At 30.9% G+C, this 144,179-nt stretch overlaps 7 protein-coding genes across 15 annotated transcripts in view; 3 read left to right on the top strand and 4 right to left on the bottom strand.

Moving 5' to 3' along the window:
* The window catches only part of LOC123221454 (polygalacturonase-like), a 45,840-nt gene extending 2,275 nt beyond the window's left edge, over positions 1-43,565 (bottom strand). The window contains exon 1 of the mRNA XM_044644303.1: positions 43,501-43,565. Coding sequence (XP_044500238.1) covers positions 43,501-43,565 — 65 coding nt within the window. The remainder of the gene's footprint in view (positions 1-43,500) is intronic.
* On the top strand, positions 43,478-47,783 carry LOC123220935 (FACT complex subunit SPT16-like). 3 transcript variants are annotated; one of them, XM_044643554.1, is made up of 2 exons: positions 43,478-43,848; positions 44,437-47,783. In XM_044643554.1, exon 2 carries the CDS (start codon positions 44,490-44,492, stop codon positions 47,598-47,600), a length of 3,111 nt encoding a protein of 1,036 aa, XP_044499489.1. In that variant the 5' UTR covers positions 43,478-43,848; positions 44,437-44,489; the 3' UTR covers positions 47,601-47,783. The 3 variants fall into 3 exon arrangements, with proteins under 3 accessions (XP_044499489.1, XP_044499488.1, XP_044499487.1); XM_044643553.1 differs by having other exon boundaries at positions 44,430-47,783; XM_044643552.1 differs by having other exon boundaries at positions 44,351-47,783.
* Positions 47,784-63,449: 15,666 nt separating this feature from the next.
* On the top strand, positions 63,450-68,282 carry LOC123220055 (ATP-citrate synthase alpha chain protein 2-like). Its single transcript, XM_044642051.1, has 12 exons — positions 63,450-63,772; positions 65,276-65,452; positions 65,534-65,695; positions 65,820-65,900; positions 66,186-66,237; positions 66,787-66,901; positions 67,001-67,082; positions 67,175-67,270; positions 67,425-67,526; positions 67,628-67,744; positions 67,845-67,961; positions 68,048-68,282. The coding sequence occupies exons 1-12, from the start codon at positions 63,674-63,676 to the stop codon at positions 68,117-68,119; spliced, it is 1,272 nt and encodes a 423-aa protein (XP_044497986.1). The 5' UTR covers positions 63,450-63,673; the 3' UTR covers positions 68,120-68,282.
* A 17,194-nt stretch (positions 68,283-85,476) lies between these two features.
* On the top strand, positions 85,477-87,610 carry LOC123221239 (S-adenosylmethionine synthase). 2 transcript variants are annotated; one of them, XM_044644019.1, is made up of 2 exons: positions 85,477-85,618; positions 86,064-87,610. In XM_044644019.1, exon 2 carries the CDS (start codon positions 86,082-86,084, stop codon positions 87,261-87,263), a length of 1,182 nt encoding a protein of 393 aa, XP_044499954.1. In that variant the 5' UTR covers positions 85,477-85,618; positions 86,064-86,081; the 3' UTR covers positions 87,264-87,610. The 2 variants fall into 2 exon arrangements, with proteins under 2 accessions (XP_044499954.1, XP_044499955.1); XM_044644020.1 differs by lacking the exon at positions 85,477-85,618 and adding an exon at positions 85,736-85,843.
* Positions 87,611-90,564: 2,954 nt separating this feature from the next.
* Positions 90,565-97,813, bottom strand: LOC123221605 (pleiotropic drug resistance protein 3-like). Of its 4 annotated transcripts, none has more exons than XM_044644459.1 (24): positions 97,458-97,813; positions 96,602-96,725; positions 96,446-96,531; positions 96,198-96,282; positions 95,864-96,023; positions 95,682-95,758; positions 95,535-95,588; positions 95,374-95,464; positions 94,980-95,281; positions 94,615-94,896; positions 94,209-94,522; positions 93,956-94,116; positions 93,770-93,873; positions 93,489-93,642; positions 93,271-93,399; positions 93,115-93,188; positions 92,704-93,036; positions 92,330-92,617; positions 92,146-92,229; positions 91,914-92,047; positions 91,599-91,826; positions 91,345-91,516; positions 91,002-91,256; positions 90,565-90,914 (listed from the first exon to the last, which is right to left on the bottom strand). In XM_044644459.1, exons 1-24 carry the CDS (start codon positions 97,811-97,813, stop codon positions 90,648-90,650), a joined length of 4,314 nt encoding a protein of 1,437 aa, XP_044500394.1. In that variant the 3' UTR covers positions 90,565-90,647. The 4 variants fall into 4 exon arrangements, with proteins under 4 accessions (XP_044500394.1, XP_044500393.1, XP_044500395.1 ...); XM_044644458.1 differs by having other exon boundaries at positions 93,115-93,282; positions 93,326-93,399; XM_044644460.1 differs by lacking the exons at positions 96,602-96,725; positions 97,458-97,813 and adding an exon at positions 96,571-96,592 and having other exon boundaries at positions 96,446-96,512.
* An 11,173-nt stretch (positions 97,814-108,986) lies between these two features.
* Positions 108,987-116,253, bottom strand: LOC123221379 (pleiotropic drug resistance protein 3-like). 3 transcript variants are annotated; one of them, XM_044644232.1, is made up of 24 exons: positions 115,898-116,253; positions 115,049-115,172; positions 114,893-114,978; positions 114,645-114,729; positions 114,311-114,470; positions 114,129-114,205; positions 113,982-114,035; positions 113,821-113,911; positions 113,427-113,728; positions 113,062-113,343; positions 112,656-112,969; positions 112,403-112,563; positions 112,206-112,320; positions 111,936-112,078; positions 111,718-111,846; positions 111,562-111,635; positions 111,151-111,483; positions 110,777-111,064; positions 110,595-110,678; positions 110,364-110,497; positions 110,051-110,278; positions 109,797-109,968; positions 109,454-109,708; positions 108,987-109,366 (listed from the first exon to the last, which is right to left on the bottom strand). In XM_044644232.1, the coding sequence occupies exons 1-24, from the start codon at positions 116,251-116,253 to the stop codon at positions 109,100-109,102; spliced, it is 4,314 nt and encodes a 1,437-aa protein (XP_044500167.1). In that variant the 3' UTR covers positions 108,987-109,099. The 3 variants fall into 3 exon arrangements, with proteins under 3 accessions (XP_044500167.1, XP_044500166.1, XP_044500168.1); XM_044644231.1 differs by having other exon boundaries at positions 111,936-112,089; positions 112,217-112,320; XM_044644233.1 differs by lacking the exons at positions 111,562-111,635; positions 111,718-111,846; positions 113,982-114,035 and having other exon boundaries at positions 111,151-111,415; positions 111,911-112,089; positions 112,217-112,320; ... (1 more) ...; positions 115,045-115,172; positions 115,898-116,100.
* Positions 116,254-140,661: 24,408 nt separating this feature from the next.
* Positions 140,662-144,179, bottom strand: part of LOC123221380 (probable receptor-like protein kinase At5g18500) — a 5,386-nt gene continuing 1,868 nt past the window's right edge. The window contains exons 4-8 of the mRNA XM_044644234.1: positions 143,867-143,989; positions 143,628-143,798; positions 143,404-143,533; positions 141,442-141,654; positions 140,662-141,118 (exon numbers count right to left, since the gene is read on the bottom strand). Of these exons, the coding sequence (XP_044500169.1) occupies positions 141,002-141,118; positions 141,442-141,654; positions 143,404-143,533; positions 143,628-143,798; positions 143,867-143,989 (754 nt within the window). The 3' untranslated portion in view covers positions 140,662-141,001. The remainder of the gene's footprint in view (positions 141,119-141,441; positions 141,655-143,403; positions 143,534-143,627; positions 143,799-143,866; positions 143,990-144,179) is intronic.

Raw genomic sequence — 144,179 nt, 5'->3', positions numbered from 1 at the left:
TGTATACTTTTCAACCATCTGGATAGGCACGTGGACATGTTTTTTTTGCTTTAATTTATACTGTTTCATATTTTGTAACATGAAAATTAAGGAGTGAGATTACACTTTTTGAATAATCTTTAATTTTAACACGTATTGTTCTTAATTCTTACTAAACGTGGGATTTATTGAGTTGAAAAACACAATACCACAAAGAACGAGTACGCGTGCACGTTTGCTTGATATTAAAATATTTGTAATAAAATAACTTCAGAAAGCTGAAAAAATTGCTTGAACTTTATTGTTTTCCGGCTAAAGAATACATATCCATTTTATTTTGTAGCTACTAACCACAAAAGTGGTAGATTTGATTATACCTAAAAGTTATCTTCGCAAAGTTAATAGAGAGTCACTGTAGGGGAGTTAGTAATTTTTAGTATCTTCTTCCTTAATTCATTTGCTAACATATTGATTAATCATAATTACAATTCCTTCAATGGTTTTTTCAATAAATTGGAATGGAAGCTTGTGGTTATTTAATTTTTAAAAGGGTTATGGGTTGAGGATGACAAAACGAAAATTGTTGTCATGGAAGATGACAATTTAACACAAAAGGATGAGCATGATTTCAGTTGAATGGTTCAGTATTAGACAAAAAAAATAAAGTACAAAATAATACTCTTAGAAAGAGACACCACTCCCTTCCCTTGAAACTTATTCCAAATAGGCTTAAATAAAAACAAATATATGCTAGATATATAATATGTTAGCAAATCTATATGTGGAAAGCTTAAACGTGTACTACTATGGTTCTATCAAAAACTGCCTTTTTCTAAATATATGATTTTTTTTTTTAATTTGATTAAAATGCTAGTTGAATTTAAAGATAAACTTAAAAGTGCTATTTCCTCTATAGACTAAATTTTATTTTATCTTTTTTAATAATATTACAATGAAAAAGTTCCTTTTCTCTAAATATATGATTTTTTTTTAATTTGATAAAATTGCTAGTTGAACTTAGAGATACTTAAAAGTAGTACTTCCTCTACAGAATAAATTTTATATATATATATATACACACACATACATACATACATACATATATATATTAATGATATTACAATGCAAAAGTTTTTACATAAACGCCTGCTTCTAAAGATCCGTTTTGCTACCTGTTGAATTTAGATAGGCCGCACAATTGACGCCCTCAGACTTTTTACCCTTCACTAAAAGGTTTTGTTGGTCTTTTTCCTTTTCAATTTAACTTTTTTTTTAGCCAAATTGGTTAAACTTATAAAATTTTCTTATAGTAAAGATCAAAGTTTCAAAAACTTTTATTGAAAAAACCAATCTTTTTTATTTTTTATTAAAAATACCAAATAAATATAATTAAAATTATTGTTTTGTTTTGTTTTGAAAGTAAGATGAGTAGTACAGTATATTTAATAGAAAATAATAAAAGTTTGATCTTTTTAATAGAAAAATCTGAAAGTTTGATTTTTTCAATAAGAAAATTTGAAAGTTTGATTCTTCAATAGAAAAAAAGTTCAGTTTCTTCTATAGAATTAAAATGATATTTCAATACTTTCAAATATTATTATCCCATTCATGAAAAACAAAATTTTGTTTATATGTCATAATTTTAATTTATTATGATGAGAAGGTCCAAATTTTGATCACGAGCTTTAGGGTGCGATATTATCGAGCTCAAGCCTCTTATTTCTTGTAACGAGGAGGATTGAATTGGGTGTTGTTGTTCTATATATATAAAGCTTGAAAAAAATCAAAAGTGATATAGTTTTAACCTATGTGCACCAAAACGATATCGTTTTGACCTAAAGTTAATATCGCAAGCGAGCTTGAGTTTGATTCCCCTCAAGCCAAGCCAAACCAAACTTAAGCTTGATTTAAGGGAAGTTCATCGAACTCAAGCTAGACTTGAGTTTGACTCCTTCAAGCCAAACTGAACTTAAAGTGACTCAAACTCGAGCTCAATTTAGCTTAAATTGTTAGGTCTTCTTACAAAAATCCCTACCTTCATGTCTATTTGTATCTAACAATTCTAACATACACAAAGACACAAACATGGATAGAATTCGATTTAAGTCAAGCCTAGACTCAATTAGAGCTCGAATCAAAGCCATAATAGCCACTCAAGCTTGATTGTTATATAAGGATTATTGATGGGATGAATAATATTGTTAGAAATGTAACAGTGTCACCGAATAGATACATATATTAATCATGAATTGAATTATTGAATTAGAACTCTAACTGAAAATAGATTCATTCTAATTGAACTAGTTTGAACCGGATCCACCTCTACCCAAACAATTGTAACCACACAAAAATGTATGGATCAAACTAAAGAAAACAGTAAATGAAGGATGATATTGTACGCTGCCAACGAGAATTCATCTAAAGAGTAAGGTCTAAAAGGTGTGGAGTTTGGCAGGTTACATGGATTTTGTTTCGTCCATATTCATGAATCTTGATTAATTTCCATAAAAACAAACTGTAAATTTCTGTCTTGAACATGGCTTGATGGAGATAATTTTACAATTAAGGCAGGAATAAATATTGAAATTGGATTTGAAACTAAGAAGGAAGGGTGAATCTGGTTTGAGCTAGGTCGAGTTTGAAACAAACTCATGCTTAGATTGAATTTATAATATTCGATTCAAGTTAATGTACAATATCACTGGATCGTTATTAATAAATCAAACAATATCGTCAGGAGGGAATAACATTACTAACAAAATAAAGAATTTCATTGGATAAACAAATGAAATTGGAGTTTAATCTCAAATTCAATTTGTTCAAATCAAATTATAGATTTGAGTTAAATAAATTTGAATCCATCCCTACAACAAGCCTGCAACCTATAAAAAAATTTTGTTGATCAACTTTGTAAGTGAAGAATTACACATATTATTAAAATTTCAGAAATATTTTTTTGCTTAACTTCAGTTAAAAACTGTCATTATATATTTTCATAAATTAATATGATATATATTACACTGAAGTGCAGATTTCGTAATGGAAAACAGACATATACATTACATCAACCTAGTGTCATAATATATTTTTTTTTCCATCCAAAAATCTTCTCTGTCTGTGACATTTGTAGTTTTTTTTTTTTTTTAAATTTCACAGCAAACCACGTGAGCCTATAAGCACGAAATCCTGTGCCATTAACTAGATCTCTTTAGATATTGCAGTAATTTTGGTTTAGATTTTTAGAGGATAAAATTATTCCTCACCAATTGATATTATTATTTAGAGTTTTATGTAAAATAAATTACAATAACAACAATTAAAATATAAGAAAATTCAGATAAATGTACTATATGTATATGACAATACATGTGGAGATAAATGAAAATCAGTTACAGAAAAAATTAAGACATTTGAATTTTCACATGATTTAATTTGGTGATTAGAATGTTTATGTTAACAGTGCTTTTACTAATTTCTATGTATTACGAGAAAGATATAATAATCACTAATGTTTTGTTTACATTTTCAGCTCTATCACTCCTCTTTTTTTTTTTTTTTTTCTTTTATACAAATTTTACAGGGAATAAATAACTTTGAATCCCCTTTTTTTTTTTTTTTTGGGTCTTAGCCAATAATTTTGAATTTAAATAAATGAAGTGTATCTATATTGACGACCTTTCATTTATATAATTATTAACATTTTCACTAGGTAACCTTGAGATCTAATTTGAGACCTTCTTTGATAATTGCAAAAGAAAAATCTTTTACAAATTTAAAATAATTTTATCACTAATAGTAAGTCTTAGTATCCAAATCTTTGAATCTTCAAACTGAAAAGAATAGATTAGTAGTTATCCCTTGTTCAGTGTATTTTAACTCCATAACTCTGTTAGTGGTTATCCAAGATGATTTGATGAAATATTGCAGTTCCTGGAATGTTGCTAGGCTCACATGTTCAATACATAATATGTATTACTTCATGCTATCGTAGAAAAAACAAACCTAAAACATGCCTGTGTACAATAAATAATACATGTTTAGACAGTATAAATGTACGCATGGGTCTATGTCTTCATCGTGGTTCCATGTGTGAAATTATTGCTACGGTCGTAAATACAGGTTGCCTTGTTTTGGGGGTTCCATGTTTCAAGGCAATTGTTATTTTGGAAACTTTAGCGTCAGATTTTTGTAGAATTTTGACCATTCACTTTCAGTACTGAATATGTATAGAATTTGCTTCAACATTCCGGATTGAATAAATGCAGCTTGCCTAGTTTTCAGGCCTTCCTTGTTTCAGGCAATTTGAATAATTTATTGGCCTGTGATTTCTTTTGACCTTTCATTGCTTATTGGTCATAAGTTAGGCTCATTGCAGTACCGACTAAATTATATTCTAAGTTCAACCATCTAGGATAATACTTACAAAGTCATAAATCATGATTTTTTAATCTCTCTACAGGCTTTTTAAAATTAAAAAAAAAAAATTCCAAGAACCCTTTGATAACACAAAAATAATTAATCCATATTAAGTTAGACCTTTGCAGTATTTAGTGTATAAATATGCCAAATTTTGAATATATATATATATGTATTATTTATTTATATGAAGATAACTATATTCAACTGACTCTACTGTGAGAGCCACCTAAGATTTTGTTTTCATCAACTATCACATGTAAATATACAACAACATTAACTAACATAAGAGGTAGATTCAGTGTGAATTGAATTAAGCTTGGGTTCAATTCAAACTTAGAGTAAAGTCATAATATCCAGCTTGATATGATCTATAATGCTACTAATTGATATGATAAACAGTATTGTTGTCAGATAAGAAGTATCACTAGATAAATAATTAATAAGACCATCTTGAAATGATTCATCCTCAACCAAAAGTAGATTATATTGTGTCTATTTAAGTTATAATTATATAAATATACATTTACCAAAAAAAAATATTCTAAAGTTATCTTCATCGTTTAGTGGAAAAATCTCGCAGCAATTTAAGAATCTATATATGCCATTAACAGATGCATAAATAATTTAGATTAAATCCTACTTTGTCAAAGTGATAATTGTAAACATAATGCACACTCTGTTTAGAGATTAATGCATATATAAACATTGAACAGTACGAGGGAGTTAGATTTAAAATTTAAAAAGATCAAAGTTGAGTAAAAATAAATATTAAAAATTATATTAATATTATATATTAAACTAAAAAATTTTCAAAGCCCAACTGATTTTGGCCGGTTGCATAATAAAGAATGAACAGAGAACGAGCTTAAATTGTTTTGCTTCAGGATTGTGCGTTAATTACTTTGGTGGTCGGCCATTTGGATGCCCTATTTCTTACTCAACTCAGGTCTGTATCTAGTCCTATTTGTGACTGCTTTCTACATCTAGATTTCTGAATATATATACATGTATAGCTTGGGATTCAAGACTGAAACAGTATAATTAAAACATGATATATTTCTGTCAATTGCTTCTTCTGATCAACATAAATCGTCCTAACCTTAACTATATTCAACTAACTCTACTGTAAGAACCACACTTGGATTTTGTTGTCATCAACGGCCACATGTAAATGGACAACACCGTTGACTACCAGAAGGGGTGAATCCAATTCAATTTAGGGTTGGCTCAAGTTTAAATCAAAATCATATTATTTAATTTGAATTTAAGTTTGAGTTGATAGATAATATCATTAATTGATAGAATGAACAATATTATTAATAAATAACAATATCACTGAATATATAAACAAATTTTTAAAAACATTTCACTCTCAACTAAAAGAAGATTATATCACACATATTTATGTTATATTTATATAAGTATAATTTCGCCAAAATTTTCTAAAGTTATCTTCAATTTTTAGAAGAATAGTCTCGCAGCAATTTAAGCAACTATATATGCCATTAACAGATTCATAAATAATTTAATTTAGATCAAATCTTACTTTGTCAACTTGAAAATGGCAAAACCAAATGCACACTTGGTTTTGAGATTCTAGCTTGGTATATCATATAAATGTATATTAATATGATTTTCACTGAACTGACTTGTCAAATGATTCACATAAAAAAATAAAACAGCTGAAGCGTCGTGTTGCAGTGCCCATGGATCAGAATTTAGCTTTGCTCAGCCTAACAGTTACTCGCTTAAGAGAAAAAGAAAAAATCAAAAGCCTAAGGTCAAATTTAATCTGAGTTGAGTTAGGTCTTAAGTCAGCTTAAGTTTAAATTGAAGTCATATTGTTCAGTTCAAGCTAATATACAGTATCACTAGAAGATATTTAATAAAATAAATAATATTATTGAAAAAATGAATAATATAACCAGCATGATAAACAATATCATAAAAGAAAAAAATGAATCGAGCTATGGAGAGTTGGAGCTCCAAATCAAAAGCAACTCTTTCAAACCGAGCTATAAATTTAATCTAAACTAAGTCGAATAAGATCTACCTATCTTTGACTATAATATTATTGTTAAAGTTATAATTTTATCTACAAGTTGAAGCTTAATGACAAAGGTTAATGTTATATTCAGTTTTAACATGATTTCTCATTAAGAAAATTTCAAAAAAGTAATTATTATATTGAGACCATTTTTAGCTTGAAATTAGCTTTCCAACTCTATTTAGGTCATCAAAAGTAGTTAAAACTCTTAAATCTATAATAAAAATGTAAGAAACTTTTCTAAACGTGGGCAAACATTAATCTGATAACAATTTAATAAAATTAAGATAAATGTATAGTTTAGTGAGTTAATTTATATGGATATTCCTTAATAAATTTTGTTGAATGTCCAAGGTACTTTATAAATAAAATCTATGTTATAGCAATTTGACTGGAGGGTATTGAACTCATTAAGTTTTTAATAATAAGGCGGTCGAACAGCTATTAAAGAGACTAGGTCTCCTTTGCCAATGCAATCAATGATAAAGAAAATATCCCACTCTAAATATCTTTATTTTGGATTATTTATAAAAAGAAGACTAGTTTTATTTGATCAACAATCGATCAAATTTGTAATTAATTCTACACTAGCAATGGTGCATCAAGTTTGTTTGAATTCTTATAAATTTTAATTACAAGTATTCTATAACCTTTATGTATAGGATTTTGAGTTGTAAAGTTTAAATTTATTGAATGTATCAATATGTTGTCAGAATATATGTAATTTAATCCAACATAAAGTATCAAAACGAAACATATTGGGTTATGGATGTAAGTTTTTACAGGCTTCATGAGCAATGAAATAGCAATTTAAAAATTCATAAACATCAAACTAAACGGTAAACACTCCATAGGATCCATTCGTAAACAGTTATTTCACAAAAATGGCAAAACATCCAAAGGGTGATTTGAAGAATTTATAACTACATTTGGAAGCTCCTTTGTCTTTAATAGTGTAGAAAATGAAGACAACTGCTTTGAATCCCAGGTGTAAGGACATACCTTTCTGTATAGGATTCTTACTTATTGAGTTCAAACTGATTAAATGCATGGATATGTTTGTGAGAATATGTGTGATTTAATCCAACATGTGGTATCAAAGTGATACATATTAGGTTTATAGGTGCAAGTAGCCTTCATAAGCAATGAAATAGCAATTTAAAATGTTATAAACACTCCACAGGATCTCATTCGTAAACAATTATTTCACAAATATTGCGAAACATCCATAAGGTGATTTGGAGAATTTATACCTACATTTGAAGGCTCCTTTTGTCTTTAATAGTGTAGAAAATGAAGACGACCACTTTGAATCCAAAGTATAGGGACGCACCTTGGTACCCATAGAAAGCATGAATGAAAAGAGGTTGTTTCACACACTCATGATCTGTTGGAACGTGATACATGAGCAATGGTGTTTGGTGTATGAGCATATGTAATGTGTTTCAGGTGAAAAAGTATGAAATTATGAATTGTGTCTGTATATAAAATGTATTGTCATGCATGAAGATGTACAATTGTATTTTAGCCTTATACATATCGGGTACAATCCATGATATATCTAAATTTCAGGGTGGATATGGATTATGGATTAGCCTTATCCAGGGACCATAAACACTCATGCATGATCCTTGCACAATTGTGCATACACCAAAGTTATCCATCTAGGTTTATCCTCATCCAATTGAATAAACCCTAACTTTTACAATTTCTATCACATTCCAATACCTCAAAATTATTACACTTTAGCCCCTAAGTGCAATGAATTGCACCCCTAGCCCAAAAACCTTTTAAGACTTAAAATCATCTATCTCAATTCCAAACCAAATTCATCTCAAATAATTCAATGCCTTGAGAGTTTGACAAACTCTTATTGTATGTGACTCATAGACTCATTGTTAGGTCGATAATCAACAAATTCATATTAAGCTTTCGACCCAACAATCAAAAGATTGGCTTTTAACAAGACATCATAGCCACCCAACTAACAAAGTGTCAGCGATTGACTTATAAACTTTTTAATAATATAGTTACTCATACAATTCAGACCTTTCATTATATGATGATATTTTTTGAGACTAAATTATAGATTAAGTTTCTCTCTCAGGAAACCCTTGATACACTTGGACTTACTTCTTTCAACAACTAGATGATATCAAATTAAACATTAATTCAATCCCACTATGACCACAAATTTAGGTACTCATTATCATTCTTTAGTGGGCTTATTTGAGATATTGACTTTTGTGCTTAAGAATGATGAATCATTTGTTGATCCACTATAGTTTTTATACATATCTTAATATGATCAATCATTACCTTTCTAGTGACCTTCTACAAGGACTACGCTAAACTAGTGTTATATGTTGCACTAAAAATGTGCACTCACGTATAGTGTCTAAAGGCTAAAAAATTATGCATTTTAGTAATAAATTAGTTTAGGGTTTTAATTAAATAATAATAAATTTCCTAGATATTTTATTATTCTTTTTCTATTTGTAGGAAAAAAAAGTGTAAATTAGGAAGAATTGTGAAAAAAAAAAAGTGAAGAAAATGGAATAAGCTCAAAAAGTTTCCTAATCATATTAGGACTAAACAAGTGCGGAGGGAAGAATCAGGAAAGAATTTGGATTTGTCAACATCAACAAATCTAGAAAAAGCATATTCACCACTAAACAAAATTAGGAAAAGATCCACAACAGTCCTAAGCGCATAAGGAAAAAAGTGTATGTAAAGACACCTAATTTATCAGTGCAAGGGACTAATTCTATTAGAGCCCTTCAGTGATAACTTTGAGCAATTCATTGCCCACATTCCATAAGCCATCAGGAGTACTAGTAGTAATGCAAGATAGCAAGCAATAATGACAACCAACTATTTAGGGCATGTATACATATTCATATATGATCTTTCTCTAACTTTGCTTAGAGTACAACGATTTTTTTTTTTATATTTGTCATTGAATGCATGTTTTTAGTATGAGTGGTTAAATTTCTCTGTTCTAGGAACTAAAGGGAATTTAATAACCCCTATGAGTCTATAATACATTATTTTATAAATTTATAAACCATTATATTTTACTTTATTAAATAGCTATTTGTTGCTCATCCTAAAGATATAGGCCCATCTTTACGCATGTTAATAGACTCATGTAAACTATCAAAAAGTAAATGTTGGGTTAGTTCATATATTCATTGAACTTGGATGACTAATAGTAAAGATAAGTCAATTCCTTGTGAAGTTGTTGGGTTTTCAGGGAGTCGATAATTGGTAGCGTAATGAAATTTAAAATTTTTAAATTAAAACAATCTTGAAAACCCTAATCAGGATACTTATTTTATACATATAATTCATGAACATGCAAAACACACAAAGGGTGTTTTAGAGTTATAATTGTGTTGGTAGCTCATTCAAGACTTCATGTGGCTTGAGACAATACATTATCTAACCCTCCAGAGGTTGTTTCTTGGTATCCATGTGGAGCACGAATACAAAAGAGACAAAACCAGGTGAAAAGGCTACTAGGACTCTTTGGCTAAAAACTATAAAGAGAGAGGGGATAAAAACTTATGGTAATTAAAGCTTCAATGTTTTATGTGATGTACCTCTTTTTAAAATGAATGCATGCCTTTATATATATATATATATATATATATATATATATATATATATATATATATATACAAGTCAAGTCTTTATAAGGTTGGAAGTCCAACCATGTATGCCTCTCCTTTAAGACACATGTACAACTAGCACAATTTATGTGTGCCAACAAGCATATTCCTTTTCACATGGCACCAGTTAGTTTCATGCATGTGGAACAGTTGACATATGCATCACCAAGTTACATGGTTGGTTGGCATCTTATATGGCCATAAACTTAATCAAGGCATGATCAAACCGAGCACTTTTAACCCTATCGAGCAACCCCAGTCCATTCATAATCTCTCCCTTGTTGTTAAGCGCTAGGTTTTTTTACCAAATAATCCTTACCTTTAAGTTTGATTCAATTCCTTTGTGCGTGTGACTCATAAGCTCTTTATCAAGTTAACAGTGATTAGATTAGAGTTGAATCCAAACACAAACTAAGATTAGCCTTTAGTAAGGCATCATGGCCACCTAGACAACAGAGTGTCAGTGAACATTTCTTAAGCTTTTTCAACATCATAATTATATGCAATTTAATCCTTTAGTCAACTAATACCTCTCAAGATTGAGATATAGATGTGTATCTATCTCAATTGTTTCTCGGTATGAACTGATATGCATCAATGACCAATATGGATTAGGCTATAATCTATCCCACTATGGCAATTGATTCAAGCAGTCATAAATTTTTTTTAGTATTCTCATGTGAGATATCTTCTCATGTGCTTAAGAGTGACAAATCTTCTATTGATTAACCATAGTCTCCATGTATCTCATGATATGATCAATTGCTACCTTTATGGTTACCCTAATTACTACGACACATTGGATAACATCAAACCCTAAAGATCCTTACACAAGATGGTCCGACAATCTTCAGTCAAAGGATCACATGTATCTATGGTGCTCAAAAGATTTATTTCATAGAAACTGGAGCAACCATCCATATGGATATCCTCTAATTAGGTCAGTTTGGTGAACACATATATAATATACACCTATATGTTATAACAAGTTGTGTACAACAGTTTTGATACATGAGAACTATAGCCATCTTTAGTGGGGTCACCAACACTATGATAATCCTATCATCATTACATGTGTCTTTGTTCACTATAATGTCAGAATTGTGAATGTTTCTAAAATGGCCACTGAATATGCTTATAAGGTTTTCACGATCAATCGTCTGATCTCTTGTTATAGTACTACCATCCTAAGGACTTGTTATTCATACGATCATATAAATAATTGTCATATGAATTGAATAATAATAAATCATTTATTAATGATTAATATAAAATTACAACTACAAATGTCAAATACGATTGACTTTAAGACACCTACCCTAATAAGAGTAATTGATATCACAGAGCATAATAGATAGAGATTGTTTTAAGTTATCATGAAAGTAAAAACTTGCTCAATAGTTGCATGTTTAGTCAACCTTGCAAAGGGAACGAGGTTGACTTTGGATATCCAACTAGTAAAATACATTACAATTAATTTAATAGTTTTATTAAATTATAGATTTAGTAGAGGTTATTAATGAACTTATAGTCTTAGAAGCCTTTATTTATATGAGCATCAGTAACAGTGTTTGATATTATTTCACTATTTAGTTGCACATTAGTTTGATTTAATTTTCATGTTAGTAATAGTGGCATCCATAAATTTTACTATCTTTTATTACAATCTTCTTAGCTAATATAGAATTTGAAATAAATTAGTAGTTAGTTTTCTAATCCCTGTGGAATCGATATCTATTATATTACTTTATGACTTGGACACTTATGAATGGGACATAACATTAAACCATACTGATCTTTGTATAAGATAGTATGATGACCTTAAGTCTAAGAATCACATTTGTTGTCATTCAATTAAAGGATTTATTCTATAGACACTATAACAACCATCCATAGGAAATCCTTTTGATAGATCTGTTTGGTAGACATATCTACAACATGCACTCATATATTGCACCAAGCTATCAATAAATAACTTTGACACATAAGATCTATCAACACGTTTTGATAGGTTGTTCAACATCATTATAGTTCTAACTATATTATTTATGCTTTTAATCAATGTAATATCAGAATTATAAAAATTTTTAGGATAATCACCAAATGTAAACATAGCGTCCTTACAATTTGTTGACAAGCACTAAGTCCCTCATCACTAATATGTGTATGAAATACACACAAATAAGGTTTATAACAGTATGTCTGTAAGTGAATTTTGATTTAATTTGTTCAAATTCTTTAAGTTTTATTTCTTCTTAATGACTTGATATTATTGTTTAAAAATGAAAGCTTAAAGAAGAAAATAGGATAACTTTGTTAAAGAAGGTAGTGCTTATTTGTGGTCAATATTATGGTCATAATTATGCACATAATTATTAGACAAAAAAGAAAAAAAATAGAATTAAAAGACTAAGTCGCACACTATATAAAGAAAAATAAGGTTTTTCTAGCCACATATCATCAAAATACAACAACTAAAGGGTTTTTAGTGAGAGAAAAATTTAAGAAACAAGGAAAAGATTCAAGATTCAAGATCAAAGGAGGAAACCCCAAGAGAATCAAGATTTAAAGAATCTAGAGTTTTTATTCTCTCTCTATAAATCTTCTTTTGTTGATTAAAATGTCTCTTTCTTCAGTTATATCTTATTTGACATTATTGGTATAAGTAGCTATAACTCTTTTCTAGGGTTTATTATAGAATTACAAATTCTCAAATTTTATGTAATAGGTTTTGATTATTGATCAATAATAATGAATGTTTGATTTACCACTTTAAGTGCATCCACCAAAGTTCATACTTAGTTCTGGTATATGAAGTCTATCTAAAATTTCATGGCTTTAAGCCATTTCTTAGAGTCTAGACTCAAAATAACATTAGCTTAGGTTATAGGCTCATCATCATAGATGACCAATATGCCACCTACTTAGTCATAAGAAAACTAAATCTTTTTGGCTTATGGCATGCTCGGCTCGATCTATGTTGCTCTTATGTGCATTGAGTTGGTTCACTCAATTCTACTTAAGATAGAGTGACCTCCTCACTATAATCAACCATCGGTGATGGCACATTATCTTGTCCATCAACTATGGTATCTTATGACATTGGAATTTCACCAAGTTCTAGCTTCCTCCCATAAGTTACTTAAGAAAGAATTTTTTCTCAAGAAAAACACTAATTCAAGCAATAAATACTTTTCTCTCTTCCAGGTGGTAGAAGTATTATCCTTTAGTTTCCTTCATGTATCTTGCAAAGATAAACTTTTCAAATTTGGTGCTCAGCTTGTTCAGATTAACTGATTAAGTGAATATTCAAATCAATCACAAAAAACCCATGATCTCTAGTTATGTGTTACCCCAAACAATTATGCGACATCATTTGTGACGTTTGGTATTAGTAGGGTAGATATTACATATCTCCTTGCATAAAAAAAAATGCATTCCCTACTCTACCTCTAACATACTTTACCTTTGATTTGGGAAATAAACAAAGTATATTAGTTAAGTCAAACCCAATATGATTAACATCTGATTTTTCACTTGGTAGAAATTTACCTTTTGCTTTAGTGAATAAGAATCTAACAAATAGAGGCTTAATTGGGTTGTCATATTAGAAGATACTGATAATATCTTATACTTAATATTTTAATTGAGAGATTTATTTAAATACCTCACCAGTTTTAGTCCGCATGTGAAGTGTTATTGAAAAATAAAATCTAAGCAAGCATTCTAAAATGTACAATAAAATTGTGTCGGCATACAACTTTGTTCTAATGTCAAATCCCTTAAGCCACAAGTGGTTTGGCTGGTCAACCTAGGTCTTGCTCTCCGGGATCTTTAAGATACCTCTTTTATCTTTATCCTTCAAAAGTAGATGGTTTTGTTACCTAGTTACATATTTTCTAAGGAAAAAAAAAAATTAATTCTAAATTTACATTTAATAAAATCACAAAGTTCAAGTTACATTCGAGGGTAATTAGATAACAAGAAAAGTACATTGAGAGAATCTAGAGAAGATAGGATATGTAGAGCCTATTTTCTAAAATTAAATTCATAACCCCAAAAATAAATATGAAGCATTTATAGGTCTTTAAATTGTATATTGGGCATTATGCATATAATTAACATGCATACATGCATAACATAATCAAAATTAAGACTAATTCATTTTAATTATTTACCCAAGTGTCAAATTACATATTGATCCCTTAAGTTTTATAATATTGTAATTCAACCCTAAAGCATTAGAATATTATAAGTAGTTCCTATTCAACAAAACAAGGTTAAAGCTATAAATTCAACTATGAACAAACATGCATGGCTTATGCACATTCATTCATTGTCTTGCATTTTGAATTCATCAAAATTCCATAACCGTGAATAAAAGACAAATGAGTTGCAACAGTCAAACGAATAATTGAATTTTCAATAGGGAATGAATGTTCATCAAGGATGAACGATTGTCCTACTCATAAAAAACTTAGTGATGAGGAATATCCATACACATTTATATGGTGGAAAGCATCAACGAATGATCATGCACCATCATGTGCATACTCATTCATGACATGTTTCCAAGCTTTGTAGTGACACAATCATAATAAAACTTCCTTAAATTTGACTTCCCCATATTTGTTACACCTTCTTATAATGAGGTAATTTGTCATGAATGTCATCCTCATACCAATAGCAACCCTTAAGGCGCACAATAACGTGCATCAAAGGTGATTTCATTTAATAACATGAAACCTAAGTGGTAATCAATCGGATCTTTCAACCTACAAAAACACCTACAACCCTCAAGGAAAATCAAAAATCAAAACTCCATAAATTTAACACATCTTTACATTGTTTCATGAAACTGATTAATTGTATTAACAATTTTAACACAACCATAAATCGTATTAATAATTTTATAAAAACCTGATTAATTGGCAATATGCATTACCATACAATTAATCATGGCAAGTGTAAATTTCATGAAATTATTCCTAAAAAATGGCTTTGTTACCACCATTAGGTTTTTAGGTCATCAGATACCAACAGGGCAACAAAATATATAATAAAAAACCTTTAGAGAGAAACATGAAAACCCTAACTAGGATCACGTTTTAGAAAAAAATTTCATGAACATGTAATAAACATCCATAAGGTGTTTAGAAACCAATACTTGCACTGGATGGCTCCTCTAAATCTTTACGTGGCTATTAGATTATTATCCAACCCTCAACAAGGCAATACCTTGATATCTACACAAAGCAAAGACTTGGAGAGATTAAAACTATTCACTAGACGTTGTTTGGGCTTTGTGAATAAAGAATGTGTGAATTGGGAATCTTGCTTGATGACTAGGGCTTGTAAAGACACTTCTGATTTTTGAAATCATGTTCATATAAATAGGGAACATCATGAATGGTCATGCATAAATTGCATGAATGATTATTCCGTTTTACTTTTCATGAACAGTCTTTCATGTCACATAATTGGTCATTCATGGTTAAGTAAAATTCAAACTGAGCTAATTCATTTATATTGGAAAAGCCCAATTCGATCCAAAATTCATACCACCCACAAATAATCTTATGTCTTAGAGTCTAAATAAACTTTTATATGCATGCAACTCACAAGCTCCCTATCAAACCATTAATGTTCAAATTTAGATTAAATTCAAACACAAATCAAGATTGGCATTTAACAAGGCGTCATAGCTACTTGATTGATAGAGTATCATTAAACTACTCTCAGCTTTGTCAACTACACGATTGTGTATAATTTGATCCTTTCGTCAATTAATATATTTCAAGGCTAAGACATAAATATGTGTTTATTTCAGTGTCACCTCGATATGAATTGATACACTTCAATAATTGAATAACTTGGACTAGGCTACAACCCAATCCTATTGTGATAATAGATTTGAGTGGTTATAATGTCTTTCAATATTTTCATATGAGATATCAACTCTATGCTCAGTGAGTGACGAATCCTATATTGATCCATCATAGCTTTCATACAAATCTCGATATGATAGGTTACCAATTTTGTAGTTATCCTATTTATGGTAGTACTTTAGATAGTGTCGAACTATATAACCCTTGTATGAGATAGTTTGGTGAGTTCAAGTCTAAAGACCATATGTACCTATGTGTTTGAGGATTTATTCCCATAAACACAAGAGTAACTATCCATTTAGAAATCCTTTTGTCAAGTATGTCTAATGAACAAGTCTATAACGTGCATCCATGTGTATTACCAAGTTGTTAACTAATAGCTTTGACACTTGAGATTTATTGTCATCTTTCGATGGGGTTACTTAACACTATAATAATCTTATCATTACTATTTGTACCCTTGGTTATAGTACTATCGAGATTACAAATAATTTTAGAATGACTATGTAATGTGTCATAATCATTCATCTAATCCTCTTGTCATGATTCTAACATTCTAAAGATATATTATTCTTATAAATATATTGTGTGAAATAAGTAAATTACATAGTTACAAATGTACATATCGATTGACTCTAGGGCATTACCTCAAAAAACTCCCACTTACACTATAACTAATCTCTCATATGTTTTATGTCATCTACTGTTACATGTCTATCATACTTTTGTTGTGATATACGGTTGGTCAGTAAGTCTGTCAAATAGTCATCTATATCAACCCTTGTAACCTATATATCTGCACACTCAATGATTTTTCAAATAAGGTAATATCATATAAGTATATGTTTGGACCTCAAGTAAGACCTTAGTTTCTTTGTTTGGGCAATGGCTCTATTATTGTCACAATAGAGCTTAATCAACTCGAGTATGCTAGAACCTCTCCAAGTTTTATAATGAAGTTTTTGATCCAAGTAGCTTTCTTTACCGTTTTAGAGAAGACAATGTATTTAAAAACAAACTAACTACACCACTATTAAAAAAAGTACAAATCCATATTGGGATTTGAAACTATCTCGATTAGTTTAAAAACTAGCATTATTGTATCCTCATACAATAAACTCAAACTCTTCTTCATAAATCAAGTAAGTAGCGTTAATCCTTCTCAGGTACTTTAAGATATTCTTGACAGCTCTCTAATGTCTTTCACTTAGATCAGATTGATATCTACTATAAATGCTTAAGACTTATAAAACATCAGTACTTATACATATACATGATAGATCTTATAGTTGATTTATACGGAATCTAACTCATTATATCCCTCTTAGTTTATGTTTTAGGATACATCTCTTTCAAGAGATATATTTCATTGGTCATGGGGAGGAATCTTTTCTTAGACTCTTTCATGTTAAATTTAGTCAGCATTTTATCTATGTACATGTTTTGACTTAAACCAAACAGCCTATGAGATCTATCATGGTAGAATTTAATGTCAAGGATGTAAGTTGTTTATCCCAATTCTTTCATAAAGAAACACTTGGATAATGATTGTAAGTTTGATATATCATTTCCAATAATAAATATGTTATCGACATAAAATATCAAAAATGCTATAATACTCCCACTGACCTTTGTATACACACATGGTTTATCTTTATTCTTTTATAAGGTCGAACTCACATACATCTTGATCAAAACAAATGTTCCAGTTCATCAAAGCCTTTTTTCAATCCATAGATAGACTTTTGCATAGAAAAAAGCCATTAGGTTATGCCATATGCCCATCTTCTACAAGGTTACTATTTAGGAAAGTAGTTTTGACATCCATCAACTAGATTTCACAGTCGTCATATGTAACTATAGCAAGCATAATCCTAATAGACTTAAACACCACAACCGACAAAAAGGTTTCATTATAGTCAATGTCATGCTTCTAAGTGAAACTTTGGCAACTAGTTGTGCTTTATAAGTATGCCTGATACCTTTCATGTCAATCTTCTTTCTAAAAACCCATTTGCATCTTACAAGTTTTGTCCTTTTAGGTGTATCCACCAAACTTTATACTTGGTTCTAGTATGTAAAGTTTATCTTAGATTTTATGGCTTTAAGCCATTTAAAAAAATCTAAACTCGAAATAATATAAGTGTAGGTCATAAGCTTGTCGTTATAGATGACTAGTATGTCACCATGCTAAGTCATGAGAAAAATGAATCTTTTTAGCTCGTGGCATACTTGGATCAACTTAGTAACTCTTTTATATGTTAAGTTGGTTCACTCAATTCCACTTAAGGTGGAATGACCTACTCACTATGATCAACAATTAGTGATAGCATATTATCCTATCTGACATCTGTAGTTTCTTATAGCAATGGAACTTTATCAAGTTCCACCTTCTTCCTACTAGTTCATTTAAGAATGAATTTTATCTCATGAAAAACACTTGTTCAAGCAATGAATACTTTTTGCTCTTCCAAGTGGTAGAATTAATGTTCATTAGTTTTCTTCAGATACCCTACGAAGATACACTTTTTAGATTTGATGCTCAGCTTGTTCGAATTAACCAATTAGGTAAATATTCAAATAAATCATAAAAACTCATAATCTAGACTTATGTGTTATCTTAACTAATTATGCGACAGCAATAGTGACTCTTTGTATTAGTATGGTGGATATTATATATCTCCTTACATCAACAAATGCATTCTCTATTATGTCTATAACATATTTTACCTTCGTTTTGGCAATCAAATGAAATACATTAGTTAAATCAGACCTAATATGATTAACATCAAATTTTACACCTGGTAAAATTGTGTTTATAAGAGATTTGACTAATTAACCTAGGTCCTGCTTTTTTGGATCGTTCAAGATACCTTATTCATCTTCATTCTTCAAGAGTACTTTGTTTCACTTCTTAGTTACACATTTTCTAAGAAAAGAAAACAAAATAAACTAGTTCTAATTTTTACATTTAATAAAAGGCCAAAAGACTATTTCTCATTTAAATTATGCTGAATTCTCAAAGTTCTCCCTATTAACTATGGAAATATCGTTTACCCACCCATGGCCGGTTAAATTTAATGAAACCCTAACCTCTAAAAATTTAATCTCATTTCCCCTCCTAAAAGTTTAAAAACTAACATTTTTTTCTTAAGCTAAGTTTGAAAAGATCGTATTCCCCCCCCCCCAAAGGTTTAATTTCAAAACCGGTTCACTTTCACTGATGCCATCGTTAGCCGTCTCTCCCTCTTAACGGTTTCTCTTCCACTGACAGTCTACCTCAACTCTATCCTAACCCATCTGACATTGAAAGATGTCGTCTGGGAAGAGAAATCATCATTCTAGATGATGAATCGATCTAGGAAGACGATCATCTTCATCGTCTAGGAAGACGATCATCTTCCCAGATAAAAACGACCGGTGATAGCACCGGAGAAAGTAAAAGAGTTTGGAAATTAAACCTTAGGGGGGAAATGTGATCTTTTCAAACTTGGCTTAGGGGAGAAAAGTTAGTTTTTTTAAATTTAGCGGGGAAATAAAATCATATTTAAGTTTATTTTTAATATTAAATATAAAATAGTGATTTTACCTTTACGACCGTTAATTTTAACTGTTCATAGGTGGGTAAACAGTATTTTCATAGTTAATGGGGAGAACTTTGAGAATTTAGCCTAGTTTAGATGGGAAATAGTCATTTGGCCTTAATAAAATTAGAAACCTCGAGTTACATTCTAGGGGAACTAGATGAAAAGACAAGTATATTGAGAGAATTTAAAGAAGGTAAGACACACATGCCCTATTTTTCAAAGTTAAATTTACATCCGCAAAATTAAATATAAGGCATTCATAGGTCTTTAAGTTGTATACCAGGTACATGCATATACTTAACATACATACATACATACATACATAATTAAAATTAAAATTGATTAATTTTAATTATTTACCCAAGTGTCCAATTACATGTTGTTCCCTTAAATTTTATAAAATTACAATTTTAACAAAGGTTAAAGTCATAAATTCAACTATGAATAGGCATGCATGGCTTATGTACATTCGTTTATTGTCTTGCATCTAAAATTTGTCAAAATTCTAAAACCATGAATGAGGAGTGAATGATCAAGTGAATGGCTAAATTTTAACAAGGAATGAATGTTCATCAAGGATGAACGATCATCCCATTCACTGAAAAGTCATTGACAGGGAATATCCACACACATTCATAAGGTAGAAAATGTCAATGAATGATTTTGCATAGTCATGCGCATACAACAATGCAAAACCTAAGGGATAATCAACTGAATCTTTCAACCTACAAAAGCACCTACAATCCTTGAGCAAAAAAAAGAAATCAAAACTTATTAAATTTAACACACTTTCACACTATTTCACAAAACTTAATGATTTTACAACAACATAATCACAAATCATATTTACAGTTTTATAAAAACCCGATTGATTGGTAATATGCATCAACATACAATCAATAATGGCAGGTATAAAATTCATGAAATTATTCCTAAATAATAGGTTGATACCATTGTTAGGTTTTTGGGTCATTAGAGATTGGTAAGTTAGTAGAATATATAACAAAAAAACTTTGGAGAAAAACTTGAAAGCCCTACCAAGGATCACATTTTAGTAAATAATTTCATGAAAATATAATTAACATCCATAGGGCATTTAGAAACCAATACCTACGTTGGCCAGCTCCCTAAAATCTTTACGTGGCTATTAGACCGTTATACAACTCATAACAAGTCAACTTCTTGGTATTCATATGTAGCATAGACTTGGAAAGGCTGGAACTATTCAATAAAGGTTGCTAGGGTTTTATGAATAATGTATGTATGTATTGGGAGTCATGCATAATAGTTAAGGTTTATAAAAGACACTTCTAAATTTTGAAATTGTGTTCATATAAATAAAGAATATTGTAAATGATTGTCCATAAATCGCATGCATGATCATTCCTTTTTAGTTATCATGAACGGTTATTTATGTCACATGACTGGTCATTCATGCTTAAGTAAAAGTCAAATTTAGTTAATTCAATCTTATTAAACTAGCCTAGTTCAATTCAAAATTCATATCACCCCATATACACCAGGATTATCATCAAATAATCATAGCCACCATATTAAATAAGTGTCAATAAACTACTCTTGACTTGGTCAATTAAATAGTTATGAATAATTCTATCTTTTTGTCAATCGATATCTCTCGAGGTTAAGACACAGATGTGTACCTATCTTAATGACTCCTTGATATGAATTGATACACATCAATAACTAAATAACTTAGATTGGGCTATGACCCAATCTTAATGTAGCCATAGATATGACTGGTTTTAATGTCCTTCACTATTCTCACATGAGATATCACTTTCCATGTTTAGTGAGTAATGAATCCTCTATTGATCCATCATAGTTTTCATACAGATCTAGATATGATAGGTCATTACCTTTATGGTTACATTAGTTACGGTATCAAACCATATTAATCTTTGTATGAACCAGTATGGTGACCTCAGGTCTATATATATGTATTGCACCAATTTATGTAAAACATTTAGTTTCCTTTTTCATGTCTTCCCTAAAATTCGATTTGATTCTTCATCATTATTTCACTAAAATTCATAACTTGAATTGGTGATTTTGCCTATTATTTGAATAAAACAATGTCGTTTTATCAATAAGCCATAAACTCAAGTCATGAATTTAAACCATAAATTTAAACCATTGATTCAAACTATAAAGGGTTCATTTGTAGTTGGACTAGTAGTTTATTGCAAATTTATTGTTGAAAGCTATTTAAATCCTGTTTGGTTTAGTTTCAAAATATTGAAATGAAAAAAATAAAACATAAAATCATTTTATGTTTATAGTTTTTAACATTTTCCTGCCCTAAGAGTCATAACACCTAAACGAAAACGTGACTTCAACCCTTTCTTACACCATCAGACATGAACATGCCCCCGCCCCAGATCCCACCTTCAGGTTTAACTCTAATGAAGAAAACTTGTTCCGTTATTTGGCTCTTCCTGTTGATTTATTGACGATGAAATCGGTTGCAACAACGATAATAGCACTAATAAGTTCTAAAGACCTTTAATGAGTATCGATAATGTCGATTGATATGTCAAATTATTTCTATGAAAAAGGGCAATTATTTTGATAAATATTTCAACCTAAAATCTGTTCACATTGTTTTGCCTATACAATTGATTTTGCATTATTCATTGAATTATAATAAATATTGATTCTAAATTATTTTTAGTTAATGTTATGTTTTACTAGTGTTCAATGTAGTGTCTTTTGTTTGATGTTATGTTGAAATGTTGTGTTTTGATTTGTGTTGTTTAATGTAATAGTTATGTTACAAGGTTTCTTTTGTTTAATTATAAAGTGATGTAATTTACCTTTTTAGTACTAAACTGGAGAAACACATTTTTATGTGTCTTTCCTTTTAGTTGAATGAAATGACACAATGAGGTAGTGAACTTGCACAAAAGAAACCTATTTCCTTGTCTTTACCTTAGCTATAGCTATTGAACAAAGTAATACAAAGAACTAATAAACTACTAGATAGAGAAAACATCAAATTGTTAAACATTTCTACCACTGAACTAGATAATACAAGAAGTTAAAAAGAATCCTCAAAAGCTATTTATATTGGATTTTGTTAACTATAAATTATGAATCTAACAACTGTATGATGGATTTAAACTTTACGATAAATATTCATCTTTAGGTACATACAAATAGTTTAACATTGCATATATCGGTTGTCATCATATTACCATAAAAAGGCAAAACCTTGTGTTTTTTCTAAAACTAAAACACCATTTATTTTTTTCCCCTTCTTCAACAAACTACCATCCTATTCCCATACTGACTTTAAAACAAGACAAAATTGAATTGTTACTTATGTTTTTCTTAATTATTGGTTGATGTGTTTATCAAAATTTTTTTGATTTGAGCTAACATTAATTATAATTTTGGTTTAATAAAACCAAATAATTGAATAGTTTAATAACAATTTATAGATGGGCTTAAATAATCAATAAAAATAAGTCTAGTATACTTAAAGGTTATAATCTGAGTGAACAACATTAATGTGGGTTGTAAGCTTTATTGGACCTTTGATGGAAAGGTCAATTAATCTACTATATATTAGTTAGGTTCCTACTCTAAAACCAATACATTATAGCTTTTTCCATTGAAAGTTGTCATTACTTTGAATAAAAATACTATTCATTGCTTTAATAACTGCCATAAAACCCTTACACCATCAAAGGATGTCCATACATAAATGTAGATACAAACCAAACATAAATATAAAGTGTGGCCTTTACATCTCAAACTTAAATATGAACATAACATGAACATAAACAAGCTTAACAAAAATGCCTTTATATAGCCTCTATACTTGTTAGTTGCTCACCCCATAACTATGACAATCACCTGTATCTATAAACATGAAAATAAGGGAGTTAGTGATAAAATACTTTATAAGTAGGAGACTTTACTATTAGGTTATTCATAATTCCCAAAATTCCCTTGGCTTTACCCATCATAACTTTGTCCTTTGGAATCTATCCCTAACTCTTATAGTGAGGTTAATTGGGTCATGTTTCATATGACTGTACTTGGAAACCTCTAGGCTAAATATATCATAACCCTTGGGTCAACTTTGTCCCGCTAAGTCATTAAGGAATTACTTTCTAGATCCCAAACTAGTGAGACCATATAATTTCTTAATGAACGTACTATCATTTATAACCTATGTGCCATAGTTGTATACTAGGCTAATCAGACAAGATCAAATACAAGGATTTGACACTTTGACTATGTAAGCACTTATTATACAATCCATTCACCTATACAACTTTTGGATCGCTAAACTGTAACTATATTATGTTTTATTATGAGTTAGAACCTTATTGTAGGTTTGATGTTCTACTATAGACATGTTTTACGATGCCTACTTGTAATAACCCTATGAAGTCGAGCATGCATACATTTTGAGTGTTATATTTTCTCAGACTCACCTTAGCTTTCACTCTAAACATAATTTGTGCCCTAACATTATCTTATCTCTTAGGTATAAAAGGTACTACTTTTTAGGACGATTCTTAACTTCTAACCTAGTTCTTTTTTATGTTTCTTCACTTTGCCCTTATACATGAGCATATCTCATTAGGATACATAAGTGTTCATTTCTTTATGCATAAGACACGATTATCCCCTCAAGGGCATGTCACATGTGTTCTATAGAGACAAGCATGTTACCTTTAAAACACAATCGCCCTTCTTCTTCAACCCATGAATGAACCTTTATCACTATATACTTTCCTCGTGTTCTTTTACAAACACATATGGGTATATGAACCTTTAAAGAAGTGTATATGCCCTACTTTTTAGTTAAATTCAACCTACTTAGCTTTATCTCGACTTCATTACTTCTCATGGGTATTATTGTCATTTCACCTAATAAATGGTCATATTTAAAACATAGATGGGTGAACTTTGTGCCCTAGTTGATAAGTAATCAATCAATGGTGTCCAAAGTTATAGGATCAAAAAAAAAAACTTAAACTTAAAATTGGAATTCACACACACGGGTGTATGTCCCATGCCACATGGTCGTGTATGACCAAAAATAAAAACGCTTCTAGGAAATACACAATCATGTGTAATACAGGTTAGCATGCATTAACCTGTTTTCATACCTTAATTATCTTTACAAAATTCTCACCCCAACAAACTATACTTCTACATAATTTTATAAGTAAAAAACATGAGTTATAGCCTTAAAATGTTATCTCAAGTAATCACCCTAAAAAATCGAACTCTTGAATATAATACATCCATCATTCACACTATAATAATACCATTATCTTCAAACATCCATACTCTCACAATTACAGAAAATCTCATAAAATTTGACCATATAAACTTAGCAGTCTTAAACAAAGCATAAAATTATTATAACAACAATGCATCAACTTCAAACAATAAATTAGTAGCACCTTTAATCTCAAAAATCAATCCACAATTCCATCAAACCTAACAACTCATATGAAAATACTAGATGACATTCATTACTATTTGAATTTGTAATCATAGTAGAATGAGATTGTAACCTAATATGTTTTAATCATTAATGTGTGCTAGTTTAAATTGAGGAACCATTGAGATAGACACACGTCTATGTCTCAATCTCAAGAGATATTAGTTAACAAAAAAATTGAATTACATACAACTATGATGTTGTAAAAGCTTAAAAGATATCTATTAACACTTTGTGATTTGGGTGGCCATGATGTTTTACTAAAGGCTGTTCTTGGTTTGTATCTGGATTCACACTGAATTCAAACACTACCGATTCTAAAAGAGCTTATAGGTCTCACGCATAAAAAAAGTTGACCGAACAAAGAATCTTGCAATCATTTAACTTCCAATCATATGATGAATGCGAATTGTGCTTATTAGGTAAAATGGCCAAAACACCTTTCACTTGACATTGTGAAAAAGGCAACTGAACTATTAGGGATCATACACAGTGATATATGTGGGCCAATGATAGTGTATGATAGATATAGGGAAACTTACTTCATCACATTTACTGATGACTTCAATAGATATGGTTATGAGATTTTGATGAAACATAAGTTTGAATGTTTTGGTGAATTCAAAGAATTCGAAGAATGAAGTAAAAAAGCAACTTGCGAAATAAATTGAAGTCTTCCGAAGTGATTAAAGAGAAGAATACTTGAGTGTTGAATTTATAAAATACTTGAAGGAAAATGGGATAGTATCTCAACTCACTCTTCATGATACTCCATAACATAATGGTGTATCTAAACAAAAGAATAGAACCTTGATGGAAATAGTCAAATCCATGATGAGTTTTATCAATTTACCCATGTCTTTTTAGGGTTATGCCTTAGAAACTACTATCTGCACATTGAATCGTGTCTCATCTAAATATGTGGATAAAACTTCATACGAGTTATGGACTGGTAAAAACCTAATCTAGATTACTTGAGGATTTGGGGTTATAAATCTTATGTCAAGAAAGTGACTTTAAATAAGCTAAGCACTAAGTCTAAAAAGTGTATGTTTGTGAGGTACCTAAGGTTACCAAGGGATATTACTTTTATCATTTAAAGAAGCAAAAAATCTTTGTTGCACACATTGGTGTGTTTCTTAAGAATGAATTTATTCTTACTAGAACCAATGGGAGAAGGGTGGAATTTAATGAACTTTAGATGGAATAACGTCAATACACGCAAAAGCTATATTGGTCTATTTAAGTTCATCACGATCCAAAGAGTTTGATTTCTCTTCACTCAATACGATGATGTACTGGTCATTAATAATGACAAACCTAGACATACAATAAGGTTGTCTTAAGTCTAGACTTTGATAAGTGGTTAGATGTCATAAAATTTGAAATAAACTCCATGTACTAGAACCAAGTATGGACTCTAGTGGATAAACATAAAAGGGTAAAACTAGTAAGGTGTAAATGGGCTTTCAAAAAAAAAATTGATATGGAAGGTAACGTGCATACCTATAAAGCATGATTAATTGCTAAAATTTTTACTTAAAAGTATGCTATTAACAATGATGAAACCATTTTGCCATTCGTCATGCTTAAGTTTATTAGGATCATGTTTGTAATAGTTGTATATTATGGCTATAAAATCTTTCAAATGGATGTCAAAACTACCCTATTGAATGTTAACCTTGTAGAAGACATCTATATGGTGTAACCTAATGGTTTTGCTCTTGTTAGATAAACAGATACAGTATACAAGTTGGAAAAGTCCATTTATGAACTTAAATAGGCTTTGAGAAGCTAAAATATTCATTTTGATGAAGTTATTCGTGAATTCAGATTCATAAAAAATGAATATGAATCGTGTGTGTATAAAAGGTCAGTAATAGTGTGATTGTATTTCTAGTATTGTATGTTGATAATATCTTGATTATTAGGAATGACATACCAAACTTCTAATCAATAAAGGTTTGATTATCTAAGTATTTCTCCATAAAAGACTTAAGAGAAACAACATATATCTTGGGATTAAAATTTATTGAGATAAAAAATATAAACTGTTTGGTTTAATTTAAAGCATGTACATAAATAGGGTGTTGACCAGATTCTATATGGAAGAATCCTATAAAGGATTTCTACCCATATCTCATGGTGTATATCTTTCAAATGATATGTGTCCTAGTACATAATCTAATAAAGATAAAGATGAGTAGGATCTCATATGTCTCAGCTATAGGATCAATCATGTATATCATATTATTTACTAGGATTGATGTGTTATATGTCTTAAGCATTTATAGTACATATTAATCTGATCTAGGTGAAAAACACTAAATAGTTGTCAAGAGCATCTAAAATACTTGAGAAGAACTAAGGATACATTTTTGGTTTATAGAGGGGAATCTGAATTCACTGTTAAAGGTTATAGTAACATTTGTTTCCAAACTAATTAATATAATTACAAATTTTAATCAAGGTTTATGTTTTATTTAAATGGTGGTTCAATTAGCTGGAAAAGCTCTAAGCAAAGTGTAGTGGCTGATTCTATAGCAGAGTCCAAGTATATTGCTTCTTAAAAGTGATAAAAAAAGTTATATGGATCAAAACGTTTGTAACTGAACTTGGAATGGTTCTAAGTATCATTGAGCCGATTAAGCCTTATTATAACAATAATAAAGCAATTGCTCAGGTTAAAGAGTTATGATCTCATCAGAAATCCAGACATATGCTAAGACAATATTAATTTATCTAAGAGATCATTTAATGAGGTGACATACAGATAGCAAGGATTGATATATATGATAATTTGGTTGACTCATTAACAAAACCTTTATCACAATAGAAGCATGATAGACATGTAGCTGAGCTTAGTACTAGATATATGACCAATTAGCTATAGTACAAGTATGAGATTGATAGGATAGGTGCACTAGAGCTAATTGAATTTGGCATTTGTAGATGTAATTTTATATTAATAATTAATAAAATGATTTATTATTATTCAATTCATGTGTTGTTTATATGATTATACAAATAACATGCCCTTAAAATGGTAGAACAGTAACAAAGGGATCAGATGACCGATCATGAAAATCCTACGTACACAACAAGTGGCCATTCTATAAATGTCCAAAATCTTGACATTATAATGAGTAAAGACAAATGCAATGATAATATGATTATCATAATGTTGAACGACCTTACCAAAAGCGGTAACAATTCTCACATATGATTTTTTGACTTGAGGTTGTTAGACCATATTGTGTAAGGATCAATATGGTTTGATGTTATCCAACATACTATTATAATTAAGGTAACTATAAAGATAATAATCAACTATATCATGAGATACATGAAGACTATGGTTGATTGATAAATGATTCATTATTCTTGAGCATAAGAAAAGATAACTCACATGAGAATACTGAATGACATATAGATTGCTTGAATCTATAGCTATAATAGGATGAGGTTGTAGCCTAATCTATGTCAATCATTGATGTGTGTTAGTTTATATCAAGAAACCACTAAGATAGATACATTTCTATGTCTAAGCGTCGAGAGATATTAGTTTATGAAAGGATTGAATTACATGTAATTGTGATGTTGTAAAAGCTTAAAAAATATCCATTGACACTTTATCATCTGGTTGGCCACAATGTTTTGCTAGAGGCTAATATTGGTTTGTGCTTAGATTAGCCCCAAATATAATACTATCATCTCGATAGAGAACTTAAAGGTCATACACATAAAGCAATTGAATCGAGCTCAAATGAGTGGATTGTTTATTGACAATCCTTGTGTTCAGAGTCCAGAAAAAGATAGCGAATGGATCGAGTTTGCCCAAACGAGTTAAGAAGACCTCGTTTGACCATGTCTTGACCAAGTGCCAGTCATGCACTTGATGTGATGGTGTTGACCATGTAAATGCATGATGTTAGTGAACACCTTGTGACAAAACTTGTCAATCAACACATATTTGTGTGCTAGTCATCCAAGTTGTTAGCCATGCTAGTTAGCACAAATTTATGTGTCAGTCATGCAAATGGCCTTAGGATATGTCGGCTATGCATTTTACATACTAGTCATGTATGTATGTTAAAGGCATTGCATACACTTAGAATTCTAACTATGCTCAAATAACTACATATATAAATATAAGGCATGATTTATTCACAAAAAAAATAGAAAAAGTAAATAGAAAAGATAAACCTTCACCGTTGTTTTGCATCATCTCATTTTATCATATATAGCAATTCCAATCAAAAGCCTTAGTAACCTCTTCATATGGATTTCTTTTGTTTACATTTATACTCTAAATAGATACCAAGACACTACCTCATGAGGGTTGGATAATATACTTTCTTTAACCATATGAAGTTCTAAAAGAGCTATCAACGTAGTTACAAACCTAAAACACCTTATAAGTGTTTTACATATTCATAAATATATCTTTTTTAAAACAGATATCTTGGTTAGACTTATTTGATTTTTAAATTTTGAATTCTATTGTGTTGCTCATTATGGGTACCATAAAAACCTTACATTGGCAACATACTCACCTAAATCCTCTTTTATACTTGTTTATTAGAAACTACTATTCAAATCTTAATACATCTGTATGCCCCTAGGATGGATAGTGTACAGAGAATTATATAACTTTGAAAGAGTTTTTTGTTTTAACTCATTTACAAATGAAAAACATATCGTGCCCATGAACTTGAGAACACTATTATCAATATGAAAATTTGACTCAAAACTATCCTAAACTCTCTGAACGTTTTGCCTACACCAATCATTAACAACTTAAGTAGCTTTGATCTCCTCTACCAAAATGAACTTAATCTCTACTCTAGATAGAACCCTAGTAAACAACTTTATTTGTTCTTAACCTAGATCTATTTGAATCGCTCTCTAAACTATCAACTTTGATAAAAACATTTTCCTACTGAAGGCATCTATTATTATATTTGCCTTGTTAAGACATACTTAATATCATAATCATAATCCTTCCCTAACTCAAGCCATCTTCTTTGTCTTATCTTTGGCTCTTTTTAAATGAAAAAGTATTTGAGACTCTTATGATTAGTCTAGATATTACATTGCCCCATATAAGTAGTGCCTCAAAATATTGGGAGCAAAAATTACAACTACTAATTCTAAGTCATTTGTTAGGTATTTGATCTCAAAATCTTTCAACTATCTTGAGGTATATGTTATAACTTTCCCCCACTGTATTACATTTCTCTCAATCCATTATGAAAGGAATGAGTGTAAAATTATACTTAACCTTATCCTTCGATAAAACCAACACTAGAGAAGAAATCAATCTTTTCTTTAACTCTTGGTGACTTCCTCATATGCTAACACTAAATTTCCTTGTTTGTGAGAGCTGTGAAAGATTTTGCTAGCCTAGCAAACCCCTCCACGAACCTCTTATACTACCAAGCTAAATCTAGAAAACTTTGAACCTCTTTGATAATCTTTGGCCTCTGTTTATCTAATACTACATTTATCTTGTTTGGATCTAAGAATGCAACTCTGTTTAACCAGAACTAACATTTCAACAACTTTTCATACAATTGTTTCTCTTTTAATCTCTGCAAAATAAACCTTCTGTGCTCTTTATACTCTTCGTGACTTTTGGAATGTAATAAAATATAATCGATAAACACTATAATGAACTTATCTAGGTAGTTTTGGAAAAACCTGTTTGTTAAATCTATAAACACTTAAAGGGCATTCATTAGTTTGAATGGCATAATCATAAACTCAAAATGTTTATATCTCATTCAAAAGGTTATCTTAGGTATATCCTACTCAGCTACCCTTACTTAATAGTAGCTTGATCTTTTATCAATCTTTGAAAATACAATTACTCCTCCTAATTGATCAAATAGATGATTTATTCTTGTAGAGGGTGGTTATTCTTAACTGTCACCTTGTTTACCTCTTAATAGTAAATACACATTCTATTAAATTCGTTTTTCTTTTTGAAAAATAAGATAAGAGTTCCTTAAGAGACTGACTTGGCCTGATGAACCTATTATCAAGCAATTCTTAGAGTTGTTTATTTAATTCCTGTAATTTAGTTGGGACCATCCTATGGGGTACCTTTGACATAAGTGTTATAACCAATGTTAGTTTAATACTAGACTCAATCTCCCACTCAAGAGTTAATTCTGGTAACTCTTTTGGGAACACATTTAAAAACTTCCAAACTATTAGTGTCTTATCAATACTCGAGCCCAACTTTTTCTTACTCACCATATGAGCTAGAAAACTTGTGTACCCTTTATTTTGTATTTTTCTCACCTTCATTATACTGATCATCATACTTCTAATACACTACTCACCAAAATTAGATTCATCACCATCTTCCAAACTAAACCAAAACTTTTTATGTCAATAGTTTATTTCAGCTTTATACCTCCCTAAAAAATCTATCTATAGAATCATGTTAAAGTTTGCGCACTAGTATTGTCTGACTATGGCTTTAATACGGGTATAGGACTAGGTTTTTCACACATCCTTTTAACAAACACCTTTAAAGCAGTTGTATACCCATCATCACATCTTGGGCTCTAGTTAAATCAAGCCCATATACAAATTTCTCCATGTGCCTAATCTTTGCAATAACTATCTCAAGGGCATACCTTACTAAATTGTTGAACTTATTAGTGTTTTCCTTCACTGTGTCTAAACCCTAAGATAAGGCAATGAACTCCTAGGCCCTAACATAAGTCACATCTACACGTATATATTGTGCCTCAAACTATTCCTAAAGTCTAACCAAAATATCTCAAAAATCTTGGCTATCAATCTATTCAAGTTCCATCATACTCACATATCAGATTTAAAATAAATAGGTGGCATATATGATTCTTTCCTAGTACATCATGTCAAATAAAGCCATGGCACTCTTAATTGACTCTAGTCACTTCTCAACCACTATGAGATCCTTTGCACCTATAAATTTCTAGGGTTAGTACATGGCAAATTGTAAATAGGTTGCAACTAAGTTTTTGTCGCCACTAGGATCTACGTGGATGTCTCCTACATTGAGCCCTAGGTTAGTGGTGTTTGAACTGACTCATTTGCTTGTATTAAAGCACTTACATGTTCCTTCAGTACCTCTCTAATTAAACCTTTGATATCATTGGCATTCAAGATTGCCTAAAAAGTTAGGGGAATTACCCCTTTCACTATGTGTCCTTTGAGGGTTTCTTATCTGATCATTTCTAGTAGTATAAAGAGAATGTTCTCACGGTACCCCCTCGTAATGACCCTAGGATGTCTAGCATGCATGCATCTTGAGCCTAAGATCACTTTTAGCTTATCTTAGCTTTCACCTCAAACATAATTTGTGTCTTATTATTGTCTCACCTATTCGCCAAATAAGCTACTACTGCATACCTATAACCTTTATACGGTCTTTTGGATAACTCATATCTTATAGCCTAATTCCCTTTTATTTGTCTCTACTCTACATTTATACATGAGTGTCCCTCATTGGCATACACAAGTGTTCATTTTCATATGTATGAGACACGATTATCAAGGGCATGTTGCTTTTGTTCTACAAGGATGATAGTGTTACCTCTAAAACATAGGCAACCTTATTTTCATGGCATGAAAATCTTTTTTCACTATGTATTTTCCCTGTGTTCTCTCTTAAACACACACGAGTATATGTGCCTTTTGGGATAGGTGTTTACTATATTTTTTACTTAAACATGGCAAACTTAGCTTTATCTTGAATTGGTTACTTCTCAAGGGTATTCTTATCATTTCATCTCATACATGGTTGTACTTAAAACATGGACGAATGAACTTTATTCCCTAATTGGTCAGTAATTGATCAATAATGTCAAAAAATTATCAAATCACTAAAAAAAATTAAGCTCAAAATTTGAATTTGCTATATTTGAAAATGAATTTGGGTTAAATGTTGGATATCTCGACTTGTATCGATGTCTATGGATTGTTCTAGAAGAGAAGAAAATCTTGTATGTTGTAATACAAGACTTACCTATTATGCTCGAACATGGCATTGTAATGAGGGCATATGATGCTTTCAAAAAACATAAAATGGTGCAAGACTTGCATTAAACATCATATTATCTTTATTGACCCTCGATATGCAAACTAACAGTTTATCTGATAAAGATATAGTTGATCATTTATGTAAAATCTTAAAGGTCATGCTTGTTTAGAATGATATCAGGTAATTAAGCAAATGCTTAATCAGAAAATGGATAACAAAGTAGAGAATGAAACTCACGTGTTTAATATAATTAAATTAATTGAGAGAGCCAAAACTCTAGGCTTACATATGATGAATAACATGGCCTTTAACCTTGTTATCTCATCCCTACTAGAGTCTTACACTAAGTTTGTTATAGACTTTTTGAAGGATAACAAAATAGAATCCATTAAAAAACTGTTAAGGATGGTAGTGTATACTTACGTAAACATAAGAATGGCTAATAGGTTGAAACCAGTTTGAAAAAGAAGAAAGAAAGAAACAAGGCTAAGTCTAAGCTAGATTCAAAATCTCAACTAGTACACCAAGACACACTGAACCTGTATAATTGTGCAGTTGGCAAAAGTATGGTAATTTGCTTTTAATGTGGTAAACCTAACCACTAGAGCAAATGCTTAAAAACCTTATCGGCCAACAAAAAGAGGAAAATCAAGTCTTTCAACTTTAGGTATGATTGAGACTTGAACGTTTTCTCAAAATCCCACATTATTTAACTTAGGATTAAAATTATCACATTCTATTGATGTGTAGGAACCAAAGTATAGTGGTCACAAAAAACTAAATCATGACCAAAATTTTGATTCATTCAATTTTTCTTGAATCGAATAGCGGATACTAGTTATGTCTTTTAGACAAAGGTGACTACATCAACCTTTTATTATTTTTAGTTGGAGCATTATTCAACTATTGAATTTTGTCTAAACATCGAGAATTAATAGTTATTGTCAAGCACAACAAATTTTGAATTTCATTTGATTTGTTACAAATTCCCATGAATATGATTTGCAGATCTTTGGAAATACAAATTTGAATACCTTAAAGAAATTTAAGGAATTCAAAAATGAAATAAAAGAATTTGTTAATATGTGTATTCAATCATTTGGGTTAAACCAAGATGGTGAATACATAAAACAAATGGTCTAATTTACTACCTAAGGTGTAGTGGGGCTTTTAATACTTGTTCAATGTTCTAATGTAACACCTTAGAGATTGTAACCCACATTTATGCCTATGTGTATAACACATTTTATGTGTTGTATGCATTGGATTAAAGTCTAATGATTTATTTAAAAATGGTTGTAAAACTGATGTTAAGCAATTAATTTGAGTTAATTAAACCATACATGAAATAAATTATCTTATGTGATATTCTAAAGAAAACTTAAAAATATTACCTTTCTAGTACCTGATGAAGTTTAAAATTTGTTTTAGAAGATTCTTTTAGATGTCATTCTCTAAAAGATTTAATAGGTGGACAATAGAATTGAACTAAGTTTTAGCTCACAATAAAGATAGACATAAAATACAATATAGGAATGATGAAATTTGTTTTGAGTTTATAAGAATTAAAATTCTCATAAACTCTTGATAAGTGCACTGGTCATTTATGATATTAAAATATGAGACCTATAAGTGACACTAAAATCAAGATGTGCTCATAATTGCTGCAAACCATTAAGGGCAGTTCTAATGGATAAAACCTAGTTTTGTTCTAATTATATCACAAGTAATGGTATTAACCTTGAATAGGAGATAGTTGGGTATGCAAGTTGATAAGTTCTATTTAAGAACTCATGTGAATATCAAAATCTAAAAATATTCATACAAATGAAACCATATAATTTTTTTGTTTTTTAGATGTATATGATATTTGTATGGAAAAGCAAGTTGTAGTACAATGACAATTCTGACATTACATATCTATACAACGGTATATGTATCAGAATTAAATGTCATATTTGTAGTTGTCATAAGAACTTAGACTAATTAATCCATATCCTTACCTGATTTATTATTGTATATTGTATAGATTACTAAGTTTAAGTTTGAGTGTTTATAACATAATGAGGTTGAAAGGATTTAACAAATAAGAATCCAAAAAGATTCTCCTTCATTATGATGATACATGCCTCTTTTGGATTAAAAGTCAATGAACACATAAATTAAGAGACAAAGATGGTTAGATTTCTATTAGCGTCAACTACATCCAAATAAATGTCATTAGATGGCACAACAAAAAATATCCTTGAATTCCTTAAAAACAATATGGATAATTCTTAAGATTTTTGAAGGATAAAGTCATTGAGTGAGCAACAGTGATATAGGATAAATTAAATTGAAAATAATGAATATCAATTCAGAGGATAAGTCATATATATATATATATTGAATAAATTCTACGTTGAAAGGCAATTATGAGGCGTTTAAATAACAAGACCTTTAACGGTATATTGGATTATAAACCTTGACTTTTTGTATCATTAATTTGGTACTATTAATACTAAACAAATGTTTTATAAAAGTCATGGTCTCACTAATCGGTCTAATTGCATAGTCTAGCGATTTCACTTTGTCAATAATAATTAACAAGAAGAAAATTAGTTAACATTTGAAAAATTGAATGAACAAACTATATCAATGAATGTCTGTTGTAGAAAAAGTAATGATGGGCATGTACAGTCATCCACTATTATTAGGATAAATGATTAGCTATAGTATAAGTGGGAGATTTTTGAGGTTGGTGCCTAAAAGCCAATCCACATGGTGATACAAGTTATTGCATATTAAGATATGTTTAGACAAATCTCCTAAAAGTTGTCTATTTTTATTGTGGCAAGACAGGTCACTAGAGGAGACATTACAAGGCCATTCTAGAGAACAAGAAGATAAAGGTAGCTAAAGTCTTTACTTCAAGTATATTTGTCATTGAGATAAACTATTCTCCTCGTTCATCTTGGGTTATAGACATAAGATGTAGTTCTTATATTTGTTCTAATATACAGGGACTGTGGTAGAGTAAATTGCTCACCAAATGAGTGGTTGACCTAAATGTTAGAAATTGAGCACATATTGTTACATTAGCCATAGGTGTTTATTATCTTAGGTTGCCCACTGGGCTAATTTTAGAATTAAAACATTGTTACTATATTCCTTTTGTTTCTAGAAACTTAGTTTTTGTGTCTATTTTGGACAAAAGGTGATATTCATTTTTTATTATTGATGATATTATAACTATCAGTTTAAATAATATTCTCTACAGTTGAATTGCATAATGGTTTATATATTCTAAAATTGGATAATGAAATTCTCAATGTGCAAAATAATAAAAGATTGAGTGGTGTTGTAAGGTAGGCCACATAAGATTGAAACGTATATTAAGGCTTCTTAAATAAAGAGTCTTGTAATTATTTGATTTTCAATCATATGATGAATGTGAATCATGCCTATTGGGTAAGATGGTCATAGCACCCTTTATTAGACACAGTGAAAGAGTGACTAAACTGTTAGAAATCATTCACAGTGATATGTATGGGCCAATGACAATGTACAGTAGATATAGGGAAGCTTACTTTTGTCACATTAATTAATGATTTCAATAGATATGGTGATATGTTTTTGATGAAATACAAGTCTGGATGTTTTGATAAATTCAAGGAATTTAAGAACGAACTAGAAAAGCAACATGGGAAACTAATTAAAACCCTTCAAAGTGATCAAGGGGTGAATACCTAAGTATTGAATTTAAACAATTCTTAAATGAATATGGGATAGTATCTCAACTCACTCTTCCTAGTACTCCATACCATAATGGTGTATTTGAATAGAAGAATAGAACCTTGATAGAAATAGTTAGGTCTATGATAAGTTTTACCAATCTACTTATGTCTTTCTAAGGTCATGTCTTATAAACTATTACCTTTACACTGAACCATGTTCCATCTAAATCTATGGATAAAACTTCATACAAGTTATGGATTAGGCGAAAGCCTAATCTAGATTACTTAAGGATTTAAGGTTATCATGTTTATGTCAAGAAATTAACTTTAAACAAGCTAAATGCTAAGTCTAAAATATATGTTTTTGTGGGGTACCTAAAGATCACTAAAAGATACTACTTATACCATCTAAAGGAACAAGAGGTCTTTGTTGTTCATACTAGCGTGTTCCTTAAGAAAGAATTTATTCTTAAGAGCTCCATAGGGAATAAGGTAGAGCTCGATGAAGTTCTTATACCACAAGATATTATATATTTAAACAAGACAATGTGCTCTTACAGATGGTTAATTATAATAAGGAAGTTTCTTCACTTCTAGTGAAACAACCTCAATGCACATAAGAGTTATATAGGTTTACATGAGTACGTCACAAGCCAGAGAGATTTGTTTTTCTACTAACTCAACATAGGGATGCACTAATCATCAATGATGACAAGCCTAAAACATATAACGAGGTTGTTTCAAGCTCAGATTCTAATAAATGGTTAAATGTCATGAAATCCAAAGTAGACTTTATGAACTGGAACAAAGTATAAACTCTAGTGGACACACTTGAAGGGGTAAAACCCTTAGGGTATAAATGGGTTTTTAAAAGGAAAACTAACATGAAAGGTAACATGCATACTTATAAAACACGATTGGTTACCAAAGGTTTCACTCAGAAATATAACATTGATTATGATGAAATCTTTCCCTAGTCATTATGCTTAAGTCTATTAGGACTATGCTTGCTATAGCTATATACTACGACAGTGAAATTTTTCAAATAGATGTCAAGATTACTTTCTTAAACGGTAACCTTGTAAAGGATGTCTATATAATGCAACCTAATGGTTTTATTCTTGCTAAACAGACAGATAAAGTATGCAAGTTAGGAAGGTCCATTTATGGATTTAAGCAAGTTTTAAGAAACTATAATATTCATTTTGATGAAGCTGCTCGTGAGTTCAAATTCATAAAATATAAAGATGAACCATATGTATAGAAGAAGGTCAGTGAGAGTATGATTGCATTTCTAGTATTGTATGTCAGTGACATCTTGAATATTGGAAATGACTTACCAAACTTACAATCAGTAAAGATTTAGTTATCCAAGTGTTTCTCTATGAAAAACTTAGAAGAAGTAACTAGCATTCTTGAGATTTTACCAAGATAAAGAGTGTAGATTGTTAAGCCTAAGCCATAACACGTACATAGATAAGGTATTAATTAGATTTAATATGAAAGAATCCAAGAAATGATTAATGCCCATGTTCCATGGTGTATATCCTTCAAAGTATATGTGTCCATATACAATCTGAGAGAGATAAAATGAGTAAGATCCAATATGCTTCGATTATAGGATTTATCATGCATGTCATATTATGTACAAGGATTGATGTCTAATACATCTTAAGTATTTGTAATAGATATTAATCTAATCCAGGTGAAAAACATTAGATGGTTATCAAGAACATCTTGAAGTATGTGAGAAGGACTATAATTTGAACTCACCAAGATAATTACAAATCCTAATTAGGGTTTATGTTTTGTTTGAACGATTGTACAATTAGCTGAAAAAGCTCCAAGCAAAGTGTAGTGTCTAATTTTACAATAAAGTCTGAGTATATTGTATTCTAGAAGCAGCAAAAGAGGCTTTAAACAATGACCATGCATGCATATCATATTTAATTTATCTCACAAACATTTTAAATTCTTAAAATATTACTTTTACATTCATATAATACTTTATATGATGTTACCTTTATTACCTTTTGGAAATTTCTAGTCAATCTCAGATACTCAATTTTCACTCTCTGAAATGTTTAGTTCATTAGTATGACTCATAGGTTTACTATGTTGTAGTCGTGAGCCATTTTTTGGACAATCCAAAATATGTTTGGCAACTCAATGACTCTGATAAACATTTGGCAATGTTTCATAGCTCCTAAACCATGATGAAGTAACACTCCATCGAACCTAATTTTATAATCATACATTTTGTATAGGTAAGATTATTCCATTGTTAAATCTTGATTGAGTTCGAGCTTATGGTTTATCAAAGCTCTAATTTTGATAATCTATGAATTGTCAAATCGATATATTCAGAACATGCAATCACAAACATCATTTGTTTGACTCACATTATACTCTGGACATAAATTTTATTTTTCAGTATTTATTAACATTTGTGTATAAACTCAAAATTAGATAAAGTCAGTGGATACTTTGAATCCAATAACTCTGAGTCAATGGATCAACTCTTGATCATCATTCTTTTCCACATACAAACAATGCATAACCAACATGGTCTTTTCATATGGAATTTGCCTAATTTCGTATATATGCATCATATGAACCATACACATCGGTACCGAATCTAACCATTTTATCTCAAGTCAAAGGATTAATCTATTTACTAGTATAATCAATGATAAGTTATTGACTACATTGCAATGATGTGACTTGTCATAATTGGTCACATTTAAAAAACTGTTCACTAATTGTTAATCCATATTAATGTCCTATTGACATGATTATCATCATCACTTACACTAATATCATCTCATGATATTCAACAAAGACATTCAACATGCCTAATACATGATATTGTTGCCCAATTAATATTATGTCCCTAAGAAACAATTTGATCATTCAATTTTACTCTTAAAGTGAATTATTTAGACAATTCACATACATACTTTATATTTAAACAAATAAAGAAAGCAATTTACACACGTGAACAAAAGAACACTTTCTTTTATTAATAAATCATATTTGCATATATACAAGATTAAATGTCTTTGAAACTGACAACACGAATGGTTCCTAGAGCATACACTAACACTACACACATATTTTTCAGTAATTTACTTATAGATATCTTTTGACGTTTTCGCTGAATGAAAGATTTTATGGTAAATTTTTATGAAATGTTTTATTTTTGCATAAAGTAGCACTTCTCTTTGTAGAACAATACTTCTGGATAAGGGTATTAAATATTACATATAGAGTGAGTCACACTCAAATACCATGATTTTGAGCTCAGTTAACAACTGTCAAGAATCCAATCATATTATGATAGATGTCATGTTCAATCTTTGACCTAAGTGAAATAAATTAAAACAGTATGGGCCAACGGTGATAATCCACAGTTGAAAGGTTGAAATAACATATTGAGAATTTTACTTTGGGTTGACTTGGGTTAAGTGTTCAATATAAATTGAACACTTTTCCATCATTCAATAGAGCAGTTGTCCCACCCTAAAGACACAGAGATTTTTCTGTCAAATTCCAAAAGAAAGTTCTTTCACCCCAAAATCATTGTGATCTAACAATAGGAAGTGCTTCTCAACAACTTTGACAAGTTCTTGTGTTCATGGCAGCCTCTATATGGATGAGTAGAGGTCTTACTACGTTATATGGAATTGCGGAAGTACCAAAAACAAATTCAAGATGCAATTCTACAAGGTGTAACCTTCAAACATAAGTTTGATGCAAAAAAATGAATATATTGTATGTATAACAGCCTTAGATCAATGGAGATGCGCTTGTGATCTATATTTTATAGTTTTAATTATTAATTCCATTGTTTTTTATGTATATGGATCAAAAAACCCTTTCACAAACATTGTGGCTCTTACTTAACTTGTGTGAGTTTGGGTAGAAATGGACATCTTCATAGGCATGTCAACAAACATTGCAAAACATATCAGAACACATAAAAGAGTGAATAGGAAATTTTGTTCAAAAGATCAAGATGAGTATGTAAATCCTCTTCTGCTAATCCATTCAGCTCTATGATGGAAGAAATGTCTAACTTCACATATAGTAAATGAAACATGAAAAACTATATAGTCAAGTATGTTGTCACAGTGATGATAGTATCTTAAAATGGTTTATGCAAAATAATGTTCTAACCTACATTTAAAAGCGTTCCTAGAAGCACATTTAGAACTAATATAGTTAAAAATTATGCACTAATAAAAATAAAAATTATAAATGAACTTAGTCAGTTCAATAAAATTTTTTCAATTACTTCTTATTTATGAGTATTTAGCAAACAAGATTTAGGATATATTTATATAACGACTCATTATATTAATTATAAATAACAGTTAACTTTTTTTTGTATTTAGAGTTTTAAAATATCAACATACTAGCTTAACCATTTTTGGATAATTAGCTTATATTTTTAATAATATTTTTTTTTTTCCATCACATTTAATAATGCTAAATCAAATGATAAAGCTATTGAGTTAATGATGAACCATTTAAATTTACTTTTTAATGATATATAATAAATTTAATGCACAAGACGAAACAAGTTTAGCACAATAGAAATAGGAACACTTAGACATACCATTACTTATAGTTCATTGTCTCCTTCACATTTACAAGTAAATCATTTTATATGTAAACAAACTGGATTAAAAGGAAAATTTTGAATATGTTGGAACTTAACATATTTAATATTAAAATTTTATGAATGTTATGAAAATGTAATTGCTCAATATTTTAATAAGCAGTCAAATGATTTTAAAAATTATACGTCTTTTACTAAATGTAATTGAGAAATTCATTGTGTTTTAATAAACAATAAAACTATGTATACCTACTTTGAATACACAAATGTATACATATTTATATGTGTTATCATGTGATTAGATTAGGTTTATCTACAGGTAAGACATGTCTCTAGTCTGTCCTTACAAAATGCAAACAACCCATAGGTTCAATTTTTAATTTTGGTCCATTTATATATTATATTAATATTAATAATTTAAATGATATAATTAGTGAAAACGGTAATTTGATATTTTTGCACAGTAAAGAAGCAAATAAAAAACTTATTCTAGAGTTCGTCACGACACATGACTTAATAACTCTTCCAGTGTCTATCATAACATTAAAATCAGGTTTTAGTGTAAGTACATGTGTCTTCAATGATAAAAGATTAAGAATACACTCCAATATAATTAAAAGTATTATGCGTTTGAAAGACTGGATAATAACAAATTTGTCATTGAAGATATATTTAAAGATTTTAAGAATTTAAATATGAAAAAAAACTAGAAATGTTTGATACTTATATTGTAAATTGTAATAAATATGAGTTTATTTTTTTCATAATTAGGGCTTCTTAATAAAATTTTAAAGATATTTTCTTTGTTTATTTTAAAATAAAAAAATAATATTTGACAGGCGACTCAAAAAGCACACATGCTAGATTGCAAAAAAGTAAGAGGGGCATAACCCAAGGGACTATAATATAGGTCATGCCTTGGACCTTAGATATGTGGTAGACCTTGGCAAGTCATGGCTTGACACAACATATGGCACGACAGGCCACACTAAATAAGGCTTGACCTAGCTTGGCCAATAGACAAGTCTAATGATACTAGGGTTTTAAGGTATTCAATTATGTATTTACATACTTAACCCTTTCCCATTGTCCTATCAATTTCATACAAAAAAATATTAACAACATAATAATAAATTGTAAACTTCTAAACAACAGATCAAACCACTTTAAAAAACATTACAATTTCTATTATTCTTTGTATTGATTTGTACCTTAAATTTTTGTTTATTTATTGATGGTGTGATTTTTCACATCAATAAACAGGTATAAAGATTGCATATTCGAAAACCATTTTGCTACTATTTTTAATGAAATTTAATGCATATAAAACACATTATCGAAGTGTATTGTATAAAATAGTTACAATAATATAAGAGGATTATGCTAAAAGATATCAATGATAAGGTTTCAAACTTTGAAGGCTTGTTTGCAATGAAAAAGTTAACGTCTAATTTTAATTAGAGATGACAATGAGATCAGTATGGACTGAATACTTAAATTCCCTTCCAATTTCCATCTTCGTCTTTACAAGAGAAACATCTTTTTGTTTCTATCTTATCCTTGATAAAGGGATGATGAGAAATCTCTATTCTCTTTTGTTAAAAAATTTCTCTTAGTTTATCCTTTCTATCCTCATGGGTAAAATGTCTACGCTTTCTCTTCCCCAACCCTACTAAAAAAAAAATAAAGAAATGTTTATTATGTGTTAAGGTAGATTTGTGGGTTTAGGAAATAAATAGGGATAAACCAGAGAAAGAATAGATTAAAAATATATTTATCTTTATCTTTAATTACCAAGATTTTATTTATTTTCATCATTATTCATGTCTTTATTTTTATTAAAAAATTCTCTCTTCATTCAAAGAAGGGTGGACCAAAAACTCAGATTAACGACCAAATTGTCATGTTTAATTCTAATCTAATCCATGGTATACTACGAAATTCTCTTATTATTATTACAAGTGAAAACTATTGGGGCTAGGTTATTTTAGTCCTTAAACAGTTAAATTATAAAAAACTTAAATTAATATTTTCAACCCAGTTATCGTCTCCATGATGCTCTTCTTCTCTTCATCTTCATCCTCCTTCAAGCCCTGCCACATCTTTATCTTATTCGTCCTCAATTCTGCACTTACTTGCCTTGATCCTTTTTTCACGCTTTGAACTTTTTGACTTTCCACATTTTCCCCTGTTTAATTTTAACTTTTCGATCTTTTCTCTCGCAATTTTTCTTCCACATGGCGGCCCTTTATGTTCATCTTTGTGTTTGAATCGTTTCCTCATATGGGTTGTCTTCATTTTCTTGAAATCGGATGATTGTTGTCAAAGTTCTGATAATTTAAGCTCAGGATCACGATTTAGAGACGTTAATTTGAAAAGGCAGAGGTGATTATTTTTTTAAACCTTTTTCCTTCTTTTTATATTAAAATTTGGGTTGCATTGGATATTCTTTTTTTGCGATTGGTGGCTTTGTTTGATTATCTGGATTCAATCTGTGTAGTTATTATCAATTACTCTGTTTCTTTCCCCAGAGACTGAAGAAAAATTAAAAAAGAAAATAAATTCTATCAATCGAAGCTTATTTCAATACTAAACTTTGTTGAATCGGGTCAACTTATGTTTTTATGGTCAATTATAAGGTCAATAACATTTAAATCTTAATACATGTAACTGATGTAAGTAGAAAATGTAATATTGAAAAAATGATTTCTGGAAGAATTGATGACTGGATAAGTTTGAAGAAGTTTAAGATTAATTGCTAAGCTTGGAGTTTATATAATGTAACTCTTGACATGTTTTGTAAGCAATGATCAATGAATTGGTGCTAAATCAAACTTAATTTTGATTAAAGAAGTAAAGCAATCTTATTGCTTGTTAATTTTGGCAGGCTATGTTGAAATGTTGAGGATATAGTTGGTGTTTTTGAATTGTTTCCAATGGCTAACGTGAAACCTGCAACTACTAAGACTTCAGGAAATGCCAATCTGTATGCTATCAATTTGGACAACTTCAGTAAGCGGCTCAAGATGTTGTATTCACACTGGAATCAATATAACTCCGATGTGTGGGGTGATTGTAGTGCTATTGCTATAGCAACTCCTCCGGTTTCAGAGGATCTGCGGTATTTGAAATCCTCAGCATTGAATATTTGGCTGGTTGGTTATGAATTCCCGGAGACGATTATGGTTTTCCTGAAGAAGCAGATTCATCTCTTGTGTAGCCAGAAAAAGGCTTCTTTGCTTGACGTTGTTAAGAAGTCTGCTAAAGAGGCTGTGGGTGTTGAAGTAGTAATGCATGTGAAGGCAAAAAATGATGATGGAACTGGTTTGATGGACAAAATTGTTAGTGCTATTAATGATCATCCGAAATCTAGTGGTCGTGATGCTCCTGTTGTGGGACACATTTCAAGAGAGGCTCCTGAAGGGAAGCTTTTGGAGTCTTGGAATGAAAAATTGAAGAATGCGAATTTTGAATTTTTTGATGTAGCAAATGCATTTGCTGACATTTTTGCTGTAAAAGATGATACTGAGCTTACAAATATCAAGAAAGCTGCTTTTTTGAGTTCATCTGTGATGAAGCAATTTGTGGTCCCGAAGCTTGAAAAGGTCATTGATGAGGAGAAGAAAATATCCCATTCAACATTAATGGATGACACAGAGAAGGCCATTTTGGAACCTTCGAGAATTAAGGTCAAGTTGAAGGCCGAGAATGTTGATATTTGCTACCCTCCAATTTTTCAGAGCGGAGGAGAGTTTGACCTGAAACCAAGTGCATCGAGCAATGATGAGAACCTATACTATGACTCTACTAGTGTGATTATATGTGCAATTGGATCACGATACAACAGCTACTGCTCTAATGTTGCTCGAACTTTTCTGATTGATGCCAATGCCATGCAGATCAAGGCTTATGAGGTCCTCCTTAAGGCCCATGAAGCAGCAATTGGTGCTTTAAAATCTGGGAACAAGGTCAGTGCTGTATATTCGGCAGCAGTTTCAGTAGTTGAGAAGGATGCTCCTGAATTGGCTGCAAACTTGACAAGAACTGCAGGAACTGGAATTGGACTTGAGTTTCGTGAATCGGGGCTTAGCCTTAATGCCAGGAATGACAGGGTTTTGAAACAGGGAATGGTTTTCAATGTTTTACTAGGTTTTCAAAACTTGCAGACAGAGACCAAGAACCCAAAGACACGGAAATTTTCAGTTTTGCTTGCAGATACTGTTATCATTGGTGAAAAGGCACCAGATGTTATCACTTCTAAAAGTTCAAAAGCTGTGAAGGACGTCGCATACTCATTCAATGAGGATGATGAAGAAGAAGAACGACCAAAAGTCAAAACTGAGGATAAAGGTGGTGAGCCCATTTTGTCTAAGGCAACTCTTAGGTCAGACAATCAGGAAATGTCAAAGGAAGAGCTTCGAAGGCAGCACCAGGCTGAACTTGCCCGACAGAAAAATGAAGAAACTGCTAGGAGGCTTGCTGGTGGTGGTTCTGGGGCATCAGATAATCGCGGTGCTGTGAAAACTATTGGTGATTTGGTTGCATATAAGAATGTAACTGATCTGCCCCCTCCAAGAGATTTAATGATCCAAGTTGACCAGAGGAATGAAGCAATCCTTTTGCCAATTTATGGCAGCATGGTTCCTTTCCATGTGGCCACTGTAAAGAGTGTGTCCAGCCAACAGGACAGTAACCGATCTTGCTACATCCGTATAATTTTTAATGTGCCTGGTACTCCTTTTAGTCCTCATGACTCAAACACTTTGAAGTTTCAGGGATCAATTTATTTGAAGGAAATTTCATTTCGTTCCAAGGACTCGAGGCATATAAGTGAGGTGGTACAGCAGATTAAGACACTCCGGAGACAGGTCACTTCCAGGGAGTCTGAAAGAGCTGAGAGGGCAACTTTAGTTACTCAGGAAAAGCTTCAACTTGCATCAGCCAAATTCAAGCCAATAAAATTGTATGATTTATGGATTCGTCCACCTTTTGGTGGTAGGGGAAGAAAGTTAACAGGTTCCCTAGAAGCACACACAAATGGATTTCGATATTCAACCTCAAGGCCTGATGAGCGTGTTGATGTAATGTTTGGTAACATCAAGCATGCATTCTTCCAGCCAGCAGAGAGGGAAATGATCACACTCCTTCACTTTCATTTGCATAACCACATAATGGTGGGAAACAAAAAAACCAAGGATGTGCAATTTTATATTGAGGTAATGGATGTAGTTCAGACTGTGGGAGGTGGAAAGAGATCAGCCTATGACCCTGATGAGATTGAAGAAGAACAGCGTGAGAAAGACCGGAAGAATAAAATTAACATGGACTTCCAGAACTTTGTGAACCGGGTGAATGATATGTGGGGTCAACCTCAATTTAAAGCATTTGACCTAGAGTTTGATCAGCCTTTGAGAGAGCTTGGCTTCCATGGGGTTCCCCACAAAGCGTCGGCTTTCATTGTCCCAACATCAACCTGCCTTGTTGAGCTGATAGAAACGCCTTTTGTGGTGATCACCCTAAGTGAGATTGAGATAGTGAACCTGGAGAGAGTTGGTCTTGGACAGAAGAATTTTGATATGACTATAGTGTTTAAGGACTTCAAGCGTGATGTACTTCGGATTGATTCTATTCCCTCCTCATCATTAGATGGCATCAAGGAGTGGCTTGACACTACAGACCTCAAGTATTATGAGAGCAGATTAAATCTAAACTGGCGGCCTATACTGAAAACAATAACTGATGACCCAGAAAAATTCATTGAGGATGGAGGATGGGAATTTCTAAACATGGAAGCCAGTGACTCAGAATCTGAGAACTCACAAGAGTCAGATCAAGGGTATGAGCCTTCAGATGTGCAGTCTGACTCTGGATCAGACGATGAGAATGATGACAGCGAGTCATTGGTGGAGTCAGAGGATGATGAGGAAGAGGATTCTGAAGAAGACTCAGAGGAGGACAAGGGAAAAACATGGGAAGAACTGGAGAGGGAAGCAACCTATGCTGACCGGGAAAAAGGGGATGACTCAGACAGTGAGGAAGAGCGAAAGCGGAGAAAGATGAAGGCTTTTGGGAAAGCTCGTGCACCTGACAGGAGAAATCCTGTTGGCAGTGTCCCTAAGAGAACAAAATTGAGGTGACAGGTGAAAACCAGCGTAGCAACAGCTTCAGTTGCAGAAATTTAAAACTTTAAAAGACTAATCTTTTGAGAAGTAAGTTTTGAATTTTGATAGGCTTGTGTTGCATCTCTGTATTCTATGCGTGGTAAACAATCTTTGTTAAGTTAAAAACTCCTACTCTGAAAAATAACAAAATTATGTAAATGTGTGTGCATATCTACCTCTTCTACTAATCGTTGGTTTGCTTGAAATTTCTCCAGGCGAATAGGCAGGAGGAGAAAATTAAAACCGGAGAATTTAACACCTTAGCAATGGTATGAAAAGTTTGGATTTTCTCTCTGAATTATGATCTTATAGATGGTACTGGTTTGTTCGATGTTTTCTGTCACCCTTTCAGTGTTCTTACAAACTTAATCACACAACACAATGAATATAAATCATGCTTGGAACAGTAATAAGAACCTAAACATTTAAACTAGCATCGCAGAACACATTCATTGAATTGCCTTTTTCTATATTATATTATCTGGGAAACGGATCAATACTTGATCTTAAAACAAAATGGGACAACTATCTAATAGCTAATAAACAAAGAGAATAATAGAATTCTGATAACAAGAGAAACTAACACTAATTTCCAGTGATGTACAATGCAAAATCTTTGTCTTCCAGGCAAGACACACAATAATCTAACGCCCAACTACCAGCCACTAAGAATTCAGAAATCCCTAGCCAATTTATGAAAAACTGCATTTGTAAATTATCAGCTATGGGTAAAACTTGGCGACAAATCTTAACCTTAACGTCATTTTCACACGTTTTTGGAAACTGCTACTTGGAGGTGCTCATGACTTTCCAAAGGCTGCATCAATTGAGCCCTTTCAAAAAGCTTGTTGGACCATGCTCGTGAGAGACACAATCCTTGGTAGAACATTTCTATAGCTAAAGTGTTATTATTGTCTTATCATTATTTTCTCAAGCTTAAAAATTATCTTTCAAGTGCAGTTCTTTACCTAATTCAACTTGTTTTATAGCATTTGGATAGGAAAACTGTTTCTCTAAAGAGTCCATGATTTTTTGACACCACCTGTTGCGTTATGATTAGCCATGGCTTTTTATAACAAGGGTAATTTGCAAAATAGGATAAATTTATTAACTTGATAGATCATGTACAATGGTAAAAATGTGGTCAAGGAAAGAGGCACATATTTATAAAGGAGGGTTTGTGATTTCAGTTGGACGGTTCCCACATTAAAATAATTGTTGTTGGGCATTGAAAGATGAAAGATGGTGCAGAGGACTTTCAGGATTGCATTGCGACGGCCTAGTGGCATAATGGTGCTTAACATGGTGGTTAACATCCTTCTATATAAGATGCTAGCAATGTAGCGATTTTGTGGCCTTGTGGAATGGAACAACAGTTTAAAAATTCAAATAAACAGTACATATATACCGCAAAACCCTAATATGGATTATCCTCATAATAAGATTAATTCACAAGCATGCAAATAACACGCATAAGGTATTTTTGATATCCCTATATTGGCAGCTCCTTCGTCTTTCTCTAATGGCGTGAGGTTGCAAAGTCCTGTTTTTAGAACTAAGCGTAGATTTGTTTATTGGTATCTATACAAAATAGCAACTCAAGAGAGGCTAATACTGTGCTCAAGGTTTGCTAGAACCTGAGGGCAGTATGTATTTCAGAGAGAAAAGTGGGAATTTTCTCTGGGCAACTAGGTTTAGTTCTGTGTATAGTGTTGTGTACCTGCTTAGGCATGTGTGTGCCTGCTTTGGCATTGCACGAAGCACAAGTGGGCTTTATGCAATCCAATTGCACCCCCCGGGTGATGAGAATTACTCACACCCGTGCTTTGCACAAATCCTGAGTGTACATTAAATATTTCAATCCCATGATTTTAGTAATCAACTAAAATTGTGGGCACATATCTGGATGGGACAAAATCCTGTCCTGCACTAGTTTGAATTTTGAATTGTCTAACTAGGATATGATTTATCCAACTTGATAAACTCAATTCTCACAACACCCCTAGCCTTCAGAATACACTATTCTGGTCTATAAACCTTTTCAAGTCTGAAAATTCTCCATTTGAATTCCATACCAAATCCAATTTGAACAATCCTTATGCCTTTAGAGTTTATCAACTCCTTTTATTTGTGACCTATAAGCTCTCGACTAAGTCAATAGTGTTTAGATTCGTGTTACACTTTTGACTTGGCATTCACTCGGACACAAATTAAAATTAGCCTCTAACAAGATATCATAACCACCCGATTAGTAAAAATCAACATACGACTTCTTTTAATCGATCAGTGATACAGTTACTCATACAATTTAATCTTTTCATCATACAATATCTCTTCAAGACTAAAATATATATAAAACGTCTCCCTTAGAGATCCTCGAATTCAAGAGACTAATTTATGTTAATGACCAAATAATATTGAATCGAGTATCAACTCAATTCTATTATGGTCACAAATTTGATTAGTCATTAACATCCATTAGATAGTAGACCCAAATTAAGATATCAGCTCTCAAGCTTAGGAGTGATGAATCTTTTATTGATCCATCATAGCTTTTGCATAGATCTCAATATAGTCTATCACTTCCTTTCTAGTAATCCTCTGATCGCATTACATTAGGCTGGTGTCAAACCATATTAATTCTTATACAAGACAGTTTAATAATCTCAAATCTAAAGATCACATGTACCTCCATTCACTAAGAGGATATTTTTTATAGACACTAAATCAACCATCTACATAGAATCTACTTAACGGGTCAGTTTAGTGAACACGTTCATAATGTGCACCCATGTGTTACACCAAGTTGTCAACAAATAACTTTGACATATGATAATTGTCATCATCTTATAATAAGGTCATTCAACACTATAATAACTCTTTCACTATTCTTTGTGTCCTTTATCATGATAATATCAAAGTTATAAATGTTTTAACAACTACCTAATATGCACATAAGATTCTCACGATTAAGTGTCGAGCACTGATACCCTCATCACAGTTTAAATATTCTTAGGACAAATATATATTTTAAATAAAATACGAATAATATAAATATCATTTTATTAGTTAAATATTAAAGATTACTCAAATATTATTTGTGACGGTTGTTTTTAGGGCACTACCCTAACAAGCAAGTTAATATCCTCATTAGGGGTGGATTTGAGGTGAACCATTCTTGAGCTTGGGTTAAGTCGAATTCAAGAACCTTTAATAAAGCTAAACTCAATTTTGAGTTCGATATTATTAGCCAAACTCGAGCTTGGCTCGAAAGCTCAATAGTATAGCTTAGAAAAATTTTATTATAAATTTTTAACTTAATAATGATTAAATTTAAAAAATTATGTTTCCTAATTAAAAAAATCTTAAAAAAGATTGTAGCATTATAAGAAACAAATAAACTAGACTTATTTATAATATGTGAGTTGCGTTCGGATTCACTCAAGCCAATCTAAAAATCAAACTTAAGTTAACTCGATTTGAATCCAATTCTAATATTTATCATCTCCCCGTTTGCCAAGTGACTTCCTAATATTCACAATTTCTAGGCCCATTTTATGTCTTATTTCCATTATGTACATTTCTTATCCAATCCATTCTCAATACTTGATTTGTTCTGGGCCATGATATATTGTAGTCTCATATAGATTTTTTTTCATTGGTTTCTTCAGAAAAATTTGGCTCTACCTGCATCATAATATACCTAATATCGACTAGTATTCATTTTTTCTTAGTTGAGTGCTTGTAGCCTTGGATTCAAGCTAAGCTAACTCGAGCTTATGTGTCAACTTAACTCAATCAAGCTCGAAATGAATTGATAAAAGGTGAACTTGAGCTTAAGCTTCAAGTGTCTGATGGCTCGAGCAGTATGTTGTTTTACTTGTAAGCCTCTTGCAAATTCAAGTTAAACCATATCGTTTTGCAAAATTCAAAACGAAGTTATTTTGATCTACTATGTACATTATGTAAGTGTAAGAAACAATGTTATTTTGTTTGATAACTTAAATTAAAAACAACGTTGTTTTGTTCTAAGTTCAATAGATGCAATTTTCTTTTTCGTTTTTAGTCTGACACTTTCTCTTAACAAGTAATGTAAACATATTCCATAATTTCTCTCAAGCATCGACTCTCCCAAAGCAAAACAACTTGCATCATGGATCAAATTTAGAGTTTGTCTGTTTGTTCTTTTTTTTCATTATCTATAACTGATAAGATATTTAATTCCCTCTAAATCTTTTGGTTGTTATTCTAGATCGCTAAGATGAAATGTATGCTTAATATGATTTTAGGAGAGTGAAATGTTTGATATGAGGGGTGCCTAACTTTCAAATGTTGTGTGTGTTTGAGTGGTTTTTTTTTTTTAAAATCATTGTTCAATTGTAACATGGTATTTTGATTCTTCAGTATTCAAGCTCTAGTACCTCCATTAACATAAAGTTTAATCTCAAGCTTGATAACCCTAAACTCATTGAGCTCAAATATACACAAATTTGAACTCAATTCGACTCTAATTAACCTTTTTTTTTTCAACTTTTCGAAGTTTTGAAATAAAAATATTAAGATAATAAAATTATTTTTTATGACAATTATATCCACAATCAATAAGAAGATGGAGAGACTAAAGACAAAAAAAATGGTGAGGGCTAAAAATCATCTCCCAAAAATGAATTATTACGCATTGTGAAAACGATATTTGTTAAAGGCAAAATGGGATTATGGCTTTCTAATTTATTTATTTTATGAGTTGGGCCAATTAGAATACGGGCTTGGTTTTCTTGTATTGTCCTATTATTTAGAAGGTAAAATTATTATTTGTTTACAAAATAATATTATATATACAAATAAATTGTATAAATTAAGGAAGTAGTATCATTTTTTTTCTAAGCAAAAATGAATTAAAAAAGAAAAAAATACGTAGGCCTAAAAGAGAAACCTGACCATAACCTAAGCCAGCCTACCATAAAGTAGGACAATAAAAAACTAACAAGACAAAAGTCAGCAACACCATTGAGTGGACAATCCTCTTGAGCACCCAAAAATTAAAGGTCTAAAAGGAAATACACAGGGAAAAGCACGACTAAAACAAGGGGATACAACCAAGCTTGCCCATGAACAATAATCTATACAACTTTATATAACCAAGCCACCAAAATAGAAAATCCCAACAAACTTTAAGCATAAAACCTAAGCTATATCAACAATCCTTACAGGATCTCTCGTTAAGGAAGCACACGCACGACTCATAAAAATGAGGATAGAGATCCAGGAGCCAAAGGAGTTGGACCAACAAACCAAGAACCCAAACAGAGAGGGACAGCAGAAGAGGCTTCTAACAATATCCGGCAAAAACCAGAAGAGAGTGGACTGTAGGACACTGAAGACAACAGCCAAGAAAAAACTCCAGCAGGCAGCAAAGGTGGAAAGTAGCAAGCAGAAAAGGCAACACAAAGGCAAGTCAATGGTATAAACAACACAACCAAGGCCACCTAGGCACACTTTATAATCAACACAGGAAGCAAGGTAGCAATAGGAGGCATGAACCTGGACGTAGGAGAATGAAGCTCCAAAGGAAGAAAGCCTGGAACCTAGAAACACCTAAGACTAGAAAGCACATAAGAGCTGTCCAACAGAACCAACCAAGGCACCCAAGAAAATAGAACCATCTAGATGAGGAAATGCAAACAAACAGTAGAAAAACCAGGCTTGGCTACTAGGAGGACAGCTCTAGAAAGAGGAAAGCTTTGGAAACTGCAAACAAGGAAAAATGTAGGGCTTTTCAACTGCAATATCCATGGAAGCAGGCACAGAGAAGAAAAGTAGGTTGGGCAAAGGGAAGCAATATTGGGCAGGGAACAAAACTGAGCCACAGAGAATGGTAGTAGACCACAGCACCCAATAACAACATTACCAAAATACAATCCCAACAAGAGAAAACCTAAAGGGGAATAATCTACACAAGAATACATCAGTTAGAAGAAAAAAATTACTACCCAGCTCCATCATCCAAGGAATTGTGTTTGTAAATTCTGTTTTGAACATACACATAGGTAATCTCCATCTCTTGGCTATTATCACATTGCTCTTGGATAGACGAACCTTTGTAAGCTCATCACCCTTATCTTGCACAATTTTCCTAACATTGTCCAAAATTTTTTCTTTGGTTTGACTACCTCTAGCAAACATTGTGATGTTTCTTTCTTTTCAAATGGCATAGACTGTAGCTCCCAGACACATCTTCCCTATCAAATACTTCAGATTGTCACCTCTCAACTAAATGCAAATATCTCTAATGTAAGTGTTCCAATTTTGACCCCCTCATCAAAGACCACTTATTTCAAGCACTTTTTCCCATACAAACGAGTTGAACTCATATCGGATGAATAAGTGGTTAGCATCTTCCTCATCTCTATCACATAGAACACATGTTGCTCTTGACACAAACCCATACCTCAATAGCTTATCCTTTGTCATCAACCTTGTCTAATAGCCAGTCAAAGAATAATGAAGCGTCTTGGAATTATCTTCTAGTGCCACACCAACTCAACCCATTTAATGTCCCCTTTCCTATTTTGATATTCATTCAAAGCTGACTTTATGGAGAAAGCACCAGAAGGATTAGGAATCCATAATATAGTATCATTTCCTCTTGCAGCATTGCCTTTCAACTATACTATAACCTCTATCAAAGCACAAGAGTTAGCAACGGTCTGATTCCAGGTTTCCCCATAAATGATCTTCTTCACCTTTGCAATTCTATTAAGACTAGAGTCATGTAATAATCTATCTCCGTACCTGTCAAGAAAATGACCAAGAGAGTGCCAATTATCCATCCAGAGATTTGTGTTCTCCCCATTCCCTATACGGTATTTAATTTTCCTTTTCAAGTCACTTCTTAATTGAAGCAACTTTCTCCACCACCAAGGATTGTCATTAACAACTCTAATATCCCAAATACTTTTGCCTTTTAGATGGTTAATAGAGATCCAGTTAACCCAAACAGAGTTACCTATATTATAGCAAATATCCCAAATATGTCTGACCATCACTAGTTTGTTCCAATCTTTGTTTTTCATAATGCACAATCCACCTCTTTTGTGGGTATGCAAATGTCATCCCAAGCAACTTTTCCCTTGTTTTGATTAAGGTCTACAGCCGCCCAAAAGAAATCTCTAAGTTTGTCATCAATGATTTTATGTAGCTTGGATGAAAGAATGAAATGAGAAGACTAGTAAACTGGAATGCTAAAAAGAATGGCTTTGATAAGCATGAGTCTCCCTGCATATGAGAGGAACTTGTTTTTCTAAGAAGTAATCCTAGCCAAGTTTTTGTCAATTAACGGTTAACAATCCACCAAGGAAAGCTTTGAGGAGGCCATAAGGCCACCAAGGTACTTGAAAGGAATGGAACCTTCCTCAAATTGCAAAATGTCTTCAATGTCTTTACAAAATTCTTTTTTTTGTGGCAACTGAGGACCCGGCCAGATTGGTTGAACGAATAAACTCAGGGTACAGTGACTGAACTCATAACCACTATACCAAGTAGTCAAGGTTTTATAAGTGTGGCAAAGGCTCGAACCCAAACGTTCTCTTTGAAAGTTTTTTTACTTTACCAGTTTTGCTAACCTTTGGCTTTACAGAAAATGAAAAGGTCATCAACAAAACAAAAGTGAGTAACTTGGCTCTTCTTGCTCTTGTAATGAAACTCAAACTCCTTTCTAACAGTTATTTATTCATGGACGTAAGATAAAACCTCCACGGTTATAAGCTGAAATAGGATCCCTTTGTCTCAAGCCTCTAGTGCTTTTGAAGAAACCCTCAAGCTCCCCTGTAATACCCTCAGGTATATTTCAAGGGCAATTATGTCTTTTGACCCTGTTTTGAGATCTTTCTCATTTTAAATATATATATATATGGGTGTGTTTTTTTTATATACATATATATATATACATATGCATAAATAACTATATATATATATATATATATATATATATATATATATATATATATATATATATATAAATGCAAAAAGTCAAAAAAAAAAAAGGGAAAAGAAAAAGAAAAGGAGATAAGATCAAGGGAGAAAAACAAAAGGCAAAACCAAGACTTTTTCATCATTTTCGTCCACATTCCAGCAGCCTCCAGCAGCCACCATTCTTCATATTTTCCTTTGCTTTCTTGAAGAAAAAGGAAGGATTTGAAGGAGTTGGAAGATAAGAAAAGAAAAAAAAAAAAAAAAGAAGCACCTTGGAAGCTTTGGTAACCAAAGATCTCCTTCCTTTCCCTTTCATCTATGTTTATATGCATGTTATGTGAATGTGTTAGTGTGTTTTGGTATTGATTTAAAGTGATCTTGGTGATAAAGGAAACAAAACAAGGAGAAGGAAGTCAACTTACAAAGATTTGGCTTGAAACAAGGTAAGGGATATCATCCTTGATATGTGACATGTTTTAAGCTTTTGGTTCCTTATATCTAGGTTATAAATGTTGATTTTGATGTTGAGGAATATTGTTTTGCCATTTGGGATGTCTATGTATGTGATTTTGTTTATGGCAGAAAGTTGCATAATATTTACAGTTTTTGCCACTGCGTTCGTCCCATGTTTTGGCTGCCTTATCTGATGAATTATGAGTGCTATTATATCTTTTTGGAAAGCTCTTTGAATCATATTTCCAATGATATATAGCTTGTATGAATTAGAGATCATTTGGATTGTTAAAGATTGTATAAACCGAAAGGACTGTTTTACTAAATAAACAGAGGAGGCAGTTTTGTCACTGAGTTTATCTCACGTTTTGACTGCCTTATATATGGAATTATGAGTGCTATTATATCTTTTTGGAAAGCTCTTTGACTCCTCTTTCCAATGACATATGGCTTGTATGAATTAGAGATCATTTGGACTGTTAAATATTGTATAAACCGAAAGGACTGTTTTACTAAATAAACAGAGGAGGCAGTTTTGTCACTGAGTTTACCTCACGTTTTGACTGCCTTATATATGGAATTATGAGTGCTATTATATCTCGTTGGAAAGCTCTTTGAATCCTATTTCCAATGATATATAGCTTGTATGAATTGGGGATCATGTGAATTGTTAAATATTGCATGAAACACAAGGACTGCTTTATCAAATAAACAGGGGAGGCAGTTTTTGCCACTGAATTTATCTGCTGTTTTGACTGCCTGATTGAATGAATTATGAGTGCTATTATAGCTTGTTAGAAAGCTATTTGAATCCTCTTTTCAACGATATATAGCTTGTATGAATTAGGAACCGTTTGGACTGTGAAATTGTATGAAAAAGAAGGCTGCCCTGTCAAATGAACAGGGCTGTGAACAGTATTTCACAGTTTGGAAAAGAAAGAAAAGAAAGAAAAGGAAAAGAAAAGAAAGGAAAGGAAAAAAAAAAAGAAATAAAAGTAAGAAAAGGTTGGGACTCAAGATTCAAGGGTCGTCCCAAGAGTAATGTCTGGTGAGTTATAAATAAATTTAGATGGAAGCGAAATTAGTAAGATATAAGACTCGCATGCATGCTATAAACTATGAGGGGGCACTTTACACTACACCGCCCGTAGTAGGGCACGTCCGCAGTAGGACACGTCCGTAGTAGGACATAGACCCCTAGTAGGGTTCGCTCGCAGTAGAGCATGCTCGCAGTAGAGCTCAATTCAGATTCAGAAATAGTGTAGTGAAAGAAAAAGAGCTTGAGCTTAGAAAAGTGTCAAATCTCTATAGTTAGCTTCCAGAAAGTATTAAATAGACACCAGATGGGACAAAGTATAGCCCAAATAGTAAAGAGTGAACTAAATTATCCCCTCAATCTCTTATAGAGGTTAGGATGTGAGGTTGAGTCCCAAAAGTGAGTTAGAACAGGAAAAAGGGATAGTTTACTTAATTTTTCCCTTACTGAGTGTTCTTATTACTCATTCCCTTTTCTTTCCTGATTGCAGGTACAGGTGATCGAGGTAGCTGCGAGGCAGGGTCAGGTCAGCGTAGGTAGATCCGAATGGAGCAGGTTATCTCTGGTTTATATTACATGCATACAGTGGCATGTTTTTATCGACTTTTGACTTTTTGAGATTATGGTACAGTTGCATATGATTACTCCTTGTTTTCAGATACTTTCAGATGAGTTTTCATATGAGTATATACATCTTTTGTTCGCTTCCAGATTTTCAGTTTTCTTGGAATACTTTCTAAACACTTTTAATAATGCATTTATTTTAAAGTATTTTAAAAAGAAAAAAAAATAGATGCTACGAATATTAATTAGTAACATTTCTCCTTCGATGGATAGTACTTCTAGGGAGGGATGTTACATCCCCATTAACACTTAGAGAAAAAGACGAGGTAGTGATGCATTCCTCTACCCATTTAACAAAACTAGGATGCAACCTAAACTTTCCAAAGACCTTTCCAATGAAGCTTCAATTCACCATATCATAAGCTTTCATTAAATCAACCATGATAGTGCATCTCTTTTGGCTGTTCATCTCCTTGTTGTACTTAACAATTCATTTCACATAAAAATATTATCCCAAGTTCTTCCCCTTTCCCCCTATCTAAAGGTAATTTATGTTTTGTTGATGAACAAAGGAATAATGGTTTTAAAATGAGAGAAAAAATAAATAATTATATCATTCAATTATAAAATACTATTTCAGTTTATACAATTTGTTTAAACATATTATTTTATTTCTTATAATTATTTTAAAGTCATATAATATTGTGTGGCCTTTACCAACCCTTCCTTTGGCTCATATTGGAATTGGTACATTCAAGGAAATATTTTGTTTTATATGTCGAATTATATGATCCTTCAAAGATTTCATACTATCCATTCAAAACTATAAATCTTTGAAATTTTACCATCCAAATACAAATAGAGATATTAAATAAATCACGTAAATGAATATTAAATTTGATTTACCTTCCTAATATTTGGGGGCTATTAGCGTATTGGCTATATTATTAAAAGAGAGGGAAAAAATTAAAAAAAAAAGGTAAGCATATTTTTAAGACTTCGAAAACCTTCGTAATTGTCAAAATAATTAATTGATATAATGCAATAAGCAATGCTTTAGTCATGGGAACATCACTTAAAACATGTTTGTTGGAATAAATTGTCGAAAGCATTCTAGCCGATGGATTATGGTTGATGATCAGCTCTATGGTCATGATCTAAGGATAAGTATTGACCCTTTCTAATAGGCCAAAAGACTTGTTCCCAAGGTAAATGTAGTAACAAACTCAGACCCACTAATTTTTAAATCTCAAACGTTCACCTATAAACAAAAATATGTTTAAAAACCCAGTTAAAGTTAAAGACAAAATCATTATTTAATACAATTTTTAAAAATTAAAATTTTATTATATTCCCTCCCCCCCCCCCCCCCCCCCCCCTCAAACCCCTAGTTAGAAAACTAACCATTTTTTCCACCAAAAATTTGAAAAGTAATAATTTTTTCTCTAAGATTTTGAAACCATTGTCAGAGATAACAAAGTTCATAACCTTCGGCTATGTTGGCTCTCTCTCCTAGCTTATCTCTTTCTGCTGATCAAACCCTACCCATAAACGACATTGATTTCTTCTAACAAAGACAAAATTATCTTCATCAAAGTATCTTTATGTCAGACAAAAACACTCTAACAAAGATAATTTCATTTTAATCGGAGCAAATCAATATCGTCAGTGGGTGGGAATAAGTCCGTAGAAGGAGATAAGCTAGAAGAGAAAGTCAATACAGTTGGAGACGATGAATTTCGTCATCTTCGATGATGGGTTTAAAACCCTGAGGGGGGAAATTATCATTTTTTTAAATTTCAAGTCAAAAAAATATTAGAGTTTCAAACTGTGAGAGAAAAATATAATAAAACTTAAGTTTTTAAAATTTTTTTTGTCAAATAATGGCTTTATTCTTAATTTTAACTTAGTTTTTTAAACCAAATTTTACTTATAAATGGAAGTTCGAGTTTTTGAAAATTAGAGAGTATGAGTTTGAGATTACAATTACCCTTGGGTGGGAACTTTTGACCTTTCTAGTATAACAAAGATGACATTTACATTTCTTCATAAATATTATTATTATTTTATAATTCAAAGTTTTAAAATAAATAAATTATTAAAATAATAATAACAACACCAACCATTTGACTACCTCAAATTTATACTTTCAAACATTAACCAAAAAAAAAAACACCGCACTCTCCACATGAATAACCGAATTCCTTGTTTGTTACCAACTATACTCCCATTATTTTCCTAAAATGTCAAAGCCAAAAAGGCAGTTTCCTTGTTTTGATATTTACTATTTATTCTTTTGGACATAAAGTATTTTAATCAATAGAATTTCAAAAGGTAAAAAGGCATTGACAGTTTAACACTGCCATAAATAAGAGATCAAGAATATTTTCTTTTTAAAATGTTCGTTTTTTCCATTAAAAATCCTTATAATCAATTTTATTAAAATGTATAATATTTTCTTGGTTTTTTTTATTTGACATTTCTGAAATACTAGTGTTTATATTTTTCTATCGTAACTTTTGTATATTAGCGTATTTATTCCGAAAAACAAACCTGACTTAAATTGCATTATTATTAATGACTTCATTCCTTTATAAGTCAACTACATTCATCAAGTATACATTGCTTTCTCTGACATTTAACGATAATAAATGCAAACCTCACAAATTTGAAGCACTTATACTTTATTCCAAAATTATAAATTGATAGTATTTAGTAATGCTTTTAAAACCGGATTACATATTGATTCGGTAAAAAGGATACTCTGATCAAACCAGAAATCGAATCGATTAATCGGTGAGTAGATCGGCTAATTATTTAAAAAAAATTTATATAATTAATCATTAATTATATGAGAGAAATTAAAAAAAATACTACAACATGGACCTGTCTATATATTTTTATCATATTTTTTATACACATAACAAATATACTATAAAAAGTGCATAGTTTCAAAAATACCCTTGTGATGAGAAAAGATTAAGAACCATACAATTGTTCTGTTCGCACATGAAAAGAATTTTGCAGGTGATTCTCTTATGTAAAGTAGAAGAATTCCTGCAAAACACATTTGTAAGAAGTCACGTTTTGAATATAAAACCCCAAGGCTATTCACCTTCCCCATAGTAATAAAAAAATCTTCTCCCTTTCCAAGCCTCCAACAACTCACTTTCCAAGCTTATCCCTTTCAAAGCCTCCACAATGAAGAAGAAGAAGCCAACCCGTGAAGAAGAAAAAGCACACCGAGTTTTGTAAGATAGTGTTTTCTACTTAGATTTGTTTGCTGCGATTTTGTTGATGTATTTTATAAATTTTCGTGTTTGGTGTTGGTGTATAAATAGATCTATAAAAAAGGGGGATTTTTGTTATGTTGATTATGTAGCTTGGGTATGTGATAATTAATTTTGATTTGGTTTTAGTTGATCTAAAGAGTTGATTGTGATTTGGCTGGATCTGAAAATTTTGAAGAATAAACAAGGCAATATCCTGAATATCGCCTTGTTTATTCTCATTGCCCAATACGTTTTTCTAAATGCAGAATTCATTTTGTTTTACATATATGCTTTAATGTTGATCATAAATAAATAAAAATTAAAAAGATAAAAAGATAAGCTGCTAGTTGGTGCAGGTTTGGGGTATTTGTTTTTCTTTCTTTTGTTTTTCCATTTGTATTCCAAGAACACCGAATCAATATCCTAGATGAAGCATACAGGTTTCATGAAGCATATAAATTTAATGTACAAATGACTATCTGAATAAAAATGGATGTTGTTAGTGTCATAAACCAAAAATTGACAATAATGCAATAAGAGATATTTCAGACGACTTGTTTTAGCCAATTCTTAGGTTTAGAGAAGACTCGTTTTAGTGTCATTATGATGCATGCAATTTTTTTTGTTTAATTAACCGAGGGCAATATGATAAATAACTATGGTTCCGAATAAACGGTATGGAAGTACATTTTTGGCTAATAGAGTTTGCACTTGTCATTGGTCTTTTATTCAAAGATGGCATTAATGTGTCGCACTACATGAACTACTTAGGAACTCTTAGATTGATGCTACAATACTTCCCAGGGCTTAGTAGATTATTACGGTATCAAAACATCAAGGGGTGATTGATGACTAGATTTGGGGTGACAATGATGAGGGTGTCGTAAAGTTTGTTGTTTTGAATTTAGCGCATTCCTTCTTTTTGGGGGCAGACAATAGAAACGTGGAATCCAATCAAATGTTGCACCTCATTGACGATCTAGATGCATTTAGTCAGTATCCATTGAGTCTGTTATCATGGAATAAGACAATAGACTTCATGTGGTGGGTATAAATGAAAGATATGAGTATTGTTTGCAGAAGTATTATGCATACACAAGGCCACCCCTTGTTGTCAATTACTTGTAATAAATATGTGGACATTTGCCTAACTCTGATCAAATCTCAGACGATTACATATTTTGCCTATAAATCCTTTGAAATCAACATTTATCTCCTTCCCACCTACATATTTCACTACATTATCATCACCTGCAATCCAATTCCCTCTAAAACGAACAATAAATCTGGCTTTTTCCATTTTTACTTATTTGTATTGTCAAGCAAACATTCAAAGTTTTTGTTGAAAAATGAGCAAGCGAGGTTGCTGATTAGATGGGATCTCACCTATAGTCAAGATCCTATCATTAATTATATTCTTTCTAGTATACAAAAAAGCAAACTACAAATATTATTTTCAGTGAACATCCACGTCCCATTTGACCTACCAGTCAGTACTCTAACTCCTTTAACATACACATATAACAACATTCAACAAACAAAATAAAGAATAAATGTTACCATTTTTACAAATTCTCTAATTGCATTACTTACTAAATTTTATAGTAAATCAACTACTTTAATATACAATCTTTGGTTTACAACTATTACACCAATAAATATAGAAAAAAAGGGGTATAGATCAATATTAATTTTGATTAGGATAAATTATCTGCAAGATCTTTGAAAATATATTTTGTTTTTTCAGTGTTGAAAAGAACGTCTGTTGCTTGTGTTTATAAAAATAAAGATATGAGTAGTTTTGGTATTTAATTAACAAATTGGTATAATTGTTAAATGAAAAAATGTGTGATAAAACTGTATAGATGGACCCCAAAAGTGGTATTTTCTTAATATCTCATTATATAATTTGACTTATTTAATATTAAAATAAGTTTAGTTTGATGGTATGTATATATTCAAATGTGATAAATAAGGTTTTGAGTTTAAGTTTCTATAATGAATTTTTGAAAAAAAATTAATTTTTTATATTGTCGAGTCAAATCTAATTTTATACTCAATTTAACAAAACAGTTTAAATAGTTTAATTTAAATTAATTGGGTTAATTTTAAAAATGGTTTTCAAACAATTTAACCAATTGGATTGATTTGTCTGATTTGATTTTTAAAACCAAGCTCTTTAGTATTAAAAAATTCAATAAAATCCAACAAAACCTCCGTCTTTTTATAGGTAATGTTAATAATAAAATATTTTATCATATGATATAATAAATAATTATCACACTAGATCCATATTATATTAAATAGTAATATTATATTTATATATTACTCTAATTTATTTATGCAACTTAATGTGATAAACTCTTAATGATTGATTTTGAAAAATTTCAAAACAAAAAAATCCCCCCAATTATTTGGTAAATAGTTTCTCCATGCAGATAATAAGATTTGTGTGAAAGCATGTTTTTATTATATGTAAATTAACGCAAAGAAATAAATAGGGGCATGAAGGGAATTAAAAAAGAAAGAGTAAGTAGACATTTGGCTCCTAAATGTTAACGTCTTCCTAAGTTTGCACCAACCAAACCAAAGCCCCATCAAGATTGATTTCTGTTCGTGGTTGTATCTGGCAGCATTCTAAAGCCTTTAATTTCAAGCGAAAATACTAGCCAAACTCTTCGAAATTGTCCTATAAAACAAAAACAAAACTTCCCTTTTAGCTTCATTTCGTGGGTTTTGTTGCATTGATCCCTATGGCGCGCAAGAAGATCAGGGAGTACGACTCCAAGAGGCTCCTTAAGCAGCACTTGAAGCGCCTCGCGGGTTTTGATTTACAGATCTGCTCTGCTCAGGTTGAACGTTTGTTCATTTTTTGTTTATTTCTCCATGTGAACTTGTCTATGTGTAGTTTGAAGTCTAAGTGTGTGGAAGTTTGTGGAAAAGCTGAGATTTGATGTTGGTATTGTGTGGAATTCGTTGATTTTGATGATCACTGAGTGGGTTTGAAGTTTTGAGATGGTCTATTCAGCGGAAGAATTTTCGTATGCATTGCGTCCTTGTGGTTATGGATGTTTAAACTTTGTAGTATTGATAGAAATTTGAGATTTCATCTTAGTATTTAGTGTCATTGATTTTGATGATCACTTAGTGGATTTGAAGTCTTAAGGTGATTGATTAGTCGGTAGAATTTAATTATGTGCAATATATGATTATGTTTTTATATATTCAACTGTGTAGTATTGATAGAATTTTTGAGATTTGATCTTGGTATTGAGTGAAATTATTTATTTTGATGATCAGCTGGTGGATTTGAAGTTTTAGAGTGATTTATTTAGCGGGAAGAATTTGTATTTGCAATGTATGTGATGCTTCTGGAAGTTTGACTGTGTACCGTTGGTAGAAAATTTGAGATTTCATCAGGTTTTTAGTGTGAAATTCATCATTTTGATCATCATTAAGTGGGCGTGAAATTGATGAGGCAGATGCTGAGTTTTTAACACATTATTTATTTGTAAGTTGTATTTGCCTGTGTGTGAATGTGTGCTCATATTTTTGTATATGTTGCTGTGTACTATTGCTAAAAGTGTCAAGTTTCATCTAAGTATCATTTGTATCTTTGTGAGAAAGTTATTTAGCGTTTAACATGATTTTGGTTTTTTTTTTTAATTTAAAATATGTCACTAGGATTTTATTTATGTCTTTGATGGTTTCTTTCATAAGTGGTGATAATTAGTCTCTCTGTGTCTTTGTGCCCAAATAACCAGACTTGATTATAATTTCTTAAGTTTTAGATTAGTTGGCCGAATTAGGATTGGATCGCATGCGTAGGACCTGACCAGGTTGTTGTTTGAGCAAAGTTAGGTTTTCCTTTTGATGTTATTGTGTTGTTCTGTATACAAGGTGAGATTTAGTTAGATATGTGATTAGGCTAACTAAAAAGTGGAAGGTACAGGCTTTAAGAGATTCAACTTATGTTTTTTCCGTTTCCTTAGGTGCTTTAGCTTTTTCTGCATAACAGGAAGAAAGGGTTCTGCTGCATTGGCATGCAAGAAACATTTGGTTTTATAACAACCTTAATGAATCAGAAAAGTGAAAATTTTGTTTTCTCTTTATGCCTCAAGAATGTAAATTTAGATGAATTGAAAAATCAAATTGAAATGTGATCATGAATACTGCTTTCTCTGGTGCCATTGTGATTTCTCTGCTATATTTCTATGGTGTGTATAAGTTTTGGTATCTTTTACTGTAATCGAGTACTGATATTGTCATTGAGTTCACTCTGTTGTAAACTTTACTTCTTTCAACATATTGAAAAATGTAGTAAATTTAGACTAATTATTTTATTTCTTGTTTAGGTGACACAATCTACAGACTTCACAGAGTTAACAAACAGTGAACCATGGCTTTCATCCTCAAGATTGGTTGTCAAGCCTGATATGCTTTTTGGGAAGCGTGGGAAAAGTGGTTTGGTAGCTTTGAACTTAGATCTCGCTCAAGTGGCTGAATTTGTAAAAGGACGCCTTGGCACTGAGGTGATCAGTCAATCCCATAAAACAGAGATTTCTCACTGTTATTTATCTCATTTCATTAACTTGTGAATTGAATTTTATTAGGTCGAGATGGGTGGTTGCAAGGGACCCATAACCACTTTCATTGTTGAACCATTTGTTCCACATGACCAAGAATATTACCTTTCAATAGTCTCTGAAAGGCTTGGCTGCACCATTAGCTTCTCAGAATGTGGTGGTATTGAAATTGAAGAGAACTGGGACAAGGCATGACCAAAATTATTATTTTTTTTTTATGGTTGCACTAGCTTATTTTACATTATTGATGTTTCACATTGCTCAAATATGTAGCTTGAGAACTTGATCTGTATCTGGTTTCTGATTCGAACAGGTGAAGACTATATTCCTTCCAACTGAGAAACATATGACACTGGAAGCATGCGCCCCATTGATAGCTACACTTCCTTTGGAGGTGAATTCTTTTCCAAGCTATTTACAATTTCAACATAAGTGTGTTTGGAGATATCAAACTGAACTTTCGTCCTTAATAGATGTAATATGATAATTGATACCTTTTGTCAAATTGATATTAGCATCTCTAATGTCCTTGGATGCCAGAAACAGTTGGCCTTCATTCATATTTCTCATGATTGAGGACCTTCATTATGCTCTATCTACCATTCAATGCATTCTCTTTCAGTTGTATAGATTTATGCACACCTAGTATTCTGCTGACTTCAGTTCTATATTATTTTAGGTTCGAGGAAAAATTGGTGACTTCATAATGGGCGTCTTTGCTGTATTTCAAGGTATGCAAAATTAAGACCTTAAATCTTCCATTCATACTTGTGGGATGTTTGGTGTACCTGTGAGATCACATTGTGGAAGAGATTAAGAATCTTCTTTCAAGTTTAATCTAGTTGTTTATGTATGCTGATTTCCAGTTAGACCTCATTCTGGTGGGAAGTTACCATTGAGGACAAGGTTTTTCTAAGCACTGGAAGAAGTCATATGCAAAATTATTTAGGGATCATTAACATACAATAGCTATTAGCATCATCAATAGGATTTTTGATGGGTAAAAAATAAATAAAATTTAATTGAATATGTTTCTCTACTGATGACTAGAAGAGAAAGAGGGAGGGTTACTTTTTGTTCAACTCTTTATGTTTAGAACATGTTAAATTCACCAGTGTTTTTTTTTTTTTTTGGGTAAGTAATTAATTAAAGATTTCACAAGTATGGTAAAGACTCGAACCCTGAACTTCTCCCTAGAAGTTTTAATGTTCTACCAATTTTGCTAATCCCTCTAAATTCACTAATTTTCACTTCTTTCTTTAATCTAATTTTCTCTGTAGATCTCGACTTCAGTTTCATGGAGATGAATCCCTTTACATTGGTGAATGGGGAGCCGTATCCACTGGATATGAGGGGAGAGTTGGATGACACTGCTGCATTTAAGAACTTTAAGAAGTTTATCTGTTTCTTAGCTTTTGTATTTTCTGACATGCTACTGTCCTCAGGTATATTTCATTGAGAATAATATCTTATCTAAATAACTTATGCTTTCAGGTGGGGTGATATAGAGTTTCCACTGCCTTTTGGAAGAGTCTTAAGCTCAACTGAAGGCTTTATTCATGCATTGGATGAAAAGGTAATAGCTTACATGCTCCAGTTCATAGTTGGAATTTTGCAGCTGCACTGCAGAAGATTATGTCTTCATCCTATTTTTGTTTCGAATCACAGACAAGTGCATCTTTGAAATTCACTGTTTTGAACCCCAAAGGACGTATATGGACAATGGTTGCAGGAGGTGGTGCAAGTGTTATTTATGCAGACACCGTAAGTATGCTTGGATATAATAGAAGTCATTGCTCGTTCATCTTATCTCTTGCCATATTCTGTGCATAACGAGGGCACTCTCGATAGTTGTGATTGTAAGGATTTATATGTATTGGTCAAATTTCAAGAACATACTCAATTCTGGTTTTATTAGGTTGGAGATTTGGGTTATGCATCAGAGTTAGGCAACTATGCAGAGTACAGTGGAGCTCCAAACGCGGAGGAGGTGTTGCAATATGCCAGAGTCGTTATTGATGTAAGAGATTTATAGCTTTCACTTGTTTTTTTTTTCTTTTCAGTGCCCTGATTTCTCCAAGTTTCTAACCAATCTTGACTTCTTTTTCTTTGGTGTTGCAGTGTGCCACTGCAGGTCCTGATGGCCGGAAGAGAGCCCTTCTCATTGGAGGTGGCATTGCTAACTTCACTGATGTTGCTGCAACTTTCAATGGAATTATTCGAGCTTTGAGAGAAAAGGTATGATCCAGTCAAAATCATATAAACTGCGTTCCACTTATAGTTTCCCTTCATTACAAGCTATCGGACTCACACCATTCTTACTCTCTGCTCCTGATAGGAATCCAAACTAAAAGCTTCAAGAATGCACATTTATGTACGAAGAGGTGGTCCAAACTATCAGATTGGTTTGGCCAAGATGCGCACCCTTGGTGAGGAACTAGGTGTACCTCTTGAGGTATGCAATGAGCTTCATCTAAGTAAAAAAATGCTAACTACTCTCAAATTTTCTTTGCTTCTAAAATTTATTTATTTATTTGTCAGGTTTATGGCCCGGAGGCCACAATGACAGGAATCTGCAAGCAGGCAATTGATTGCATAATGTCAGTAGCATAATTTTACAATTCTTAGTTAAAGGTTAGGCTAGAGGAGAAAGCAACTCTGCTTTAGGCCATTTTCTTGGAGGGTGGTGTTGGATTTTTTTGTATTGAGCAATTCTTTTGAACTCTTTATATTTTGAGACAATTTTCCTGAATAAAGCACGTACCAAATTAGTGAATTTTGAATACTCAATCAAAATTTTTGTGGGTATTTGATAGTGTGATTAAATAAAGAGGTTTAAACTGATATATAGAGACAGGATAGAAGATGGAAATATCGATTAAAACATTAATAATATGGTTGATATAACTTTTGAACTATTTTTTAAACATAATTACTATAAGTTTTGATTTTTTTTTAAGGGAAATACTGAACTAATCTTGCAGCCTTGCAGGGAATCTTGAAATAATGCAACTCTTGTGCAACTTTGCAAGCGAATATTACAGAAAGTCTTTGATTTTTGCAGATGAATATTTGCAGGTGAATCTTTGCTTCTAAGATTTGGCCTTGTATGCCAAAGAATCTCTTGAAACTTAAATTTGGTCTTGTGTGCAAGAGAATCTCTTGAAACTTTGTGGTCTTTGTAGGAGAATTTATTTTACCAACTTGCTCTGTTTCTTGATAAAAAAACATACTTTAATTAATTTGCATCAATTTACGTGAGATTTTCCTTTTTTATAGAATTTTGTGATTTGTTTTTTATCTCTTTTGTTTTCGCCTCTAAGATTGTTAAGTTAATATTACATCCTTTAAGTAATTTTGAAAATAATTTTAATCCAATAAATAACATTTGGATAAGTTCAAATAGTGAGAGATTTTTGTATAATTCTCTCAACTCCAAAATTTTATCAAATCTTTGATAATCTATGTGGATTATGAACTCTATATATAATATAGTTTTATGATGGGTGAAAATGCTTTCATACCGACGAAGCCCAGAATCTAAAGATTATTTCCCCTTTTTAAATTTGTGATAGATTAAAATCTCTACTCCAAAATAATTTTTTCTTATGGGAAATTATATTAAATGCCTTAAATTAAGGGGGTCTAAAAAGATTATCCAAAACAATTAGGTTTAAACAAAAATGCCCTCTTTTTATGAAATAACAAAACTGCCCCCATATATAAACCAAGAATTTTACGCATTTTCCCCGTTATTTTCCCACGCTTTCACTGTACAAAATTAAAGAATTTTGTGTCTCCCACAGGCCTTCTATGGGTGAAGCGATTTTTGTCGATTTTCATGTTTTTTGACGACCAAAAATTGCAAAGAAGATTAGTACATCTTCCCTACTCTTATTTGAATTAATTTATTATTAAGATTATTGAGATTTGAAAGAGATTTTGAGGATTGAAATTTTAGGGTTCTGATTTTAAACAATTTATAAAATGTTTTGATTTTTGGTTGTTTTGGTTAAATTTCTTGAGGGGTTTTATGTTATAGGTTATGTAGATTTGATTTGTGTTAAAATCGAAGGCAGAAACAATGATTTTTTAGTCAGAAAATGGGTTAGAATCACTGGTACTCAGGTCCGTGGGAACAGTGGATCTCATGGACCAAATGAATTCTCTCACGAGCAGCAGAGATCGCCCATGGGTTGGGGGGGAAGTTAGCTTTTTCAAAATTCTAGGGACTGGGGGAAGAAGGGGTAGTTTGCTAGGGGTCTTATTGAAATTTTTCATCAAACTGTGGACTAATGCCATGAAAACCATGGGTTGGGGGGAAATTGACTTTTTTAAACTACAGGGCTCTAAGAGATTAGAAAATTGTTGAGGGAAAGTGGAAAAATTTTGGACCTGTTTGCAATAGAATTTTTTTAAAGGGGTAAATTGATATTTTTCATATCTAAGGTTTTTAAACGTGTAGTTTTTTTCAAATTTGATATCTTTTTTTTTTCCTATTTTAGAGTTTTTCGATATATAGTTTTTGTATTTAACATTTGGTTTTTATTTTTGTGCCTTTTAGGCACATTTTACAATGTAATAACAAAATTTTAATCAACATTTCATTATTTTAGGATATATCAACTTGTACTTATAGATTTTTGAACGATTTTTCGATTGTTGATATTATTAGATATTTCAACTTATAGAATTTGAATTTCAGTTTTGTTTTTTCAAATTTTGTCATTTTAGGATATATTGACTCGTATTTTTAGATTTTCGAATGATTTTTTGATTATTCACATTCTACGATATTTCAACGTATAGAATTCAAATTTTAGTTCTGTTTTTTCGAATTTCTTTATTTTAGGATATATCGACTCGTATTTTTAGATTTTTGAATGATTTTTTGATTGTTCACATTCTAAGGTATTTCAATATATAGATTTCGAATTTCAGTTTTATTTTTTTGAATTTCATCGTTTTAGGATATATCGACTTGTATTTTCAGATTTTCGAACGAATTTTTGATTGTTTAGGGTCTAAGGTATTTCAACGTATAGAATTTGAATTTGAATTTCATCTTTTCAAATTTTATCATTTTAGGATAGGGAAAAAGACTATTTCCCACCCATTTTTTAGCCCATTCTCAAAAGCATACCCATACCAGATGAAAAACCCAAATACCCACCCAAAGTTTAATTAGTTTGTTCCACCCACATATTTTCTGTTAGATAAAGGGGTAATTTCACCATTTTAGGATGCATTGATTCGTATTCTTCAGATTGCTGAGTGATTTTTGGATTTTTGATATTCTAGAGTATTTCGGCATATAGGATTCAAATTTCAATTTTATTTTCCAGATTTTTTCATTTCTAAGGAGTATCGATTCATATTTTTTAGATTTTCGATTCATTTTTTGATTTAAAAATTTTAAGGTATTTCAACGTATAGATTTCAAATTTCATTTCTCTTTTGATTGGTCTTCCATTTTTTATCTTTTTATGTTTTTTCATTTTTCATTTTCACATTTGTTTAGGGATCCATTTTTTTATGAAATTCTAGCCAATTTTCTAATTTTTTATAGGATACTTCTCATAAAAGGAAACATGTCAAAGGCAAGCTAAAAATCCTCGATGAGTCAAGCCACTTTCAGGCAGAGGTTATATGTTATGCATGGCGGACCACCATGTCTAAGATTAGGTCAACACTGACCCTAGATTAGCTTCAACTATTTGAGAGGACATGTTTTGGGTATCTCCTTCGTCTACCTAATATCAAATTTTTCGTAGTATTGGTGCATGCATTTCTCCTATGACAGCTATATCAGCCCTCCGTTAGAGATGAGTTATGGTTTGGGATTAACGTGAGATTCAACCTGTTTGAGTTTTCATCATATATTCCTCGTTCATCTAGATATAAGATCAAAGATACATACTTTTGAGGTTGTTCGAAAGTGTAATACCATGACATTGATCATGTTTTTTTAGCTAGGTCATTAGAGGATGATGACATTGGCACCGTCAAGATGGCCTTACTATGCTGCATTCATATAGTGTTATTAGGGAATGATCGACGAAAGAAAGTATCTATCAAATACTTACAGTTGGTTGATCATTCAGATGGGTTTAATTCATATCTATAGGGCATTGTCGTGTGACAGATGACGTACGAGTCGATGTCGTAGGTGAGTGACAAAGTCTGCTCCAGATAGATGCCTGAAATGCGTAAATATGACCTCTACGGATTTTCTTTTGTATTTCAAGTAAGTTTAAATTTATTGATTATATATATTAATCGGCAAAAATACGATTTTATTTATTTTAATCATTAATGGTTATATTGCAGTATTTAATATATGAGACGTTGGACACCTTGTATGATTAGGTTGATATGATTAATATCCATGCGTCTCAACGAATGTTTAGTTGACATACGCGGGACATTCCTACTTAGAGTCATATGGGCACTATTTTCACTAGTGATTAGGTATGTAATCATTAATCATTGAGTCAATTGATTCACTGAATATTACAATTATGTTGAGTTATATATCTTCATGAATAGAATGATGTCATATTTCTGTTTCGTCTATCACCGATTGAGGAGGCTCTACCATGGTATGCGGACATCTGTGAGTACACCGATATGTCGAATGTGCATTCCTCCTTATGGTCTTTAATGCCTCCCCCGATAAGAGATGAGGTTTCTCTAGTCATGCCACCTTCAGATATACTCGTCGGTACACCTGGGACACTTGAGAAGCCTACTCAGCCCTCTGTTATAGAGCAACCTTCATGTCCCTCTATAGTTTAGAGCCTAACAACCAAGACCATACACTTCTTGGGGTTGAGGATCATGCCACCCATCCTGTCACAGAGGAGTGTCCCTCGTCTGTATCACCCAATCTATCCATAGTAGATGTTGTATAAGTGCACTGGGGCACTATGATTTTACATGAGATTTCATGTTTCTGTGATGAGGTGTATTCACAGATGACTCAATTACGTGACGACATGTCCTCTCAGATGACTCGATTAAAGGATCGTCTAACTCGTTTGGAGAAAATCGTCATATGTACACGTCCAGCTCCAATCGATCAAGTTATAAAACCACATCTCATTTATTCTTTATATAAATTGTATTTTGTTATTGCTCTGACATCTATATTAATTTCATACAGGGTACACATGACAGTATCAAGACAACCTCTCCCATTGATAGGTCATCACAATCCCATCAACCACATGAGGTCTATATTTAATTTCTTACAGATATTTAATGTTAAATGTTGTTATTATATTTTTATTATGTTTTTTATGAAATGTCACTGATCAAGTTACTGTTACATTACCCTAGAGTAGTCGCTACGAGGGGGTATTGGTTGTCCTTCTGTTACATCACCTCTCTAATATGAGGTATGTCATTTATCGTTCACTTTATTTTTTAATTAATTGTCATTGATTAATTTATTTTATATATTCGTATAGGGTCCTGCTCATAGAGGCATATCGGTCAGACTTCTAGTTGTTTCAGATCCCCCACCTAAGGTATGACAATTATTATATTTTATATTAAATATAAAATATCATTTTGTTCTTTTCATTCGTATAGGGTACTAGCCTTGAGGTGTTATCGATCGAGAGTTCTCCTCATACACCTTCCTCGATCGTAAAGGTAGTGTTTTTTTATAAAATATCATTGAACAATTTAGCTTTCCAATTATTATGTTTATTTAAAAATGTTTTGTCTCCTTTTCAAGATGAGCGGTTGTGGTTATTTATTGATATCCCTAGCTCTAGCAAAAGGGCAATGGATATTAGTTCATAGGGGGAGGACCTATAGGAGGATGTTTCCACTGCAAACCAGGTTGAGATACATCCATTATAATTAGTATATAAATATTCATATATACTGATCACTGATAATTTCAAAATTATAATTTTCCAGTCCGTCAAGGGGGTACGTTTGGTTGACTTGACTACAATAGAGGATTCTCCAGTTAAACCTCCTCCGATATACACGGATAAGGTAACATTATCCATGTAACATAATGTCATAGTTTTCAGCCTTTAAGAAAGTCGGATATCTCTTAAGCCCAAATAACATAATTGGTATCATTAAAGATGTTACTGATAGTGTTTGAGATATTTATCTTATCTATAGATATGTCCAAATACTACTTATAAGACTAAGTGCAACTAATCTAATGTCTAACACAATCCAAATAATAATCCAAGCCTAATCCAAGAAATATGCAACCAAACAACACAAATAATAATCCAAGCCTAATCCAAGAAATATGCAACCAAACAACCAAAGCCAAGAGTGAAATAAACCAAGCAACCAAACATCCCAACCAAGAATGAAATAAACCAAGCAACCAAACAACACCTAAATAGCAAACTCATAGGTTTTTCAAAAGCTGAAAATCCTATTAGAGATACTAGAGTAAAAGATGGAATTGTTGGAGAGTTAGATCATTAGAAGTCTAGAAAGGTCCCCTTTGTCACAGGAGGTCGAAAAGAAAAGCGTGAAACTAGAAAGTTAAGTGGTGTGTTTTGTCATTGAAAAAGAGTTCTTCATGTCAAGAAAGTGCTACTATTGGAAGACACTCACTAATGTACACGTTGATCACCAAAAACTGATGGAATAGTCAGAAAAACCAAATAACTCAAGAAACACAAAAAACGTCAGAATAAAGAAGAACTAGTAAGAGCAATAGTGGAAAAGAGAATATAGTGTTGAAAATTAAATAAAAAATCATAAATCCAATGATATGAAACTCATAGAGACACTATGCAACAATTGAAAAAAAGGAGGAAAACATTGGCAAGGTACTATTCGAGTTAAAGAAATTACTTCTTGTGTTAGGGTAAAATTGACAATTCTCAAAGTAAAAGGTGAAGGCTACAATTTAAAAAAAATTTGAAAACCCTATTTTCAATGGTGAAAAAAACAGTTCTTAAACTAATAAGGTGAGGAAGGCAATATTGGGTTTTGATACCATGTGAAAAATTAAAGGGAATAATTTTTGTATATATCTCACTATCTAAATTATACATGAATTTATACACGTTTTAAATATTATAAAAGAAAACAAAATCAAACTAATCAATAGACAATAATATATAACAAGAAACCATATATTTAGAATATATTGTAACAAATAGAAGGCTTATTGTTTATGTAACATTTACATGCTTGATGGGGGGATTTTCTATCATGCACCTATGTTGAAAGTTAAACTATCATACAATATATGTTAAAAAAAGAATAAAAACCTATAGAGTGGATGGTTGGAGCAAATGCATGCAGAAAATGCTATGCAATTATGGTGAAACTTGAAATAATCTTTAAAGAAGGTAATAACTGTTTACTTGGCCTAATACAAGAATGTCCTTGTGTATATCTCTATATTGTGACATAGGCATTAAGTAGTATAACCAAACCCAACACTTTGGAATATGCTGCAAAATGAAGAGTATAACATGTAAATTTATATTACCAAATTAAGGCAAACAGTTTATCACAATACTGCCTAATATTGTAATTCAAAGAAATTCATAATATAGACTCACATAAAGATGCAAAATATTCTCTTAATTTTAATATGCATCAAGTTAATGTGAAACTTTAAGTATCTGTAAACATTGTTCTTGAATTTTACTAACCCTAAACTTGCCTTAATTCTATTCTCAAGAAATTAAAACTTACAATTGTTACATAGTAATTAAGTTTAGACATACCAGACTTCATTGGTGATTTTAGGTTGATTTTGGCTTGATTTTGAAGTGATTGTTGAAGAACCCAGACTTGGTTTTTCTCTCTTTCTCTCGGGGTCTTTTTGGTAAAACTGATGATGAAATAAAATAACACGTCTTACATAGTTATTAGGAAAACATCATTTACACTCTCATCAAAGTGTATTATACTATACAAATTTTCTAAATTAATTAGTAACACTTTATCCCATATTTTATTATTCAACTTATAATTTATGTTAATTACGCAAGGACTACATGAATGAAAATATTCTTATATTCTCCTACTTGGTCCATAGTGTCATTAAACAATTTATGGTTTAATAATAAAACATAATTTGCAAATTAAGGCTAAAGTTTTTCTTAAATTAATCAACATTAAGCAAAGACTTATAAGGATCATAGCAGTCATATGTCATTAAATCGACATAATTCCTTTTATGTATCACTATATAAGTTTTATACTTAACATGATATGTAATAAAGGATATCATAATGGTCCAACAATCATGTCTTTACTAAAGACATATCTTGTTAATATTCTCATAAAATATTCATTAAATTATATATACACAATAATATAACTAATAGCAAAATAAAACACATGTATAATTCAGAAACAAGATATACAAGAGCTCACAATGTAAACTACATAATAACACAATGCATCATAAATTATTACTAATAATGCCCATTCTTTTGACATGTTCATTAAATGTCTTAAGTGGCAATCCTTTAGTTAATGATTTCTAAAATTCTTCCTTAATGGCAAAATATTTCAATTTCATATGTTTAACACCCTAGAAGTACTTGTCGTTTTTAAAGAAGAAAACTATTGTGACATTATTTCAATATATTTTCGGCAGGCTTGGCAATATTGTCAACAATCCAAACCCTAAAATAAAATTTCGAATCAAAATCCTTGAACAATGGCCTCAAAGCATTCCACAAACTCAACCTCCATAGTGGAAACAACATTAACAAATTGCTTTGCTCTTTTCCACAAGACCACTCTAGCTACTGATAAAAATAAATACCTAAAAGTGAACTTTTTGGTATTTGTACATCTAGCAAAATCTGAATTTGAATAACCTATAACCTTAAGATCATCAAATCTCTTGTGAGTAAGCATGAAATCTTTCATTCCTTGTAAGTATCTCAGTACTTTTTTTGTAGCTTTCCAATGGCCTATCCTTGGATTACTTTAATACCTGCCTAACATCCTAACAACAAAATTGATGTCTGGTCTAGTACAAGTTTGAACATACATTAAGTTTCCTACAACGGACACATAAGGAATTTGTTTCATTTGAATGTGTTCCAATTCATTTCTTGAGCATTGTATATGACTGAATTTATCCCTTTTCTGAATTGGAGTCCACCATTTGCTATCCTTAATTTTGTCAAAGTTATATAATAATCATTATTTCTGAAATTCTATACTTTGGAGGGATAGAAAAATTAGTCATCATCTGCTGGTCATTACATTTGATCACACTTTGAAAGTTGATTTCAAATGTGATTTTTTGAACCACACAAAAATTATCTCTTAGTTCACTTGGAACTTTTGAAATGTAATCTCAATCTCTTTCATTTTTAGTAAGAAGAGAACTTCAAGAATATCAAAAAAATTTCTATCACGTGAAGAGTTCACCATATCTTATCGTTTTTTTTTTTTTTTTATGTTGCTTTGTGAGTATGGTAAATGAAAAGTTCCACTTTTAGTAAGTGTCAAATGTTCCAAATATTTTTTAAAATTATTAAATATTTCTTAAAATTATTTTTTTTTAAAACTCTTATAGTATGAAAAATTTGTAGCAAAATAATTTGTGGTTTTCAAAAATCATAATACAAATAAATGACATTTTTATTTCTCATTTATATATAAAATTAACCCTAACTCATAAATATTATATTTTATTCACTCTTCAAATTAAACAAACACACATCCCTGGTGAAACAGAAGGGTGATAGGTGATACGAAATTTATGATATTGAAGAGTGAATGACATTTATGTTACCTTTATTTTGAGTAATATTTTATTTAAAAAAATGAAAGATTATTACAAAAATATATTATAAAAAACATTATTTGATAAATTATTACTATGTTTTATAAAAAAAAATTAATAATTATTTTATTTAATTAGACGTAATAAAAGAGTATTAAAATATTATTTTTTAAAATTTCTTTAAGTATAATTATTCTAAATATTTTTATATTACTTATTATATTAATTGAAAATAACAGTATTTTTATCCTAAAAAATTAATAAATATATATATAATTATAATAAAATTTATATTATTTTGATAATCTTTTAATATTTAAGGTAAAGGTAATAATTAGATTATCCGTTCTATTACCTAATATAGCATTATCGATAATTAAAAATTGCTGAAATATTTTATTATCTAGCAAATTAACTAATTAATGTTAATAATAAAACATAAAATATCAAAATAATTTTTAAATACATGATTCAAACATCACGTGATACTCTTATATTGTTTTTATTAGATTAATGACAGAGACAAATTAAAGTGGCTAATTTTTATGTCAATGAAGACTTTTCTCATTCATCAGTCCTCATGGACAAAAAATATTAGGGACATTGAATTTTTTGCCTCAAAATGGGTTCACCTATATATTTATATCTTTTTTTATAGCCTAAACTTTTTATCACCTTATATACTAGAATATCTAAATTATCCTTATCTTTAACTTTATAAACACAAGGGAGGGAGAGCCAAAAATTTCATTAGATAATTCACATATTTTGCAAAAATTTCATAGCAAAATAATTGAAATCCAAGTCAGTTTTGATTCAATCTCTTATGTTATGTGTTTTCTTGTTTAACAATTGAAAATCAAATAATATATAGTAGATTTATGTTTATGACTTCATGTGAAATATAATTTTATTATGATTTCATGTTGTTATATTGTTTAATATTGTAATTTTATGTCGTTTAATTATTTAATGTTATTATAATGTGATTAGAGTATTGATGAGTAAAACTAAGAATAAGTTAACAAAGATCTAGGTCTAAATAAAAAAAACACATAAAGAACGGATTAGTGTTGACGCCAAGCATGACATCTTAGTGGGAATGTCAACTCTTGGCATTAACGTTAAACATTTTCAGGCACCGTTCTTCCCACACTTCCAGCAACCAACAACTTTAAATCCCTTCAATCAATCCATAAACAATGATTCATTCAACAAATTCATAAACAACAATACAATTAACATGCTCATAAAAATCAATCCATTAAACATGCCAAAAAAAGGGGAAAATTAGAAAAAAAAAAAACTCACTGTCATCCTGTGATTACATCGTCTCTGTAAATTTAAAAAGTTTTGTCGTCAGCCAATGATCGATAAAGTTGTTGGTTGATCATCATTTAAGAAATCACTCTGATGACCTATGAATTTTGATTGCTTTAACGTTTTAAAACCTATTAGATTATTCTTGTTCATTTACGGGAAAAGCTTGTTGCATTCTTCTTTTTCAATCAAAGCAAACCTGCCACTCAACCAGATTCTTGTTGCACACTTGGCCAAATTCTTGTTGCACTCTTCTTCTTATTTCATGGGAAAGCAGGTCAGTTTTGATGCAAAAATTATTGTTGCTACATTCTTCTTCTTCATTCACGATATCAGTAAAGCTGTCACGCAGAGATTCCTCTACTGCAGTGTCGCGTTAACAGGTAAGGGTATTTTTTGATTTTTAAAGTTTTTGTGATATCTTTGTGAAACCAGTATAAGGTGTAGTATATTTGTATGAATAGACTTATTCTGGGATAAAAAATTCAGTATTTTTTGGATTTCCATACATAAAACCAATCGTCAATTTGGTCGGCTTTACTTTGATTATCAGTCAATTCAATTTTAAAATATTACGTAATGCAATTCGGTTGTTGAAATTTGTCCTTTTTAGATTTGACACGTTTTGCAAATTCAATTGCTTCACAATTCGTCCAACATTTGTCAAATATTGAAAGGTGTGACATTCCCATCAACGAAATCAAACTCAATTTCGTTTGGATTTTATTTGTTCATCAAACATATTGAAATTTCAATGTGGGTTGAACCTTCTTTCACTTGATCGACTAAGGAACATTAATAATTAAATATTTTTTATTCCAAATATATTTAGCAATTTAAACTAGGTGAAATGACTGTGTCCCACCCATCGTTTGGTGAAATGACATAGTCCCACCCTTTAAATTTAGAAAAGCTACTTTCCCACCAAATTGTTAAATTTGTTAGAAAATTATGTTAATTTTTTATAAAAATATTGAAAAAACAAAAAAGTCTTCTAACTAAATGACATTGTGCTCCCAAAATTTTATTAAATAAATTTTATACTCCTAATTTATATTAATCTCAATCAAAAATAAAAAATTATTACTATAATATAAGCATAGGTAGGAGTGCCAATGACATATAATCATTTGTTATATTTTAATTTTTCTAATTTTTAAAGGTGATAATAAAAATTCTAAAGGGTTTTTATAAATTCTAGAAAATATAGGCATATTTTTTTAATGTGCCTCTCAGTGGTTTCAAAAATTACAATTACACCCCAAAGAAATAAATAAAATGTAACAAAATAAGAGTATACATGTCAAATTAAAACTATTATGACTATAAAATATTTTATATATTATTTAAATATATGGGATGAATATAATAATTTTTTAAATAAGATAGGGTAAATATTCATTTCCACTAGTAAGTTTTAAAAAATAACACTTACACCTCTATTTACACTTCATATTATGATGTTTAGACAAACTGAATAAATACCCTTTAACTCTTAAAACTAGCGGTTAACTTTAATAGTTGAGTGAGAAATTAGTTTTTTTAAAATTAAAAGTAGGAATATATATCATTTCACAAACCTTTGGTGGGAAATGGTTATTTGGTCTTTAAACTAATATTATACTATAAAAATTCAGGTTATATATTTAGTTTTAATGGCCATATTTACACGTAAATTGAAGATTTTTATTTATCTTAATCATTGGTTTAGAGGAATGTAAATCTTTTATCTTTTTTTTCCTTAAAATTAATGGATAATTAACAATTTTATGGGAACATTTTAAAAGTTTTGTGTATTTTTTCAATTAAGTACCTTTAGATTAATCGGTAAATTATATTGAATTTGAACGATTGAATCTAATAGGACAATGATTTTAAAACGAATTGAATTTCAATGAGTAAATAGTTAATTTAAATTAATTAATTGTTAATGATAGAATTAAAAATAATAATAATAAAAGGATGCCATGTCACTGATCAGTGGAGACAAATTTGGCTGCTTCTTATATAATTAGTGGTAATTGGTTTGAAGCACACGCTCCTTCCCCCTCTCTCTCTCCCGTCCCCCAACCCAAAGGCAAAACTCAAAGCCACCACAATCTAAAATCACACATTTTGAGCTCCTATCAGAGTTTCTTCAAAAATAGGGCTCAAAAAGTGGGAAAAAGAGTAATAAGACATGAAGAGCAAAAGAAACAAACAAGCTTGCCCAATAACAACAAACTATACAAATATTTTTATATACAAGCCAATGAAACACATTGTCACTAAACCGTGGCTCCAAAATAATGCAAACTGACATTTTGATGCCAAAGAACTTTGGAGCAGCAACCCGGAAGCTTTGGAGACAAGGCAGCAGAGCAGACTGCTGGAAAATTTGCAGCAAAAAAAAAGCAGAGGAGAGTTGTCATACACGAATGGAAACCGACTTTTTTCCAGCAAGCAGAGTGCAGGAAGGACATCACAAGTAGGCAAGGGCAGCAGTAGCACCTTATTACAAACACCATTTAAAACTTATAAATTTTTAGGTACATTCATACCATATTATCATTTCTTCAAAATAAAAAAACATTAATTTGTATTGACAATATGTATTATATGTATGTTATATCATTTTAATTTAATATAACTTATTATACATATTATTTTTTATCTATATCATATCATATTATAAAAAATATATAATTTATTATAGAATACAAATAATAATTAAGAATGAAATTATAAAAATAAGATAACTGACGAAGGTTAATATCCCAATTAATTCGTTAATTAAATATATTTCTAGGATTAACTAATCTCACAAATGGTCCGTACGTCATCACACTATCGCATTATTAAAATATAACATGGATGGTCCCCTAATTTGGCAACCAAAAATAAACCAAGCAAAATTATTCAAACAATTACATGAAATATCGTTACATATGCATGGGTCATCTCTTGCTCGGTTGCTTTAATTTATTCTTCGATGGCTTTTTCGAGTTGGTATTTTATTGAAAGCTTGTAGCCCTTGGCAAAGCTTGCAAGATCAGTCTCGGCGGAGCATTGAAACGAACATGTTTTGGCTTTTAAGTTTGGTAAATTTAATGAAGTCCAATACATAGCATTGCTTCTAAAAAAGATATCATGTTGAATATTTTGGGTATTTAGGATTTAAATTTAGTAAGTCCATCATATGATCTCATAAATTTAATCTAGTGATAGGCTCATTAAAAAGACATTAAAGTTAATTATGCTTTAGAAATTTTTTGAAAGGGCAGTTATTATAATAAAATAATAATACTTTCAATATTTATTAAAAAACTAATTATTATTAAATATATATTGATTACAACTTACCAGGTTGATTATAATTAATTAATCAAGAATTTAAAAAATAATTATTAGTTAAACATCAAATCAACATTTTTTAAGAAAAATACAGAAAACGGGAGCCGGTGAAAACCGCGTAGATAAACAATAAAATTATTCCCTTAAGGTCCAAGACTTTCGTAGTTTTCTAAAAAGCCCCTATCATATGAAACCATGGCAGAAATGTCCTTAATTTTAGAGCGACAAAATGTAGGTTCCCTTCTGTATTACGGAAGCTTGTTGCCAAATTACATATAGGTCAACTTTATAAATAATTAATTGAAAAATATATGAGGTGTCTGTTATGACAAATTTTAAATTTCTTATAATTATAAGAAATTAGATATAACCCATGCGGATAGATTAAAATAGGTTTTTTTTTTCCAATATTTTTTCTATTATTAATCATTTTAAAATTTAATTATTTTAAATCAAAAATTAAAAAAATATATGATTTAAGCTTACTGTGGTGTATCAAAAGTAGTTCTTGAAATCCTTCGATTTAAAAGACTGCAGCAATCTACTTCTCCAATGAACAATTCTGAAATATGTTTATCAAGCACATTTTGAGGCTTGTGGAATTAGTGATTATAAGAGAAGATACAACAACTCCAAATTCACCCTTTATTTATTATGTGAAAATTTTATTTTACAATATAGTGGGTCTTTATTTTATTGTTTTTTTTTTAATTTATAACATAATATTGATTTGATTCATTAATTAGAATTGATAATTTTCAATACGATCTTTTAACCTGATATGATTAAAAAGAAAGATTAAAGTTGAGTTTTTGAACACAAAATCTAGTTTAAGTTACCCTAAACACAACTGCCTCTATGATTATATGAACACAAAATCTCATTTTCAATAGTGAGAAAGAGATTTGGTTATCAAAGTTATTGACATATTTTAAAGGGTCTTAATACCCAACTTTTTAGGTCATTATAAATAAAACAAAATGTTATATGATATGTTTTATTAATAAAGTAATATTATGTGTACTCATTTTTTATACATAATTTATGTACATAATGATGTGTCATTATGTAATTAAGTGATTTTAAAATATGTATCATCATATGATAAAGAAACATCAAATCATATGATAACACCTCATTTGTATACATAAATTATATACCAAAAATAAGTATAATTAATAATATATTGCAATAATTTGAGGAAAAAAATTAAAATGTTAAAGACACTCAAAAGATTGAAAAATAACACACAATTTTGGGTCATATTAGGTCAACAGAAAAATAATTTGGATCAGATTAAAAATAAAAGACTTAAACATGCTCTAATTCATATTGAGTTAGGATATAAAATTTTTTACCCAAAACCTGAAATGGTACGATATGGATAATATGGTTGTGACAACTATATTATACTAGTCAGTTTGTAAATCAGTCATTCAAACAAAAAATTGAAGTAAAAAAATCGTTTTTAACAATATTTTAGAATAGACCACAACTAGACTAAGGATTTAACACCGGCTTATGGTTTAAAACGGTTGTAAACTAATCCAGTTCAATGAATTATATATAATAAATTTTAAAAATTGTAAAAACAGTAAAACATAATTCATTCGACTGTGCATCTTTGGCCTAAACTAAACACACCCAGCCGGCCCAAAACTTGCGGAATTTGACGATATTTCACTATTCTTCGTGTTTGTGTCGTTCAACCCAAGTTTGCTTCTTCAAATTCGGCTCTTTCTGCCAAAAGTTTACTATAGATAGTGGCGCTTCTTCATCAAGTCTACTGCTACAGTTAAGTCTCTCTTCAAACTCATTTTGTTGACTCTCATTTTTTAATATTGAAGAATCGGAAATCTTGAAAAGGGTGGTTTTCCCAACTTCCAAAGCAATATTATTATATAATATATATTATTTATAGTTTACAGTTTAAACATTTAATATTATATAGTATATTATTAGATAATATATTATTTTGATATTTTCAATTGAAGTTGACTTATTTCTATTTAAAGCATTCTATTTTTTCAAGTTTTTATCTTTAATTTTAAAAATCTTAAATACCTACTTATAAGTGGTTAAAGTTAACAAAATTTTAATACCATCAAATTTAATATATTTTTCTTCCTTTAAACCGTAAAAACTAATAGTTTATCCCTTAAACAAAGTTTTAAAAAATGATATTTTCTTCTTAGGGTTTAGTTTTTAATACCCGATATCATTGTTAATAATGAAGAGTCTCCAACGTATCATTATGCTTTGGCGATCTCTCTCCTCTCCTCTGAAATGTCAGCCGACGAAGATCTCATTTAAAAAGGTGGAGACAAGATCTTCATCTTCATCTTCTCAAACAAGGTTTTCATTAGTTGACGTCCCAGATAAAGGGAGAGAGACCGTCAGAGCATGGTAATGCATCGAAAACTTTTTGTCGTTGGTGACAGAGATTAAAAACTAAACCGAAGGGAAGGAAGATCATTTTTTAAAACTTGAGTAAACTTTTAGTTTTTAGGATTTAAGAAGAAAAACAGATTAGATTTTAATTTATTTTTAATATTACAAATAAAATAATGATTTTACCCTTAAAACTAATAAATTTAATCTCTTATAAATAAGTATTTGAAATTTTCATAATTAAGAGGGATATTTAGAAAAACAAGATACTTTGAGAAAAAATAAGTCCTTTGGCGTATGTAACATACTGTAGTATTCTCAAACTAACCACTGCCCAACCATGGTTTTCCCAACTTCCCAAACAATATTATGTACAGTTTCAACATGTTTAAAGGAGCTAATACGTGGTAGCTTCATTTTAATATTTAATAATATTGTTAAATTGATTTTTAATGATACGTGGAATAGTGAATAATTTGTGTTTTATTTAATCTATTCTTGTGTTTTATTTAATATAGTAAGTTTGATTTGTGTTGTAATGGTTATGTTGCATAATTAATTTGTAGTAGTACTTTAACACGTGTTTTTTTAAGTTTTAATTAAAAATATGTATTGGTTAAAATTTAGAGTAATACTATGTGTATCTATTTTGCGTATATAAATATATACATACTCATATGTGTCATTATATGATTGGTTATTATTTTATTCTTAATTCAAAATCATCCAATCACATGATGACATATATAAATATATACATATTTATGTATTCAAAATAGATATACATAGTTTTATTATAAAATTTAATATATAAAAAAAATATAATTAAATATAATTTTTTCAGATTTTTACATAAAATTAAAATTTTAGCTGGATTAATACTAAAAAGGGTTTATACTTTGGTCTAATTTTTAAAACTTGATTATGTTATTAATTATTAAAATTAAATATTTAAATTAAATACACATAATTTTGTTGTTGTTTATAAGAACCACGGAGGTTTAAGGATTTAAATTTAGCAGTCAAAACATTAGGGATTGAAACGAAAATAAGACAACTAAAGCCACAGAATTCGCTGTCTTCTGTCGTTTTCCCTCACCGACTCTATCGAATCTCAACCCTCCATCTAAATTCATCCAACGGTTGTTACTCCTCCCTCTCTTATCCGGACCCACCAAGATCCAACACGTTTAGAACGTTATTCTTTTTGGCGAAAGACCCCCCAGTCGTCCTCTATAAATGCTCCGCCTGGCTTTCGGTGTAAGTGTAGTCCTCGTTCTCATCTTTTCTTACGCTGCTCTCTTTCACAGGTAACCTCTGTCTCTATTAGGCTCCTGTTATTATCACAATGTGGATTTGAACTCGTCATTATAATTTATAATACATTTTTTGTATTTTATTGTAAAATATTCTGAATTTAGTCCATACAATATGGTATTAAATTATGATAATGGCGGGGATGATTCTTTAATTGCATTAGTTACATGTTGAATGTTACTAGAATTATGGAATGATAGTTTATTGCTCTTGTTCTGGTAATAATTTAGTGTTTTATCTATGAATAGGCTTTTGTGTGTTTAAAAAAATGGAAAATTCTGGATATTGTGTTGAATTTTGTTACGTTTCGTTTAGATCTGGGTGAATGGGGTTGACTTGTGAACTGTGGTTGTGTTGGTTTTGAGAGATCTAGGTTTTCTTTTTGTGGGTCATTGAGTTCGGGGAATTTTTGTTGAAAATTTGGTGTGTTATTTGCAGATTTTGAAGGCAAAAATAATGGAGACTTTCCTATTCACATCTGAATCTGTGAACGAGGGTCACCCAGACAAGCTGTGCGATCAGATTTCTGACGCAGTTCTTGACGCTTGTCTCGAACAAGATCCGGATAGCAAAGTTGCCTGTGAAACTTGTAGCAAGACTAACATGGTTATGGTTTTTGGTGAAATCACAACCAAAGCTAATGTAGACTATGAGAAGATTGTTCGTAACACTTGTCGTAACATCGGATTTGTTTCTGATGATGTTGGTTTGGATGCTGATAATTGTAAAGTTTTAGTTTGTATTGAGCAACAGAGTCCCGATATTGCTCAGGGAGTCCATGGTCATCTCACCAAACGCCCTGAGGAAATTGGTGCTGGTGACCAAGGTCATATGTTTGGTTATGCAACAGATGAGACACCAGAGCTTATGCCTCTCAGTCATGTTCTTGCTACCAAGCTTGGAGCTCGTCTTACCGAGGTTCGGAAGAATGGAACTTGCCCATGGTTAAGACCTGATGGGAAGACCCAAGTCACTGTTGAGTATTACAATGACAAGGGTGCAATGGTTCCTGTTCGTGTGCACACAGTTCTGATCTCTACACAGCATGATGAAACTGTTACTAATGATGAGATTGCTGCTGATTTGAAAGAGCATGTTATTAAGCCTGTTGTCCCAGAGAAGTACCTTGATGAGAAGACTATCTTCCATCTGAATCCTTCTGGCCGTTTTGTTATTGGTGGGCCTCATGGTGATGCAGGTCTAACCGGCCGTAAGATCATTATCGATACTTACGGTGGTTGGGGAGCTCATGGTGGTGGTGCATTCTCTGGGAAGGATCCAACCAAGGTGGACAGAAGTGGAGCTTATATCGTCAGGCAGGCCGCCAAGAGTATTGTTGCCAGTGGACTTGCTCGCCGGTGCATTGTCCAGGTCTCGTATGCTATTGGTGTACCTGAACCCTTGTCTGTGTTTGTCGACACATATGGAACTGGAAAGATTCCAGACAAGGAGATTCTCAAGATCGTCAAGGAGAACTTCGACTTCAGGCCTGGTATGATTGCCATTAACCTTGATCTAAAGAGGGGTGGCAATGGCAGGTTTCTGAAGACTGCCGCCTATGGGCATTTCGGAAGGGAGGACCCTGACTTCACATGGGAGGTGGTGAAGCCTCTCAAGTGGGAAAAACTGCAAGAGTAAAAAGGGTGCCTTTCAATACTTTGAGGTGGTCAATAATATGCCATGCTTATTCTCTCCACTCGCAGCTTAACTGAAGAGTTTGAGATATTGTTTTGGTGTCATTGTGTTTTTCTTGTTTGTAATTCTTTTTTATTTCAACCTTGCGATTTCTTTTATATGCCTGTGCCATATGTATACAAAAAGGATATATGCGGTCCTGAGTTGTTGTCACTGAAAAATTTAGAGAGAGCTGCCGTGATTGATACCCATATGAGTAGGAACATGTAATAGGGAGCTAGAATGGTTCAGTTGTGCAGCGGTATTGATGTATTATTATTATTATTATTATTAATTTTATTATTGATGCATTTCTTTGTTGCAATGTTATAATGATGATTATTGATCTACATTTGCTTCAATAGTTGTTTTTGTTAGTATATTTCTGAACAATCTGAGAGTGATTTTGAATGATAGTTACAATTTTAGTTTTCAAGCTTTCTGGCTCAGCTCTTGGAGATTGGCCTTCTATGTGGGTTAAATTTTGCACCGAGGCAAAAATTGTACTGTTTACTCCAAGAGATTGCTTTTACAACTTCTGGTAAATGAAGAAGGCAAAGACGAATCTTTTTCTGGGTAATTTGGAGTTGGCATGAAAGAGATTGTCCAATGTTTGAAGAGATAATAGGAGAAAACATTTGTCATGGTTGATGTTTACATTGTTTTGTTAGGAATAATTATAAATATGAGATCAGTTAAGAATAATTAGAATCGATTGTAATTATTTTGTGTTTACATTGTTTCCTTCTCTTTAGAATCAGAGACAAGCATACTAAATTGCCGGTTAACTAGAGGAAGAAAAGTTTTTGGAACAAGTGAGAATTAATTCTAATGAAATTGAGAAGTTGAATCTTTTCTGGGATCCTTAGAAAAACCCTGAAGCACAGACTTATTGGCACATTCAGGTGAGTTTTATATTTCCATTCGTCTTGGATGAAATTAATGGCAACTCTTGGATCATAAATTGGGCGCAATTGATCACGTCTATTTATCACAAAAATTTAAAAACATATACATCTTGTTGGAGTAACAAAAAAAAATTGTCACAGTTCATCAACTACTATTGTTGGTAGGGAAAAGGACTATTTCCCACTCAAATTTTAGGTCATTCTCAAACCTACACCTATGAGAAATGTAAAACTCTTTCTCTCACCCATGGTCAAACTGCCATTTAAAATTGCAGTTAGAAACAGAGATAAAATCATCATTTTACCTATAAACTTTAAAACGTTAAAATTTTATCATTCCCCCTCCAAGTTTTAAAAACTAACACCTCAACCCATCCTCAAAGTTTGAAAAGTTTAAATTTCACCCCTAAGATTTGTTTCCTTCTTCGGCCACCACTGACAGCTGATGCATTCTACCGATCTCTCATCTCTAACTACAAAGAACTACTCTTCATCGCCCAGATCTGGACAATGAAGCATAATCCAGATTTGGAAGAACAGACGAAGGATGATGACTTCATCGTCTGGGTGATGCGACGAAGAGAGATATCGTGTGACGAGAAGATGAAGATCTCTTTATTGCATCACCATTGCCACACCAAAAGGAGGAGGTCGGAGATGACATCGAAAAATGAAGTTGAAGAATAGAGATGAAATTGCTATTTTTTAAAGTTATGGGGGGCAACTGAGTTTTAAAATATTATTTTTCAAAGTTTAAAAACTTTAGGTAAAGGTGAAATATTAGTTTTTAAAACCTGGGGACGTGGGCTGTAATAAGTTTTATAACTTTATAATATAAACAGTAAAATGATTATTTTATTCTTAATTTTAATAGAAAAAATTAACAAAAGTTTGGCTATGGGTGGGAGAAAGAGTTTTTCATCTCTCATAGGTATAGGTTTGGGAATGCCTAAAATTTGGGTGGGAAATAGTCCTTTCCATTGTTGGTATTGGAGACTTTTGAAATTACCCCTGCGCCCGGCCCATACCTAAAGATGTACCTTATATCCTATAATTTTCGAGCAACTTTGCCCCTATACAAAAAGGTGTACATAGTCGATGATTTGTGTTGTTTTTTTATGATTGCACTGAAGTATTTTGGATTTTTCTACTCAAAACATAAATTACTATAATATCAATACAATTCTCTCAAATGTTCATATCATGATACAAACTCAACTTAATGTTGAAATCAAAAAAGGTTAAGGTCTAATAATGCTGGAGGCTACTTCAATCAAATTTTAACCTTATACTTACGAAAAGAACAAATGGTCACATACTTGATACATATTAATTTTAGTGTCTATAGTTATTAGTATCTTACAACACAATACAATATAGATAAAAAAATAATATATATCATAAAATATATTAAATTAATATAATATAATAAATATATCATATGATATGATGTATATTACATATACAAATTAATATACTGTTTTAGAGAAAATGATGATGTAGTAAGGATATATATAAGAAATTTAAAATTTTTAAAATTGTTTGTAATATTTTTCAAAACGATGATATGTCAATTAAAATTTTTTATGATTTCATTAATATTTTATGATTTTATTTTTTAAAAGACTTATCATATGATACGATACACGATATGGGACGCAACACACCTATCATGTTAGTGCCCTAAAGCTAATGGATTATATGTATAAAAGAAATTTTGTCTATAACAAATTAATAGAGATTTTATTTGTGTATCATTATTTATGTCCTCTTTACATTGACGTATACTGATTCTATGTCAAGCAAACAACTATGTCTTGACTATCATATACTAATTTTAGAATCATATATATGGGAGTTGTATATGCAAAAAGACACAATTCGAAAGTGATAATCAAAATTCATAATCTATAATCGAGAAAATTAAGATATGTACTTCTTCAATTATAATGTAGCTTGAATCTTGTATAAAACCATTTATCTTTGCTATCGAAGCAATGACTCGTAAGTAGGGGCATTGATACATTTTTGGTAATGAAAACGTGTATTAGACTTAGAGCAAAAATGTAATCAATTCACTAGTAATTTTGTTTTACTAAATCAATTCATTTTGAGAATCATTCATGTGATTATCTTACTCCTCAGTGAATAATCTTTACGTTTATCGACTTTTGTTTTTTGATATACCAAAGGCTGACAACTCAATGAATCTTGCTTCTATAGATAGCCAATTTTCAAGGAGACATTTTGTTGAAAGGTATAACAATTTGAAGCTCCAAAAAGTTAAAAAGTAAAACAAATCAAAATTAACAATGAAGTAGGAGATAAAGTAGTAAAAATATCATTGCTAGGAATATGTTATGTTAGATGCAAATTTTAAAAAGTTACAGCATAACCATTTACTGTGATATTGTAGTAATTTGCATCCTCTCCAAACGTTTCACCTTCTGAGAAAGTTCAACCGTCCAATCAAATATGCAAAAAGAGAAGCATAGAACAGGGGAAATGCAACAAGAACAACACCAGTAATAGCCAAACGATCATGGCGAAAACCGAAATAATCTTTGATGAAGGAAGATACACTTACTGATTCCCCAAACACAGTAATTTCCTTGCTGATATCTCCATATTGTGAAGTGATCATAGCGTTTAGTGTCCACGAAGTAGGAGTTAAATAATACAACCAAATCCACCACTTCGGAATTTGCTGCAAAATTATCAGTAGTTTCTGTTCAATTTACATGAAATATTGATTTCCAATCATCCTGCTTCCTAGTTGAGTTTAGTAACCTACCGGTTGAGGCATGACAAATCCCGAAAATAGATTGAACAAAGTATAGAAAACTGAGGATAGAATAGCAGCAACCATTTCATTTGGTGTCAAAGCCACAAGAAGCATGCCCAAATAATTGTAGTACAACATTGTCATGAACATGGCATACAAATTCCAGAAAATCTTATACACCGACCAGTAAAATCCCATCATCGGATAAGTGATTAGTACAAACAAAATTGCTTGAACAAAGATATAGGGAATTTCAACTGCCACCTGCAAAATCAAGTCATGCATGCTTATATAAGAAGATAAATTTCACTATGCTTTTCCAATATATAATTGGTTGTGAAGATTATTGTACCTGCGCAAATGCATAAGCCCTTGGGGAGTACATCCCTGCAAATTTTTCGCGATACATAACAGTTCGCTCTGTTGCAACATATGACATGACCGATGAACAGTTGTTTATGCCCAAGAATATTACAGCAACATATAATGCACCGAATATGTTGAATAAACTCTGCTGGTCATTCCTGGAAAGGAATAGGCAAGAAATTTCTTGAGCAAGAAGTTATCCCATTAAGATGATAAATAAATAAGTAAATTTGAACTTACATATTTCTTCCTTGGTTCCAAAAGAGTACACCAAAAAGAACAGATGCTATCAATACATGAGTGATTCGATGCAAGTTGTATGATGGGCTTCTCCAATAAGACAAGTACTGTTTCCATAGGCACTTCTTGAATTGCCCCCAAAAGTTTTGCGAGAAGCGTGTTGGGAAATGCAGATCTGTTGAATCGGGAAGCGGAAAACTCAACTCCCTTACAAGCTCTTTATTTTTCCTTCAAAACAGTAATTTTATATAAGTACAATATTAAACTCAGCATACTGCACACAACCACATCTGAAATCTTTGAAAGTGAACTTACTCATTTAGAACAGAATCTTTGTATATTTCAGCAAAATCTACATTAAGTTCAGCTTCTGCAGATGGAGAAGTGAGTTCTAATATCCATGTTGCCGGATTATAATTATCCTTAATCTTCGTTACCCCACTGATTCTCTGTTTGAAAAAGCAGTTTTGTCAAAGGTACAAGAAGCCACAAGAAAATTTAGGAGGAAATGCATATCATCAGACAAGTACATTCATAGAAAACTAACTTGGAAATATTCTATTAGCTTGCTGGAATGCCTTCCCAATTCTCCAGAATAGACGACACGCCCACCCCTTTTCAAAAGGATCAACTAAATATGACAGGTTGTCGTATCAGTAAAGCCTTAAAACATAATGAAATGATAGCGAGAAATATCAGAATTTAACAAGGTGTAAAATCCATTTTTTTACCTCGTCAAATGCTTCAAATATGTCAATACTTGGTTGGTGGATAGTGCACACAATTGTCCTTCCAGTCTCAACTACATTCTTCACAACTCGCATGACAATCGCTGCTGCTCGTGCATCTAAACCAGTTGTGGGTTCATCCATAAAGATTATAGAGGGATTGGCAACAAGTTCAACAGCTATTGTGAGGCGCTTGCGTTGCTCCGTTGATAGACCATCACCTGGCAAGCCAACTAAAGAATCCTTAATTTCATCAAGCTCAATGATCTCTAGGACTTCATTTACAAATGCCTGCCAGAATAAGCCATTACCAACTTCAATTAGCTTGCATTATTTCAATGCAAAGTGTGAAAATGTCATATATAAGGTGTGTTTACAGCTTTAGTTTTTGAGTCAATCTCAGGAGACAACCGGAGCCATGCAGAAAACATCAGAGATTCTCCTACTGTGATTCGAGGAGAATGTACGTCAGTTTGCTCACAGTAACCTGAAATTCTGGCAAATGTTTCTTGAACCTTTGGATACCCACCGATTTTAATATCCCCCTCAATATAGCCAGTGGTTTTTCTTCCTGCAAGAACATCAAAAAGAGTGGTTTTCCCAGCTCCACTAATCCCCATTAGTGCTGTAAGAACACCAGGCCTTAATGCACCTGTAGCATCAGAAAGTAGCTGGAGTTTCTTGTCTGCAAAGCCTTGTTCTCTCATTTCCTAAAACAAAGTAAAAATTTTACAATTTGATCCCACAAAGGCAATGATGGCGAATCCAGAATGGTTAATGAGGAGTACCAGAGGAGTGTCAACAAAGTAGTTCATGTTCTGAAATGTTAGTGTTAGTGGTTGAAAAGGTAAAACCATCCTGCCTGAAAACATTAAAGAAATGTCATACATTAAATTGGATACAAATATGACAGAACAGGCTACAAAATGAGGAATTAAATTAACCTTTATTAGATGCTTGAATAGGTTTATTTCCAGTATTTCCTTCAACAAGATCGACATCATTGGAACTTGGCCTTCTTTGTATCTTGGCAAATTTTTCCCGTGAAATCATGGTACGAGATGATCCAGGAGCTGCATTTCCATTCGGAATTCAGTTAAGAAACTGGTGCTAGTATGATTTTTCTTAAGTTAAAACATGAAAGCCAGAACAAATGGCTTACGCTTCAAAAAGCTTAAGGCCAAGACAAAGCCAAAGTTGAAAAGTAGAGCAAATCCGAACAAGGCACCAAGTGATATCCATAAGAAATATCCTTCATAGTTTAGTCCGCGGCTGTCAAGTATTGCTTTCCCTATTGTAGCATTTGAAGGCACCATCTATGATAACATCAAGAATTCAGGTTCTTTCTTCAGATATAAACTGGTAGATTCATTGTGCTCATGGATTACTTTGACAGCAAAAGATAGTTTAAAGAGGTAATAACTTCAGCAATGAGAGACTCACCTTTTGCCACCGAGGAGCAAGAAATTCATTTCCAGAAACACCTATCTCTGCATATGTAAGAGGAGAAACCCAAAAACCCCACTTTAACCACACTGGCATAGAGGCTGCAACCGAAAACACAAGATAAGTTTATCCCTTTGGGTGAAAATTCAGCAATCAAAGATGAGAACGTCTCAAAATCCTTACGATGTTTGATAATGAAGCCGCCAAATATCATGACTAGTAATAGTCCAAAACCACCAGCTGTCATAGCAGCACTTACAGTCTTGCAGACTGATGCCACAAATCGGAACATGGATAATGATGTCAAGTGCACAGCAAAAAGTAGAATGAGCTGACGGAAGAACCTGAAATCAATGCAAACAAAAACATATCAGAAATCTAACATTTGCTCGACAGAATTAACTAAGTTTATAAATGGTGCTCACATGGAACTTACCTCGAGGCCTCAGGGGTGTATCCGATGACATAGTAGGTAAGACATGTCCAAACTACAGATTCAATTAGTGAAAGGGGAACTTTCAGAATAGCTGTTGGAATTGCATATGCCCAAGCAGGGTAGAAGCGCAGATCTCTCTGCTTATAGAAAACAGGAAGTCTTTGAGTTGTCATACTCAACTCTGGAATACCATCAACAAGAAGTATTACTAATCCGAAGAACAGGGCTCCCATGTAGTAACTGGCATGAAGAACATCAATGTCCATCCGAGTCCTTATGAAGACAGTCATTGTGATAAGTGCAATGATGATAATCTGTAACAAGAAAGCACTTACATATATAAAAATTTTACGAGCCAATGCACAAAAGGTTAAATCATAAAAGGCTATAAACGATAAATCATAACCTGGATGGTTTTGAATGCATAGAGAAAAAAATTTCTCTTCATGAGAAGAAATTCCCTTGACATGCAAGCTTTAAGCAATTGCCATTTCGAAAGAGAATACACATCGAAGGAAAGAGCATTCTTTTGGCTTTTCGAATTATCGAATGGCACTGAGAGATCTTCATATAGCTTCTTACCAAGAGAAGATTCCTTGAAATTCTGGCAGAACACATCAACTGGAATATAATGATAGGGATCTTCTGTCTGGTACCAGTATTGTGCTTGGTCCTTCTTGGATATCACCTGCCAAACAAAAAATAAAAGAGGTGAAGAACTAAAATTTGAGAATAAAAAAAAAAGATTGTTAGCTTTTGTAATACAATTACCTCCTGGAGAAAGTCAGCTACACCTTTTCTTTCAGGACACCTGAATCCACAGTCCTCAAAAAACTCTATAACCTTATCACGTGGTCCTTGATACACAATCTTTCCTTCTGTCATCAAAATGATGTCGTCAAAGAGTTCAAAGGTTTCAGGCGCCGGCTGAAGAAGTGAAATCAGTCCTGTAGCATCTGTGATATGCACCATCTGCTGGAGGCAGGCAACAATTTGATATGCAGTTGAACTGTCTAAACCATTTGATATTTCATCCATCATTAGAACTTTTGTTGGACCAACAATCATTTCCCCTGCATAATTTAACAAAAAATAGATCCTCAAAGGTACACATAATATCCTTTGAGGTTAACTAATGAACCACCAACCTCAGTGCTAAATTTACCTGTAGTCAATCTCTTTTTCTGACCACCAGAGATACCTCTTCTCATGACATCTCCAACCATTGTGTCAGCACAAATATCAAGTCCAAGGATCTTGCAAGCCACAAATACAATTATAAAATTAACTAAAAAAGTATATTTACAACTAAATTAAAGAAATTACCTTCAAAACATAGTCTGTTTGAAGAGTTCTTTTTAGTCCTTCAACAGAAGTCGCCTGTTAAAACAAGCCATTAATATGGGCACCGCTATTGTTATATCGTTTAGCTAATAAAAATAGAATGAACCTAGACAAGAATGGTAAAGTTACCTTCATATAAGTATCCACATCTGGATTTGGCACAATTCCGGCTTCTTTCTCTCTTCTACTGACCTCGAGCATGATATCTGTGTAAGCAAAAGAGAGATCTTTTTGTGACTATCAATTAATTTTGAAAATCGATAAGGTAGCTACTAATATGAATTCATTGAATTAAACTTAAGGGGACTTACCTGCTCGGCTTCCAATACCCTGACATCGGGCTGAAAAGTCGAGTGTTTCCCTCACTGTCATTTCTGCTATGTGCAGGTCTTCTTGGCTTATATATGCTGAAGTTTTTTGGGGAACAAACTCATCTAGCCTGTAACTGTTGTAGGAAATTTCCCCTGCCACCTGTTGAAAAGAAATACAGAACTTTCAGCTTCATAAGTTTTGTGAACTTTTACAAGCAATATCTGAATTAAGTAATCTAGGCACTTCATAATTGAATGAGTTTCTTGGATAATCGATACAGCAATATTCCAGTTGAAAATAAAATGACGAGGAACCATAAAGAAATTATGAAACCTCTAGAGATTTGTCAAGATTTCCTGAGAGAGCCTTCAAAAGGGTGGTCTTCCCACAACCTGGGGGGCCAAGAAGAAGAGTTATCCTGCAATGACTCCCAAGCAAAACTAAGTACAGATTCAGTTTCTTATTGCCAACAACTTTCCAAATTTTCCTCTGCAGAAAATTCTCCTAGCAATAAACACTGTCTTTATCCACGATTTAGCCATAACAACAAAATATTGCCACATAAAATTTCAAGCACATACCTTCCAGGCTTTATGATGCCACTGATATCATTAATGATGTTTATCTTTGCTTCTTTTGACTTGGTACCTGGAAACCTTGAAAAAACCTGTGAAAAAAAGGTCCAATTAACTAATAATGCATGGGCTAATCATTTTTCAGAAGATGAAAGTACTTACAGAAAGTGAAGATTTTACAGAATTCCAGAGAGTTGGAAGTGGCTTTCCCTGGACAATCTCACACTCGGCGTCCACACCCAAATTCTTAAATCTCAACTCTACAGAAGGCAACTCTACACCAACTCTACAAAATCGAAAATCAGATTAACAAATAACAAGTAACACATTGAGCTTTCAAACATATTACTTAATCGGTCAACTTGCTTTTCGCATACCAAAATATAAAATGAATTAGTAAAATCAAGAAAAACACATAGCAAACTGAGCTCTCAAACATATTAGTTAAGTTATCGTCACAAAGGGCATTTCAGCATCAACTCTACAAAACTGAAATCAGATTACTGGTGTGTATACAAGTCTATACAAACATTAAAAAAATTATAAATAAAGGCATTGAGTAAATTTTAAAAACAAATTCACAAAATTGTTACGAGAAACTGCTAAAAGTTACAGGATTATCTGAAATCGGATAAGGGACACTGGTGCAGGTTTTATATGATTTTGGCTCTGTAATCTCTTCTGTTAAGGGTGTAGTTTCTCAAGGTTACTATCATTTAGCATTGAAATCATCTTCATATATCTTAATTGTTATCATACTATACAAGCGGTAATTTTGATATTGCAGTGTTGGTCGTCTGTGACTAACAAGAAGTTAACTTAGAGCCCCCACCTATTTGCACCAGGACTACGTAATGATCTCAAATATAAAGTATAAGTTTTTGCTGTGAGATTAGATAAAGGTTTCTGGTATGGAATTGTGTATGTCCTCCAAGGTTTTAATCAGTAACAAATTGAGCTTCCAAGCATATCAGTAATCATTCAACTCATCTATCGGAAACCGCTACAAGAGACTTACTTGTCAATTCTTGCTCTGATTTTCTTCAGCAACTTGAGGTTATCATGCTCAGTGTGCTTGATGAGCTTCTCTATAAGAGTGTGCCTCTGAAGAGGATCAAGCTTGGTTACATCAACCACACTTTTTCCTACAGTATCAACATCGAACAAGGATGATTTCAGCCTGTCATAAGTAGGCAATCTCTCAATGGTAGCCCACTGCATAGCATATTCAATATCAGCATCATTGTCACTCCTGACTGAGCCGCTTCTGAAATTTGATGTTTGGCGCCTGAATGAAGACCTCAGGCTCCTTCCAATCTCTGCCAACTCGATTCTCAGTGACTCTATGTCATCTGAACCAACCATTTGAGCCATTTTTTGAAGGTTAATTTTTCTTTGCAGCTTCAAGCTTCAAAACTCTTATGGTTGATTATGATTCTTAAGTCATAATGCTTAGCTTTACTGGTCAAGAATATCGACAGATTTAAAGATGTGAAAAGAGAAAGAAAGGGAAATTTTCAAAGCTTGTCGTTTTAACTTCAAGTTTCAGTAAGTTCATAGTTGACCGTCATTTTATTATATAATGTTCTAGTTTCATGCAAGTTTACAGGTATGCAGTATAATCACATTTTAAATTATTTGAGATAACTTATGTGAATTATAATCACATTTTAAATTATTTGAGACATCGAGTAATTTTTTGAATTATTGCAGTATGACCTTTCAGAGACCTTTTTAACCAATTAAAAGAACACAATCTTTTAACACAGCTTAATAATCAACCTTACAAGTTATTTGTCAAACTATAACAAGTAGATTGTGCTTGTTTATAATTTAACAATCATAAGTCATAGTTTTCGAGCACTTAACAAGCTTTTAATCTTTTCTAAATATCCGTGTGTGTATGTATAATTCAGATTTATAGTTTTTTGAAATGGCCAAAAGGACTATTTTCTATCCAAGTTTTACCGCAATCTTAAAAGCACATTCGTAATAGTTTAAAAACTTAAACACCTATTTATGGGCTAACTTTTATTAGAGACAAGGATAAAATCATCATTTTACTACTAAATTCTAAAACCCTAAAAATTTATATTATTTTCCCCCCTTATTTTAGAAAACTAACAATTTTCTCCCCATGATTAAACTTCGAAAAGATGCATTTCCCCCTAGGGTTTCACTTTTTGTCTTCTCCGGTGACAAAGTTCCTCTCAGGCCAACTTTTCCTTCCCACCCATCTTCTCTAGCGATGAAGTTCCTTCTCTGGCCGAAGAGCAGCCACACTAGTTTGACATATCGATTCCCACCTATTCTTCTTTAAAAAACCCTAAAAGGCTAATAATCCTAGAAGAGGGTGAATAGGATTGTTTAAAAGTTTTTAACCAAATAAAAATTTTGAACAAATTTCCATTCAATCACAATTTCACAAAGAATTTCAACAAAGATATTCAAACTAAATTAATGTCCAAAAAGTTTACTCAAGTAATCAAACATAGATAATATTCAACAATTTATCAAAAACATATAACATAAATATAATACATAAAGTAAAGGGAGGAGGGAAAGAAAATGTTTAAGATTTATTGTGGTTTTGAGCTTTCTTTTCCAAGTCTCCTACTTCCACTTCTTCAAGCAATCTACTTGAAGTTCTACTAGTAAAAAATCCCCCCTTTATAATAATTCTCTAAGATTTCGTCCACGTTTATTAGTTGATCCAAGATTTTACCCAACTCAATAGTTATTCGAGATTTCACTCAAGTTTGTTTGAATATAGAAATTTTGAGGGTAAAATGCCTCTACAAGGCTATTACAAAGATTAGGTGTAAGTTGTCTCTCAATTATATGAGTTATAAGCTTTTAGAGAGAATTTTAGAGAAGAGAACAGTATAAGATTTTACATTATTATTCTCTAATGCATTCCTTATCAAAGAGTCTTCAATTTATAGTCTTGGATGGCTGAAATAGCTTAAGTGATAGTTGGTTGGGATAATGTATCCATTGAGCTTTGAAAATGATGTTTTGGCCTTGAAAACACGATGGGACAGGCATCCACTTACACATTTTGACTTTAGCGGCTTTGAATCAAACATCCAACAGTCAAATTTTTTAAATGCACCACTTGAGGGATGGGCGTCCCTTTTTTCGAGATGAGCATCCTACCTTACACCTTTAGAATTTCAAAATACTTTAGACGTGAAGGGATAAGCGTCTTTGTCATGGGCATGGGCATCCCAATCATTGGGATGGGTGTCCTTATTCATTTGGCAAAAATTTTTGAAAGCTTTAGACTTGCAAGGATAGGCATGGAACAAACAAAGAAATCGGTGTCCCACATTTGGGGATGGGCATCCCTTATCTAAAAAGTTGAAAATATAAATTTTGTCCATCTTTCACTCATAAGAATTTTATATCATAGACTTAATTAGTTAATTAAATATAAATTAACAACTTTAAATTTAGTTTAGACATAATCAAAACATCTAGGGCTCTAATAGTCTTTGCTCTCTCTCATTTCTTCATCATCAGTCGAATCGAATTGGGTGATGGTAAAGAAGAGGGAAGAGGGTCAGGAGAAGAAGAAACTAAGGAAAACAAAGAGAAAATGAAAAAAATAAAAGTATATAATAATAAATATTTTTAAAAAATTAATTTAAGATATTTTCATATTTTCTAAATAAACATATATAAATTGATAATTGACACTTGTATTAAGTATTAAAGGTTTTATAATTTTATAAAGAAAAGGTAAATACGTACTTTACATTGAAATCAAACAATTTATACTACCAGAATTGACCAATAGTTGAAAAAAACAGATTTTTAAACTAAAAAAGTGAGAAATTACCATTTTATTAAAATTTAGGTGAGAAATTATCATTTGACGTCACTTAATTGTTAATTATTTAATGAATTATTATATTTATTGGGTATTCTCAAAGTTAATTATATTATAGTAATCAGTGATTTTTTTTTTTTAATGTGGTTCCCATGCTCATCCAAACCTCAAAAGCTCTAGTCTATCTTGTTAATTCACTATGTTAATAAAAATGTAGAAACACTCAAAGATTAAGCAAAAATTTCTAGCTAATACAATCCAAATCAATACACTCAACAGTATTATGTATATTACTGTTAACATTCTAATTAGAATTTTCTTTTCTTTTCTTTTCATGTGGGAAGGTATACTAGCTATTGTGCTGTATAATTTATACTGTATTATTGCTTGTCATGATTTTCAAATAAAATATTGGTAGCGTTTTATAATTAGTCTTTGGAATTCAAAGTAATGGTGAATGAAAGAGAACATAACGTAAGAAACAAAATGAAGACATATTAAAATGAAACAAGATTATTCTTATAAAACAGTCTATAAAAAAAATATTTTTAACTAAAATGTTTTCTTTCCTATTCTAAGTAATGAAAGAGAATATAACAATAGGAAAAAAAAATTCAACATATTATAAAAGAAGATGAAGTATTCTTATTGTACTCTATAAAAATAAGTATTAAATAATTATGATCAAACGTCTTCTTCACTGTTAGAATTATTCGTTCTTCAGTAGTCGACACTAGAATGATCTTGAAGGCTTATTTTTTAAAAAATCCAGATTTTATCAAAAACCTTCCTTCTGCTTTACACAATTCTTAAATACTCAATATAATCATAGTTTCAATGTTAACCATGTTGAAAATTTGGGAAAATTAAAATAAAATAAAACTATAAAGAAAAAAAAAAATGTTAGATAAAAATTTGGTAACAGCAGTTAAGCCTGGCAGGAAATTATCTGGTCAAGTCTGGCTGGATAAATATTATGCATGGCATCATGATTTTGCCATGCTTGGCCATCCTACCAACTTTTTAAAGGTTTAATTTAAAGACCATTTTGTCTTATCAGAAAATGGCACATAGGGGGTATATGAGGATTATGTAAACCGCAAGAGAGGTTTTTGATGAAATCTAATACTTGTTTTGCTAATTTAAGGATGTATTTTTAACAATAATGGGCAAATATTAAAAAATTATTTTAGTAATTCATATTTTATTATTATTTTATTTTATTTGGTTTATTAAATGATAAAATATTTCGATAATTTTTTATTACCAATGATAATATAATAAGTAATATAAAAAGTAATATGATTACCACATTCATGACAAGTATTAAAAAATTATCAAGGTAATCTTAATTTTGCTATAATTATATTTTTTTAGACAAAAAAAATCATATTTTCAAATAATATAACAAGTAATATAAAAAATCTCTATGAATAATTATAGTTAAAAATATTTAACTAAAATAACATTTTAGTATTATTTTATTACCTTTAACTAAATATAATAATTATTTACATCTACCGATTTTTACTAAATTTTATCAATCATAATAATCATTTTTATCTAATAACCTTTTAAATAATTCATCTTTATAATAATTTTTATTTTTGATAATAAATTATTACTTAAAACAAACACATCCTAAGTCTAATTTGTTACAAATGTCATAATAGAAATGGAATGTCAGATTCTTTCACGTATGCATGTAAATAAAATATGAAAGAGAAAATGAAAATTTAGGCAAAATGATTAGTTTCCACCCAAACTTTGATAAAAGTAATTTCACCCTTTGTGTTTGAAAATTTCATTAGTGTAAACCATTATATATAGAGAGAAAGTTCATTTCAAAAGTTTTATAAAAAGAAAAATAAGCAAATTTTATTAATATATATAAAATATGAAAGAGAAAATGAAAATTTTAAAATAAAAGGGTGACAAATTATTTCATCAAAATTTGGGTGGAAAATAGGTATTCAGCCTTCTATAAATCAGAAATTAGGAAAACAAACAAAAAAATTATCTTTCTAGTTTTTTATATTATTTTATAACACAAAAATATCTCCAATTTTCTTTTTTCTTTTTTCTTGTTGGATCACATCTGTGAATTTGTTTTATAGATTCAAAGATGTTATATCATTTACAAATAAATAATGTTATATATACACATTTTGAGTAAACAAAATTAATATATAGATTATGTGTTATTAAATGATTGAAAGTTATTTTATTTTTAATTCAAAATCACCCAATCACATAATAAGACATTATCTGTGTATCTATTTTGTGTATTTAAACATATAGTTTTATTGTTTACAAATAACAATGGTAATTCAACTATCTACAAGTTGATCAATGTCAACATAACAATGCATTAAAAAATTATTGCATAATTGAATAATTATGTTTCATGGTTCTTAAGAGTTATGCAACCAAAACATAATGCCATGCAAGAAAGACACAAAATGGGAATCTGTTAATACAAGATTTGCTATAAACATACAAAGGAAAGCAACAACATTACCGACTAGAAAAAATATGGTCAATTGATTTTTTTATATATACACACACACGCACACGCACACGCACACAAACCCAACATTATATAGACAAATATGAAGGCTATAATACTATTATAATTTTCTTTTAATCTGTTATGTCCCTGTAACAATGGAATCCAACACAAGAACAAAACTCCGGCAAGAAGAGGAAAAAGAAACAAAGGGTTACAAAAATAGAGAGGTAGAGAATACATAAGAGATAAATTAACTTAATTCTGGGATATCCCTCCCTTCTGCCATCCAGCTCTTTTTTATTTAAATGGAATCATTTCAAACAATTCAATCACACATAATCATTCATTCAATCAATTTTACACACTCATATCATAAACGGCTCACAGAACGTCAATTTAATCACTATAATCTAATATAAATACTTGGTTGGTCTTTTAATTATGTGTTTTGGTTTATCAGGACTCAAGATAACACTCATTAGTAGCTTCTCTCGCCTGCAATTGTTATTCTCCCTCCTATGTCGGCTCACCATAATCACTTCCATTACTATGGCTACTCCATCGGTTAAATAATTGATTAATTTCGAAATTTTTAGTTATCTAAATCAGAAAAATATCAATGAATGAAAAACTTTCGATTCATATAAAGTTCGATCAAACAATAAATAGTCATATGCATTTGTTTTTCGTTATAAATTGAAGGATTTATGAAGCAATAGTAAGTAATCATCATCTTCTTTCTCTAGCTAGTAAATTCAACTCAAATGACGGATTATTATTTGTTATACATATTCAATTTTTAGGTATTTCTTGTAAAAAGGTTCTCGTTTATATTAAGAAGATATTTATTTTAGGGAAATTAATTAAATTACCCTATTTTTAACGGTAATAAAAAATGTATCCCTAATTTTGGGGTTTAAACCAAAATACTCATATTTTAAAAAATTTAAACGAAAATATCCTAAGTATAAAAAAAAAAAACCAAAACTATCCTTCCTTTATTTCTATATAAATCATATCTCTTCCTTTATCTTTAACATATACAATTTTATTTATTATTTGAGAGAAATTTTTGGAGAGAGAAAAAAAGTTCATGATCAAATTTCAAGCAAAAAAAAAAGTTTATGATATTGAGTTATTTATACATACTATAACTTAAATCGTTATTATTTTATTGAAAATGTAATTATATGTAGTGTTTTATATAATAAATTAGAATTATGTGTAAAAAGTATATTGATAAAAACTATAGGGGGTATTTGTAATCATTATAATAGTATGAGGTGAAATGATATTTTACAATAAAGAATGTTAGAGAATTAGATTAGATTAGATAATACTTGGAGATAAAATGATATTTTACAATGAAGGGTGTTAGAGATATATTAGATAATATTTGGAGGTAAACTGATATTTTACGATATAGGGGTAAAATAATATTTTCACAAATTAGTAGCACATTGATCAAAGTATATTAATAGTCACAATATATAATCAAATTATGAAATAGGTGTAACTGTGCAATAGAAATAAAATCACGAAATTTAAACTTAATAATAAAATAATATAACACAAATCTGTAAATAATATTTTCAATCATGTTTTTATGTTGATTATATATTTTATTGTAAGATTAATCTAAATGGCTGGATATGTTTCAATTAGATTTGGGGGGAGGGGGGGAATAGATAGAAATGGTGACAATGTAATAAAATATGTTGGAGGTAAAAGAAAACTGATTAAAATTTCAGAACACACAACATTCGAGGAATTAATCCAAATGGTGAGCGAAAAGTGTAACATAAATTGAAGGATATTTAACATTTAGATTAGCATGAAACCAAAGCATCTTGATGATAACATCCCTATTGAAATTTCAAATGATGAAGATGTTGAGATTCTAAATGGTTTGTCTAACTTCTTTAAAACATGTGTTCCAATTTTTGTAACAGCTATAATTAATGATGATAGTAATGAGGTTCAACAAACAGATGAGAGTTTACAAGATAATGAGCCGAGTAGTTATCCAGAAGATCAAGAGATTAGTTTAGGAGAGATTCAAAATATCAGGATCAATCTGAAACAAGAATTTTTTGAGGAAGATTTTGCATACTTAAATGATGTTGATGTTAATGAATTGTATAGTGTAAAAGAATTTGTTCGTGGCAATGAAGAAAAATTTCTAGAATGGAATGAACTTGATAAGAAAGTTATGCATGATATTCCTATCAAGGAATCGAAGTTCGAAAAGAAAACACATGTTAATGAAGATATTTGAGGTACAAGTATTTTCCCACAAACAAATCTTGATTGTGAGAATGTTCATACAGTTGTCACCTTTTCTTGACCAACCATCTACATTCAGAAAAGCAAAAATGCAAAGAGATAGTAATTCTCCAAAAATTGGTACATTATTTTCAAGTAAAAATCATTCCATTGATGCGATAACTCGAGATGTTCTTGAGAAGAGATATCAATTTAGAGTGCATAAGTCAGACATAATCAGATGAGCGGTCAAATGTCGTAATGAACAATGTAAGTGGCGTGCACGAGTAATGAAGCTGGGAGAAAGTAACAGTTTTGAACTATGTCATATAGATAACTATCACACATGTTCTAGAAATCAAATATTACCTCATCATAAGTAAGTAGGGCCTGAACTTTAGGGCAAATTTTGAGGACAAGATTGTTATTGGTTGATCGGGTTTATCAACCAAATGAGATTATTGCGGATATCGTCGACCAATATAAAATTGATATATCATATGCACAAACATGGCGGGCAAGAAATTGGTCACTTCAATTATTGAGAGGCACATCTCGTTTATGTTATTGCCAGAGTATTGCTACAATTTAGTATGTTGTAATTCGAGAACTGTGACACATACATTAACAAATGAGCAAGATCGATTTAAATACTTTTGCATGACATTGGGTTGTAGTATTCATGCATTCCAACAACATATTCGATCAATTATTTGTATTGATGCTGCCTTTTTAAATGGTAGATATCTAGATCAATTATTTATTATTGTTGCATTGGATGGTAATAATCAGATATACCTATTGGCTTTTGGCATCAGTCCTAAGAAAGATCATGACACATGATGTTGGTTTTTAACAAAATTGAAGGATTGTTTGGGTGAGGTACTTTATTTAGCAATGATTTCAGATCAACATATTAGTATATTCTCTACAATGACTGAAGTATTCCCAACTATGCACTACAGCTATTGTTATCATCACCTTCATTGTAACATGTGATCCAAGTACAAGAAGAATGCAAAAGTTGCGTGGATGTATTGGAAAACAACTAAGGCATACATGGAGGATGAATTTCGAGAGATAATGAAGTCGTTGTCCCGAATGCACCTTGATGCAACAACGTATCTATGTGAGGTGGGTTTCGATCGGTAGGCAAGGGCATACTTCCCAGGGCATAGGTACAATATAATGGTTATCAATATCGTTGAGTCATTTAATGCACTTGTCAGACATACTCAAGATTTACCCATTACTATACTTATCGAGTTCATTAAAGGTATATTATAGCCATGGTTTTATGAAAGGAGAAATCATGCAAGTAAGTACATATTCAGTATTATAACATGTTATAAATGTGTTTATGTACACTTATACTTAATTACTTATCATACATGTTTGTATTTATATGATTTGCGGATGTTTGTATTAGCCTAGTAATACCTTGGGCAGAGAAAAAAATTATCAAATATATGCGAAAGTCTTTAAACTTGGAGATGTGTTCTATTATATTTGAACAATACAAGGTTCTTGGTAGTGGCCAATATGATGGTGTGGTCGACCTTGCAGAGCAGGCATGTACATGTAGAAAATTTCAACTATCACAAATTCCCTACATGCGTGTTATTGCCATTGCTAAATATATGAAGTTGACAACCTGTGTTCAATAGGTGCATCCATACTACGACAATGCCTTTTGCCATTCAATCTATGCAGAGGTCGTCAATCCATTAGGAGATCAATCAGATTGGATCTGTGTAGAGGAGGCAAGTGTTATCCATCCACCGTTCATCCATTGTCATCGCATGGGATATCCAACAAATAAAAACAGACATCCCTCACAAAGAGAGGTCATTGAACAACTTATATTTGTAGCCGATGTCACAAACCTAGGTATACGAATACAAAATCACAAGAGTCTTATTTCAATGCCTAGTTCCATACCATCAAGTTCAGAAAGTAAAAAGAAAGATGGAAGATAACTGCACTTATAATTGTATTTGTTCATTTTAATATAAAAGTTATGATTGTACTTGTTACTTTAAATATAAAGTTCGCGATTGTAATATATTTTGATATAAAGTTGTTACTTCATATATAAAGTTGTGATTATGATATATTATCTTTAAAACTTGTGATTGTACTTGTTAATGTATCTATAATATTTCGGCTTGTAATTGTTATATATGTTAATGTTGATTTCATATATCTATTTTTAGTCTTTTTTTGTTCACTAGACCTATCACTTATAGTAATTATATAAAAGACATACGCATATAAATGAACAAACATATAGATATACTTACACATAAAACATATGAATGAATAAACATATATACACATAAAATTACTTGTAATATAATAGTCAATCAATATCCTAAAAAAATAGTTGTGTGTCTATGTCAAGCAAACAACTACATTTTGACTATCATGTACTAACTTTAGAATCATATATATGGGGGTTGTATATACAAAAAGACACAATTCGAAAGTGATAATCAAAATTCATAATCTATAATCAAGAAAATTAAGATATGTACTTCTTCAATTATATTGTAGCTTGAATCTTGTATAAAACCATTTATCTTTGCTATCGAAGTAGTGACTCATAAGTAAGGACATTGATATTACGACTGGGGACATTGATACAGTTTTGGTAATAAAAAAGTGTATTAGACTTAGAGCAAAAATGTAATTGATTCACTAATCATTTTGTTTTACTAAATCAATTCATTTTGAGAATCATTCATGTAATTATCTTACTCCTTAGTGAATAATCTTTATGTTTATTGACTTTGTTTTTTGATATACCAAAGGATGACAACTCAATCAATCAAAATTCCTATTGCCAATATATTAGAACATGACTCATTAAACGATGAGAGCTTATTCATAAATATGTAATCCACAAGAGTTAATATAATCCTCTTAGTGATATTACTTGTGATATTGAAAATGAAGTGAACCTAAGATTATCAGTTTATGTATATAGAGCAATCTTATATGTATATATTTTGAGTACACAAAATTGATACACAAATAATATGTTATTATGTGATTAAATGTTACTTTATCTTTCATTCAGAACCATCCAATCAAATGATAACAAATTATTTGTATACTATTTTGTGTACTATGATGATTTACTAATCATTTTATACATTATTAGAGCCTTTTAGTATTTTTCAAAATAACAATATATGAGATTGTTATGTATAATTTTCTTAATAAGCAGTATCAATGTTAAGGATCTATCACTAAATCTTTATCAATAAAATTATGTGTATAATTTTATGCACAAATAATGATATGTTATCACATGATTGTATATTGTTTTATCTCTAATATAAAACTATTCAATCATATGGTGATATTTTATTTTTTATATATAAAATTATACGTGTGGGTTGTGGGCATAGTTTTACTTAATCTTTATATCTATTGCGATAACGTAGAATAAATACACATAAAAGAGGTTGGAAACAAAGTGGTTTTTTAATGTTGTTCCATTTGCTGCATGAGAGCTTACGTTTATAGTTATGCCACCAGTGACTATGGGTGAATGTTTCGACAAGGTATGGTATAAATTACACGATAAGTGTTTTGAGTAAACCCTAGTTTTGGATAGAAATTTGGAAAAGAATTGTTAGATTTTATAATAACCTTCTCAATTTAGGATGAAACTAATTTAACTCTAAGCATCAATTATTTGATTGGTCCCTCTGCTCTGAGTAATATTCTTTATTTAATTTAAATAATAACTTTTTAACCAATTACATTTACAATATAAGATAACAATCCTGAATTGTTAAAAAATGAAGTTATTGTTTTATATATGATATGGAAAAAATGCCAACGAGTAGATTATAAGTAGAATAACAATTTGTAGCTGCAAAAAGTTAAAAAGTAAAATAAATCAAAATTAATAATGAAGTACGAGATAAAGTATTAAAAATATAATTACCAATAATACGTTTGGTGCAGATTTAAAAAAGTTACAACATAACCATTTACAGTAATATTGTGCTAATTTGCATCCTCTCCAGACGTTTTACCTTCTGAGAAAGTTCAACCGTCCAATCAAATATGCAAAGAGAGAAGCATAAAACAGGGGAAATGCAACAAGAACAACACCAGTAATAGCCAAACGATCATGGCGAAAACCGAAATAATCTTTGATGAAGGAAGATACACTTACTGATTCCCCAAACACAGTAATTTCCTTGCTGATATCTCCATATTCTGAAGTGATCATAGCGTTTAGAGTCCACGAAGTAGGAATTAAATAATACAACCAAATCCACCACTTTGGAATGTGCTGCAAAAAAATCAGTAGTTTCAGTTCAATTTACATGTAATATTGATTTCGAATCATCGTGTTTCCTAGTCAAGTTTAATAACTTACCGGTTGAGGCATGACAAATCCTGAAAATAGATTGAACAAAGTATAGAAAACTGAGCATAGAATAGCAGCAACCGTTTCATTTGGTGTCAAAGCCACAAGGAGCATGCCCAAATAATTGTAGTACAACATTGTCGTGAACATGGCATACAACTTCCACAAAATCTTATGCACCGACCAGTAAAATCCCATCATCGGATAAGTGATTAGTACAAACAAAATTGCTTCAACAAAGATATAGGGAATTTCAACTGCCACCTACAAAATCATGACATGAATGCACATATAAGAAGAAAATTTTTACAATGCTTTTCCAATTTATAATTGGTTGTGAAGATTATTGTACCTGCGCAAATGCATAAGCCTTTGGGGAGTACATCCCTGCAAATTTTTCGCGATACATAACAGTTCGCTCTATTGCAACATGTGACATGACCGATGAACAGTTGCTTATGCCCAAGAATATTACAGCAACATATAATGAACCTAATATGCTGAATAAACTCTGCTGGTCATTCCTGGGAAGGAAAAAGCAAGAAATTTCTTGAGCAAGAAGTTATCCCATAAAGATGATAAATTCGTAAGTGGATTTGAACTTACATGCTTCTTCCTTTGTTCCAAAAGAGTGCACCAAAAAGAAAGGATGCTATCAGTAAGTGAGTGATTCGATGCAAGTTGTATGACGGGCTTCTCCAATAAGACAAGTACTGTTTCCACAGGCAATTCTTGAGTTGCCCCCAAAAGTTTTGTGAGAATTGTGTTGGGAAATGCAGATCTCTGGAGTCGGGAAGTGGAGTACTCAACTCGCTTACGAGCTCTTTATTTTTTCTGCAATAGATTAATTTGATATGAAGTACAATGTTAATTAAACCTAGCACACAGCCACATTTGAAGTCTTTGAAAGTGAACTTACTCATTTAGAACAGAATCTTTGTATATTTCGGCAAAATCGACATTAAGTTTAGCTTCTGCAGATGGAGAAGTGAGTTCTAATATCCATGTTGCCGGATTATAATTATCCTTAATCTTCGGTACCCCACCGATACTCTGTTTGAAAAAACTGTTTTGTCAAAGGTACAAGAAGCAACAAGAAAATATAGGAGGAAATGCGTATCACGAACAAATACATGCATAGAAAACTAACTTGGAAATATTCTATAAGCTTGCTGGAATGCCTTCCTAATTCTCCAGAATAGACGACACGCCCACCCCTTTTCAGAAGGATCAACTAAATTTCACAGGTTATCGTATCAGTAAAGCCTTAAAACATAAGGAAATGATAGCGAGAAACATCAGAATTTAACAGTGTAAAATTCATTTTTTTACCTCGTCAAAAGCTTCAAATATGTCAATACTTGGTCGGTGGATAGTGCACACAATTGTCCTTCCGGTCTCAACTAAATTCTTCACAACTCGCATGACAATCGCTGCTGCTCGTGCATCTAAACCAGTTGTGAGTTCATCCATAAAGATTATAGAGGGATTGGCAACAAGTTCAACAGCTATTGTGAGGCGCTTGCGTTGCTCCGTTGATAGACCATCGCCTGGCAAGCCAACTAAAGAATCCTTAATTGCATCAAGCTCAATGATCTCTAGGACTTCATTTACAAATGCCTGCCAGAATAAGCCATTACCAACTTCAATTAGCTTACATTATTTCAATGCAATGGGTGAAAATGCCATATATAAGGTGTGTTTACAGCTTTAGTTTTTGAGTCAATCTCAGGAGACAACCGGAGCCATGCAGAAAACATCAGAGATTCTCCTACTGTGATTCGAGGAGAATGTATGTCAGTTTGCTCACAGTAACCTGAAATTCTGGCAAATGTTTCTTGAACCTTTGGATACCCGCCAATTTTAATATCCCCCTCAATATAGCCAGTGGTTTTTCTTCCTGCAAGAACATCCAAAAGAGTGGTTTTCCCAGCTCCACTAATCCCCATTAGTGCTGTAAGAACACCGGGCCTTAATGCACCCGTAACATCAGAAAGTAGCTGGAGTTTCTTGTCTGCAAAGCCTTGTTTTCTCATTTCCTAAAACCAAGTAAAAATTTTATAATTTGATCCCACAATGACAATGATGGCGAACCCAGAATGGTTAATGAGGAGTACCAGAGGGGTGTCAACAAAGTAGTTCATGTTCTGAAATGTTAGTGTATGTGGTTGAAAAGGTAAAACCATCCTGCCTGAAAACATTGAAGAAATGTTATGCATTAAAGTCAATACAAATATGACAGAACAGGCTACAAAATGATGAATTAAATTGACCTTTATTAGATGCTTGATTAGGTTTATTTCCAGTATTTCTTTCTACAAGATCCACGTCATTGGAACTTGGACTTCTTTGTATCTCGTCAAATTTTTCCCGTGAAATCATGGCACGAGATGATCCAGGAGCTGCATTTCCATTCGGAATTCAGTTAAGAAACTGGTGCTAGTATGATTTTTCTCAAGTTAAAACATGAAAGCCAGAACAAATGGCTTACGCTTCAAAAAGCTTAACGCCAAGACAAAGCCAAAGTTGAAAAGTAGAGCAAATCCGAACAAGGCACCAAGTGATATCCATAAGAAATATCCTTGATAGTTTAGTCCACGGCTGTCAAGTACTGCTTTCCCAATTGTAGCATTTGTAGGCAGCATCTATGATAACATCAAGAATTCAGGTTCTTTCTTCAGATATAAATTGACAGATTCATTGTGCTCATGGATTACTTTGACAGCAAAAGATAGTTTAAAGAGGTAATAACTTCAGCAATGAGAGACTCACCTTTTGCCACCGAGGAGCAAGAAATTCATTTCCTGAAACGCCTATCTCTGCATATGTAAGAGGAGAAACCCAAAAACCCCACTTTAACCACACTGGCATAGAGGCTGCAACCGAAAACACAAGATAAGTTTATCCCTTTGGGTGAAAATTCAGCAATCAAAGATGAGAACGTCTCAAAATCCTTACGATGTTTGATAATGAAGCCACCAAATATCATGACGAGTAGTAGCCCAAGAACACCGGCTGTCATAGCAGCACTTACAGTCTTACAGACTGATGCCACAAATCGGAACATGGATAATGATGTCAAGTGCACAGCAAAAATTAGAATGAGCTGATGGAAAAACCTGAAATCAACACAAACAAAAACATATTAGAAATCTAACATTTGCTCGATAGAATTAACTAAGTTTATAAATGGTGTTCACATGGAACTTACCTCGAGGCCTCAGGGGTGTATCCGATGACATAGTAGGTAAGACATGTCCAAACTACAGATTCAATCAGTGAAAGGGGAATTTTCAGAATAGCTATTGGAATTGCATATGCCCAAGCAGGGTAGAGGCGCAGTTCTCTCTGTTTATAGAAAACCGGAAGTCTTGCAGTAGTCATACTCAACTCTGGAATACCACCAACAAGAAGTATTACTAGTCCAAAGAACAGGGCTCCCATGTAGTAAGTGGCATGAAGAACATCAATGTCCATCCGAGTCCTTATGAAGACAGTCATTGTGATAAGTGCAATGATGATAACCTGTAACAAGAAAGCACTTACATATATATAAATTTTACGAGCCAAGGCACAAAAGGTTAAATCATAAAAGGCTATAAAGGATAAATCATAACCTGGACAGTTTTTAATACATAGAGAAAAGAATTTCTCTTCATGAGAAGAAACTCCCTTGACATGCCAACTTTAAGCAATTGCCATTTCGAAAGAGAATACACATCGAAGGAAAGAGCATTCTTTTGGCTTTTTGAATTATCAAATGGCACTGAGAGATCTTCATATAGCTTCTTACCAAGAGAAGATTCCTTGAAATTCCTGCAGAACACATCAACTGAAATATAATGATAGGGATCTTCTGTGTGGTACCAGTATTGTGCTTGGTCCTTCTTGGATATCACCTTCCAAACAAAAAATCAAAGAGATGAAGAACTAAAATTTGAGAATCGAAGAAAAAGATTGTTTGCTTTTGTAATACCATTACCTCCTGGAGAAAGTCAGCTACACCTTTTCTTTCAGGACACCTGAATCCACAGTCCTCAAAAAACTCTATAACCTTATCCCGTGGTCCTTGATACACAATCTTTCCTTCTGTCATCAAAATGATGTCGTCAAAGAGTTCAAAGGTTTCAGGCACTGGACGAAGAAGTGAAATCAGGGCTGTAGCATCTGTGATATGCACCATCTGCTGGAGGCAAGCAACAGTTTGATATGCCGTTGAACTGTCTAAACCATTTGATATTTCATCCATCATTAGAACTTTTGTTGGACCAACAATCATTTCCGCTGCATAATTTAACAAAAAATAGATCCTTAAAGGTACACATAATATCCTTTGAGGTTAACTAATGAACCACCAACCTCTGTGCTAAATTTACCTGTAGTCAATCTCCTTTTTTGACCGCCAGAGATACCTCTTCTCATGACATCTCCAACCATTGTGTCAGCACAGATATCAAGTCCAAGGATCTTGCAAGCCACAAATACAATTATAAAATTAACTAAAAAAGTATATTTACAACTAAATTAAAGAAATTACCTTCAAAACATAGTCTGTTTGAAGAGTTCTTTCTAGTCCTTCAACAGAAATCGCCTGTTAAAACAAGCCATTGATATGGGCACTGCTATTGTTATATCGGCTAGCTAATAGAAATAGAATGAACCTAGACAAGAATGGTAAAGTTACCTTCATGTAAGTATCCACATCTGGATCTGGCACAATTCCGGCTTCTTTCTCTCTTCTACTGACCTCAAGCATGATATCTGTGCAGGCAAAAGAAAGATATTTCTATAACTTTCAATTAATTTTGAAAATTGATAAGGTAGCTACTAATAAGAATTCATTGAATTAAACTCAAGGGGACTTACCTGCTCGGCTTCCGATACCCTGACATCGGGCTGAAAAGTCGAGTGTTTCCCTCACTGTCATTTCTGCCATATGCAGGTCTTCTTGGCTTATATATGCTGAAGTTTTTTGGGGAACAAACTCGTCTAGCCTGTAACCGTTGTAGGAAATTTCCCCAGTCACCTGTTGAAAAGAAAAACAGAACTTTCAGCTTCATAAGTTTTGTGAACTTTTACAAGCAATATCTAATTCAGGTAATCTAGGCACTTCATAATTGAATGAGTTTCTTGGATATTCGATACAGCAATATTCCAGTTGAAAATAAAATGACGAGGAACCATAAAGAAATTATGAAACCTCTAGAGATTTGTCAAGATTTCCTGAGAGAGCCTTCAAAAGTGTGGTCTTCCCACAACCTGGGGGGCCAAGAAGAAGAGTTATCCTGCAATGATTCCCAAGCAAAATTAAGTACAGATTCAGTTACATATTGCCAACAACTTTGCAAATTTTCCTCTACAGAAAATTCTCCCAGCAATAAACACTTTCTTTATCCACGATGTAGCCATAACAACAAAATATTGCCGCATAAAATTTCAAGCACATACCTTCCAGGCTTTATGATGCCACTGATATCATTAATGATGTTTATCTTTGCTTCTTTTGACTTCGTACCTGGAAACCTTGAAAAAGCCTGTGAAAAAAAGTTCCAATTAACTAATAATGCATGGGCTAATCATTTTTCAGAAGATGAGAGTACTTACAGAAAGTGAAGATTTAACAGAATTCCACAGAGTTGGAAGTGGCTTTCCCTGGACAAGCTCACACTCAGCGTCCACACCCAAATTCTTAAATCTCACCTCTACAGAAGGCAACTCTACACCAACTCTACAAAATCGAAAATCAGATTAACAAATAACAAGTAACACATTGAGATTTCAAACATATTACTTAATTGGTCAACTTGCTTTTCGCAAACCAAAATATAAAATGAATTAGTAAAATCAAGAAAAACAGATAGCAAACTGAGCTGTCAAACACATTAGTTTATGGTCACAAAGGGCATTTCAGCATCAACTACAAAACTTAAGCAGATTACTGGTGTGTATACAAGTCTATACAAACGTTAAAAAAAATATAAATAAAGGCATTGAGTAAATTTTAAAAACAAACTCACAAAATTGTTACGAGTAACTGCTAAAAGTTATGGGATTATCCGAAATCTGATAAGGGACACTGGTGTAGGTTTTATATGATTTTGGCCCTATAATCTCATCAGTTAAGGGTGCAATTTTTCAAGGTTACTATCTTTTAGAATTGAAGTCATCATCATATATCTTAATTGTTATCATACAATACGGGTGGTGATATTGATATTGCAGCGTTTATCGTCTGTGACTAACAAGAAGTTAACATAGAGCCCCCATCTATTTGCACCAGGACTACGTAATGATCTCAAATATAAAGTACAAGTTTTTGGTGTGAAATTAGATATAGGTTTCTGGTATGGAATTGTGTATGTTCTCCAAGGTTTTAATCAATAATAAATTGATCTTCCTAGCATATCAGTAATCATTCAACTCATCTGTCGGAAACCGTTACAAGAGACTTACTTGTCAATTCTTGCTCTGATTTTGTTCAGCAACTTGAGGTTATCATGTTCAGTGTGCTTGATGAGCTTCTCTATAAGAGTGTGCCTCTTAAGAGGATCAAGCTTGGTTACATCAACCACACTTTTTCCTACGGTATCAACGTCGAACAAGGATGATTTCAGCCTATCATAAGTAGGCAATCTCTCAATGGTAGCCCACTGCATAGCATATTCAATATCAGCATCATTGTCACTCCTCACTGAGCCGGTTCTGAAATTTGATGTTTGGCGCCTGAATGAAGACCTCTGGCTCCTTCCAATCTCTGCCAACTCAATTCTCAGTGACTCTATGTCATCTGAACCAACCATTTGAGCCATTTTTTGAAGGTTAATTTTTCTTTTCAGCTCCAAGCTTCAAAACTCTTATTGTTGATTGTGATTCTTAAGTCATAATGCTTAGCTTTACTGGTCAAGAATCTCGACAGATTTAAAGATGTGAAAAAAGAGAGAAGGGGAAATTTTCAAAGCTTATCGTTTTAACTTCAAGTTTCAGTAAGTTCAGAGTTAACTATCATTTTATTATATATTGTTTTAGTTTCGTGCAAGTTTACAGGTATGCTTTTCTCAGTGACTCTATGTCATCTGAACCAACCATTTGAGCCATTTTTTGAAGGTTAATTTTTCTTTGCCGCTCCAAGCTTCGAACTCTTGTGGTTGATTATGATTCTTAAGTCATAATGCTTAGCTTTACTGGTCAAGAATCTCGACAGATTTAAAGATGTGAAAAAAGAGAGAAGGGGAAATTTTCAAAGCTTGTCGTTTTAACTTCAAGTTTCAGTAAGTTCATAGTTGACCATCATTTTATTATATACTGTTTTAGTTTCATGCAATTTTACAGGTATGGTTTTCTCAGTGACCCTATGTCATCTGAACCAACCATTTGAACCATTTTTTGAAGGTTAATTTTTCTTTTCAGCTCCAAGCTTCAAAACTCTTATTGTTGATTATGATTCTTAAGTCATAATGCTTAGCTTTACTGGTCAAGAATCTCGACAGATTTAAAGATGTGAAAAAAGAGAGGAGAAATTTTCAAAGTTTGTCGTTTTTAACTTCAAGTTTCAGTATGTTCATAGTTGACCATCATTCTATTATATATTGTTTTAGTTTTAGTTTCATGCAAGTTTACATGTATGCTTTTCTCTCTCTCTCTCTCTCTCTCTCTCTCTCTCTCTCTCTCTCTGTCTATTTGAGATAACTTATGTGAATTATAATCACATATTAAAATTAGTTGAGAGATCGAGTAATTTTTTGAATTATTGCAGTATGACCTTTTAGAGACCTTTTTAACCATTTAAAAGAACATAATCTTTTGACACAGATTAATAATCAACCTTGCAACTTGTCAAACAATAACAAGTAGATTATGCGTTATAGTTGTTGAACACTTAACAAGCTTCTAATCTTTTCTAAATATCCGTATGTGTATATATAATTCAGATTTATAGATTTTGAAATGGCCAAAAGACTATTTCCTATCCAAGTTTTAACCCAATCTTAAAAACACACTCGTAATAGTTCAAAATTTTGAATATCTACTCATTGGTTAACTTTTGGTTGAGACAAAAGTAAAACCATTATTTTACTACTAAACCCTAAAACTCAAACAATTTATATTATTTTTTCCCCTTATTTTAGAAAACTAACAATTTTTTCTCTATGATTAAACTTTAAAAATTTACATTTCTCCCTAAGGTTTTTCTTTTTGTCTTCTCCGGTGATAAAGTTCCTCTCCAGCCAACTTTTCCTTCCCACCCATCTTCTCTAGCGATGAAGTTCCTTCTTCGACTGAAGAGCCGCCACACTCATTTGACTTATCGATTCCCATCCATTCTTCTTTGAAAAACCCGAAAAGACTAATAATCCTAAAAGGGGATGAATAGGATCGTTTAAAACTTTTTAACCAAATGAAAATTTTGAACAAATTTCCAATTAATCACAATGTCACAAAGAATTTCAACAAAGATATTCAAACTAAATTAATGTCCAAAAAGTTTACTCAAATAATCAAACATAGATAATATTCAACAATTTATCAAAAACATATAATATAAATATAATGCATAAAGTAAAGAGAGTAGGGAAAGAAAATGTTCAAGATTTATAGTGGTTTTGATATTTCTTTTCCAAGTCCCCTACTTCCATTTCTTCAAATAATCCACTTGAAATTCCACTAGTATCCCTCCTTTATAATATTTATCTGAGATTTTGCTCATATACCTTAGTTGATCTGGGATTATGCCTAACTCAATATTTATCTGAGATTTTTCCCACCACAATAGTTATCCGAGATTTCGCTCAAGTTTATTTGAATGCAGAAAGATTGAGTGTAAAATGTCTCTACAAGGTTGTTACAAAGATTAGGTGTAGGGTTTGTCTCAATGATATGTAAGAGTTATAAGCCTTTAGAGAGAATTTTAGAGAAGAAAATAGTATAAGATTTTACATTAGTATTCTCTAACATATTCCTCATCAAAGAGTCTTCAATTTATAGTCTTGGACAACTGGAATGGCTCAAATGATTGTTGGTTACGATAATGTATCCACTGAGCTTTAAAAATAATGTTTTGGCCTAGAAAACATGATGAGACAGACATTCACTTACACATTTTAACATTAACAACTTTGAATCAAACGTCCAACAATCAAATTTTTTAAATGTGCCACTTAAGGGACGGGTGTCCTTTTTTCCGGGATAAGCAACCTACCTTACACCTTCAAAATTTCAAAATGCTTTAGACATGAAGGGATAAGCATCGTAGTCATTGGGATAGGTGTCCTTATTCATTTGACAAAATTTTTTGAGAACTTTAGACTTGCAAGGGCAAGCATGGGATGAGCAAAGGAATCGGTATCCCACATTTGGGAATGGGTAACCTATATCTAAAAAGTTGAAAACATAAATTTCGTACATCTTTCAATTATAAGAATTTTATATCATGAACTTAATTAGTTAATTAAATATAAATTAACAACTTTAAATTTAGTTTAAGCATAATCAAAATATCTAGGGGTCCAATAATCTTTGCACTCTCACATTCCTTTGGCGTCAATCAAATCGAATCGGGTGATGGTAAAGAAGAAAGAAGAAGGTCAGGAGGAGAAGAAATTAAGGAAAACAAAAAGAAAATGAAAAAAATAAAAGTATATAATAATAAATATCTTTAAAAAATTAATTTAAGATATTTTCATATTTTCTAAATAAACATATATAAATTGATAATTGACATTTGTATTAACTATTAAAGGTTTTATAATTTTATAAAGAAAAGGTAAATAAGTACTTTACATTGAAATCAAACAATTTATACTACCAGAATTGACCAATAGGTTAAAAAAATAAAAAATTTAAACTAAAAGAATGAGAAATGACCGTTTTATTAAAATTTAGGTGAGAAATTATCATTTGATGTCAGTTAATTGTTAAATATTTAATGAATTATTATATTTATTGGGTATTCTCAAGGTTAATTATATTATAGTAATCAGTGATTTTTTTTTTTTTTTATGTGGTTTCCATGCTCATCCAAACCTCAAAAGCTCTAGTTTGGCTTGTTAATTCACCTTGTTAATAAAAAATGTAAAAACACTCAAAGATTAAGCAAAAATTTCCAGCTAATACAATCCAAATCGATGCACTCAACAGTATTATGTATATTAGTGTTAACATTATTATTAGATTTTTCTTTTCTTTTATTTTCATGTGGGAAGGTATTACTGCTTGTCATGATTTTCTAATAAAATATTGGTAGCGTTTATAAGTGGTATTTGGAATTCAAAGTAACGGTGATGAAAGAGAACATAACGTAAGAAACAAAATAAAGACATATTAAAATGAAACAAGATTATTCTTATAAAATAGTCTAAAAAATAAATATTTCTAACTAAAATTTTTTCTCTCATATTAATGAAAGAGAATATAATAATAAGAAAAAAAGTCAACATATTACAGAAGGAGACGGAAGTATTCTTATTGTAATCTATAAAAATAAGTATTAAATAATTCTGATCAAACGTTTTCTTCATTGTTAAAATTATTTATTCTTCACCAGTCGACACCAGAATGATGTTAAAGGCTTATTTAAAAAAAAAATCCAGATTTTATTAAGAACCTTCCCTCTGCTCTAAACAATTCTTAAATACTCAATACACTCATAGTTTCAATGTTAACTATGCTGAAAATTTTGGAAAATTAAAATAAAATAAAACTATAAAAAAATATTAAAAACTAAAAAAAAATGTTAGATAAAAATGCGGTAATAGCAGTTAAGCTTGGCCAGAAATGATCTGGTCAAGTCTGGCTAGATCGATCTTATGCATGGCATTATGATTTTGCCATGCGTGGCCATCCTACCAACTTTTTAAAGATTTTGTTAACGTCGTTAATTATTGTTATTTTAATTTCTAATTCTCTTATGTTGTGTGAAAATTTAATTCAATCTAATGGAATTATTTATCTTTTGCATTTAAGAAGTTTTAAATATTTTTTGAAGTAAGTTGGGTCAAGAAGATTAAAAATCGGAACACACTTATTAATCTATAAAATCCGTGATGTTGACTAGGCGTGGGCACATGAAATGACGAAAGCATAATTCGAAAATTAAATCTGGGCATCCAAATCAACTGAAAAAGTCCACAAAAGTCAAGATTTGTTTCCTAGAAAAAAGATAATTATTAGCTGAAAAGGGGGATTAATTAAGATAGATAAGGAAAAATATTTTTGGAAGAAGTATATACATTAAAATATATATCTTTTCCTTTCTTTTTGGGAAAATATGTATCACCTTTGCTTGGCTGGATTAGGAGATTAGTATTATCTTTTATTTTCAGATTTTAATAAGGAGAAAATATATATATTTTTATTTTTATTTTGCTGGGGATTCATCATTGTAATTTAAAGGATTAGAGAACCAAATATGGTTTACGATGGCTAAATATTTTCTTTTAGTTGAAGGGATCTGATCATGAAACTACAAGAATTGTGAGATTAAGTTTCGTTTTTTAATACATCTTTTAATTATTCAAGTATTGATTATTTTACTAGATTATTTATTATAATTGTATTAGTCGATTACTAAGGTGTGTGATTAGTTAATTGATTAATATGATCTATTGCTAGTTTAGATGTTGAATCCGTAATTATTCAATCCATCTAATCGAAGTAGCAACTGAGATTTATTGTTTGCTATGTCAGAAACAGTAATTTTTAGGGTAAATATTCAACTAGATTAAATGCAACATGGTACACTTGTGTAGTCTTGCTTCGTTGGTCTTTCTAATTTTTAATGTTATTGCTTAATTAAATTCGAAATCGTATCCAAGTTGTTAATCAGTAAGGGTTAACTAGAATACATGTTTTTGGTTAACTAATCATAAGGAAAGACAGATAAATTTAATGCCGCAACAAATATTTGAATAATGAATTGATATTTTGGTTGTCGATGATCAATCGTAGTTCCAATAGTGGATATAACGGTAGACCAAGATTTGTTAAATTGATTAATTCCTTTCAGATTACTTCACCGAATTTTTATTTATTTATTTTTAATTATAAATCGTATTCAATTCAACCTTTTATCTCCTTATTTTGATTAATTTATGACGATGTACTAATTAAAAATCTTCAAGGAAACGATCTCTACTTTTCTTTACTACATTTTTGTTGTAGAAATTTAAAATTTTAATTTGGGTATCGATGACAACACTTATCAAGTATCATTTAAAGACCATTTTGTCCTATCAGAAACTGGCACATAGCGGGTATATGAGTATTATGTAAACTGCAGGAGAGGTTTTTGATGAAATCTAATGCTTGTTTTGTTAATTTAAGGATGTCTTTTTAACAATAATGGGCAAATATTAAAAAATCATTTTAGTAATTCATATTTTATTATTTATATTATTTTATTTAGTTTATTAAATAATAAAATATTTCAGTAATCTTATTACCAATAATAATCTGATTGTCACGTTCACGACAAGTATTAGAAAATTATTAAGTAATCTTGATTTTATTATAATTATATTTTTTTAGACAAAAAAAATCATATTATCAAATAGTATAACAAGTAATATGAAAAATATCATAGAATAATTATATTTAAAGATATTTAAGTAAAATAATATTTTAGTATTATTTTATTACCTTTAACTAAACATAATAATTATTTACATATATCAATTTTTATTAAATTTTATCAACCATAATAATCATTTTCATCTAATAATCTTTTAAGTAATTCATCTTTATAATAATTTTTATTTTTAATAATAAATTATTACTTAAAGCAAACACATCCTAGGTCTAATTTATTACAAATGTCATAATAAAAAAGAAATGGAAAGTCAGATTCTCTCACGTATGCAACTGTTCTGACAACTCCAATCACATCTTTAAATTTATTTTATAGATTCAAAGTTGTGATATCATTTACAAATAAATAATATTATATATACATATTTCAAGTGAATAAAATTAGTATATAGATTATATATTATTACATGATTGAAAATTATTTTATTTTTAATTTAAAATCACCTAATCACATAATAAGATATTATTTATATACCTATTTTGTGTATTCAAACATATAGTTTTATTATTTACAAATAACTATGGTAATTCAACTATCTACAAGTCGATCAATGTCAACATAATAATCCATCAAAAAATTATTGCATAATTGAATAATTATGTTTCATGGTTCTTAAGGGTTATGTAACAAAATATAATGCCATGCAAGAACGACACAAAATATTGGTATTATCGCTCGTCATGATTTTCTAATAAAATATTGGTAGCGTTTATGAGTGGTATTTGGAATCCAAAGTAATGGTGATGAAAGAGAACAAAACGTAAGAAACAAAATAAAGACATAAAAAAAATGAAACAAGATTATTCTTATGAAATAGTCTATAAAAAATATATTTCTAACTAAAATGTTTTCTCTCATATTAATGAAAGAGAATATAAAAATAAGAAAAAAAAAGTCAAACATATTACAGAAGAAGACGGAAGTATTCTTATTGTAATCTATAACAATAAGTATTAAATAATTCTGATCAAATGTCTTCTTTATTGTTATAATTATTCGTCCTTCACCAGTCGACATCAGAATGATGTTGAAGGCTTATTTTTAAAAAAATCTAGATTCTATTAAAAACCTTCCTTCTACCTTACACAATTCTTAAATATTCAATCTACTCATAGTTTCAGTGTTAACCATGTTGAAAATTTTGGAAAATTAAAATAAAATAAAACTATAAAGAAAATATTTAAAACTTAAAAAAAAGTGTTAGATAAAAATGTGATAACAACAGTTAAGCCTGGTCGGAAATGATCTGGTCAAGTCTGGCTAGATCAATCTTATGCATGGCATCATGATCTTGCCATGCGTGGTCTGATCGGTGCATAGCATTGCTCATATATGTAGCCACACATGGCCTTGCCAAGCCAATTCTAGGCACCACCGATCGGAATTTGGCCAATGGTGGTGTTTTTGTAAAAATTTTGTGTGTTTTCCCACCAACTGTTGAAAGATTTAATTGAAAGGCCATTTTGTCTTACCAGAAAATGGCACAAAGGGGGTATATGAGGATAATGTAAAGCGCAGGAGAAGTTTTTGTGAAATCTAATACTTGTTTTGTTAATTTAAGGATGTCTTTTTTAAAATAAAGGGCAAATATTAAAAAATTATTTTAATATTTCATATTTCATTATTTATATTATTTTATTTAGTTTATTATATAATAAAATATTTTAATAATATTTTATTACTAATAATAATTTAACAAGTAATATAAAAAGCAATTTAAATACCACATTTACGACAAATATTAAAAAATTATTAAGGTAATCTTGATTTTTATTATAATTATATTTTTTTAGACAAAAAAAATCATATTATCAAATAGTATAATAAATAATATGAAAAATATTTTAGAATAATTATATTTAAAAATATTTAAGTAAAATAATATTTTAGTATTATTTTATAAACATTAACCAAATATAATAATTATTTACATCTATCAATTTTTATTAAATTTTATCAACCATAATAATTATTTTTATCCAATAATCTTTTAGATAATCCATCCTTATAATAATTTTAATTTTTGATAATAAATTATTACTTAAAAATCAAGCACACCCTAACTCTAATTTATCACAAATTACATAATAAAAATGAAATGGAATGTCAGATTCTTTCACATATGCAGCTGTTCTGACAACTCCCATCTTGCATGGTACACTATAAATATTTAGGCTACATCACTATTTTCCACCCCAAACTTCGATAAAAGTAATTTCACCCTTTTGAAAATTTCATTAGCGTAAACCATTATACATAGAGAGAAAGTTCATTTCAAAATTTTTATAAAAACAAAAATAAACAAATTTTATCAATATAAATAAAATATAAGAGAGAAAATGAAAATTTTAAAATAAAAGGGGGTAAATTAAAATGAAAACAGAAGTGTTCTTATTAAAATGAAAGAGAAAATAATAACAAGAAAAAAAAAGTCAACATGTTAAAGAAGAAGACATAAGTGTTCTTATTGTAATTTATAAAAACCAGTATTAAATAATTCTGATCAAACGTTTTCTTCATTGTTAAAATTATTTATTCTTCACCAGTCGGCATCAGAATGATGTTAAAGGCTTATTTAAAAAAAAAAAAATCCAAATTTTATCAAGAACCTTCCCTCTGCTTTACTCAATTCTTAAATACTCAATATACTCATAGTTTCAATGTTAACTATGCTGAAAATTTTGGAAAATTAAAATAAAATAAAACTATAAAGAAAATATTAAAAACTAAAAAAAAAGAATTAGATAAAAACGTGGTAATAGCATCATGATCTTGCCATGCATGGCCATCCTACCAACTTTTTAAAGACTTCATTCGAAGACCATTTTGTCCTATCAAAAAATGGCACATAGGGGTATATGAGGATTATGTATACCCCGGGAGAGGTTTTTGATGTAATCTGATACTTTTTTTTGGTTAATTTAAGGATGTCTTTTTAACAATTAAGGGACATTTGGTTGAAATATTAAAAAATTATTTTAATAATTTATATTTTATTATTTATATTATTTTAATTTGTTAAAAAATAAAATATTTCAGTGATAATGTAATAGGTAATATGAAAGATAATCTGATTATCATATTTACTATAAATATTTGAAAATTATCACAGTAATTTTGATTTTATTATAATTATATTTTTATTAATGTTTTCAAACCAAAAAAATCATGTTTTCAAATAATATAACAAGTAATATAAAAAATATCTTAAAATAATTTATTTAAAAATATATAAGTAAAATATTTTGAAAAATTGAAATTTTTACCTTCATTTGGGCCCACGTATACATTTATACTATACTTTTTATATTCTAAACATTTTTACCACTTTATGTAATAAAATATCTAAATTGTCCTTATTTTTAATCTTAAGAAACCAGAACAAAGTTTACAGTATTATCATTTTTTAATACACTACAAAGAGAAAATATATATAGATATTTAGTGTCAATATTTGAAACAAAATTTATATATACGTGTTAGATAAGATTAAGTAAATTTAAAATTATTGAATTTAAATTTTTTAGATTAAATATACAAAAATTATAAACTCAATTAAGTAATTTAATCTAAATTCTATGTAAATTTATTTAATTTAATTCAATTCAATTTGAATTCAATTAAATAAATAAAAATATTATTACATATTATAATTTTAATAATATTATTAATTAGTCAATGGTTACAATTTTAAAATAAAAAAATTATAATTGCAAGGGTTGGCAGCACAAATCCCATGGAAAGGGGGTTGGCGTCATCAACACTTTTATTTTTTAAGGGGGTGGCAGGTTGCCCCTCTTATTAAACTTATTAGGGGTTAGCAACATCAACACGCCAACCCTTTAATTTAAATTTCTAAGGGGTTGGCAGCGACGCTCTACCAACCCCTTAGCGTTATTAATTGGTTGGTGTTAGTAAGTTATTAAAATAAATATTTATTTTAATAATATTTATTAAAATAAATATTATTTTTAATAAAATAATATTTGGTTATTCAACATCTATTCGGTATATAAAGTATGATATATAAATAAATATATATAATTTTTTATTTGATTAGAATAAATATTAAACAATATTATAATTTTAAACAATAAAATAATATGAAATAATAATATTTTATCACCTTTAACTAAATATAATAATTATTTACACTTAATAATTTTTACTAAATTTTATCAATCGTAATAATTATTTTTATCCAATAATTTTTCAGATAATCCATCTTTATAATAATTTTTATTTTTGATAATAAATGATTACTTAAAAAGCAAGCACATCCTAGGTCTAATTTATCACAAATTACATAATAAAAATGAAATGGAAAGTCAGATTCTTCCACATATGCGGCTGTTCTGGTAACTCCCATCTTGCATGGTACACTATAAATATTTAGGCTAAGTGACTAGTTTCCACCCAAACTTTGATAAAAGTAATTTCACCCTTTTGTGTTTGAAAATTTCATTAGCGTAAACCATTATATATAGAGAGAAAGTTCATTTCAAAAGTTTTATAAAAACAAAAATAAACAAATTTTATCAATATAAATAAAATATGAGGGAGAAAATGAAAATTAAAAAAAAAAAGGTGTAAAATTATTTCATCAAAATTTGGGTGGGAAATAGGTACTAACCCTTCTATAAATCTGAAATTAGGAAAAGAAACAAAAAAAAAATTATCTTTCTAGTTTTTTATATTATTTTATAACACAAAAACATCTCCAATTTTTTTTTTTAACTTCTTATTGGGTCACATCTTTGAATTTATTTTATAGATTCAAAGATGTTATATCATTTACTAATAAATAATATTATATAAATGAAAGTTATTTTATTTTTAATTTAAAATCACTCAATCACATAATAAAATATTATTTATGTACTCATTTTATATACTCAAACATATAGTTTTATTGTTTACAAATAACAATGGTAATTCAACTATCTACAAGTTGATCAATGTCAATCCATCAAAAAACTATTGCATAATTGAATAATTTATGTTTCATGGTTCCTAAGAATTACGTAACAAAATATAATGCCATGCAAGAAAGACAAAATATTTGTATTATCGCTTGTCATAATTTTCTAATAAAATATTGGTAGCGTTTATAAGTGGTATTTGGAATTCAAAGTAACGGTGATGAAAGAGAACATAACGTAAGAAACAAAATAAAGGCATAAAAAAATGAAACAAGATTATTCTTATAAAATATCCTATAAAAAAAATATTTCTAACTAAAATGTTTTCTCTCATATTAATGAAAGAGAATAAAATAATGAATAAAAAAAGTCAACATATTACAAAAGAAGACCGAGGTATTCTTATTGTAATCTATAATAATAAGTATTAAATAATTTTGATCAATGTCTTTTTTATTATTATAATTATTCATCCTTCACCAGTCAACACTTGAATGACATTGAAGGTTTATTTTTAAAAAATCTAGATTTTATTAAAAATCTTCCTTGTGCTTTACACAGTTATTAAATACTCAATCTACTCATAGTTTCATGTGGTAATAGCACTTAAATGATCTGGCCAAGTCTGGCTAGATCGATCTTATGCATAGCATCATGATCATGCCATGCATGGCAATCCTACCAACTTTTTGAAGATGTCATTCAAAGACTATTTTGTCCTATCAAAAAATGGCATATAGGGGGTATATGAGGATTATGTAAACCGTGGGAGAGGTTTTGATGAGATTTGATACTTCTTTTGTTAATTTAAGGATGTCTTTTTAACAATTAAGGGACATTTGGTTCAAATATTAAAAAACTTATTTTAACAATTCATATTTTATTATTTATATTTTTTTAGTTTTTTAAATAATAAAATATTTTAATAATTTTTTATTATCAGTGATAATATAATAGATAATATAAAAGATAATCTGATTATCACTTTTACCATAAATATTTAAAAATTATCACAATAATGTAACACCCCAGGTCCAATAACCCGACCCACTGTTAAGATATTGTCCACTTTGGACATACAGTCCATCATGGGTTTGTTTCTGGGCTTTGCAACCCAAAACGCGTCTTAACAGTTAAGGAGCTCACAGGCTATTTAACCAATCCAATTCTCCCACCACTAACCAATGTGGGATCCAAAGGCAGAGCACACACACAAACCCAGCATCTCTCCCATGCTTTGTCAATGTGGGATTCGCCTAAGGATATCACATACACCCCCCCTTACGGGACTCAGCGTCCTCGCTGAGGTTTGCCCCACCATCGTTCAAGAGGACACGCGGAGTTGCTCTGATACCATTTGTAACACCCCAGGTCCAATAACCCGGCCCACTATTAAGATATTGTCAACTTTGGACACACAGTCCATCATGGGTTTGTTTCTGGGTTTTGCAACCCAAAACGCGTCTTAACAGTTAAGGAGCTCACAGGCTATTTAACCAATCCAATTCTCCCACCACTAACCAATGTGGGATCCAAAGGCAGAGCACACACACAAACCCAGCATCTCTCCCGTGCTTTGTCGATGTGGGATTCGCCTAAGGATATCACAAATAATTTTGATTTTATTATAATTATATTTTTATTAATGTTTTTAGACCAAAAAAAAATCATATTTTCAAATAATATAGTAAGTAATATAAAAAATACCTTAAAATAATTTATTTAAAAATATATAAGTAAAATAATATTTTGGGAAATTGAAATTTTAACCCTCATTTGGGCCCACGTATACATTTATATCATACTTTTTATATTCTAAATATTTTTATCATTTTATGCAATAAAATACCTAAATTGTGCTTATTTTCAACCTTAAGAAACCAGAACAAAGTTTACAGTATTACTTTCTTTTAATACACTACAGAAAAAATATATATATCGATATTTAGTATTAATATTTAAAATAAAATTTATATATATATATGTTAGATAAAATTAAGTGAATTTAAAATTATTGAATTTAAATTTTTTAGGTTAAATATACAAAATTTATAAACTCAGTTAAGTAATTCAATCTGAATTCTCCGTAAATCAATTTGATTTAATTTAATTCAATTTAATAAATTAAAATATTATTATATATTATAATTTTAACAATATTATTAATTAATGGATTGTTACAATTTTGAGATTAAAAAAATTATCAAAAAGCTGATTTTGGCTGGATTGGAGGAGTTGGCGACGCAAATCCCATGGAAAGGGACCTTTATTTTTTAAGGGGTTGGCAACGCCGACCTACCAACCCCTTTTATTAAACTTATAAGGGGACGCCAACTACTTTATTTAAATTTGTAAGGGGTTGGCAGCGACGCTCTACCAACCCCTTAGCGTTGTTAAGTGGTTGGTGTTAATAAGCTATCAGAATAAATATTATTTTTAATAAAATAATATTTAGTTATTCAACATCTATTTGGTATATAAAGTATGATATATAAATAAATATATATAATTTTTTACTTGATTAGAATAAATATTAAACAATATTATAACTTTAAACAATAAAATAATATGAAATAATAATATTTTATCACATTTAACTAAACATAATAATTATTTATACTTAATAATTTTTATTAAATTTTATCAATCATAATAATTATTTTTATCCAATAATTTTTTAGATAATCCATCTTTATAATAATTTTTATTTTTGATAATAAATGATTACTTAAAAAGCAAGCACATCCTAGGTCTAATTTATCACAAATTACATAATAAAAATGAAATGGAATGTCAGATTCTTTCACATATGCAGCTGTTCTGGTAACTCCCATCTTGCATGGTACACTACAAATATTTAGGCCAAATGACTATTTTCCACCCAAACTTTGATAAAAGTAATTTCACCCTTTCTATTTGAAAATTTCATTAGTGTAAACCATTATATATAGAGAGAAAGTTCATTTCAAAAGTTTTATAAAAAGAAAAATAAACAAATTTTATTAATATAGATAAAATATGGGGGAGAAAATGAAAAATTGAAAATAAAAGGGTGTAAAATTGTTTCATCAAATTATTAAAATAGATAAAGAAACATAAATAGAGATAAATTAACTTAATTGTGGGATATCCCTCCCTTCTGCCATCCAGCTCTTTTTTATTTAATTGGAATCATTTCAAACAATTCAATCACACATAATCATTCATTCAATCAATTTTGCACACTCATATCATAAACGGCTCACAGCACGTCAATTTAATCACTATAATCTAATCTAATCTAAATACTTGGTTGGTCTTTTAATTATGTGTTTTGGTTTATCAGGACTCAAGATAACACTCATTAGTAGCTTCTCTTGCCTGCAATTGTTATTCTCCCTCCCATGTCGGCTCACCATAATCACTTCCATTACTATGGCTACTCCATCGGTTAAATAATTGATTAATTTCGAAATTTTGAGTTATCTAAATCAGATAAATATCAATGGATGAAAAACTTTGGAGTCATATAAAGTTCGATCAAACAATAAACAGTCATATGCATTTGTTTTTCGTTATAAATTGAAGGATTTATGAAGAAATAGTAAGTAATCATCATCTTCTTTCTCTAGCTAGTAAATTCAACTCAAATGATGGATTATTATTTGTTACATATATTCAATTTTTAGGTATTTCTTGTAAAAAGGTTTTTCTTTCTATTAAGATGATATTTCTTTTAGGGAAATTAATTAAATTACCCTATTTTTAAGAGTAATAAAAAATTTAACCCTAATTTTGGGGTTTAAACCAAAATACCTATATTTTAAAGGATTAAACAAAAATACGTTTAATATCCAAAGAAAATACTAAAACTACCCTTCATTTATTTCTATATAAACCTTGATGGTGATATTAAAGGTACAAGTAGTTTCCCACAATCAAATTTTGATGGTGAAAATATTCGTATTGATGCATTTCATTGGTTGTCACATTTTCCTAATCAGCATCTACAACTAGAAGAGCAGGAATACAAAGAGATAGTGATTCTCCAAAAATTGTACAGTTTTTTCAAGTAAAAAACATTCCATTGATGCGGTAACTTGAGATGCTCTTAAGAAAGGAAATCAGTTTAGAGTGCACAAGTCAGATATAATCAGATGGGAGGTCAAATGTTATAATAAATAATGTAAGTGGCGTGCATAAGTAATGAAGGTGGGAGAAAGTAATAGTTTTGAACTACGTCATATGGATACCTATCACACATGTTTTAAAGATCAGATATTACCTCATCATAGGAAAACAGAGGCTTGAACTTTAGGGCAAATTTTTAGGATGAGATTTATATTGATTGATCGGGTTTATCAACCAAAGAAGATTATTGCGAATATTACCGACCGATATAAAATTGATATATTATATGCATAAGCATGACGAGTGAGAAATTGGGTACTTCAATCATTGAAGGACATACCAGAAGAGTCGTTTATGTTATTGCTAAAGTACTGTTACAATTCAATACGTTGTAATCCGAGAACTATGACATATACATTAACAAATAAGCAAGATCAATTTAAATACTTTTACATGGCATTGGATTGTGGCATTCATGCATTCCAACAACATATTTGATCAGTTATTTGTACTGACGTTGTCTTCTTAAAGGGTAGATATCTAAGTCAATTATTTATCGTTGTTGTATTAGATGGTAATAATCAAATATACTCATTGGCTTTTAACATCGATCCTAGGGATGATCATGACATGGCGTTGGTTTTTAACAAAGTTGAAGAATTGTTTGGGTAAGTTACCTCATTTAGCAATGATTTCAGATCATCATATTAGTATGTTCTTTACAATGGTTGAAGTGTTCCCAAGTATGCACCATGGCTAATGTTATCATCACCTCAATTGTAACATGCAATCCAAGTATAAGAAGAATTTAAAAGTTGCATGGATGTATTGGAAAACAGCTAAGGCATACATGAAGTATGAATTTGGAGAGATAATAAAATTGTTATCCTGTATGCACCTTGATACAACAACGTACCTGTGTGAGGTGGGTTTCGATTAGTAGGCAAGAGCATACTTCCCAGGGCATAGGTACAATATAAAGATTACCGACATCATCGAGTCATTTAATACATTTGTCAGATACGTTTGAGGCTTACCTATTACTATGCTTATCAAGTTCATCAAAGATACATTACAACGATGATTCAATGAAATGAGAAATCATGCAAGTAAATACATATTCAATATTATAACATGTTAAAAATATGTTTATATATACTTATATGTAATTTCTTATCATATTTGTAGGCTTACCTATTACTATGCTTATCAAGTTCATCAGAGGTACATTACAACGATAATTTTATGAAGGGAGAAATCATGCAAGTAAATACATATTCAATATTATAACATGTTATAAATATGTTTATATATACTTATATGTAATTTCTTATCATATTTGTTTGTATTTATATAATTTGTAGATATTTGCATCAGTCCAGTAACACCTTGGGCAGAGGAAAAACTACTTTGATTTCCTACTAGAGCCTTAAATCTTTGAAAAACAATAAACACTTCACTTTTGAGTTTAATAAACCCAACACATCCTAGTATAGTCATCAATGAAAAGAATAAAGTATATGTTACCATAAAGTAAGGTTGTTTTCATAGGACCATACACATCAGTGTGGATGAGCTGAAGCTTTTGACTAGCTCTCCATGCTTGCCCTTTAGGAAATGGTAGCCTTGACTACTTGCCAAATTGGCATGTTTCACACATTTGAATTTCACCAACAACTACAGGCATATTTTCTACAATTTCCTTCTATTTCATATCTGAAAGACTCTTCTGATTAAAGTGCCCAAATCTTTTGTGCCAAAGATTTGAAACCACTTGAGTAGCGCTGGAGTAGGCATGTTCAAAAACCTTTTCCCAGTCAATAGCAAAGCTTCTGCTCTTCATCTTCACACACAATAATTGTTCTCCAGTAGGATCAAAAATGGTATATTTATGATCCTTGAAGTGAGAAGAATAATTTTTCTCAAGCATTTGACCAACACTTAGTAAATTTTGATTGATTTTAGGTATAAGCAGAACATCAGGAATAGTTTTGATACTTGAACTTGTTTGAACATTGATTGAGCCTCTGCCTTTGACTTCTAGAAATTCTCTATTGCCTACTTTCACTTTGGACTTGTAAGTTTCATCAAGATTTCTGAACATCTAAGGATTATTGCACAAATGATGTATGCACCCACTGTCAATAAGCCAAGCATCAAATGAATCATTTGTTGAAAAACAAGAAACTATGAATTGTTGCTCCTCCTCTGCATTAGCTGCATCTACTAAATGAGTTTGTTGAGGTTTTGAGTCTTCAGTTTTGAATTTACAGACCTTTGTATTGTGCCTTAACTACTTGCAATTCCTAGAAGTTGCATCAGGCCTCCGCCAACAGTATTTCTCAGCATGTGTGGTCCTTTTGCAGTGTATGTAGGGAGGAAAATTTTTCTGTTTTGAACCTTCATTGCTGCTACCACCTTCATTTTTGCCTTTGTTCTTCTGGTTGAATTGTTTCTTGCTCTTACTAACTTGTTGTTTTTGAACATGGAAAGCACCTTCAACGAAATTTTTCTGCCTAATAGTCCTTCTTTGCTCTTATGCTTGAAGAGCACTCATTAGTTCCCCTAATGAGATCTTACTTAAGTCCTTGGATTCTTCAAGAGAGGAGATCTTTGATTCAAACCTCTCAGGAAGAGTTACAAGCACTTTCTCCACAATCCTTTTATCTACAAATTCCTCACCAAGTAATCTGATGTTATTAACAATGACAGAGATTCGATCAGCATACTTACCAATTGTTTCATCCTCCTGCATATTTAATGACTCAAATTCCCTCTTTAGGTTCAGCACCTGCATTTGGTCTGTTCTATCACTTCCTTGGTATTCTTCTTTCAACCTATCCCAAGGCTCTTTAGCAGAATCACAAGCCATAATCCTATAGAAAACACTATCTCCCATTGAGTTTTGAATGAATGACTTAGCCTTGGATTTCTTTGCCTTTTCTTCACTGTTGAATTTGATTTGAGCCATGGTGAGATTTGCTGGTAGAGGAGCAATTGGTTTGTCTTCAATCACAGTTTCCCAGAGGCCATAGGCTTCAAGAAAAGCTTGCATCTTCACTGATCAAATGTGGTAATTTTCACCAGTGAAGATGATAGGAGGGTTTAAAGGTCGGTTGTCGGATGCCATCTGTATTATAAGTTAAAATTAGTGTTTTGGTCCTATAAGATCAACTACAGCTCTGATACCACTATTGAAAAAAACAAAGCAGCAGTAATTGAAAAACAGGAACACAAAGTGATTGAAAATACCAGCATACTTTTATTTCATCGATTGCAAACTTTATATATAAGGAAAATAACAAACTTCCCTAAAGACTTGCCATTAAACATAGTGGATAAAACTGATGAGAAAATGTTGCCATTAATTGAGCCATACGTAGCCACTAACTTCAGAAAAAGTAGCAACTAAACCTTAACAAAGTCAAGAGAGAAAATGAAGGGAATAGAAACCGTAAAAAACTGATAAAAAAATAATATGTTGAAATTAAAATGCCAACTGTCTAACATGGTGCAACAAGAAACGAGCCAATGTTGCTTTGTCCAGCACCGAGGAAGAATACTATGCTACAACAATGATTGCACAAGGAGTTTGGCTGAAGCGTTTGAATAATGACACTTACAAAAAGTGTTGTCAAACTAGTATTAAATCCAGTATTTTATGCCAGAACAAAGCACATTGAAGTCCAACACCATTTCATTCGACAAAAGGTTTTTGCACAAGAAATTGAGATGAAAAATATTGAAACATTTGACCAAGTTGCTGATATCTTCATGAAAGCACTTGAAGTTGGAATTTTTTAGTGAAGCTCTTGGCCTAATAAATTGAAAGTATGCACTTGGGTCAAAATTTGCTACATACAGAATCATTTAATTTAAGTGTTCTATATTTGATTTTTTTTTTCAGTCCATTTAGACTTTGTAGAAGTCAAAGGCTGTAAGCGTTTTTTTAGGTGGCCTATTTTCAGGAGATAATCATGATTTTGTTGCTGTAGTGGGTAGCCAGTATTTCTCATCTTCCAGCTTATAAATTGTACTCAATTTCAGAAATAAGGCAGATAAATTTTTCTGTGGCCTTATCTCTGCTTTTTTGCAAGCTAGGAAATTTGTTTCAGCAATATCTGAATTAAGTAATCTAGATTCTCTTCCTAACTGACTGAGTAAATTCGATATTCAATATAACAATAGTCCAATCTTAATCAAAATGATGATGAACTATAAATATGTAATGAAACCTTAAGAGATTTGTCAAGATTTCCTGAGAGAGCCTTCCAAAGGATGGTCTTACCACAACCTGGGGAGCCAAGCAAAAGACCTATCCTGCAATAATTCAAGCATAGCTAAGTACACATTCATTTTCATAGAAATTTCTGCTAAAAAATTTCAGTCAGTTCTCCTAGAAACCATCTCAGACAAACAGTTTCTACTTAAGCATATTGCACACAATTACTAGTAAATTGCTTAGCAAATTAGGCGACTATAAGTACAATTTGGCCATAATACCTTTCGAGGCGTTTGGTTTGGGTAATGTTTTATTACCAAAATAGAAAGATTACCTTGAAGATAGATTACTTAAAAGATTACTAGGTATAAATGATTACTATGTTTGATAAAATTTGATAAGTATAAATAATTATTGTGTTTGGTTAAAGGTATTAAAAGATTACTAGTAAATTATTTTACTTAAATGCACTTAAATATAATTATTTATATATATTTTTTATATTATTTGTCATATTAATTAAAAATAAATTTATTTTTATCTAAAAAAATTAATAAATAATAATATAATTATAATAAACTCAATATTATCTCAGTAATCTTTAAATACCTAAGGTAAATGTGGTAATCAGATTACCACTTATATTACCTGTCATGTCAGTATTGGTAATAGAAGATTACTGTAATCTTTTATTATTGACAAACCAAACAAGGAAATAAAAGATAGATTACCAAGGTACTCTTAAAATCTCCCAACCAAGCGCCCCTTCAGGTTTAATATCGCACTGACATCACTAATGAAGTTTATCTTTTCTTCTGTTGACTTGGAGCCTGGCAGCATTGATAAGAACCGTGAAACAAAGTTCCAATTGGCTAATAAATCACTTTAATTTTCTTGCAATAAATTCCCAGAAGATGAAGATACTCTAAGAAAATGAGGATTTAAGAGAATTCCATAGAGTTGGGAGTGGCTTTCCCTGAACAATCTTACACTCAGCTTCCACCAGAAATTCTTATATCTCACCTCTCCAGAGGGCAATTCTACACAAACTTTACAAGATTTAAATCCAAATTATCTAGTAAATTCGTAGTTGCATATTTGAGTAAAGTTTAAAAAGAAAGTCTCGAAAGAAAAAAATAACAAACTAAGCCTTCAAACATGCCAGTTAAGTAACCAAACATGTAGCAATTCTACACCAACTCGATATAATTGAATTCACTTTATTGATGCTTATATTTTTTATGTAACATTAAAAATTGTTGGAACCAGTAACAAATTGAGCTTCCCAGGATATCGGTACTATATTCAACTTACCAAAATTGGAGATTTTGTAACACCCTTAGGTAAATCTAATATTGGTAAAATACAGTAGAAAAGTTGAGTATGTATGTGCATTTTACATCATTTGGAATTCTAAAAGATTACTATTGCTAGCTAAATAGCATGTCAACTATTAAACTGTCAAGACGTGTTTTAGTTTGCAATACCTGAAGACAAAACTGTCATAGTAGAACCGGCTTGTCAATTCATTTTCTGTTTTTTCTCAACATGTTGAGGTTTCTTGCTCAGTGTGCTTAGTAAGCTTTTCCATGAATATATGCTTTTGAGGAGGGCCAAGCTTGGTAACATCAACAACACTTTTTTCTTCATCATCACCGTCAAACAAAGATGATTTCAGCCTTTCAAAAGTTGGGAACCTGTCAATAGCAGCCCACTGCAAAGCATATTCAACCTCAGCATCATGATCATCCCTCACTGAGCTACTTCTGAAACTTGAAGCATGGCGCCCAAATGAAGACCTCAGGCTTCTCCCAATCTGTGGCAACTCAATTCTCAGTGACTCTATTTCATTTGAACCAAGCATAAGCCATTTGATAATTTTCTTTATCTGCTTCAAAACTTGAAACCATCTATTTATCATTACATCATCAATAAAACTATATGTACTTATTTTGAGTACACAAATAGGTGTACATTTAATGTATGTCATTTTGTGATTGAGTGATTTTAAATTAAAAATAAAATAACACTTGATCATATAATAACATACATGAATATGTACACATTACTCCTTTCTATACACAAAGTGGGTTCATATAGTATTGCTCTCTGACATCATTATGGTCAGCTTTAGTAGCTATGAAAACTTAGACGACCTTTTAAAAAAATAAATAGGAGCAAAACATATAAGAGCGAGGTTAAAAATGGTCAACTAATCGCATGGGTATAAACATTTGTAATTACTCCTCTTGGGTATAAAAAATGAATATGGGTGAGTATGATTTGATTTAAAACTGTTTAAGAGTTTTTTCAAACCAAACTAAAAAAAAAGTTTGAAAAATTTCTAAACCAAATTCAACTAAATTGAAAAATTACGGTTTACTCTAATATGGATTACGGTTTGAACCATAGTTATCAATATACTACAATACATGATACCTACCATACGATATAATACAATATGATGGTATTGATGAAAATGATATGTACCATAAGGTGTGATACATATTACTGATACAGATCGATACACTTTTTTAGAGAAAATGACAGTGTAAGAACAGTGTATATGCAAAAAAAATTAAATGTTAAGGTTGTTTGTGATATTTTTTTCCAAATTATGATATGTCAACTATAATTTTATTATTTTATTTTTTAAAAGATGTATCATACAATATGATACACAATACACAATATAAAAAATTAGGTTTTTGATACATAATTTGACTAACATAGTTTAAACCTTTGAAATCAGTCATTTCTATATATATATATATATATATATATATATATATATATATATATATATATATATATATATATATATATATATATATATATATTTATAAAACATGAAATATATATACAATATACATGTAAAAAAAATGACAAAAATTTATATTAAAAAAAAATAAGTTGTACACCTAGCTGTTTTTTAGAAATTTTTGTCATGCATTTTTTTTGTGTGTATATAATATGATTTATAGTTTTATTCGGTTTTAAATGAAATATATATATACAATATACATGTTAACCTAAACTGAAAAAAATATTTAAAAAAATTTCAACCAAAACCAAATCATTTTACAAACTAAATCGTAATTTACAAACGATTCGATTCAGTTTAGTTTTATGATTGGAACTGAATTATGTATACACTTAAAAATGAATATTTAATACCTTTTTAGATATAAAATTTTTTTAGTTTAATATATTAAAAATATGAAAAATAATCCCTACAATCTGACCCTGACTCTTTTTAGAGTTCGTTATTTTTTTAATTGATCATCCATATTTTTACTTTTATACAATTTGACATATTTATATTGTATCTTCAGTCCACCACTATATAATATTAAAATTTTTCATGTGTAAATGACTAAATTTTATTAAATTCACTGGCATTTTGTTTTATATTGTTTTTAAACTCTGAAAATAGTTTTTTTAAATATTAAATAACCTCATGTTTAAATATTCATATAAAACATGATTTTTTTTTAATATGAAAATCAAGGATATGTTTCAATTTATTAAATATTGCAATGCATGTATTGTTAGGTATACTCAAATCAACAATCATCAAGATTATTCAATAAACTACAAGGTAATTACTATCATGTTGAATTTTGGTATTAAAAGCATTTTTCTTTCTTTTTTTTTTAATTTTGTGAATTTAATTACAGCAGTGTCAAGGGTAAAAAGAAACATTTTAAATGAAAAATTGACTATTTTGATCAATTAAATAATTATATTTTTATTTAAGAATTGTAACTAGACAAGGCCAGGAGCTCATATTGGGCCAAATTCGAAGATATTAATTAAAATAATCTATTTTCTCACCCATATATGTGTATATAGTTTTTTTTAATTATAAATATATAATCTAAAATATAAAATATCTAAAATAGTTCTAAATTTTGTATTCATCCAACTAAATATAAACTCATTTAATCAAAATATAAAACTCATCCACCTAATTAAGGCTAAGATATGAGATAAAATAAAATAAAAATATGAAATTATTCTTAAACTTTGACAATGAAAGGGTTGTCTAAGTGATTGACGATTGGGTAAACACCCAACTAATTAATAAAATTAGTTGGTTGGATGGTTGACCACTTAATTAAACACCTAACCAATCAAATATTTTTTTAAATATTTGGGTTGGGTGATTGGTTGACTGCCATGGCCAACCAATTATGCCCACCAGCCAATCAATCTAATCAATTATTAATTTTAAAAATTTTTTAAAAATAAAATAAAATTAAAAAATAATTATATTAATATAATAAAAAAGTTATGATTTTATTTATATATATAAATTTTTTTTTTTTAATTAATATCCTCCAATTCGGTTGGATGGCAAGTTTTGTCATGTCAAAGTCTGCCAAATGAGTCGTACTGTCCCACAGCATGACAAGATTAGGGGCATGTGTTAGGAACCTTTGAGCTTATCCGTGTTAGACTGCCCCCTAAAAATAATTAATGTCGAATGAGAATATCCAATCTCTAAAAGCCCAGAGAGAATGACATCAAACAATACCACATACAAAGATCATCAACATGGTAAAAAATACGTTTTTTTTTTTTTTAATTTTTTAAGTAAAAATTCCATTAAAAGGTGATTTAAATTAAAAATTCTCATTTTAAATACCCTTTTTAGCAATTTTGGATATCCTATAAAAATTTGAAAAATCAAAATTTGAAATCTAGCTCAGTTCCTATTTGAAACTAACCTTATAGATTCTGAGTCTTACTAAAACCTGTAATTTACAAAAACAAAAATCTGAATTTTTTTATAAAACATATCTTTTGTAATAGTGTTGTATGCTCAAGGAAAATTTTTTATTTAAAAAAATATATATTATCACATCATATAATTTAACCAACCATTCTCTCCGGCGCAAGTTTTATTTTTCAATCTTAACAAGAAATATACAAAAGCAATCAAATATGCTCAAATTTAGGTCCCAAAATTTCTTAAGTTTATAGATAGCATGCATGCATGTATGTATGCATTTATGTATGTGTGGTCCTTAGTTTTATCCTGCTTTTAGAGCTTAAAAACATGTCCAAGTCAAAATCCATTTTTGTTGTAAAGAAAAGGACTTTAAACTAAAAGTGGATTAGCCATTAAAATATGTTGCTGTTGAAAGTGATTTCTACAGAACTTTCTATGTCCCCACGTATGCTTTTTAGCAATTTGCATGACAGACATTTATCTTCTGGAAACTTTAAAGCAAAGGGCCCCAAAATTTTTAAGGATTCTCTCAGGCCAGCTATCTTTTCTATACAATCATGAATGCATTATGGACTTCTTTTTTCTGTATCTGTTTCTATTATTTTTTTTTTTTTTCCCCATGGAAAGTCAGAAAGAAGAGCATTTCATCAGACAATGTTCATCAATTCTGTACATATCCCAAAAGTTTTGGGTTCTTCACAACACCACTTTCATACACAAACAAATCATTTTCTTCATCTACACATTTAGTGCCAAAAAATTTAAAAAAAAAAAAAGAAGGAAAGAAAAGAAAAGAACAGAATCAAATATCATCTCCCTCTCCATCCTCCATCTCCACAGCCTAGATATTGACAGCTAATTTTATGACAAGGGCAAGAATGTAAACAGCTGAGAAAGGAAAAGAAAAAATTTAAGAATTAATCCCCGTCATCCTGATGCATTATAAACCCCTCTGATACTGGATATGAATTTTACAATGAGATTATGTCTGCCTGCTATGTGACCTTGAAACTGGATTATCACTACGCTCAGTGTCAGAACATTCTTTCTGAGACTCAATGTCCATGCTTCCTTGAGTTCTTCGATGGTGTCTTCGGTCCTAAAAATCCAAAAGTTTTATTTATGTTTAATCACACTGGTCCTTTGAAATATAGCAAAATGTAGAAGTTACACATAACTAGTACAGAAGAGAAAAAGATGACAAAAGTTGTAATAATGGAAGAAAATACACCCTGGATGTTTAGAATCAATGGTATATACTAGTCGTTAGATGTATCTCAACGATCTAAAGTGTCTTAATCTGATTATCTAAAACCGTGCATCATGTGTAAGAAATTGGGTAAATTGTGCTGAGTAATTGTTGGGTGCAATTGGTCCTAGCTTATATAATAGAAGGCCTAATAAGATCAATTAGAAACTAACCTCTCTTACTATAGGATATTCCTCCGACTCAAGCATGCGCACAACTTGGCCCATTTTGGGTCTTTTTTCTGAATCTGGATCAACACATCGCAATGCAGTCAAAAGGGCACGCTTTAGGGCTCTTGTCGATGGCCTAACCGCAATGTTTGGGTCTACGACTTCTTCAGACCGCCTGCTTCCAACCATCATTTTTAGCCAATCAACCAGATTTACCTGCAAGCATTATAAAATGCAGTAATTGTTATTTTTATTCATTTTGTGCTACAACAGCATGTCTACAATGTTTGTATGAATGGTATTTATAAGTTTTCAAACTTTAAGAAAAGGACAAGAACAAAAGTATACAACGATTAGAATTAAAAAAAGGATGCATAAAATGGTTAACAGTATTCCACTGCTTGGAATAAGAGAAATGTTTTCTGCTTGCGAGTGTTTAACAATGCCCTGAAAAAGAAAATTTTCCATTGTTTACTTTTAAAATAGCTTAGTTTATAATATGTTAAAATTTTTCATTTAATTTATGTTTGGTATTCTATTTAAAACATTATGTCTCCGGCGTTAAAATTACTTGTATCATTTAATGTTTTGAAAATGAAGAAAGAAATTCTCTTGTTAAATGCAAGCTAAGTAATATATTTAAACTTTTTTTCTGCCTCCATCAATTGCAAATTGTCCTTTTGCTAGTACTATTCTATTTAATAAATGATAAACATTAGTTTCTCATGCGCACATGAATATACCAAAAAGGAAACTTGAAATAAATCATAAGCATCAGTTGCTCATGAAGCACATGAATGAACAAAAAGGAAACTTATAGTCATAAGCATTTGATAAGTTTAGAAGCATAATAACCCCATATGCAGCAAAAATATATCTCTGAAAAAGGAGAAAGTGGCCCCGCTTAACTTTAAATGGCAGAGAAGACTGATTCATAGCAATAATCATACAAGTTGATTCACCAGCAGAAGTGACAGAAAAATGCATGCACATTTTAACAAGAGGAAAAGTAACAGGAAAATAAAATTTGTTCCTGATGAACCATGTGAAGCAACTTCAGATAATCACAAAGTCAGGCCAGCTTACATCAGTTTTTCAGATAATTTTAGTGAGAACTTAATAAGTGTCCTTTAGAACCACCTGGTTACAAAAATATAAACGCTTTTATTTGTTTTTTCTTTATAGAGGCTCAATATCAACCTAGTAAAACAAAAACTTCATGCATATTTGGTGTGCCTATGTTTTATAGGTAGGTATAAGTATTTCCTTCACAGCCAGTGGAGCACGAAACGCTTGGCCAATGAATCATATAATGCTTGCCTCTAGTGACTGAGGGAACTTGAAGTTGGGATCAAGAACGACATGAAACACTGGCGGTTTAATAATTTGACTAATTTACTCTGTTAAAAGATAGTTCCATCTAATTAAGATTTCAACAATAAGAAAAAATATGATAACTACAGTTTAGACATTGGACTTGCCATAGACAATAGATTTTAGCCCGAAGTGGTATCAAAAGAGGGCCAGGCTCAAGCAAAAGTCAACAGAGTAGAAGTCATACTGCAGGTTTTAGCCAGATTGTTTTTCCGGAAGTCAGGAGGCTCTAGATATCTGGCAAATGAATTGCCTATCAAGAAGGTATAAATTCTGGATGATGCCCAGTGACCTTCCAAATATTGCAGGGGATAAAAAACAGTTAAACTTTTCACATCGCATGTATGTAAATGATATTAGAGTTAGAGTTATATGTATCCCAACAATTATTCAAATTTAGAACTATCACTAACCCAATTAAAATTATGATCGTTAAAATTTGAGACATGAGAGATCAAAAGGTTGTAATAGATGTCATTCATATGATATCAACAAACAATATTGTAGAATTATATAAAAACTATCAGTCAACTTAAGTCACATTAGATGACTAGAACTTGATCAATTATGCATATACATGAAATTACACACCTCATGGGCAGGGCGACCATAGTCCACAGGATCTCTTCCAGTAATTGCTTCCAAGAGTAAAACCCCAAAGCTATAAACATCACTTTTTTCATTCAATAGGCCAGTATTTGCATACTCAGGAGCAACATATCTGTAACATTGCATAAAAGGAAAAGTACAGGTGCTTATGAGAAAGAAACAAAACATTATTGACAAAGGAATTCTGCATTTGGAAAATTTCTTACCCAAAAGTCCCCATAACTCGAGTTGTGACATGGCTTTTCCCAGCACCCAGTAACTTAGCCAGGCCAAAATCAGAAACCTTAGCATTGAAGTCATCATCAATCAATATGTTGCTTGATTTAATGTCTCGGTGAACCACTTTTGGCTCGATGGCCTCATGCAGATAGGCAAGACTGCAACACATATATCATGTCAAACAAGAACTAGAACATGAAAAACTGGTGTTAGTGAAATGGCTTACGCTTTAGCAGTGCCTAGGAGAACCTTTATACGAGCCTCCCAAGTAAGATATCCATGTTGACGCATAGCTCCATGAAGCCACTGTTCTAAGTTTCCATTGTTGACATACTCATAAACCAAAATCCTGAGATCAATGTTACCAAAAATGGAAGCAGCAGCTTTTATACTCGCTCAGTAGATAATGATTTGATAAAACAAAAAAATAATAATAATAAAAAAAAAAGGAAGAAGAAAATTCCTTCACATTTTCCAATTAACAAATTAATTATTAGTAATTAAAATAGATCATTTTGCTGGAAATCTGTATTTTAAGG

The sequence above is a fragment of the Mangifera indica genome, chromosome 7, assembly GCF_011075055.1.
Source record: "Mangifera indica cultivar Alphonso chromosome 7, CATAS_Mindica_2.1, whole genome shotgun sequence".
Lineage (NCBI taxonomy): Eukaryota > Viridiplantae > Streptophyta > Magnoliopsida > Sapindales > Anacardiaceae > Mangifera > Mangifera indica.
The sequence above is the reverse complement of the archived record's forward strand: the minus strand, read 5'-3'. Positions and strand labels throughout refer to the sequence as shown.

Bases quoted from the DNA above. Each gene is read 5' to 3' on its own strand.
- LOC123220935 (XM_044643552.1), top strand. From the start codon at position 44,400: ATGGCTAACGTGAAACCTGCAACTACTAAGACTTCAGGAAATGCCAAT.
- LOC123220055 (XM_044642051.1), top strand. From the start codon at position 63,674: ATGGCGCGCAAGAAGATCAGGGAGTACGACTCCAAGAGGCTCCTTAAG. The intron at 67,271-67,424 runs GTAAGTATGCTT...TGGTTTTATTAG, and splicing joins GTGTTATTTATGCAGACACC to GTTGGAGATTTGGGTTATGC. The intron at 67,962-68,047 runs GTATGCAATGAG...TTTATTTGTCAG, and splicing joins AACTAGGTGTACCTCTTGAG to GTTTATGGCCCGGAGGCCAC.
- LOC123221239 (XM_044644019.1), top strand. From the start codon at position 86,082: ATGGAGACTTTCCTATTCACATCTGAATCTGTGAACGAGGGTCACCCA.
- LOC123221605 (XM_044644458.1), bottom strand. From the start codon at position 97,813: ATGGCTCAAATGGTTGGTTCAGATGACATAGAGTCACTGAGAATCGAG. The intron at 93,643-93,769 runs GTGAGTCTCTCA...ATGTTATCATAG, and splicing joins TTGCTCCTCGGTGGCAAAAG to ATGGTGCCTTCAAATGCTAC. The intron at 92,048-92,145 runs GTTAGTTTTCTA...TTTTTCAAACAG, and splicing joins AGCTAATAGAATATTTCCAA to AGAATCAGTGGGGTAACGAA.
- LOC123221379 (XM_044644232.1), bottom strand. From the start codon at position 116,253: ATGGCTCAAATGGTTGGTTCAGATGACATAGAGTCACTGAGAATTGAG. The intron at 110,679-110,776 runs GTAAAAAAATGA...TGTGAAATTTAG, and splicing joins TATTTGAAGCTTTTGACGAG to TTGATCCTTCTGAAAAGGGG. The intron at 109,367-109,453 runs GTAAGTTATTAA...ATTTTTTTGCAG, and splicing joins GATTTGTCATGCCTCAACCG to CACATTCCAAAGTGGTGGAT.